Below are 138,441 nucleotides of genomic sequence, written 5' to 3' on the forward strand. Positions count from 1 at the left end.
CTTAGGCACTTAACATCACTAATCGCCAGTTAACAGCTACCATGCTAAATGTCAACTATCTTAAATGCAAACATGAAAACAAGACACATTAACATCTTTCCCCATTACAAATATATTAACCCAAACCAGGGGTTTGTAGTTCTTTTAGTTGTTGGGACACGATGGACAGATTCCGGCCAGAGAATCCTTTAATCATCTTTATTGCTGAAAGGTAAATGTGAATGTGTGTGTTTGTGTGTGATATTTAGTCGTCAACGCACACAAGGCTGGCTGCCACCATTGATCGAAAATGGGCTATTCTGACAAAGACCTGCTTAAAAGGGGAAATTATGTCACAGATTGACCTGGTAAACGTCACACAATAGACTTTCGTACACAGCCTCCCCCAACTGTCCGTATGGTAGTTAAAACCAGAAGAAAGTCTATGAGGTAGTGTCCTCGTCATCAAGGGGTGGACGCATGATCAGTCAGGTGACGGGGCGAAGGTAGGTGCGATTCGTCCCTTGAACTCTGGCAGTCGGGACCCGTCCATCTGCTCCTGGATGTGTCTTAGTGATCCGTCCTACAGGCCACGATCCTCGGGGGAGTTGAGAATCCACTGTCAAGACAACTTGACCAGCCAAAAGGGTCTTACAATCGTTACTCCACTTGCTACGTTCTTGAAGCCCTGGCAGGTAATGCTGGATGAAAGACGACCAAAAGTGATCTGCTAGGACTTGGCTGTGCCTCCAAGGTCTTTTACAGAGACCACAGGGATCGTAGATTGCTTGAGGTAGAGATGAATCGTGACGGCCCATAAGAAGGAGATTTGGCGTGACTGGGTCTGGGTCTGAGGCGTCCGAAGACAGGCAACCGGGAGGTTAAGCATTCATTATGCCTTCAACTTCTATCAATGTGGTCAGTAATACTGGTTCAGGGACTGTTTGGTCTTTGAGAACAACTCTGAGTGCTGTCTAAATGGATTTTACCTCTCTCTCCCATGTGCCCCCAAAATGTGGAGCGCTTGGAGGATTGAATCGGAATGAAATCTGGTGCTCTGCAAGTTGCTCTCTCAACTGTGGTTCCATTGAAGCAACTCCTTCACGTAATTCACGTTCTCCACCAACAAAGTTGGTACCATTGTCCATGAGGAGGTCAAAGGGTTTGCCGTGTTGTGAGATGAATCTTCTTAAGGATAGCAGGAATGCGTCCGTATCAAGATTCTCCAGTAGTTCCAAGTGTACAGAGCGAGTTGCCATGCACTTATAGATGATACCCCATCTTTTCTCTGTGTGGCGCCCAATTTTCACTTGAAGAGGTCCAAAGCAATAAACTCCGGTTGAGTAGAAAGGTGGCTTATGAATGGCTGCCACCATTGATCGAAAACGGGCTACTCTGAAAAAGACATGCTTAAAAGGGGAAATGACATCACAGATTGACCTACCAACTTAAAGGCACAGGAACGTTACAGAACTGATTAACGGCACACAATTGGCTTTCGTACAAGGGGAGTCAAACTCATTTTAGCCCAGGGGCCGCATGGAGGAAAATCTATTTCCACGTGGGCCGGACGGGTAAAATCCATCCATCCATCCATTTTTCTACCGCTTTTCCCTTTTGGGGTAGCGGGGATTCGCTGGAGCCTATCTCAGCTGCATTCGGGCGGAAGGCGGGGTACACCCTGGACAAGTCGCCACCTCATCAAAAATACGACCACGACAACTTCAGATTGTTATTTTTATTTTACTTCGGCCCAAAATAGAACAAGCACATTCTGAAAATGTACATATCACAAATAATCCTCTTGACAAAACACTTCAAGTTAGTTAAACATTTAGAGGAAACAAATGGTGCATTTTCAGAAACACCATGAAGAACACAATGAACTTGGACTTAATCTCAGTGTTTGTACAAAGCAATTTAACTTTAAGTCACAGCCCATCTAGGGTTGAACAAAAAACTAAATAAAGCATGAATAAAAACTATTCTATTTATCAACTACCTCATTTGTCATTTCCACATATTAATCCTGTGCTAACCCAACAAACCATACAAACTGAGGTAGAAACTATTCAAGAGTGTTGAGTTACTTCCTGTCTTCTTGACATAATGTGTATTGATAGAAAAATAAAAGCTGTGCAATGTGTGAACAATTTCAACAAAGCAAAAATAAAAAGTTAAAAGACTGACAGTATTGCAGTAAATCACACACTGTTCACTTTCTTTACATTTGCACAGAAGACAATCATTTTCACAGAACTACATCAGTGTGCAGTGTCTCATGCTGCATTTGAAAAAGAGTTACTGATTGGTTATTTTACTCCTGTTTTACGTTTGGTTGAGGGGGAGGAGTCGTGTACCTCTTTCTTGGTGTACTTGCTTGCCTTGGTATAATCTATTTGCTTGCCTAACAGAATTGCTATTGCGACATCCAGTGGACACAATTACAACCGCAGCTTCTTTCATTAAAAAATGCAGCTGAATTTTGCACTTCGCAAACTCATCTCGCGGGCCGGATTGAACCGGTTATGCCCGAATGTCGAGGGAGGTGGGGGTTGGGTTGTGGGTTTTGGGGGTTAATTGTTCATATGTCTCTGATTTGCACATCGATCAGTCTGAGGAGTAAAAGTTGGCAGTTTGTTATGCAAACAGCTACCCAGCATCACTTATGCGTCAACGTCAGTTTTGATACATCTCAACTTTGCAGTGAAAAAGGGTGTAGTGCAGGTTTTTGAGCGTGCACAAACTTGACACATGAGGCCCCAGGTCCCTGGACTGAAGAAGGAGTAACCAAGCACTTGAAGCATCAACTATCTTACTGTTCAGGAAGGTTTCAGATACAGAGAAGACATGGGGTCATGAGTACATAACATTATGCTCCAAATAATCCAAGTTTGTATGAATACCTCAGATATTTGTGAAAGAAGCAGTGAGGAGGTCCTGGGTAGGGTGGATGTCACCACATATGAGCAACGTACCACAAACTAAACAGCTAATTGGTTATTTTCCCTTGTGTGTTCTTATGTGTTTTACTGCGTCTGCATTATGTGGAAACCTTTTAGAGCACACTGAACAACTAAATGGTTTTTCACCTGTGTGTGTTCTTATGTGTTCAGTCAATTGGCTCTTAATAGAAAAGTTTTCACCACAAACCGAACAGTTAAATGGTTTTTCACCTGTGTGTCTTCTCATGTGTTCGGTCAAAGAGCTATTCCGAGAAAAGATTTTGCCACAAATTGAACAATTACATGTGTTTTCACCTGTGTGTGTTCTCATGTGTAGAGTCAAACGGCAATTTTGAGAAAAGCGTTTGCCACAAACTAAACATTTAAATGGTTTCTCACCTGTGTGTGTTTTCATGTGTTGAGTCAAACGGCAATTTCGATAAAATCTTTTGCCACAAACTGAACAATTAAATGGTTTTTCACCTGTGTGTGTTCTCATGTGTTGAGTCAAATTGCAATTGTGAGAAAAGCTTTTGCCACAAACTGAACAATTAAATGGTTTTTCACCTGTGTGTGTTGTCATGTGTTGAGTCAAATGGACATTTTGAGAAAAGCCTTTGCCACAAACTGAACAATGAAATGTTTTTTCACCTGTGTGTGTTTTCATGTGTTTAGTCAAAGTCCTATTTTGAGAAAAGCTTTTTCCACAAACTAAACAATTAAAAGGTTTTTCACCTGTGTGTGTTCTCATGTGTTCAGTCAAATAGCTATTTTGAGAAAAGCTTTTTCCACAAACTGCACAATTAAATGTTTTTTCACCTGTGTGTGTTCTCATGTGTTGAGTCAAACGGCAATTTAGAGAAAAGCTTTTGCCACAAACTAAACATTTAAATGGTTTCTCACCTGTGTGTGTTCTCATGTGTTGAGCCAAACTGCTATTTTGATTAAAGCTTTTACCACAAACTGAACAATAAAATGTTTTTTCACCTATGTGTGTTCTCATGTGTTGAGTCAAACGGCTATTTAATGCAAAGCTTTTGCCACAAACTAAACATTCAAATGGTTTTTCACCTGTGTGTGTTTTCATGTGTGCAGTCAAACTGCAATTTTGAGAAAAGCTTTTTCCACAAACTGAACAATTAAATGGTTTTTCACCTGTGTGTGTTCTCATGTGTTGAGTCAAATTGCTCTTTTTAGCAAAACTTTTAGCACAAACTGAGCAGCTCAAACATGTTTTACCTCTCTTCTTTGAAGAGCATTCAGAGTGTTTGTTGTCAATGTGAGTCTTCATATCACCTTCACAGTCTGTATCGCTGCTCAAAGGTTCTTCAACCTCATCTTCAGCCTCACTATCTGATAGTGGCGCTAAGAGGTTGTCTACTTGTGGTTTCTCTTCATCATCTTCAGTCTTCACAGAGAGAATACTCAGTGGAAACTTGGTGTAATCAGCTTCCTCTCGTCCTAGAAGACACTCTCCCTCCTGAGTGATGCAGAGTTCCTCCTCTTCCTTTTTAATGCAGGGTGGTTGTGGAGTCTCCTGCTTCAAAGTGGAGCTCCCCCCAAACTGAGGGGAAACTTCTTCTGGATTACCGATCAGCTGCTGGACGTCTGCAAGACACAAACAACAAAAACAAACTTTCTTCTATGTACTGTATGTGTGTGTAGTAGGGTTGTACAGTATACTAATACTAATAAAGTATCGTGCTACTAATTAATTGAAATCTGTACTATACCACCTTTGAAAAGTACTGGTACCATTTTTTCATCTGAAAGCTGCTGTGTGGCGGTGACTTCAGAGCCGAGGCGCATGATGTTGAGTGTGTCAAAACGCACACACAAAGTGCATACAAGCAATAACATGGTGGAGAGGAAGAAAGGCAACAAAGGACAATTCTACTGGTTAATAAAGAGGGTGCGTGAAGTGCAATATGGAGGTATTTGGGCTTCTAAACTAACAATAAAGGTGACACTTTAAAAAGGGAGCCGCTCTGCAAGGGTTGCTTTACACCTTTCCTGTTTGTGGGCTCCAAGACCGTGGTCGAGGAGCGCAGGGGACACGTTCCCTCCAGGGCCTGTGTTTTGTCGGGGTAACACTGGGTCCATAAAGCTCCGCTCTTTGGTCGGAAGGACGAGGCCGTCGATTAGTTACAACTTGCTCACTTTTATTTATTATTTCCACAGGGCACAACCGGACATCCACCATGCTATTAACACTCCTGCACATGCTACCACTACCTCTCCTTACTTGCCCACTCACTTACTCACATCACTCACCCCACATACTGCCACTCTTAAAGGTGCACACACACATACACTACTCTCACAACAGCTGCTTTAAAACACGCCTTGCCAAATGTGGTGATTAGTATTACCACCTTTGCTTCAGACTTAGGTCAACATTTAAATAATAAGCATTCAGATCTGCACAAGGAGTTTAAATAGTGACAGGTATAATGTAGTTGTTACACCTGTCCTGCTGCTCTCTCTTTACTCGCCCGCTCACTCACTGACGTCACTCAGACAACACGTTGACATTCTCACAAACACACATACTACTCTCATAAGTTAACCAGCTCCCCTGCTGTGCACATGTAGATACGTAGACGAGCACACAGCTGCTTGGCTTGATGCCAAATATTAGCGCAGTTAAAACTGCCCAATTAGCAGTCAACTAATGACTTGCAGCATTACTACCTTGAGCACGCCCGATCTCGGAAGTTAAGCAGGGTCGGGACTGGTAAGTACTTGGATGGGAGACCGCCTGGGAATACCAGGTGCTGTAAGCTTGAGCGCGGTCTGTAGGAACCTGCTGCCACACGTTACGACCACCGAAGAAAGCAAGAACTCGACTCGGTGAAAGAAACAACATGAGTATGACTCCCTGCTCTTCGTGCACCGTTCTCATGGATAGGTCGGCCCTACTAGAGGACCTTGTCCGCCGACTAGAGCAGAGTAATTTCGTAACTTTAGACGCGGCGGACACTAGCATTAGCTGTAGCGAGCTGACTAGCCCAGTTTGTAGCAGCCCTAAGCGGCCTACAAGCAAAGGTGAACCGGTTGAGACGCATAATAGAGTTAGCCTTTTAGCTAGTCCTACACCCCAGGCTACCGGGCAACCTTAGTCATATCATCAATCAATCAATCAATCAATGTTTATTTATATAGCCCTAAATCACAAGTGTCTCAAAGGGCTGCACAAGCCACAACGAGATCCTCGGTACAGAGCCCACATAGTCATAGGGGTCTCCATCACCCAAAACAAACAACTTAGCAAACCAGCCATAATTAAGTGTATTCCCAAGGTCAGAGCACCTGACATTGAAGCTAATCTTAGGGAGCTAACTCGCAGCAGGCCTAGTAAACTTGTACGACAGGCCAATTGCACCACGACAGCTACGCAAACATAGTTGTACACGTTGGCTCCAATGACACTAGGATGAGCCAGTCAGAGATTACAAAGAGGAACATAGCTAGGACTTGTAATCTCGCTAGAAAGATGTCTAGGCATCGAGTACTTGTCTCTGGCCTCCTGCCTGCGAGAGGCAATGATGAGAGGTATAGCAGATTAGTCTCGCTTCAACAGGAGGGTTAAAACTCATTTGTAAACGCTCGCTTTTAAATAGACCTCCCTTTTAGACCAGTTGATCTGCCCTCTCTTTTCTGCTCTGCCCCCCTCTCCTGCGTGGAGAGGTTATTAGGTGACCCCAGATGAGGCACTAGCTGTTCCAAGTCGGGACCCGGGGTGGACCACTCATCTGTGCATCAGTTGGGGACGTCTCTGCGCTGCTGACTTGTCTCCATTCAAGATGATCTCCTGCTGGCCCCACTATGGACTGGACTCTCACACTATTAACTAGATCCACTATGGACTGGACTCTCACACTATTAACTAGATCCACTTTATGTCCATTGCACCGGTCTCAAAGGTTTCTCGTTGTTCCCATTGGGTTGACTTTTTCCTTGCCCTGATGTGGGATCTGAGCCTAGGATGTCGTTGTGGCTTGTGCAGCCCTTTGAGAAATGTGTGATTAAGGAATATATAAATAAACTTTGATTGATTGAACACTTATATGGTTTTTCATCTGTGTTTTTTCTCATGTGTTGAGTCAAAGAGCTATTTTGAGAAAAGCTTTCGCCACAGACTGAACAATTATTTTTTTTTCTCTTGTGTGTGTTCTCATGTGTCGCGTCAAATAGGTATTTCAAGAAAAGCTTTTGCCACAAACTGGACAATTAAATGTTTTTTCACCTGTGTGTGTTCTCATGTGTCGAGTCAAAGAGCTTTTTTGAGAAAAGCTTTTGCCACAAACTGAGCAGCTCGAACATTTTTACCTTCACAGTCTTTATCGCTGCTCAAAGGTTCTTCAACCTCGTCTTCGTCTGGTGGTTTCTCTTCATCATCTTCAGTCTTCACAGAGAGAATACTCAGTGGAAACTTGGTGTAATCAGCTTCCTCTCGTCCTAGAAGACACTCTCCCTCCTGAGTGATGCAGAGTTCCTCCTCTTCCTTTTTAATGCAGGGTGGTTGTGGAGTCTCCTGCTTCAAAGTGGAGCTCCCCCCTAACTGAGGGGAAACTTCTTCTGGATTACAGATCAGCTGCTGGACGTCTGCAAGACACAAACAACAAAAGCACACTTTCTTCTATGTACTGTGTGTGTGTGTGTAGTAGAGTTGTTCGGTATCACTACGGGTTCAGAAAAGGATCGCAGCTAACGCCACGCTACTGGGAACTGTAGTTAAGCGACATAGCCTCGCTATTTGTTGTGCACTACTGCCCATCACTGATTATAACTCGTAAATGACTAAAGACTATGTTAAGGTAATGTGCAGAGTTACCCAGGGTTCGGTTTTTGGCCCTGCACCCTGCAGGACATCATACGCAAATACGGTGTTAGGTTTCACTGCTGATGACACATTTAACTCTACATGCCCCTAAAGCTGACCAACACGCCGGATTGTAGTCAGCTGGAGGCGTGTCTTAATGAAATTAAACAATGGATGTCCACTAACTTTTTGCAACTCAACGCCAAAAAAACGGAACTGCGGATTTTCGGTCCTGCTAGACACCGACATCTATTTAATAATACCACCTTAACATTTGACAACCAAACATTACACAAAGCGACTCGGTAAAGAATCTGGGTATTATCTTCGACCCAACTCTCTCGTTTGAGTCACACATTAAGAGTGTTACTAAAACGGCCTTCTTTCATCTCCGTAATATCGCTAAATGTGTTCCATTTTGTCCACTAGCGACGCTGAGATCATTATTCATGCGTTTGTTACGTCTCCCTATGTCTAGCATTAAAAGATTACAGTTGGTACAAAATGCGTCTGCTAGACTTTTGACAAGAACAAGAAAGTTTGATCTTATTACGCCTATACTGTATATACCTTTATATACATATATATACACTACCGTTCAAAAGTTTGGGGTCAAATTGAAATGTCCTTATTTTTGAAGGAAAAGCACTGTACTTTTCAATGAAGATAACTTTAAACTAGTCTTAACTTTAAAGAAATACACTCTATACATTGCTAATGTGGTAAATGACTATTCTAGCTGCAAATGTCTGGTTTTTGGTGCAATATCTACATAGGTGTGTAGAGGCCCATTTCCAGCAACTATCACTACAGTGTTCTAATGGTACAATGTGTTTGCTCATTGGCTCAGAAGGCTAATTGATGATTAGAAAACCCTTGTGCAATCTGAAAACAGTTTAGCTCGTTACAGAAGCTACAAAACTGACCTCCCTTTGAGCAGATTGAGTTTCTGGAGCATCACATTTGTGGGGTCAATTAAACGCTCAAAATGGCCATAAAAAGAGAACTTTCATCTGAAACTCGACAGTCTATTCTTGTTCTTAGAAATGAAGGCTATTCCACAAAATTGTTTGGGTGACCCCAAACTTTTGAACGGTAGTGTATATATACACCTATACTGGCTCACCTGCACTGGCTTCCTGTGCACTTAAGATGTGACTTTAAGGTTTTACTACTTACGTATACAATACTACACGGTCTAGCTCCATACTACCTTGCTGATTGTATTGTTCCATATGTCCCGGCAAGAAATCTGCGTTCAAAGAACTCCGGCTTATTAGTGATTCCCAGAGCCCAAAAAAAATCTGCGGGTTATAGAGCGTTTTCTATTCGGGCTCCAATACCCTGGAATGCCCTCCCGGTAACAGTTAGAGATGCTACCTCAGTAGAAGCATTTAAGTCCAATCTTAAAACTCATTTGTATACTCTAGCCTTTAAATAGACCCCCTTTTAGATCAGTTGATCTGCCGTTTCTTTTCTTTTCTCCTCTGCCCCCCTCTCCCTTGTGGAAGGGGGGGGGGGGGGGCACAGGTCCGGTGGCCATGATAATGATAAATGGGTTTTACTTGTATAGCGCTTTTCTACCTTCAAGGTACTCAAAGCGCTTTGACAGTATTTCCACATTCACCCATTCACACACACATTCACACACTGATGGCGGGAGCTGCAATGCAAGGCGCTAACCAGCAGCCATCAGGAGCAAGGGTGAAGTGTCTTGCCCAAGGACACAACGGACGTGACTAGGATGGTAGAAGGTGGGGATTGAACCCCAGTAACCAGCAACCCTCCGATTGCTGGCACGGCCACTCTACCAACTTTGCCACGCCGCAGTCAGGACCCGGGGTGGCAATAAAAAGTATTCTGATTCTGATTATACCAAGTATCGTTGCTTGCCTACTGTTTACTACTGCGGTAACTTCTAACAGACATTTCCGACATTTTGGATCGAGGTTCTTTGTTTACATTGTTCAACAAAGTCGGCTAATTTCTATTTTTAGGGCTTGGAAGTCAAATAGCTTTCAAATGAGGGAACGCAACACACTCACCTTCATCTTCGCTTTTCAGATTGTTCTCCGTTGGTGGCGCTGATTCTCTTTCATGTTCTCTTTTAGCGGACGTCGCCATCTTAGCATAGCAGTAGTCGTCCATCTTCTATCACGTCTTCAATCTTCACTTCAGGTAACACGCCATCGCTCCACACACAAAGTCCGTTTCGTGGGCTTAAGAAAATGCGAATAGTTGAGGATTTTGATGCTATTTTTGAATCTATAAGATCGTAAACGTGAAACTTCTCCGGAAAGCCACGCCGCTTAGTCCGCCATCTTGGACTTTCTGCTTTGCCACTGTTCGATGTGTTTACGCATGCGCCAAAAGTTTGCAACTTCCGATCTAAAAAATAAAATACCTTTTAAATAACTAGCGGCCCTTTTCATATTTTCTTGCATTTCTGGATCATAATTGAAGTGCTCCTCATCGCGAAAACATTGTTGATATCAAAATACTTTGGAGATAGAAATGAAACAAAAATCGACAATGTTGTATTCTGTCTTTTAGTGGGTTCAAGCAAACGGCAAGTTGTTTCACAAAGTAAGTCTTGTGAAAGTGTGAAACTCACACTACCCCAGTATACATTTTCAACATTATAGCATTTCACCCTTTTGAAAATACAAAAACGTTTTTTTACTCTTGACTTTTATCAGTAATATCCTCATTGAACGATGACTTGTACTCGACCTCGGACCAACTGCACTCAGTGAGGAAACAAACACGCTCACATAAATATTGCTCTTATTGCAAGCATAGACAGCAGAACACTTCTATTTTCACTTTTGTACACTGACTTTAGCAAACTTGCCAACCCTCCCGAATTTTCCGGGAGACTCCCGAATTGCATTGCCTCTCCCGAAAATCTCCCGGGACAAACATTCTCCCGAATTTCTCCTGATTTCCAGCCGGACCTGAGTGAGGACAGCCTGTCGTCACGTCTGCTTTTCCTCCATATAAACAGCGTGCCGGCCCAGTCACGTTATAACATCTACGGCTTTTGGAGCTCAGTGCGCAACTGCACACACAACAAGAAGGAGACTATTATATATGTCTCCGTTATCCATATGTTTATCTATAACCCATAAAGTAGGCAGGCACGGAGCTTTTGCTCAGTGTGTGTTTATTCCAGCCGGCACGTTAATACACTGACACACAACATCCGGATTCCCATCATGCATTGCTTCAAAACTACGGTAAGTAGTAATGTTAAAAAATATAGTAGAGACGAAGCAGGAGAACGAAAAAGAGACAGTCATGGCGAGGACGAGTAAGAAGAAGAAGTACGCTTGCAAGTTCCAAAATGATTGGAAACAAGAATTTCAGTTCATCCAGGACAGCTCGAAGGGGAAGGGGTATGCTAGGGAGAGATGGAAGATTCCAGACTGGTGCATTTGATGAAGGCACTTTTGTGCGTGCCACACAGCAATGCATCATCAGAGAGGGTGTTCAGCATGGTTAGAAAGATAGTGACAGAGAATAGAACGAGGATGGACAATTCAACCCTAAACTCACTCCTTTCCTGCAAATTACATTTCACAGATGCTGCCCATACCTATGCTCCTTCAAAGGCTGTGCTACTGGCTGCAAAGCATTGCACTTTCAAATACAACAATGAGTAGAGGAGTGTTATGTGTGTGTATATGTGTAAATAAATGTGAATTCTAGCTATAAATATACTCCTCCCCCCTCAACCCCGCCCCGCCCCCCAGCCTGCCCCGCCCACCTTCTATTCGATTTCTATATAAATGACATTTGTAAAGTTACAAAGGACTTAAAGTTAGTATTATTTGCAGATGATACAACAGCACGAAATGAACAAATTAAAAAGATGGTTTGACAAAAACAGACAATCTTTGAATCTCAGTAAGACTAAAATAATGCTATTTGGTAACAGTAGAAGAGAAAGTCAAACACAAATACAAATAGACGGAGTAGATATTCAAAGGGTAAAAGAAAACACATTTTTGGGTGTAATAATAGATGATAAAATGAATTGGAAATCTCATGTAAAAAATATACAACATAAAGTAGCAAGAAACACGTCAATAATGAATAAAGCAAAACATGTTCTAGACCAAAAATCACTTCATATTCTCTACTGCTCACTAGTGTTACATATCTGAGTTATTGTGTAGAAATATGGGGAAACAATTACACATGTGTGCTTCATTCACTAATGGTGTTACAAAAAAGATCAATTAGAATAATACTTAATGTTGGATATAGGGAGCATACAAACACTTTATTTATTGAATCACAAATATTGAAATTCAACGATTTGGTGCATTTGCAAACAGCTAAAATGATGTACAAAGCAAACTACAACCTGCTAGCCAAGAATGTACAGCAATTCTTCTCAACAAAAGAGGAGAAATATAACCTTTGAGGAAAGTCTAATTTAAAACATTTGTATGCACGTACAACACTTAAAACCTTTAGCATATCAGTATGTGGAATTAAATTATGGAATGGATTAAGCAAAGAAAGGCCTACTGAAAGCCACTACTACCGACCACTCAGTCTGATAGTTTATATATCAATGATGAAATCTTAACATTGCAACACATGCCAATACGGCCGGGTTAACTTATAAAGTGCAATTTTAAATTTCCCGCCACACTTCCGGTTAAAAACGTTTTATTATGCTGACGTATGCGTGTGATGTCACGAGGTCAAGGGAAGTATTCGGAGCCCGGAGAATCCTATACAACAAGCTCTGTTTTCATTTCAAAATTCCACAGTATTCTGGACATCTGTGTTGGTGAATCTTTTGCAATTTGTTTAATGAACAATGGAGACTGCAAAGAAGAACGTTGTAGGTGGGATCGATCGGTGTATTAGCGGCTGGCTGTAGCAACACAACAAGGACTACTTACTTAGCAAACGCCTAGCCGATGCTAGCCGCCAAACCCACGGATGAAGTCCTTCGTCACGCCGTCGATCGCTGGAACGCAGGTGAGCACGGCTGTTGATGGGCAGATGAGGGCTGGCTGGCGTAGGTGGAGCGCTAATGTTTTATCATAGTTCTGTGAGGTCCGGTTGCTAAGTTGCTAAATTAGCCTTAGCGTTGTTAGCAACAGCATTGTTAAGCTTTACCAGGCTGAGAATGATTAACCATGTAGTTACATGTACATGGTTTAATAGTATTGTTGATCTTCTGTCTATCCTTCCAGTCAGGGATTTATTTATTTTGTTTCTATCTGCATTTGAGACAGATGCTATCACGTTATCTCATGCTAAAGAGCTTTGTCGATGATGGGTGAAGTCCTTCGTGGCGCCGTCGATCGCTGGAACGCAGGTGAGCACGGCTGTTGATGGGCAGATGAAGGCTGATGAATGGGCAGATGAGGGCTGGCTGGCGTAGGTGGAGCGCTAATGTTTTTATCATAGCTCTGTGAGGTCCGGTTGCTAAGTTGCTAAATTAGCCTTAGCGTCGTTAGCAACAGCATTGTTAAGCTTTACCAGGCTGAGAATTATTAACCGTGTAGTTACATGTACATGGTTTAATAGTATTGTTGATCTTCTGTCTATCCTTCCAGTCAGGGATTTATGTATTTTGTTTCTATCAGCATTTGAGAACGATGCTATCACGTTAGCTCAGTAGCTAAGTGTGTCACCGATGTATTGTCGTGGAGATAAAAGTCACTGTGAATGTCCATTTCGCGTGCTCGACTCTCATTTTCAAGAGGATATAGTATCCGAGGTGGTTTAAAATACAAATCCGTGATCCACAATAGAAAAAGGAGAGAGTGTGGAATCCAATGAGCCAGCTTGTACCTAAGTTACGGTCAGAGCCTCTAGTTCTTCATTCTAACGTTCCTCATCCACGAATCTTTCATCCTCGCTCAAATTAATGGGGTAATCGTCGCTTTGTCGCTCCAAATCTCTCTCGCTCCATTGTAAACAAAGGAAAATTGTGAGGAATATTACCTCCTGTGACGTCACGCTACTTCCGGTACAGGCAAGGCTTTTTTTTATCAGCGAGCAAAAGTTGCGAACTTTATCGTCGATTTTCTCTACTAAATCCTTTCAGCAAAAATATGGCAATATCGCGAAATGATCAAGTACGACACATAGAATGGATCTGCTATTCCCGTTTAAATTAAAAAAAAACATTTCAGTAGGCCTTTAAGAGACTGTTCAAACTACAAGTGTTCACAAAGTACACAAAACAGGAATTATGAACATCTTGAACCCTTTTTTTTTCCTTTATTTTTTATTGAGACAAAGATTATTTATGTATTTAAAATGTGTTTGCTTACTATGGTATATTATTTATTTGTTCACTGTTCTGTTACAGAGAACAAGGAAATTGGTATGAAAAGGGGTAGGATTAAATAAACTCTGCTTCTTCCTATTGTCCACATATTTGTTTAATCTGGAGCCAGAAGATGTTTAAAGAGGACACAATGCATAAACTTATAATCAGAAGTATTTATTCCCTATTGGATACAATTCTAATACAATTTGTCTGAGCGTCTGGTGTTTGTCCTTCTGACCTCGGTAAAGAAGCCAAGTGACCAGTGAAGAATGTTGGAGATAAGAGTTGGAAGCATGAACTTTCACCCAGTTTCAACTGGACTCAGAACACACAATGAGAGGCACAAGCATAATTATATTAAACATTTCTTAATCACTTCATCCTTCATTATCTTAATTATATCCCAAAACTACTCTTTTTCGGACGTGCTGTAATGAAACAACTGGAATTGTGTGTTATATCGTATGCATGTTCGAAATGAACTGAACTGAACTGCAAATATACTTTAACTGTACCTGAAAGTCTACTATATTCTGGCCACTCACTCTGACAATATGACATTACTTCCGAACAATCAGCGTCCTCTTTTAGCTGCTCTCTCAACCATGACATGTACACACTGCTAGCTGGCATGTTGTTTACCACTTCTTTCATGTCAATGTTAGTATCATCCTTTAAATCTTTGTCTTGCTCTGTGTTCGAGGCTACTGGAGCTTGTGACATTATGTGTCTGCTGTGTGTAGTGCTTTGTCTGGTGTGTGTGAGACGTCAGTGTGCAGTGTCTCATGCTGCATTTTAAGTGGGGTTGGAATTAGAACAGCAGTTTCTTTCATTATAAAAAGAGCTGAATTTTACACTTCGCAAACTCATCTCGCGGGCCGTATTGAACCTGTTATGCCCGAATGTCGAGGGAGGTGGGGGTTGGGTTGTGGGTGTTGGGGGTTCATTGTTCAAATGTCTCTGATTTGCAGCATCAATCAGTCTGAGGAGTAAATGTTGGCAGTTTTTTTATGCAAACAGTTACCCAGCATCACTTATGCGTCAACGTAGGGCTGGGCGATATGGCCTTTTATTAATATCTCAATATTTTTTGGCCATGTTACGATACACGATATATATCTCGATATTTTTCCTTAGCCTTGAATGAACACTTGATGCATATAATCACAGCAGTATGATGATTCTATGTGTCTACATTAAAACATTCTTCTTCATACTGCATTAATATATTCTCATTTTAAACTTTCATGCAGAGAGGGAAACCACAACTAAGTCAATTTACCACAACTGTATTTATTAAACAGTTATCAAGCAGTGGCACAAACATTCATGTCATTTCCAAAACAGAAAGTGTAAGATTGTCAGAGACATTTTAAAACAAGCTATTAGTGCACTTTTGTGCATGATGTCACTAAGACGACATATCAAAACAACACTGAATTAAAGGCCTACTAAAATGAATGTTTTTTATTTAAACGGGGATAGCAGATCCATTCTATGTGTCATACTTGATCATTTCGCGATATTGCCATATTTTTGCTGAAAGGATTTAGTAGAGAACATTGACGATAAAGTTCGCAACTTTTGATCGCTGATAAAAAAAAGCCTTGCCTGTACCGGAAGTAGCGTGACGTCACAGGCTGAAGGGCATCTCACATTTCCCCATTGTTTTCAATGCAGCGAGAGCGATTCGGACCGAGAAAGCGACTATTACCCCATTAATTTGAGCGAGGATGAAAGATTTGTGGATGAGGAACGTGAGAGTGAAGGACTAGAGTGCAGTGCAGGACGTATCTGTTTTCGCTCTGACCGTAACTTAGGTACAAGCTGGCTCATTGGATTCCACACTTTCTCCTTTTACTATTGTGGATCACGGATTTGTATTTTAAACCACCTCGGATACTATAACCTCTTGAAAATGAGAGTCGAGAACGCGAAATGGACATTCACAGTGACTTTTATCTCCACGACAATACATCGGCGAAGCTCTTTAGCTACGGAGCTAACGTGATAGCATCGTGCTTAAATGCAGATAGAAACAAAAGAAATAAACCCCTGACTGGAAGGATAGACAGCAAATCAACAATACTATTAAACCATGGACATGTAAATACACGGTTAATGCTTTCCAGCTTGGCGAAGCTTAACAATGCTGTTGCTAACGACGCCATTGAAGCTAACTTAGCAACGGGACCTCACTGAGCTATGATAAAAACATTAGCGCTCCACCTACGCCAGCCAGACCTCATCTGCTCATCAACACCCGTGCTCACCTGCGTTCCAGTGATCGACGGAAGGACGAAGGACTTCCCCCGATCATCCGTGCGGTCGGCGGCTAGCGCATCTGCTATCCAAGTCAAAGTCCTCCTGGTTGTGTTGCTACAGCCAGCCGCTAATACATCGATCCCACCTACAACTTTCTTCTTTGCAGTCTTCATTGTTCATTAAACAAATTGCAAAATATTCACCAACACAGATGTCCAGAATACTGTGGAATTTTGAGATGAAAACAGAGCTTTTTTGTATTGGATTCAATGGTGTCCGAATACTTCCGTTTAACTATTGACGTCACGCGCATACGTCATCATACATAGATGTTTTCAACCGGAAGTTTAGCGGGAAATTTAAAATTGCACTTTATAAGTTAACCCGGCCGTATTCGCATGTGTTGCAATGTTAAGATTTCATCATTGATATATAAACTATCAGACTGCGTGGTCGGTAGTAGTGGCTTTCAGTAGGCTTTTCAAGTGCACTTTTTGTACAGAACGCCACTACAATAGTTTAAAACAAATAAAGTGCACTTTTGTGCATGATGTCGCACAATATATTTCAATAAGTGTCAAATAAAAATGAGCTGCATAATAGGAAATCAAATAGTATATGTCCTTTGCTATGTGGTAGGTTCCTGCGGACGTTATCTCCTTCTGTTGTTGACTATTTTTTTCATACGGTGTTGATGTGGAAATGGAAGACGCCAGGCTCAATTGGGTCAGTGCTGGTTGCTCCTGCATTTTGTTGGTGTGGCACCGAACAAAGATGTCGACATGCAGTTTCAAGCACTCTTCATTCTCTAGCGGTTGACTTTTCAAATGATGCTACAAATTAGCAGTGCTGCTAAGTTGCTAACGCTTTTGCCGCATACTTGTTCAACATCTTCGCGCTCGAAGCCAAACCACCACCAGACGATGGACCCCGTGCTGTTTTTCTTGGGAATTAATTCTTCCTTCATTTGTTACCAGATTCGCACCTTCTTTCTCTCGTATTACCACTCGCACCTCTTCGCTAGCATCACGGCTAACGTTACCCATGCTGCTACCTGTCTGCTCCGCGAGAGCGTTTGACGTTGCACGCACGTCAGTATGTGACGTATGTAAGAAGGTGCGCTTGTTTTAAGTCTCTGTGAGAAGGAGAGACAGGAAAGAGTGGGAAGAGCATGCAGTGTAATGCCCGCAGCTAAAAGCAACTGCGTGAGAACCTATACTCCAATATCACGATATAGTCATTTTCTATATCGCACAGAGACAAACCCGCGATATATCGAGTATATTTGATATATCACCCAGCCTTACGTCAACGTCAGTTTTGATGCATCTCAAATTTGCAGTGAAAAAGGACGTAGTGCAGGTTTTTGAGCGTGCACAAACTTGACACATGAGGCCCCAGGTCCCTCGACTGAAGAAAGACTAACCAAGCACTTGAAGCATCATCTATCTTATTGTTCAGGAAGGTTTCAGATACAGAGAAGACATGGGGTCATAAGTAGATAAGATTATGCTCCAAATAATTCCAGTTTGTATGAACACCTCAGATATTTGTGAAAGAAGCAGTGAGGAGGTCCTGGGTAGGGTGGATGTCACCACATATGAGCAACATACCACAAACTAAACAGCTAATTGGTTATTTTCCCTTGTGTGTTCTTATGTGTTTTACTGCGGCTGCATTATGTGGGAACCTTTTACAGCACACTGAACAACCAAATGGTTTTTCACCTGTGTGTTCTCATGTGTTCAGTCAAACGGCTCTTAATAGAAAAGTTTTCACCACAAATTGAACAGTTAAATGGTTTTTCACCTGTGTGTGTTCTCATGTGTTCAGTCAAACGGCTCTTAATAGAAACATTTTCACCACAAATCGAACAGTTAAATGGTTTTTCGCCTGTGTGTGTTCTGATGTGTTGAGTCAAATTGACATTTTGAGAAAAGCTTTTTCCACAAATTTAACAATTAAACGGCTTTTCCCCTGTGTGTTCTCATGTGTTGAGTCAAATGGCTATTTTGAGAAAAGCTTTTGCCACAAACTGAACAATTAAATGGTTTTTCACCTGTGTGTGTTCTCATGTGTCGACTTAAAAAGCTATTTCGAGAAAAACGTTTGCCACAAACTGAACGATAAAATGATTTTTCACCTGTGTGTGTTCTCATGTGTTGAGTCAAACTGCAATTTTGAGAAAAGCTTTTTCCACAAACTGAACAGTTAAATGGTTTTTCACTTTTGTGTGTTCTCATGTGTTGAGTCAAACTGCAATTTTGAGAAAAACTTTCGCCACAAACTAAACAATTAAATGTTCTTTCACCTGTGTGTGTTCTCATGTGTTGAGTCAAACGGCAATTTTGATAACTTTTGCCACAAACTAAACATTTAAATGGATATGACAGAAAATGAACACAAACAACATTTGTTGCAAAATAAATCATTGTTCAGAAAGATGAACAATTATTTATTTTGCACGAACGAGAGTGAGGGGGAGACAGACAGATATGACTGAAAACGAGCGCAAAGAACATTTATTGCAAAATAAATAATTTGTTCAGAAAGATGAACAATGATTAATTTTGCAATAAATGTTGTTTGTGCTCGTTTTCAGTCATATCTGTCTGTCTTTCCCCTCACTCTCGTTCGTGCTCGGGTTTTGTCTCCACCATCAACAACCTTTCTCCTTCCCGACCACTGTTTTTTAACAGAGCGGCAGGTGATCAGACAAACAACCACAGCTGTGTCATCTATGCACCTGCCGCTAATCTCGAAGCCGGTCCTGAAACGCCCCGCTTCTCCGCAGGCCATGCCCCCCACACCCTAATATAAGCAGCTTAATTTAATTTAAACACGAAATTTCTTCTTGCTTGAAGAAACAACTTGTCATTCACCACAAAATGTGTGAATAACTGAGTTTTCCCTCTTCACTTTATTTCTATAGCTTAAGAAAAGAAAAAAAATGTGCAAAAAGGAGTTTTGAATGCATTTTGTTTCATCCCAATGATCAATCCAATCAATCAAATCCACTTTATTTATATAGCACATTTAAACAACAAAATGTTTCCAAAGTGCTGCACAACAATATTAAAAACAATATTCAAATATTATCCTTAGCTCCACCAATGACTGAATAAAAACAAAAAATAAATACATATAAAACCAATATAAAAAACTATTTAAAATAAATATGATTACAAACGATTTTAAAGGGTAAAACCAATTGAAACAGTAAGTAGAAATCAAAATTTTTAAAACACAGAGGACAACAGAAGACCACACAACTCACGTAGTGTTAAAAGCCAGAGAATAAAAGTGGGTCTTAAGACGAGACTTAAAACACTCCACTGTGGGAGCAGTTTGAACACGGAGGGGCAGAGTGTTCCAGAGCTTAGGGCCGACCACAGAGAAGGCCCTGTCTCCCCTGGTTTTAAGTCTGGTCTTGGGCACTACGAGCTGGAGCTGGCTCTCGGACCTCAGAGCGCGCGCAGGATTGTAAATTTGAATGAGGACCGAGATATACTGAGGTGCCAGGCCATGTAAAGCTTTAAAAACAAACAGCAAGGTTTCAAAATAAATTCTAAGATGAATGACTCAGTTTCTCTTTTTTTTTTCACCAGTGAACAATTGAAGACAATGTACAATACAAAAATATGAAAAATAACATAACCCATTCAACTAATTGGCACATGTAGGGCAGTATGCAAGTGTGCAGCCTTTGCAGATATATTTCTTACACCTGCAGCACACAGTATGTGTTTTACAGTCCTTCTTGTGAGGGCAGAACTGACATCTCTTCCTCTTACTTGCCCTAGCTGGGGAAGTGGCTGTGGTAGCTGGATCCTCAGGTTGATCAGGAGCTTCTGCACTCTGAATAGCTTTCACAACTGCTGCTGAGGCTTCTGTGCGGGGGACATGCTTCCTTCTTTCAATGAGTGGAATTACAAGTGCCTTTCCCAGCTGCTCCAGGAACACCCTCCTCTTGTTATGCTTATGAGACATCCAGGTCGGGTTGATCTCTCTCCAAATCACAAAGGCATTGTAGGACGAAACATCAATGATGTTGTGGAAGATGACCAGGGGCCAGCGGGCAGTCATCCTTCTGCAGCTGTATGTTCCAATCACCTTATCTAGGTTGTCCACACCTCCCTTGTTGCGGTTGTAGTCTACGATGATGACTGGCTTTCTGTCCTCACGATCGCTAACGTCCCCGTTTGTGTGCAATGTGCTCAAAAGAACTACATTCTTGTTTTTCTTTGGGAGGTAAGAAACTAGAGTGGTGGTGGGCGTGAAGGCAAACTTTGATGAGCAAACCTCTCTCTCCTTTGACGCAAGCAGTGCAGGTGGAAGCTCAGGCTTGTTCTTTCGAACTGTACCAACCATGGTGATCTTCCTCTTCAAGAGCTGCTGTCCGAGTTCATAAGATGTGAAGAAATTGTCACATGTCAGATTGTGACCCCTCAGTCCCTCTGTCACATCAAGCACAACACGCATTCCCTGGTTTTTCTCTGGACATCCACTGGTCGGCTTCCCGGTATAGACTTGCATTTTCCAAGCGTAGCTTGATTTGGCATCGCAAGCCACCCATGACTTGATCCCATATTTTGCTGGCTTGCTGGGCATATACTCCCGGAAAGGACAACGACCTTTGGACAGAAGACATTAGCATCTGTGATTAGTATCAGTGTCACAGAAAACAGTCAGACAAATCAATAGTGAAAATCACTTTTATTACAAATATGAAAATAGATTACCTCTAAATGGAACCAGTTGCTCATCCACTGTTACGTTAGGCCCTGGATTGTAGAGGTAGGGCAGCCGCTCCACCCACTTGTCCCAGACCTCTCTTATGGCTGCAAGTTTGTCTGTCACACGTCTTGCTGGTCTTGACTCACGGTCATCAAATCGTAGCAGTCTTGAGTAGGTGTGAAAGATATTGAGTGGCATTGTGGCTCGAAAAATTGGCCTTCCACTCTCTGCATCCCATAGACTAGCTGCAGCCTCACCTCGGGATCTGTATACACCGGCTAAGATTAGCAGCCCTAAGTAGGCCTGCAGGTCAGTCTCATCCATCTTTTTCCAGCTGTCTCCATATTTGCGAAAACCCTCCAGATTTGTCATCTCCAGGATTATTTTTTCTATTGCTGGTGTGATAAACAGGTAGAATGTAGAGACAATGTCATGGGCATGAGAAACAGCATACCTTGTGGGTCCTGGGGTCATCTTTATGACGTTTTGTTCTGCATGCCTGCCGTGTTGGTCATATGCTGCTGAGGACCATGTTATTTTGCCATTTTTTGAAAGGAAAGTCTCTCTTTCAGCTTCAGGGTTTCCTTCTTCTTCTGAAGATGATTCATCATGCTCTGGGTTGTATTCCTCCCCATCTTCTTCTTCTGATACATCCTCCACTTCCTCTTCTGAATCAGTGTTGCCTTGCTGGACATCTGAAAAAATAAGCTTTAGAGCCTCTTCAGAGGTATGACGCACACTCATGGCTTCAGCACAGACAGAATTCGGGGCCCTGTCATCTGCAGCACTTTTATAATCTCTGGAAATCCACAGAAAAAGAGCTCTGCAGTCTGCGAGAACGCCTTTGTGTTGTTTACTTCTGCTACTGTCTTGTTCACGTCTACTACTAATTGATCTGAGACTGATCAAAGGCACAGCAGTCCGCGAGAAGACCACATGATTTGTCTTGTTTACTTCTGCTACTGATTGACTAAAACAACTAAAACATTGTAACATTCTGTCAATAACTCTGTGACCTTGATTTCAACTCTTTTTGCCTCACGGGTCATTTTGACCCGAAGACCACCTTTGTACCTTTTTTTGTACATCTTACATGGAAATGTGAATAAAAGCAACATTTCACTTTTTCTACTGTTGGTGGCAATCTAGGAAAAGTCATAACATTTCAAGTTAAAAAATATTTTTTAGGGGGATTTTTTTGTTTGTTTTTAACACAGTGGCGGGTCATTTTGATCCGAGGACAACAGGAGGGCTGGCTAGTTTTTGTAGAGAACGTTCTGGGGGAAACCGGGCTTGCTGATGAGGGACGACCCTCACCCAAACCGGGAAGGCGCCATCCTTCTATCTAGAAACATAGATTACTGGTTAAGTCCCACTTGACTAACTACACTAGAGCAAACTCGGACACAGGCAATTACAGTGTCTGTTAGACCCAGTAAGGAGTCAGTTAAGCTAGAATTAACCAGCGCCAGGCTGGAAAATTCCTGCACACATAGCATTTCTCGTAGATTTGTACACAACTCGCAATGTTTTTTCTGTAGTGACTGTACCAGATGTGAACATGCATTCTACTGAGGTGGCAACAAATGACGTGTTCAATCTATCGCAGCACCATGCAAACAATCTGAAAATCCCCATCATATCAATAATATATTATTCAAATTATTTAAGGCGCACTACACAAAACAAACATAACATTATTAATATCACTACTTTGGATAACATTAACAAAAGTTCCTCAAAACAGCCCACTACCTATAATATGGGATTTTTAAACATCAGATCATTGTTTCCCAAAATGTTATTACCGTATTTTCCGGACTATAAGGCGCACTTGCAATCCTTTTTTCCCCTCAAAACTCGACAGTGCTTCTTATAACCCGGCTATATGAATTTCTCTCTCTTAACGAGGCATCTCCTCCTAACTATGCGAATGCTTATATTGCCCTTCCCCTTAAAAGGGGTGGAGGGGTCGCACTAATATACAATGAAAACCTTAACCTTACCCCTAACCTAAGTAATAAATATAAATCATTTTAGGTGCTTACTATGGGATCTGTCACGCCGCTACCTCTCTACCTAGCTGTTATCTACTGCCCCCTTGGGCACTATTCACACTTTATCAGTGAATTTACAGAGTTTGTTGCTGATCTAGTGACACACGCAGATAATATAATTATAATGAGGGATTTTAATATCCATTTGAATAATGTGTGGCGCTCCAGACTACAATTGATAGCTGTGGTCTTACACAGATAATAAATCAGCCCACGCATCACAACAGTAATACGATAGATAGATCGAGTCCTTGTCCGGGGTGTCACCACCTCCCAAGTTATGATACTCTCGTACACTAAAGAAATGTCCGATCATGACCTTATAAAATTCAAAGTTCTGACTGATTGTCAACAAGCTACTAATAACCGCTGCTTTAATTAATGCTGTCACAACTATGACTCTGGCTTGCCTACTGTCTTCGGTGATGGCGCCATTCCCAAATTATGTGGGCTCTATCGATAACCTCACTAACAACTTTAACGATGCCCTGCGCGACACCATTGATAGTATAGCACAGCTAAAGCTAAAAAAGGCCACTAAAAGGCGTACCCCTGATTTACAGAAGAAACAAGAACTCTTAAACTATCATGTAGAAAGCTGGAACGCAAATGGCGTGCGACTAAACTTGAGGTTTTGCATAGTTTACTAACTTATAAAGGCATGCTTACCTTAGCTAAAGCTAATTACTGCTCCAATCTCATCCGCCTCAATAAAAATGATACTACATATTTGTTCAGTACAGTAGCATCGCTAACCCAACAAAGGACTCCTGCCAGTAGCTCCACCCACTCGGCAGACGATCCAACTCTCTCGTTTGAGTCACACATAAAGAATGTTACTAAAACGGCCTTCTTTCATCTCTGTAATATCGCTAAATGTGTTCCATTTTGTCCACTAGCGATGCTGAGATCATTATTCATGCGTTCGTTACGTCTCGTCTCCATTACTCTAATGTGTTATTTTCGGGCCTCCCTATGTCTAACATTGAAAGACTACAGTTGGTACAAAATGCAGCTGCTAGACTTTTGACAAGAACAAGAAAGTTTGATCATATTACGCCTATACTGTATATACCTTTATATTAGGGCTGGGCGATATATCGATATATCGATATACTCGATATATCGCGGGTTTGTCTCTGTGCGATATAGAAAATGACTATATTGTGATATTCGAGTATAGGTTCTCACGCAGTTGCTTTTAGCTGCGGGGCACTAAACTGCATGCATTTCTCACTCTTTCTTGTCTCTCCTTCTCACAGAGACTTAAAACAAGCGCACCTTCTTACATACGTCACATACTGTCACGTGAGCAACGTCACACGCTCCCGCGGAGCAGACATGTAGCGACATGGTAACGTTAGCTGTGATGCTAACAGCTAACGGTGTGGTAATACGAGAGAAAGAATGTGCGAATCTGGTAACAAATGGAGGAATAATTAGTTCCCAAAAAAAAAACAGCACGGGGTCCATCGTCTGACGGTGGTTTGGCTTCAAGCGGGAATATGTCTTTACATGTTAACATCTCCGTTCGGTGCCACACCAACTAAATGCCGAAGCAACTATTTCCACATCAACACCGTAGGAAATATACTATTTGATATGCAGCTCATTTTTATGTGACACTTATTGAAATATCTTGTGTGACATCATGCACTAAAGTGCACTAATAGCTTGTTTTAAAATGTCTCCGACAACCTTGCACTTTCTGTTTTGGAAATGACATGAATGTTTGTGCCACTGCTTGATAACTGTTTAATAAATACACTTTTGGTAAATTGACTTAGTTGTGATTTCCCTCTCTGCATGAAAGTTTAAAAGTAGCATATATTAATGCAGTATGAAGAAGAATGTTTTAATGTAGACACATAGAATCATCATACTGCTGTGATTATATGCATCAAGTGTTCATTCAAGGCTAAGGCAAAATATTGAGATATATTAAAAAAAGGCCATATCGCCCAGCTTATATACATATATATATATATATATATATACCTATACTGGCTCACCTGCACTGGCTTCTTGCGCACTTAAGATGCGACTTTAAGGTTTTACTACTTACGTATAAAATACTAAACAGTCTAGCTCCATCCTATCTTGCTGATTGTATAGTACCATATGTCCCGGCAAGAAATCTGTGTTATAAGAACTCCGGCTTATTAGTGATTCTCAGAGCCCAAAAACAGTCTACGGGCTATAGAGCATTTTCTATTCGCGCTCCAGTACTCTGGTATCCCCTCCCGGTAACAGTTAGAGATGCTACCTCAGTAGAAGCATTTAAGTCCCAACTTAAAACTCATTTGTAAACGCTCGCTTTTAAATAGACTCCACTTTTAGACCAGTTGATCTGCCCTCTCGTTTCTGCTCTGCCCCCCTCTCCTGCGTGGAGAGGTTATTAGGTGACCCCAGATGAGGCACTAGCTGTTCCAAGTCGGGACCCGGGGTGGACCACTCATCTGTGCATCAGTTGGTGACGTCTCTGCGCTGCTGACTTGTCTCCATTCAAGATGATCTCCTGCTGGCCCCACTATGGACTGGACTCTCACACTATTAACTACATCCACTATGGACTGGACTCTCACACTATTAACTAGATCCAGTATGGACTGGACTCTCACACTATTAACTAGATCCACTATGGACTGGACTCTCACACTATTAACTAGATCCACTTTACATCCATTGCACCGGTCGCAAAGGTTTCTCGTTGTTCCCATTGGGTTGAGTTTTTTCTTGCCCTGATGTGGGATCTGAGCCTAGGATGTCGTTGTGGCTTGTGCAGCCCTTTGAGAAATTTGTGGTTAAGGAATATATAAATAAACGTTGATTGATTGAACACTTACATGGTTTTTCATCTGTGTGAGTTCTCATGTGTTGAGTCAAAGAGCTATTTTGAGAAAAGCTTTCGCCACAGACAGAACAATTAATTTTTTTCTCTCTTGTGTGTGTTCTCATGTGTCGCGTCAAATACGTATTTCAAGAAAAGCTTTCGCCACAAACTGGACAATTAAATGGTTTTTCACCTGTGTGTGTTCTCATGTGTCGAGTCAAAGAGCTTTTTTGACAAAAGCTTTTGCCACAAACTGAGCAGCACGAACATTTTTACTAGAGATGTCCGATAATGGCTTCTTTGCCGATATCCGATATTCTGATATTGTCCAACTCTTAATTACCGATTCCGTCATCAACCGATACCGATATATACCGAAACACGTTATCATGCCTAATTTTGTTGTGATGCCCCGCTGGATGCATTAAACAATGTAACAAGGTTTTCCAAAATAAATCAACTCAAGTTATGGAAAAAAATGCCATTATGGCACTGCCATATTTATTATTGAAGTCACAAAGTGCATTATTTTTTTTAACATGCCTCAAAACAGCAGCTTGGAATTTGGGACATGCTCTCCCTGAGAGAGCATGATGACGTTGAGGTGGACGGGGTTGAGGTGTGGGGGGGGGTTTAGGGGGTAGCGGGGGGATGTATATTGTAGCGTCCCGGAAGAGTTAGTGCTGCAAGGGGTTCTGGGTATTTGTCCTGTTGTGTTTATGTTGTGTTACGGTGCGGATGTTCTCCCGAAATGTGTTTGTCATTCTTGTTTGGTGTGGGTTCACAGTGTGGCGCATATAGTGTTAAAGTTGTTTATACGGCCACCCTCAGTGTGACCTGTATGGCTGTTGACCAAGTATGCTTTGCATTCACTTGTGTGTGTGAAGAGCCGTAGATATTATGTGATTGGGCCGGCACACAAAGGCAGTGCCTTTAAGGTTTATTGGTGCTCTGTACTTCTCCCTACGTCCGTGTACACAGCGGCGTTTTAAAAAGTCATACATTTTACTTTTTGATACCGATAATTTCCGATATTACAATTTAAAGCATTAATCGGCCGATAATATCGGCAGTCCGATATTATCGGACATCTCTAAATTTTACCTTCACAGTATTTATTGCTGCTCAATGGTTCTTCAACCTTGTCTTCATCTTGTGGTTTCTCTTCATCATCTTCAGTCTTCACAGAGAGAATACTCGGTGGAAACTTGGTGTAATCAGCTTCCTCTCGTCCTAGAAGACACTCTCCCTCCTGAGTGATGCAGAGTTCCTCCTCTTCCTTTTTAATGCAGGGTGGTTGTGGAGTCTCCTGCTTCAAAGTGGAGCTCCCCCCTAACTGAGGGGAAACTTCTTCTGGATTACCGATCAGCTGCTGGACGTCTGCAAGACACAAACAACAAAAACACACTTTCTTCTATGCACTGTGTGTGTGTGTAGTAGAGTTGTTCGGTATCACTACGGGTTCAAAAAAGGAGCAAGGCTAACGCCACGCTATTGGGAACTGTAGTTAAGCTACATAGCGTCGCTACTTGTTGTGCACTACTGCCCATCACTGATTCTAACTCGTAAAGAAACGCTAGCAAAAGTCAGCTAACAATGCAGGTAATGGGGATGTACTCTATTTCTTCTATAAAAAACTCTAAAAAAATATCCAGCGACTTTTTATTTACACGCTGTAAGTATATATGTAATGTAATAACAGGCAATTTCATAATAACATGTAATATTTACATCATTTTTTATCATTTTAAGCAAACGGCGGCACATTATTTTCACAGGCGCATCACAACGTTCGCTATTTGTGACAAAATGGCAACCAAGGTAATCAAAAAGGTTAACCAACGAACAAGATTTCTCTGCAGAATTTCCTCTCTGGTCAACAAAAGCACCTTGAGGATTCTGGCGGGAACTCTCGTTCAACCCTTTTTCGATTATGCATGCACCTCCTGGTACCCTAGCACCTCCAAAACCCTCAAATCTAAACTCCAAACATCTCAGAACAAGCTAGTCAGGTTACTTCTAGACCTCCACCCCAGATCCCACCTCACTCCTACCCACTTCTCTAAAGTGGGCTGGCTCAAGGTGGAGGACAGAGTTAAACAACTTGCACTGAGCCTAGTCTATAAAATCCGCTACACCTCCCTGATACCGAAGTACATGTCAAACTACTTCCTTAACGCAAATGACCGCCATAACCACAACACCAGGGGGTGCTCCACTAACCACGTTAAACCCAGATTCCGAACTAACAAAGGTCTTAACTCATTCTCTTTCTATGCCAAATCAATGTGGAATGCGCTCCCAACAGGTATAAAAGAAAGGGCATCTCTATCCTCCTTCAAAACCGCAATAAAAGTTCACCTCCAGGCAGCTACAACCCTAAACTAACACCCTCCCCGGATTGCTAATAATCAAATGTAAACAATCAAATGCAGATACTTTTTCTTTTTCTTATGCCTTCTGATCTCTCTCTCTCTCTCTATGTCCACTACTTGATGTCCACCCCCCCCCCCTCCACACCCCTGATTGTAAATAATGTAAATAATTCAATGTGATTATCTTGTGTGATGACTGTATTATGATGATAGTATATATGATAGTATATATCTGTATCATGAATCAATTTAAGTGGACCCCGACTTAAACAAGTTGAAAAACTTATTCGGGTGTTACCATTTAGTGGTCAATTGTACGGAATATGTACTTCACTGTGCAACCTACTAATAAAAGTCTCAATCAATCAATCAAATTTCCTTCAACACCACCAACTATTACTAATAAAGGCAGACTTCATGAGTGCCATCAAATGATATTTTGGGAGAAATTATGACCCATAACTTTATATTTTTGAGCCTGAATATGAGGAGGATGAGGTACAAGTTTTAGAAGCTGACTGATAAGCAGATCAAGCAACTTCTAACAGACATTTTTAATCGAGGTAAAAATGCTAACAGGTTCTTTGTTTACATTGTTCAACAAAGTCGGCTAATTTCTACTTTTAGGGCTTGGAATTTAAACAGCTTTCAAATGAGGGAACGCAACACACTCACCTTCATCTTCGCTTTTCAGATTGTTCTCCGTTGGTGGCGCTGATTCTCTTTCATGTTCTCTTTTAGCGGACGTCGCCATCTTAGCATAGCAGTAGTCGTCCATCTTCTATCACGTCTTCAATCTTCACTTCAGATAACACGCCATCGCTCCATACTCAAAGTCCGTTTGGTGGGCTTAAGAAAAGGCGAATAGTTGAGGTATTTGATGCTATTTTTGAATCTATAAGATCGTAAATGTGAAACTTCTCCGGAAAGCCACGCCGCTTAGTCCGCCATCTTGGACTTTCCACTTGGACACTGTTCGATGTGTTTGCGCATGCGCCAGAAGTTTGCAACTTCCGATCGACAACTGCACTTTAAAAAATAAAATAACTTTTAAATAACTAGAGGCCATTTTCATCTTTTCTTGCATTTCTGGCTCATAATTGAAGTGCTCCTTATCGCAAAAACATTTTTGATATCAAAATACTTTGGAGATAGAAATGAAACAAAAATCGACAATGTTGTATTCTGTCTTTTAGTGGGTTCAAGCAAACGGCAAGTTGTTTCACAAAGTAAGTGTTGTGAAAGTGTGAAACTCACACTACCCCAGTATACATTTTCAACTTCATAGCATTTCACCCTTTCGACATTTTTTCCTCCTGACTTTTATCAGTAATATCCTCATTGAACGATGACTTGTACTCGACCTCGGACCAACTGCACTCAGTGAGGAAACAAACACGCTCACATAAATATTGCTCTTATTGCAAGCATAGACAGCAGAACACTTCTATTTTCACTTTTGTACACTGACTTTAGCAAACTTGCCAACCCTCCCAAATTTTCCGGGAGACTCCCGAATTTCAGTGCCTATCCCGGAAATCTCCCGGGACAAACATTCTCCCGAATTTCTCCTGATTTCCAGCCGGACCTGAGTGAGGACAGCCTGTCGTCACGTCCACTTTTCCTCCATATAAACAGTGTGCCGGCCCAGTCACGTTATAACATCTACAGCTTTTGGAGCTCAGTGCACAACTGCACACACAACAAGAAGGAGACTATTATATATGTCTCCGTTATCCATATGTTTATCTATAACCCATAAAGTAGGCAGGCACGGAGCTATTTCTCAAGTGTGTGTTTATTCCAGCCAGCACGTTAATACACTGACACACAACATCCGGATTCCCATCGTGCATTGCTTCAAAACTACCGTAAGTAGTAATGTTAAAAAATATAGTAGAGACGAAGCAGAAGAACGAAAAAGAGACAGTCATGGCGACGACGAGTAAGAAGAAGAAGTACGCTTGCAAGTTCCAAAATGATTGGAAACAAGAATTTCAGTTCATCCAGGACAGCTCGAAGGGGAAGGGGTATGCTAGGGAGAGATGGAAGATTCCAGACTGGTGCATTTGATGAAGGCACTTTTGTGCGTGCCACATAGCAATGCATCATCAGAGAGGGTGTTCAGCATGGTTAGAAAGATAGTGACAGAGAATAGAAAGAGGATGGACAATTCAACCCTAAACTCACTCCTTTCCTGCAAATTAAATTTCACAGATGCTGCCCATACCTATGCTCCTTCAAAGGCTGTGCTACTGGCTGCAAATCCTTGCACTTTCAAATACAACAATGAGTAGAGGAGTGTTATGTGTGTGTATATGTGTAAATAAATAAACACTGAAATTCAAGGCCTACTGAAATGAATTTTTTTTATTTAAACGGGGATAGCAGATCCATTCTTTGTGTCATACTTGATCATTTCGCGATATTGCCATATTTTAGCTGAAAGGATTTAGTATAGAACAACGACGATAAAGTTCGCAACTTTTGGTCGCTGATAAAAAAAAGCCTTGCCTGTACCGGAAGTAGCGTAACGTCACAAGAGGTAGGATTCCTCACAATTCCCCATTGTTTACAATGCAGCGAGAGACATTCGGAGCGAGAAAGCGACGATTACCCCATTAATTTGAGCGAGGATGAAAGATTCGTGGATGAAGAACGTTAGAGTGAAGAACTAGAGAGGCAGTGCAGGGTGTATCTTTTTTCGCTCTGACCGTAACTTAGGTACAAGCTGGCTCATTGCATTCCACACTCTCTCCTTTTTCTATTGTGGATCACGGATTTGTATTTTAAACCACCTCGGATACTATATCCTCTTGAAAATGAGAGTCGAGAACGCGAAATGGACATTCACAGTGACTTTTATCTCCACGACAATACATCAGCGAAGCTTTTTAGCTACTGAGCTAACGTGATAGCATCTGGCTCAAATGCAGATAGAAACAAAATAAATAAATCCCTGACTGGAAGGATAGAGAGAAGATCAACAATACTATTAAACCATGGACATGTAACTACACGGTTAATAATTCTCAGCCTGGCAAAGCTTAACAATGCTGTTGCTAACGACGCTGAAGCTAACTTAGCAACTTAGCAACCAGACCTCACAGAGCTATGATAAAAACATTAGCGCTCCACCTACGCCAGCCAGCCCTCATCTGCTCATCAACACCCGTGCTCACCTGCGTTCCAGCGATCGACGGCGCGACGAAGGACTTCACCCGATCATCCGTGCGGTTGGCGGCTAGCATCGGCTAGCGCATCTGCTATCCAAGTAAGTACTCCTTGTTGTGTTGCTACAGCCAGCCGCTAATACACCGATCCCACCTACAGCTTTCTTCTTTGCAGTCTTCATTGTTCATTAAACAAATTGGAAAAGATTCACCAACACAGATGTCCAGAATACTGTGGAATTGTTCGATGAAAACAGAGCAGTTTGTATGGTGACACATTGGGTACGAATACTTCCGTTGCCGTCGTGACGTCACGCGCATACGCATCATACATAGACGTTTCCAACCGGAAATTTAGCGGGAAATTTAAAATGTCACTTTATAAGTTAACCCGGCCGTATTGGCATGTGTTGCAATGTTAAGATTTCATCATTGATATATAAACTATCAGACTGCGTGGTCGGTAGTAGTGGCTTTCAGTAGGCCTTTAAAGTATTTATTTTATATATATATATATATATATATATATATATATATATATATATATATGTATATATATATATATATATACATAGCAGTGTTTCCCATAAACTGCCAAGATACCTGTGGTGGTGGGGGCGTGGCTATGGGCGTGGTCACCATGACATCATCAATTTGCATAATTTACTACAATGATTTGATTTTCTCTAAAAAGGCTAAAAAAATGTATACTTACTAATTAATAACAGTTTTGTTTTAAACGTCCATCCATCCATCCATCCATTTTTACAATATAATTACAACACTTTATGTACATATTTATATACAGATTTGAACAATTTTTACAATATAATTACAACACTTTATGTACATATTTATATACAGATTTGAACAATAAGTTATTCACTGAAATATATTTATTAATTATGGTTCTTACAAAAAATATATCTTATAAAATATAAAAGCTAAAATGTCTCAAAGCTCTGCCCCTTTAATTAGTGCATACTAAATAAATTAACTTTAGCCTACTACTACAACCATATTATTTACCAGCAACATAAAGTGAAACAGAGGCAGAGGTGTCCTGCCACAGTCAGTAACAAATAAACAGAAAACAGTAGTGGTGGTAGATAGACACAGAGCTTCATCAAACATCTGATCCACTGAACAAAGAGCTCCAAAAATCTTGAACTTTAGACTGCCATCAGTTTTACTCCCTACACTTAACCATGTGTTTCCTACTGCCTGCAGACTTTGCACCCTTTGTTATATACACATGTTGTGTTTCTAATATAAATACATTTAATAAAGTCAAATACAAATAAGGCAACAAGAGAAGTATCCTACACTTCTCTTTTGTAAAGTAAATCTGAACAGCCGATATGGGCATCTACATCAACTATAGGATTTGCCTGAGAAGCTGGAGAGGACAAAAAAAACAAAAACAAAAAAAACAACAAAAAACATTTTTAATTTTTATTTTATTTGTGGTAGACGTAATTCTTTCGTGGCGGGCTGCCACAAATAAATGAATGTGTGGGAAACCCTGTATATATATATATATATATATATATATATATATATATATATATATATATATATATATATATATATATATATATATATATATATATATATATATATATATATATATATATATATATAAATATATACATAAATATATATATATATATAGATATAGATATATATATCTATATATATATATATATATATATATATATATATATAGATATATATATATTTATGTATACATTTATATATATATATATATATATATATATATATATATATATATATATATATATATATATATATATATATATATATATATATATATATATATATATATATATAAGAAATACTTGAATTTCAGTGAATTCTAGCTATAAATATACTCCTCCCCACTTAACCTCGCCCCCCGGCCCGCCCCGCCCACCTTCTATTCGATTTCTATATAAATGACATTTGTAAAGTTACAAAGGACTTAAAGTTAGTATTATTTGCAGATGATACAACAGCACGAAATGAACAAATTAAAAAGATGGTTTGACAAAAACAGACTATCTTTGAATCTCAGTAAGACTAAAATAATGCTATTTGGTAACAGTAGAAGAGAAAGTCAAACACAAATACAAATAGATAGAGTAGATATTCAAAGGGTAAAAGAAAACACATTTTTGGGTGTAATAATAGATGATAAAATGAATTGGAAATCTCATGTAAAAATATACAACATAAAGTAACAAGAAACACGTCAATAATGAATAAAGCAAAACATGTTCTAGACCAAAAATCACTTCATATTCTCTACTGCTCACTAGTCTTACATATCTGAGTTATTGTGTAGAAATATGGGGAAACAATTACACATGTGTGCTTCATTCACTAATGGTGTTACAAAAAAGATCAATTCGAATAATACTTAATGTTGGATATAGGGAACATACAAACACTTTATTTATTGAATCACAAATATTGAAATTCAACGATTTGGTGCATTTGCAAACAGCTAAAATGATGTACAAAGCAAACTACAACCTGCTAGCCAAGAATGTACAACAATATAGAAATATAACCTTTGAGGAAAGTGTAATTTAAAACATTTGTATGCACGTACAACACTTAAAACCTTTAGCATATCAGTATGTGAAATTAAATTATGGAATGGATTAAGCAAAGACATTTTAAAAAGCACCAATATGATCCAGTTTAAGAGACTGTTCAAACTACAAGTGTTCACAGAGTACACAAAACAAGAATAATGATGAACATCATGAACCCTTTTTTATCCTTTATTTTTTATTGAGACAAAGATTATTTATGTATTTAATATATGTTTGCCTACTAGGGTATATTATTTATTTGTTCACTGTTCTGTTACAGAGAACAAGGAAATTGGATAAAATTGCTATGGTATGAAAAGGGGTAGGATTAAATAAGATCTGCTTCTTCCTATTTTCGACGTATTCGTTTAATCTGGAGCCAGAAGATGTTTAAAGAGGACACGATGCGTAAACTTATAATCAGAAGTATTTATTCATTGTTCATACGTCTCTAATTTGCACGTCAATCAGTCTGAGGAGTAAAAGTTGAGAGCCGAGGCGCATGATGTTGAGTGTGTCAAACCGGACATCCACCATGCTATTTACACTCCTGCACATGCTACCACTACCTCTCCTTACTTGCCCACTCACTGGCTGTCCGTCACAATGGAAGGTATGGGTCGAGCTGTGGGATCACAGACTGTGGCGATTTCTAAACTAAATGGCAAGATGGATCACATCATAGAGAGGCTTGCTGGATTGGAAAAAATTGGATTGAGAGCTGGCATGGACGCCTAGAGAAGACAGGCCATGAAAATGTCTGCTTACTTGGAAAACAACATTCCTAATCTACGATCTGACTCCCTCGCATGGCCTTGACGCTGCTCAAAGCAGAAGAAAGGCTGTTGGGAAACATCCCCCAAGGACACCTCAGCGAGGGACACTCTGACTACCCTCCCTCCCTCCTCAACAACACCTGGGAGTTGAACTTTGCTTGCACTGCCTGCAGAGCGACTCCGGGCCTATAGACACAACAACAACTCACCCTGAATGATGGGCACACACACACACACACACACACACACACACACACACACACACACACACACACACACACACACACACACACACACACACACACACACACACACACACACACACACACACACACACACACACACACACACACACACACACACACACACACACACACACACCTCTGCCACTGCTTATTTCCCTTGGGGCGATGGACGGAGCAGCGACGCTTACAGCAGCGACTGGCCTTCGTGGCCCCTCACCCCCCCTCTGTCGCGAGTTTTGTTGATTAACGTCTTAATGTGTGCTATGGCTATGAGTTTTTTTTCCTTGGCCTCAGTCTGGACCCCCGCCCTGGAGTCCAGCCTTTGACTGAATATTTTTTTACTCTCACCCCTCCCCGACATGTACCTGTTTCTCACCTTTTTATTGAAAGGGGCACTGGACTTTCTGGCTGACCCATCAGCGATCCTTTTTCTGTCTCCCTGTAATGTTTTGTCTGATCTTGAATGGGATTGTGCTGAACATCTCATTTCCCCTCGGGGATCAATAAAGTACTATCAAATCTAATCTAATCTAATCTTACTCACGTCACTCACCCCACATACTGCCACCCTTAAAGGTGCACACACACACACACTACTCTCATAACAGCTGCTTTAAAACACGCCTTGCCAAATGTGGTGATTAGTATTACCACCTTTGCTTCAGACTTAGGTCAACATTTAAATAATAAGCATTCAGATCTGCACAAGGAGTTTAAATAGTGACAGGTATAATGTAGTTGTTACACCTGTCCTGCTGCTCTCTCTTTACTCGCCCGCTCACTCACTGACGTCACTCAGACAACACGTTGACATTCTCACAAACACACATACTACTCTCATAAGTTAACCAGCTCCCCTGCTGTGCACATGTACAAAACCCGAAACCAGTGAAGTTGGCATGTTATGTAATTTGTGAATAAAAACAGAATACAATGATTTGCAAATCCTTTTCAACTTATAGTCAATTGAATAGACTGCAAAGACAAGATATTTAATGTCGGAACGGAGAAACTGTTTTTTTTGCAAATAATCATTAAATCAGAATTTAATGGCAGCAACACATTGCAAAAAAGTTGGCGTGGGGCATTTTTACCACTGTGTTACATGGCCTTTCCTTTTAACAACACTCAGTAAACGTTTGGGAACTGAGGAGACACATTTTTGAAGCTTTTCAGGTGGAATTCTTTCCCATTCTTGCTTGATGTACAGCTTAAGTTGTTCAACAGTCCGGGGGTCTCCGTTGTGGTATTTTAGGCTTTATAATGCGCCACACATTTTCAATGGGAGAGATGTCTGGACTACAAGCAGGCCAGTCTAGTACCCGCACTCTTATACTACAAAGCCACGCTGTTATAACAAGTGGCTTGGCATTGTCTTGCTGAAATAAGCAGATAACGTTGCTTGGATGGCAACATATGTTGCTCCAAAACCTGTATGTACCTTTTAGCATTAATGGTGCCTTTCACAGATGTGTAAGTTACCCATGCCTTGGGCACTAATACACCCCCATACCATCACAGATGCTGCCTTTTCAACTTTGCCACAAGAACAATCCGGATGGTTCTTTTCCTCTTTGTTCCACGTCCACAGTTTCCAAAACCAATTTGAAATGTGGACTTGTCAGACCACAGAACACTCTTACACTTTGCATCAGTCCATTTTAGATGAGCTCGGGCCCAGCGAAGCCGGCAGCGTTTCTGGGTGTTGTTGATAAATGGCTTTTGCTGTGCATAGTAGAGTTTTAACTTGCACTTACAGACTGTACTTACAACTGTAGTTACTGACAGTGGTTTTCTGAAGTGTTCCTGAGCCCATGTGGTGATATCCTTTACAGAGTGATGTCAGTTTTTGATGCAATACCGCCTGAGGGATCCAACGTCACGGGCATTCAATGTTACGTGCAGTGATTTCTCCAGATTCTCTGAACCTTTTGATGATATTATAGACCGTAGATGGGGAAATCCCTAAATTCTCTGCAATAGCTCGTTGAGCAATGTTGTTTCTAAACTGTTGGACAATTTGCTCACATATTTGTTCTCAAATTGGTGACCCTCCCCCCATCCTTGTTTGTGAATGACTGAGCATTTCATGGAAACTGCTTTTATACCCAATCATGGCACCCACCTGTTCCCAATTAGCCGGTTCACCTGTGGGATTTTTTTGCCACTTGTGCCAACTTTTTTGAAACATGTTGCAGGCATCAAATTCCAAATGAGCTAATATTTGCAAAAAATAACAAAGTTTTCCAGTTTGAACGTTAAATATCTGGTCTTCGCAGTCTATTCAATTAATATATATTGAAAGGGATTTGCAAATCATTGCATTCTATTTTTATTTACGATTTACACATCGTGCCAACAAGAGCAAAACAAACCAGAGTCTCTGCAATCCAGAGCAAGACCGGTGAATGCCTAGCGGAAGAACAGAAGATTCTAGACAGGTGGACAGAATACTGCTCTGAGCTCTACAACCACACGGCAAGCGGAGATCCAACAATCCTGACATGTCCTCAATCCACAGAAGATGATACACTCCCCATCCTCCGTGAAGAAGTTGAGGCAGCAATCCGAGCACCGAAAAAAGGAAAAGCAGCCGGAGTGGACAACTACCCAGCTGAACTCGTACAAGCGGGGGGAGAAGCCATGATCGACACCCTCACCATCCTGTGCAACAAAATCTAGCAGATTTGTGAGTGGTCTACATCAAGGACCCAGTCACTTATCATCACACTTCCAAAAAAAGCCAATCTCCAACTGTGCCAAAACTACCGCACCATCAGTCTTATTAGCCATTCTGGCAAAGTCCTACCGAAAATAATACTAAATAGGTTAAAGGCCTACTGAAAGCCACTACTACCGACAATGCAGTCTGATAGTTTATATATCAATGATGAAATCTTAACATTGCAACACATGCCAATACGGCCGGGTTAACTTATAAAGTGCAATTTTAAATTTCCCGGGAAACTTCCGGTTGAAAACGTCTAGGTATGATGACGTATGCGCGTGACGTCAATCGTTGAAATTGAAGTATTTGGACACATTGTATCACAATACAAACAGCTCTGTTTTCATCGCAAAATTCCACAGTATTCTGGACATCTGTGTTGGTGAATCTTTTGCAATTTGTTTAATGAACAATGGAGACTGCAAAGAAGAAAGCTGGAGGTGGGATCGGTGTATTAGCGGCTGGCTGCAGCAACACAACCAGGAGGACTTTGAGTTGGATAGCAGACGCGCTATCCGATGCTAGCCGCCGACCGCATCGATGATCGGGTGAAATCCTTCGTCGCGCCGTCGATCGCTGGAACGCAGGTGAGCACGGGTGTTGATGAGCAGATGAGGGCTGGCGTAGGTGGAGAGCTAATGTTTTTAGCATAGCTCTGTCGAGGTCCCGTCGCTAAGTTAGCTTCGATGGCGTCGTTAGCAACAGCATTGCTAGGCTTCGCCAGGTTGGACAGCATTAACCGTGTGGTTGCAGGTCCAGTGTTTGGTAGTATTGTTGATCTTCTGTCTATCCTTCCAGTCAGGGGCTTATTTATTTTGTTTCTATCTGCATTTAAGCACGATGCCATCACATTAGTTCCGTAGCTAAAGAGCTTCGCTGATGTATTGTCGTGGAGATAAAAGTCACTGTGAATGTCCATTTCGCGTCCTCGACTCTCATTTTCAAGAGGATATAGTATCCGAGGTGGTTTAAAATACAAATCCCTGATCCACAATAGAAAAAGGAGAAAGTGTGGAATCCAATGAGCCAGCTTGTACTTAAGTTACGGTCCGAGCGAAAAAAGATACGTCCTGCACTGCACTCTAGTCCTTCACTCTCACGTTCCTCATCCACAAATCTTTCATCTTCGCTCAAATTAATGGGGTAATCGTCGCTTTCTCGGTCCGAATCGCTCTCGCTGCTGGTGTAAACAATGGGGAAATGTGAGGAGCCCTTCAACCTGTGACGTCACGCTACTTCCGGTACAGGCAAGGCTTTTTTTATCAGCGACCAAAAGTTGCGAACTTTATCGTCGATGTTCTCTACTTAATCCTTTCAGCAAAAATATGGCAATATCGCGAAATGATCAAGTATGACACATAGAATGGATCTGCTATCCCCGTTTGAATAAGAACATTTCATTTCAGTAGGCCTTTAAACCCCCAAGCTGAACTGATCATAGCTGAAGAACAGGCTGGATTTAGAGCAGTGCGGAGCACCACAGAACAGGTTTTTAACTTGAGAATCATTTGTGAGAGACACCTGCAGCATCAACAACACCTTTACCATTTGTTCGTAGACTTTAAGAAAGCCTTTGACTGGGTATGGCATGCTGCACTGTGGGCAACCATGAGGAAATATAACATCAGTCCTAACCTTGTCAGAGTCATTCAACATCTGTACAATAAAGCTACCAGCGCAGTTTTCTACAAGGGAGCTATCGGAGACTGGTTCAGGACAACAATTGGAGTGCGCCAAGGATGCCTTCTCTCTCCCATTCTCTTCAACATCTTTCTGGAGCGTATCATGACAGATGCCCTGGCAGATCATGAAGGAACTGTCAGCATTGGAGGCAGACCAGTCACCAACCTCCGTTTTACAGATGATATCGATGGGCTAGCTGGAGAAGAAAGAGAACTTGCCAGTCTAGTTGAAAGGCTTGATACCACCTCCTGAGCCTACGGAATGGAAATCCATGCTGAAAAAAAACAAAATGATGACCAACAACAACAATGGCGTCCGCTCAGACATCAAAGTCAATGGACAGGCACTGGACACGGTGCCGAGCTTCAAGTACCTTGGTGCAATCGTGTCCAATGAAGGATCCAAACGGGAAGTCCTTGCCAGAAGTGCTCAAACAACTGCTGCCCTGGCAAAACTCAAGCCCATATGGAAAGACACAAACATCAGTCTGGCATCAAAGGTGAGATTACAGCGCTCACTTGTAATGTCGATTTTCCATTACGCCTGTGAAACACGGACCCTTACAGCAGAGCTGCAGAAGACAATTCAGAACATGGAGATGAGATGCTACAGAAGATTCATGGGTATCTCCTATTTTTATTTTACCTCGGCCCAAAATAGAACAAGCACATTCTGAAAATGTACATATCACAAATAATTCTCTTGACAAAACACTTCAAGTTAGTTAAACATTTAGAGGAAACAAATGGTGCATTTTCAGAAACACCTTGAAGAACACAATGAAATTAGACTTAATCTCAGTGTTTCTACAAAGCAATTCAACTTTAAGTCACAGCCCATCTAGGATTGAACAAAAAACTAAATAAAGCATGAATAAAAACTATTCTATGTATCAACTACCTCATTTGTCATTTCCACATATTAATCCTGTGCTAACTCAACAAACCATACAAACTGAGGTAGAAACTATTCAAGAGTGTTGAGTTACTTCCTGTCTTCTAGACATAATGTGTATTGATAGAAAAATAAAAGCTGTGCAATGTGTGAACAATTTCAACAAAGCACAAATAAAAAGTTAAAAGACTGACAGTATTGCAGTAAATCACACACTGTTCACTTTCTTTACATTTGCACAGAAGACAATCATTTTCACAGAACTATATCAGTGTGCAGTGTCTCATGCTGCATTTTAAGTGGGGTTACTGATTGCTTATTTTACTCCTGTTTTACGTTGGGTGGAGGGGGAGGAGTCACAGCCCCGCTTTACAGTGAACCTCTTGCTTGGTATACTTGCTCAGTATTAACTATTTTCTTGCCTAACAGAATTGCTATTGCGACATCCAGTGGACACAATTAGGACAACAGTTTCTTTCATTAAAAAAACAGCTGAATTTTACACTTCGCAAACTCATCTCGCGGGCCGGATTTAACCTGTTATGCCCGAATGTCGAGGGAGGTGGGGGTTGGGTTGTGGGTGTTGGGAGTTAATTGTTCATATGTCTCTGATTTGCACATCAATCAGTCTGAGGAGTAAAAGTTGGCACTTTTTTATGCAAACAGTTATCCAGCATCACTTATGCGTCAACGTCAGTTTTGATACATCTCAACTTTGCAGTGAAAAAGAGTGTAGTGCAGGTTTTTGAGCGTGCACAAACTTGACACATGAGGCCCCAGGTCCCTGGACTGAAGAAGGAGTAACCAAGCACTTGAAGCATCATCTATCTTACTGTTCAGGAAGGTTTCAGATACAGAGATAAGATTGGATAAGATTATGCTCCAAATAATCCCAGTTTGTATGAATACCTCAGATATATGGGTTTTTAACATGTAAAGCGACTTTGGGTACTTAGAAAAGCGCTATATAAATCCCAGGTATTATTATTATTATTATATTTGTGAAAGAAGCAGTGAGGAGGTCCTGGGTTGGGTGGATGTCACCACATATGAGCAACATACCACAAACTAAACAGGTAATTGGTTATTTTCCCTTGTGTGTTCTTATGTGTTTTACTGTGTCTGTATTACATGGGAACCTTTTGCAGCACACTGAACAATTAAATGGTTTTCCTCAAGCATGTGTTCTCATGTGGTGAGTCAATTTTCTCTTAACAGAAAAGCTTTTGCCACAAACTGAACAACTAAATGGTTTTTCACCTGTATGTGTTCTCATGTGTTCAATCAAAGTGCTCTTAACAGAACAGCTTTTGCCACAAAATGAACAACTAAATGGTTTTTCTCCTGTGTGCGTTCTCATGTGTACAGTCAAAATGCTATTTCGACAAAAGCTTTCGCCACAAACTGAACACTTATATGGTTTTTCACCTGTGTGTATTCTCATGTGTTTAGTCAAATAGCTATATCGAGAAAAGCTTTTGCCACAAACTGAGCAATTAAATGGTTTTTCACCCGTGTGTGTTCTCATGTGTTTAGTCAAATAGCTATTTCGAGAAAAGCTTTCGCCACAAACTGAACAAGTACATGGTTTTTCTCCTGGATGTGTTCTCATGTGTTTAGTCAAATAGCTATTTCGAGAAAAGCTTTTGCCACAAATTGAACAATTACATGTTTTTTCTCCTGTGTGTGTTATCATGTGTTGAGTCAAAGAGCTATTTCGAGAAAAGCTGTTGCCACAAACTGAACACTTAAATGTTTTTTCTCCTGTGTGTGTTCTCATGTGCTGAGTCAAATGGCTATTTCGAGAAAAGCATTTGCCACAAACTGAACAATTAAATGGTTTTTCTCCTGTGTGTGTTCTCATGTGTTGAGCCAAATGGCTATTTCGAGAAAAACTTGTGCCACAAACTGAACAATTAAAAGTTTTTTCTCCTGTGTGTGTTCTCATGTGTTGAGTCAAATGGCTATTTTTAGTAAAACTTTTCTCGTCTTCAGCCTCACTATCTGATAGTGGAGCTAAGAGGTTGTCTGCTTGTGGTTTCTCTTCATCATCTTCAGTCTTCACAAAGATAATACTCAGTGGAAACTTGGTGTAATCAGCTTCCTCTCGTCCTAGAAGACACTCTCCCTCCTGAGTGATGCAGAGTTCCTCCTCTTCCTTTTTAATGCAGGGTGGTTGTGGAGTCTCCTGCTTCAAAGTGGAGCTCCCCCCTAATTGAGGGGAAACTGCTTCTGGATTACCGATAAGCTGCTGGACGTCTGCAAGACACAAACAACAAAAACACACTTCATTCTATGTACTGTATGTGTGTGTAGTGTTTCATGGCCATTCATTTAGTGCCTTGCCAGAATGATGGGTCAATGTTTACAGGACTTGTCATGGACTAAAAAAACTTCAGCTAGAATCACAGAAAGTAGAAAACATCTGCTGCGATGGACATTAGGATACTACAAACTAACAGTGGGGGAAAAGTCAATATTGAAATACATCACAAGACAAAAAAAGATAATATCTACTTTAAAAGTCTGTAGTTAAAACGTAGAGGACTTTTTTTTAGATACCTAATGCAATAAATTTGATCCACTTTCTGTACAATTGTAATGATCATTTTATTTACTTTGTTTTAGACACAGTTTGTCCAAAAAAGTATTACTGGCATCGAGTGTACTTACATACATTTATTTTAAGTAGTTTTTTTATTTTTTCAATGACTTTGTAAAAATCACAGTAAAACTCCATGTCACAATATTACAATAGACTATTGTATCGTGACTCAAGTACCGTGATACATAGTTTATCATGAAGTCCTTGACAATACCTCGTCTAGGGCTGGACAATTATGGCAAAACATAATAATCACAATTATTTTGAGTGATTTTGGAATCACGATAAATAACACCATTATTTATTCATTTGAAAACGTAAAAACAGTGCCACCAAAACTCAATTGTAAATATAATCTAAAAGAACAACCAGATATACATTAGTAACAAATGAATAACACATAAACTAACAATCGTAGTAACAAAAAATTAAAATGATTATAGCAATATTTTTTTTCCAACCCTTGATTAGCAGTCTATTTTCTCTCTTTGTAGCGTTTGATGGACGCTACGTCACTACATGGGTCGAAAAAAAAGCTAAGCTACAGGAATCACTACGGGTTCAAAAAAAGCGAGGCTAACGCCACGCTACTGGGAACTGTAGTTAAGCGCTACTTGTTGTGCACTACTGCCCATCCCTGATTCTAACGCTAGCAAAAGTCAGCTAACAATGCAGGTAATGGGGATGCACTCTATTTCGCTTATAAAAAATATCCAAAAGCTTCCAGTAACTTTTTACATACATGCTGTAAGTATATATGTACTGTAATAACAGGCACATTCATAATAACATGTACTATATATGTATGTTCATCATTTTAAGCAAACGGCGGCACATTATTTTCACAGACGTATCACAACGTTCGCTATTTCCTTCAACAACACCAACAACTATTACTAATAAAGGCAGACTTCATGAGTGCCATCAAAGAATACTTTGGGACAAATTATGATCCAGAACCTTAAATTTTTGAGCCTGAATATAAAGAGGAAGAGCTACAAGTTTTAGAAGCTGAGTTGTTCTGAAGGTTTGCATATTTGTGTAATTGTCCCTTTAGTCCTGCAGATAGGAGATTATTTCTGTTAAGGGATTAAATTAGTATTATTATTTATTTCTATTTCATATGTGTTGTTTGGGAAGCTAAAATGTGTTTCTGTAAGTTGTTTTAACGGTTGCTATGGTTGCGGTTGCTATGGTTACGGGCAGTTCCGTTTCTGCCGGCAGGTAAAAGGAGTGAAAGTGTTTAGAGTCTCCCCTGTGACTGTGTACAAGCTGGAGAGCGAGTCTGGGAACATTAGAGAGAGTTTAGCTGTGTGCTATCGTGGCTACATCACTGCGAGGGACGTGGACAGCGTGAGTTTGGAGTGTTAATTGCACACGCTCACGGACTAGTCGACAGAGAGGTGACCCAGGAAGAAGCTGGTTCTCCTCCCAATCCAGACTGGGCTCGTGAGGCCAGCTAAAGGAAGCACGGCTGAGTTTCTCTTCTCTACAATAGAATAGAATAGAATAGAATGGACTTTATTGTCATTATATTTGAAATATAACGAGATTACAACGTGAGGTGTCCCCCCTCTCCAACGCCCCCTTTGCATCCAGCAGTTTCAACTCACCCCACCCCACCCCTACGTGCACCACCCATTCAGCAGGACCACAACAGACTATCTTCTGGCCCAGCCAAGGGGCCCAGGTTGGACTGTGTGTGTGTGTTGTGTGATTGCTTTAGTGCGGGAGGTTCTATTGGGGAGGCAGTGTGTGAGTGGGGATGACTGTAATTTATGTGTTTATTATTGTCTGGTTATTGTACGTTTATGTGGTATACTGTAAGTTGTCTCCTCTCACTCTCTCTTAGACTAGATTTCTTTGGTAAACCGTGAATAATTCGAGCATCCCCCTAAGGTAACATACAGTCCTTTACAGGCTCCCGTACAACCACCAAAATTCAATTTTAAATATAATCTAAAAGAACAACCAGATATACATTTGTAACAAATAAATAACACGTACAATAACAATCATAGTAACAATAAATTAAAATGACTATAGCAATATGAAAAACAAATCAAATTCGAGTTTTCTGTTTACATTTTTCTGAATTCCGTTTCTTAGCTCTCACACTTATTTTACCACAGTAGATTGTTTGCCTTTTGTGTCATAAAAATAAAAACAATTTTAATCAATCAATCAACCAATCAATCAAAGCGGAAAGTGTGAGTTTTGAGAAAACTTGAGGCTGTAAAAAAAAAGAAAGTCTCTCAAGTTGCGACTGCTTTCCTGTTTGTACATTGATCTTACTTACATCGTGATGCCGTTCACAACAACACAAGAAGTGTTTTGTGGTGTATGGATTGTTCTTGCTAGTTTTAGCTTCATAGTTTAGTCGCTGTTTCAAGTGTCCGTCTCCACATTGTTTAGTTCAGGACAGGGTGGTTGAGTGTTTCGGGGATGAACGAGGGGTACCGGACAAAACGTAAAAACAGTACCACCAAAACTAAATTTGAAATATAATCTAAAAGAATAACCAGATATACATTAGGAACAAATAAATAACACGTAAAATAACAATCATAGCAACAATAAATTAAAATGACTCCAGCAATATGAAAAACAAATCAAATTCTGTTTACATTTTTCTGAATTCCATTTCTTACCTCTCACACTTATTTTACCACAATACATTGTTTGCTTTTTGTGTCATAAATAACATTTTCTAAAATCAATCAACCAATCATTCAAAGCGGAATGTGTGAGTTTTGAGAAAACTTGAGGCTGTAAAATAAAGAAAGCCTCTCAAGTTGCGACTGCTTTCCTGTTTGTACATTGATCTTACATCGTGATGCCGTTCACAACAACACAAGAAGTGTTTTGGTGGTGTATGGATTGTTCTTGCTAGCTTTAGCTTCAAAGTTTAGTCGCTGTTTCAAGTGGCCGTCTCCACATTGTTTAGTTCAGGACAGGGTGGTTGAGTGTTTCGGGGATGAACGAGGGGTACCGGACACATTATTGTCCCAAACAAATGTTCCTTCTCCTCACAATGACAACATTTCACTCACATTTATGTCAATTTCCGTGAAATTCTGCGTTTACCAGCAGATTCTGTTTTAGTGGCCAATTCCGAAGTTACGTTAAAGCGAAAATCATGTGGTCTTATTTTTTTGTTGCGTTCAGTGATTACCGATTAGACATACTAGCACTGTGTCAAATAAAAAGTAGCACATTCTAGTAAACATGGTCGTTTTTTCAATCATACACTCACTCATCCCTTTAACCGTTACAGGCTCAAGAATTTGCATGCAAGTTCTGCGGGCCGTTTATTTTTTTACGATAACCTTTTTATGATCGTGACATGTCTTAATTGAAATTGAGATTTAAATGGGAATACTTGTCCAGCCCTAACTCAGAACTGGGAAATACAATTCAAATATGCTCAAAATCAAATCCTGGCGCAACAACATCATTTTAATCTTTCACTAGCTGCTACAGTGTTTACAAGATGGAGGATGACTTACGCTATGTCTTAAGGGTGTAACAATACACACACATTTTGGTTCAGTACGTACCTCGGTTTAGAGGTCACAGTACGGTTCATTTTCGGTACAGTAAAAAAACAACAAAATATACATTTTTTGGTTATTTATTTACCAAATTTGTAAACAATGGCTTTATCCTTTTAACATCGCTTTAAAATAGCTCTGTGTGAGATGGATGTGAGCCACCACTAGGCTGATCAGTGCAACAGCAGGCAGTCATGAATCCTAAGCATAACAATAACATACTTATACACACAGGGTCCATTGCCAGGGTTAATGCAGTCAACATACATAAAATGAAAAACTAAATAAGATAAGGCTCAGAATGGTTTCTTAACAAAACCTTCCTACATATAAAGTGCAACATTAAACTGCCTCAAGTTTAAATAAAATGACAAAACTTTTCTTCTACATACAAAAAGTGCAACATTAAACACAGCCTCAGACTAACTTTTCTTTTCCCCCCCAGCCTTTAACCCTGGTGACTTTCACTCAATCTTCATGTTTTTTGCCAGAAAAATCAATTTATCCACAATATCTGCAGAAAGAGCAGACCTGCTTGCAGTTACAATGCCAACAGCTGTGGAAAATACTCTTTCGCACGGAGCTCGCAGCTATGGCGAGTAGGGTTGGGTATCGTTTGAATTCGAACGATTCTGATTCCGATTCTTTGTTTCGATTCCGATTCCTGACGATTCTCGATTCCGATTCTTTTAAGAGGCAGGGTCAAAAAAAAGTTTAGGATATTTTAAATGAGCTAGCTGACCTACAGTCTTTCTGAATGAAATAGTCTGACATTCTCCATCAATTTTAATTCTAGTAACTTTTTATGAACTTTACTATAAAGTCCTCACAGGGCTGTTTTCAACTAGAATATAAATATCAAATCTATGAACTTGAATATAAATATTATAAATTATGAATACATTTTCCCAGGGGTACACTTTCCTCAAGAGAGCTTTATTTTTGAAAACCTCATGAAAACACATTTACACATAAGTGTATGATGCTGCAGGAAACCTCATGAAAACACATTTACACACACAAGTGTATGATGCTGCAGGAAACCTCATGAAAACACATTTACACACACAAGAGTATGATGCTGCAGGTACTTAAACATGTTACCGTGCTCCCACTGATGGGCTAACCTGGTGCAGAAAAGCAAATAAACAATAAGAAACAACTTGCAAAACCCAGTCCAGATTAGCAGCAGGTACAGTATAAAATCAGACACAGTTCTTGTTTAGGAAAATGACCATATCCGCCTTCTCAGGCAGGATGCGTGAGCGTTCTGGACAGATAGTGTCTCCTGCTGTGGAAAATACACGTTCGCTGGGTGTGGAAGAAGCTTGAACGCATAAATAGGAGAAAGCTAGATCTGACAGCAAAGGATAAGTCTTTTGTTGGTTCCACCGGACCACCACCATGCAGCAGGGTCGTCAGACATAAGTATCGGTGGAACGTCCTGGTACATCTGCAGCTCTCTCTCCACTCGTTTCTTGATGGACATGGAGCTCTGTTATTTTGCGGTTATTTCATTTTTTTTGTAAAGTAAAGCCACACTTTCGACCGCCGACGCCCGCTATCCATGCTTGAGCTTGACTGACTCGCTCGGCTATGCTAACACTTCCGGCGGTGGGCGCTTCTTCGTTGGTGTTCAGCGGCTTCTTCTTCCGGTTCGGCGGACAGATTTTTTTCCGGTCGGCGGACTGGGTATTGTCACGCCAGTTCGTGACAGTATCGAAAAACGGAATCGAAATTTAAACTTTTGAACGATTCCGGGAGAATCGGAAAGTTAGTCCCGGTTCCAATCGATACTCGATACCCAACCCTAATGGCGAGGTAGTGCCTGGCTAACTTGGCAGTAAGAGGATATATGGGCTCATTGTTCTTCCATCATAGAAGTGGGTCAAAATCTAGTTTTTAATGCAATATGGTCTTAAATCTGCTACTATAAAAACACCTACGGCATTTGTTATTGCTTTAGCCCTGGCTGACTCGCCGAGGAGTGGCTGCTTGAATGTGGTGTTTGCACGACGCTCATAATTATCCTCGTTGAAGTGAAGCGAAGAGAACAATGTCGGCAAACCGCTTTCGTTTTGTCCATCTCTCGTCCTCCATTGTTGTATCGCACCGCGCAGTCAAAATGTTCCCAAACGGGAGATCTTAACGAGGCAGGAGGGTCTTCCAGCTCTGGCTTTTACATGTTGACCTAGCCCGGTCGCTGCTAGCATGCCATGTGTTGTGCCTCTGTGTGCATTGTTTACACAACGTGCGCTACGCTACTTAATATGTCCGTGTGGAAACTCGTTCGGTACACCTCCGAACCGAACCCCCCGTACCGAAACGGTTCAATACAAATACACGTACTGTTACGCCCTTACTATGTCTACATTAAGCCGGATAATCCCTTAAATGAATATTAGTTAGCCTAAGCATCGTGTCAGCCACACTAAACTATCGTTTAAGGTCCCCCTCCTTGGATAATTTTATACACGGGTAACTGCGCCGTGTATTTCTTGAGTCTCAGGCTTCTAGCTTTGAATGGACTCATTGATTGTTTACAAACTGAGTTCAGAGAGGAAGTGACGCCAGAAAGACCACGCCACAGCCAGCTCGATAACAACCTGTTTCCACTCGGAGCTAACCACTGGAAAGATGGATGCGAGTCATCCACACATGCCCGTGTTTCTCCTTCTTCTACATGTACAGACACTTGTGGAAATCACACATGAATACCTTAAAAGAAAGCGATTGCAGCTATTTGGGATACAACACTTCTCAAACAACAAGAGAACATTCGAATGTCCGGGTCAGCTTTGATTCTACTTCGCAAAAAAATGTGTCCATTTGTCGAAGGAGAGACAACGAGAATGCGGGCTCCTGTGGATGTGATAAAAAAGGTAGCGTGTGCTTTGTATTAGCTGGCCGTCGAGGGAAGACTACGGAAAACGGCGAATGCATGTGGACTGGCAAAGCAGACTGTATCAGTTATTGTCCGCCATGTATGTCGCGGACTCAACGTCTCAGTCCAGAGTATATAAAGTCACCAAAAACTAATGGACAATGAAGGTGAAGGCAAATGAGTGTCCTGACCAGATATCTAGGTCCCTAGATTGATTGATGTAAAATGTTCTTTCATGTGTTTATTAAAGATTTGATTAATTGATGATGGCTCAGGTGTGATTCACTACAATAAGGCCCCACAGCACACTGGATTCCAGTTCATTGAAATACCACAACACTGGATATTGTTCAGATAAGTTACATTTAAGAACTTGCACACAAAACAACGCTGAAGATGGCTATGGCGTGCGCATTTCCCGCGCATGCGTACTAGGTCGCGTTGTGCCGGCGGACGGAGGGGGAGGGGGGAGGGGGTCTTAAACGACCATTGTGTGTGTGTGTGGACAAGGATAAGGTTAGGTGGGATATACCCTGGATAACCTTAGTTAGTGTAGAAGGGGCCTTAGAGATAGTGGGTGTTATGTCCTCGATGTATAGCTTAGCTTAGTAATAATGCTCGCTAAATATTGTATTAGTGGCATTTGCCAAACATAGGAAAGAGGAACTCTTTTGTTTTGATTAAAAAATTCAGACAGCGACCAAACAACTGTAGGCTAGTCTTCAAAACACGCTGCTAACGAGTCGTTGCTCGCGACTTGAACACGTCCATTCTTTTCTGTTACTTGACGACACGACAAACTGTACAGAGACTTTGTTAAATGTGACTAAATACTCACCTTACCTCAAAACCACGACATGATGAATATAAAAACACACCAAACGAGCCTAACAGAGTTGTTGTTTTGCTTTTAGTTTCTAAATTTGACTTTTGCATTCTTTCATCTCCTCTGATGTGAACTCCACTGCCACGGTGTGGCGACGTTGGTAGAGTGGCCGTGCCAGCAATCGGAGTGTTGCTGGTTACTGGGGTTCAATCCCCACCTTCTACCATCCTAGTCACGTCCGTTGCGTCCTTGGGCAAGACACTTCACCCTTGCTCCTGATGGCTGCTGGTTAGCGCCTTGCATGGCAGCTCCCTCCATCAGTGTGTGAATGTGTGTGTGAATGGGTGAATGTGGAAATACTGTCAAAGTGCTTTGAGTACCTTGAAGGTAGAAAAGCGCTATACAAGTATAACCCATTTATCATTCTTCTGATGATGCAATTGTTGATGACTAAAGTGCTGTTATCACCCCAATCCTCCTCATCCCACCCCCCGGATTGTAAATAATTCAATGTATATACTCTGATGATTAACTTGTGTGATGACTGTATTATGATGATAGTAGCCTATATATTTGTACCATGCATTGATTTACGTGGACCCCGACTTAAACAAGTTGAAAAACTTATTAGGGTGTTACCATTTAGTGGTCAATTGTACGTAATATGTACTGTACTGTGCAATCTACTAATAAAAGTTTCAATCAATCAATCAAATTTTCCAAGCTAACAATCATGGCGGCTCTTTCTTTACATTCTTCAACAAAATCGGCTAATTTCGATTTTAAGGGCTTGAAATTCAAATGACAAAACTTCAAGTCACTCACCTTCATCTTTCGTCTTTATCTCCGTTAGAGATTTGCTGGAAGTTGGTGGCGCTGATTCTCTTTCATGTTCTCTTTTAGCGGACGTCGCCATCTTAGCATAGCAGTAGTCGTCCATCTTCTATCACGTCTTCAATCTTCACTTCAGATATCGCTCCAAACTCAATGCACGTTTCGTGGCTTTGGAAAATACCAATTGAGATATCTGTTGCTATATTTGCTGTGAATCCTATGACTTTAAGATCGTGAATTCGAAGAATCTCCGAACAACCATAGCATGCGGTCTTCGTCTTTGTGCTTCGCTTCAAGTACATTTGCGCATGCGCTAGAAGTCATGAACTTCCGTTTCCTACTCCACAACAGTTGTTTTTCCAAAATAAAGGCATTTTAATCTTGTTTTACAGCAATGGTTGGCAAAAGTATTTAACCTCAAATACTCGACAACTACTTTTAGAAAATAAAATATATATATATATATACACTACCGTTCAAAAGTTTGGGGTCACATTAAAATATCCTTATTTTTCAATGAAGATAACTTTAAACTAGTCTTAACTTTAAAGAAATACAATCTATACATTGCTAATGTGGTAAATGACTATTCTAGCTGCAAATGTCTGGTTTTTGGTGCAATATCTACATAGGTGTATAGAGGCCCATTTCCAGCAACTATCACTCCAGTGTTCTAATGGTAGAATGTGTTTGCTCATTGGCTTAGAAGGCTAATTGATGATTAGAAAACCCTTGTGCAATCATGTTCACACATCTGAAAACAGTTTAGCTCGTTACAGAAGCTACAAAACTGACCTTCCTTTGAGCAGATTGAGTTTCTGGAGCATCACATTTGTGGGGTCAATTAAACGCTCAAAATGGCCAGAAAAACACATAAATATTTTTCAACCTACTTAGTTGTTTTAGTTAAAAACCTTTAGAAAGTCAAATGATTACTCTGAATAAAGAAGAAAAGCACTAAGAGTGTAGATCTCCACCAGGACCAATCCTATTGTTCACGTGCTACTAAATTGTGTGCCATCTCATGTGTATCGTGTGCTGGTATGACAATAAACTTCCATGAATCCTGTAAAACACCAGACAGTTAGTAATATGGTTTCACATAAAAATGTTGGTGAAACTGCTCATTTCTACCTAGCGATAGGTGGCTCTAACTGTAGTGCTAATCACTCACCAGCAGAAAGCCCTCATCACACTGCTAATCAATAACTACCATCTTAGGCACTTAACATCACTAATCGCCAGTTAACAGCTATCATGCTAAATGTCAACTATCTTAAATGCAAACATGAAAGCAAGACACATTAACGTCTTTCCCCATTACAAACATCTTAACCCAAACCAGGGGTGTAAGGAAGGGATAGTAGTTGTTTTAGAGTTGGGACACGATGGACAGATTCCGGCCAGAGAATCCTTGAATCATCTTTATTGCTGAAAGGTGGATGTGAATGTGTGTGTTTGTGTGTGGTATTTAGTCGTCAACGCACACAAGGCTGGCTGCCACCATTGATCGAAAATGGGCTAGCCTGAGAAAGACCTGCCTAAAAGGGGAAATGACATCACAGATTGACCCACCAACTTAAAGGCACAGGAACGTTACAGAACTGATTAACGGCACACAATTGGCTTTCGTACAAGGGGAGTCAAACTCATTTTAGCTCAGGGGCCGCATGGAGGAAAATCTATTTCCACGTGGGCCGGACGGGTAAAATCCATCCATCCATCCATTTACTACCGCTTTTCCCTTTTGGGGTAGCAGGGATTCGCTGGAGCCTATCTCAGCTGCATTTGGGCGGAAGGCAGGGTACATCCTGGACAAGTCGCCACTTCATCAAAAATATGACCACGACAACTTTAGATTGTTTTCTTTATTTTACTTCGGCCCAAAATAGAACAAGCACATTCTGAAAATGTACATATCACAAATAATCCTCTTGACAAAACACTTCAAATTAGTTAAACATTTAGAGGAAACAAATGGTGCATTTTTAGAAACACCTTGAAGAACACAATGAATTTAGACTTAATCTCAGTGTTTCTACAAAGCAATTAAACTTTAAGTCACAACCCATCTAGGATTGAACAAAAAACAAAATAAAGCATGAATAAAAACTATTCTATTTATCAACTACCTCATTTGTCATTTCCACATATTAATCCTGTGCTAACTCAACAAACCATACAAACTGAGGTAGAAACTATTCAAGAGTGTTGAGTTACTTCCTGTCTTCCAGACATAATGTGTATTGATAGAAAAATAAAAGCAGTGCAATGTGTGAACAATTTCAACAAAGCACAAATAAAAAGTTAAAAGACTGACAGTATTGCAGTAAATCACACACTGTTCACTTTCTTTACATTTGCACAGAAGACAATCATTTTCACAGAACTATATCAGTGTGCAGTGTCTCATGCTGCATTTTAAGTGGGGTTACTGATTGCTTATTTTACTCCTGTTGGGTGGAGGGGGAGGAGTCACAGCCCCGCTTTACCGTGTACCTCTTGCTTGGTATACTTGCTCGCCCCGGTTTAAACTATTTGCTTGCCTAACAGAATTGCTATTGCGACATCCAGTGTACACAATTAGAACAGCAGTTTCTTTCATTAAAAAATGCGGCTGAATTTTACACTTGGCAAACTCATCTCGCGGGCTGGATTAAACCTGTGATGCCCGAATGTCGAGAGGTGGGGGTTGGGTTGTGGGTGTTGGGGGTTAATTGTTCATATGTCTCTGATTTGCACATCACTCAGTCTGAAGAGTAAAAGTTGGCAGTTTGTTATACAAACAGTTACCCAGCATCACTTATGCGTCAACGTCAGTTTTGATACATCTCAACTTTGCAGTGAAAAAGGGTGTAGTGCAGGTTTTTGAGCGTACACAAACTTGACACATGAGGCCCCAGGTCCCTGGACTGAAGAAGGAGTAACCAAGCACTTGAAGCATCATCTATCTTACTGTTCAGGAAGGTTTCAGATACAGAGAAGACATGGGGTCATGAGTAGGGATGATGTTTGATAAGAAATTATCGAGTTCGAGCCTATTATCGAATCCTCTTATCGAACCGATTCCTTATCGATTCTCTTATCGAGTCCAGATAGGTTGTTGTATATGGAAAAAAACACACAATATTTGGTTTAACAAAAGCTAACTTTTATTATATAAGAAAAAAATTAAATCTAATAAATAAATAAATATTGACTGTTACCCCCCTAAAAAAAAAACAAAAAAAACATATTGACTGTTGTTACCCAAAGTATATTAAGTGGGATTTTTCAGAAAAACAAATATATACAGTAACACAAAAACAACCTGTCTCTGTGATCACTATAGGTGTATAAATAATAATATAGTGTTGAATAAAATCAGTCCCTTGGGCACAAAACTGAAAATAATACAGCTCTCCAAAAAGTGCAATTCTGCTGCTATTTGACATAACTGTTTGTTATGATGCTTTGACATTTTTGCACTTTATTTCTTTATTGAAAGAAAATTCTACGAAGAGAAAAGTTGTTTGCAAATGTGGTTACAATGCTAAAAAATGAAAAGTTAAAGCTAAAAAAAGAAATACACTTTATTGAGTTAACATTATTTCTTTGTAAGGGGGAAAGATGTGATGTTATGAGCTAGGGAATATAACAACTACACTACCCAGCATGCAACGGGAGTGACGAGCATGCGCGGTAGCCCCGAAAAGTGTTGCATGTTGCCACGCTGTGAAAGTAAACGTCAAGAACTCAGCCAACACGCCTCGTCTGCATTATTTATAATTAGACAGACAACACATCTACAGTGTGATTTTGTTTTGTTTACAAGGAAAGAAAAACAAAAGTTAAAAAAGGGAGATATGTTGTATATATATGTATGTGCTGCGGTTGTTTTAAGAACGTTGCGACAGCTGCCGTAAAGGAGGTGCGTTGCTAGCCTGGTTGCTATGTTTCCGGTTGGTCGTAAAAGTGTTGGTCATGTGTTTGTACTCTGCTCAAATCTCTCAGTAAAGTTATTCATCGGATTATACCTTTTGTTTTGAACTTTATTACACCTTGGAGCGCGGTACATTGTTTTTCCTGCTTTCGGTATCTGCGCCTAATGACTGAGCTACGTGACGTCATTTCTTGTGATGTCCCACGGGGCATTTCTGGTTGGGACGGGAGTCGTTCCGAGGGATTCGAATAAAGAACCAACTCTTTTTCTTTACTATAGTGGTCTCGATAACGGGTACCGGTTCTCAAAAATGGATTCGAGTCCGAGGACTCGGTTCTTTTCTTATCGAACAACCGGAAAAACCGGTTTTGAGTATCATCCCTAGTCATGAGTACATAAGATTATGCTCCAAATAATCCAAGTTTGTATGAATACCTCAGATATTTGTGAAAGAAGCAGTGAGGAGGTCCTGGGTAGGGTGGATGTCACCACATATGAGCAACATACCACAAACTAAACAGCTAATTGACTATTTACCCTTGTGTGTTCTTATGTGTTTTGCTGCGGCTGCATTATGTGCGAACCTTTTACAGCACACTGAACAACTAAATGGCTTTTCACCTGTGTGTGTTCTCATGTGTTCAGTCAAATGGCTCTTAATAGAAAAGTTTTCACCACAAATCGAACAGTTAAATGGTTTTTCACCCGTGTGTCTTCTCATGTGTTCGGTCAAAGAGCTATTTCGAGAAAAGATTTTGCCACAAACTAAACAACTACATGTGTTTTCACCTGTGTGTGTTCTCATGTGCAGAGTCAAACGGCAATTTTGAGAAAAGCTTTTGCCACAAACTAAACATTTAAATGGTTTCTCACCTGTGTGTATTTTCATGTGTTGAGTCAAACGGCGATTTCGATGAAAACTTTTGCCACAAACTGAACAATTAAATGGTTTTTCACCTGTGTGTGTTTTCATGTGTGCAGTCAAAGTGCAATTTTGAGAAAAGCTTTTTCCACAAACTGAACAATTAAATGGTTTTTCACCTGTGTGTGTTCTCATGTGTTGAGCAAAACGGCAATTTTGAGAAAAGCTTTTTCCACAAACTGAACAATTAAATGGTTTTTCACCTGTGTGTGTTCTCATGTGTTGTGTCAAACGGCTATTTAGAGAAACGCTTTTGCCACAAACTAAACATTTAAATAGTTTCTCACCTGTGTGTGTTCTCATGTGTTGAGTCAAACGGCTATTTAGAGCAAAGCTTTTGCCACAAACTAAACATTCAAATGGTTTTTCACCTGTGTGTGTTTTCATGTGAGCAGTCAAAGTGCAATTTTGAGAAAAGCTTTTTCCACAAACTGAACAATTAAATGGTTTTTCACCTGTGTGTGTTCTCATGTGTCGAGTCAAATGGCACTTTTTAGTAAAACTTTTAGCACAAACTGAGCAGCTCAAACATGTTTTACCTCTCTTCTTTGAAGAGCATTCAGAGTGTTTGTTGTCAGTGTGAGTCCTCATATCACCTTCACAGTCTTTATTGCTGCTCAAAGTTACTTCAACCTCGTCTTCAGCCTCACTATCTGATAGTGGAGCTAAGAGGTTGTCTACTTGTGGTTTCTCTTCATCATCTTCAGTCTTCACAGAGAGAATACTCAGTGGAAATTTGGTGTAATCAGCTTCCTCTCGTCCTAGAAGACTCTCTCCCTCCTGAGTGATGCAGAGTTCCTCCTCTTCCTTTTTAATGTGAGGGGGCTGTGAAGCCTCCTGCTTCAAAGTGGAGCTGCCCTCCTTAGGCTGAAGGGGAAGTTCTTTACAGTCAGTTTTCCTACTCATAGGTTCTTCAAACTTGTCTTTCGCCTCACTATGTGATAGTGGAGCTAAGAGGTTGTCTACTTGTGGTTTCTCTTCATCATCTTCAGTCTTCACAGAGAGAATACTCAGTGGAAACTTGGTGTAATCAGCTTCCTCTCGTCCTAGAAGACACTCTCCCTCCTGAGTGATGCAGAGTTCCTCCTCTTCCTTTTTAATGCAGGGTGGTTGTGGAGTCTCCTGCTTCAAAGTGGAGCTCCCCCCTAACTGAGGGGAAACTTCTTCTGGATTACCGATCAGCTGCTGGACGTCTGCAAGACACAAACAACAAAAACACACTTTCTTCTATGTACTGTATGTGTGTGTAGTAGGGTTGTTCGGTATAACTACGGGTTCAAAAAAGGATCTCGGCTAACACCACGCTACTGGGAACTGTAGTTAAGCTACATAGTGTCGCTACTTGTTGTGCACTACTGCCCATCACTGATTCTAACTCGTAAATAAACGCTAGCAAAAGTCAGCTAACAATGCAGGTAATGGGGATGCACTCTATTTCTTCTATAAAAAAACTCTAAAAAAATACCCAGCAACTTTTTATATACACGCTTTAAGTATATATGTAATGTAATAACAGGCACATTCATAATAACATGTAATATTTACATATTTTCATCATTTTAAGCAAACGGCGGCACATTGTCTTCACAGATGCATCACAACGTCCGCTATTTCCTTCAACAACACCACCAACTATTACAAACAAAGGCAGACTTCACGAGTGCCATCAAAGAATACTTTGAGACAAGTTATGATCCAGAACCTTATATTTTTTAGCCTGAATATAAGGAGGATGAGCTACAAGTTTTAGAAGCTGACTGATAAGCAAATCAATTAATTAGCGGTATTGCTAAGTACTAAACAAAAAATACAAACTATATACCATCCAATCTCGATTAATATCACAATTTATTTAAATTAAGGCAGATTTTCCGGTGCAGATTAATAGCGAGTACAGTTGCATCCCTACTATTTACTACCATACTTGCCAACCCTCCCGAATTTTCCGGGAGACTCCAGAATTTCAGTGCCTCTCCCGAAATCTCCCGGGACTGATTGATTGATTGAGACTTTTATTAGTAGGTTGCACAGTGAAGTACATATTCCGTACAATCGACCACTAAATGGTAACACCCGAATAAGTTTTTCAACTTGTTTAAGTCGGGGTCCACTTAAATTGATTCATGATACAGATATATACTATCATATATACTATCATCATAATACAGTCATCACACAAGATAATCACAATGAATTATTTACATTATTTACAATCAGGGGTGTGGGGGGGGGGGGGGATATGGACATCAAGTAGTGGACATAGAGAGAGAGAGAGAGAGAGAGAGAGAGAGAGAGACAGAGAAAAAGACAGATCAGAAGGCATAAGAAAAAGTATCTGCATTTGATTGTTTACATTTGATTATTAGCAATCCGGGGAGGGTGTTAGTTTAGGGTTGTAGCTGCCTGGAGGTGAACTTTTATTGCGGTTTTGAAGGAGGATAGAGATGCCCTTTTTTTTATACCTGTTGGGAGCGCATTCCACATTGATGTGGCATAGAAAGAGAATGAGTTAAGACCTTTGTTAGTTCGGAATCTGGGTTTAACGTGGTTAGTGGAGCTCCCCCTGGTGTTGTGGTTATGGCGGTCATTTACGTTAAGGAAGTAGCCAGCCCTGCCCCCGCCTTCACCGGGCTCCGGCACCACTCCACTCACTGTACAGGAGCACAGTGTCAGACGAGTTCTCCTGGCTGTGAACCCCAGGAAGGCTGCCGGACCAGACGGAGTACCTGGAAAGGTGCTCAGGGCGTGCGCCCACCAGCTCGCCCCCCCCCCCCCCCCCCCTCACCAGGATCTTCAACCTCTCCCTGGCTCAGGCAGTCATCCCATCCAGCCTGAAGTCATCTACAATAATCCCGGTGCCGAAGAAGTCTCCCATCACCAGCCTGAATGATTACCGACCAGTGGCCCTCACTCCGGTAATCATGAAGTTCTTCGAGAGACTGGTTCTCCAGCACATCAAGGACCATATCCCTCCAGACTTTGACCCCCACCAGTTCGCATACCGGGCGAACAGATCCACAGAGGACGCCATCGCTGTTGCTCTCCACTCTGCTCTGAACCACCTGGAGCAGCAGCAGAGCTACGTCTGGATGCTCTCTGTGGATTATAGTTCTGCCCTTAATACAATAATCCCGGACAGACTCTGCAATAAACTGGACACTCTTGGCCTCCCCCCTCTCACAAACGCCTGGATAAGGAACTTCCTAACGGACCGACCCTAGAATGTGAGGCTTGGCCCCCACCTCTCATCCACCCGCACGTTGAGCATCGGCTCCCCACAGGGCTGTGTGCTGAGCCCCCTCCTCTACTGCCTCTACACCCATGACTGCAGTCCAGCCCACAGTGACAACCTTATCGTCAAGTTTGCTGACGATACCACAGTGGTCGGGCTCATCTCCTGGGGTGACGAGGCTGCCTACAGGGAGGAGGTCCTGAAGCTGACGGCCTGGTCTTCGGAGAACAACCTCGCTCTCAACACCAGCAAGACCAGAGAGATCATCGTCGACTTCAGGAGGAGCAGCACCGACCCTGACCCCCTCTACATCAACGGCGAGCGTGTGGAGGGGGTCCACACCTTCAGGTACCTTGGAGTCCACATCTCTAACGACTTTTCCTGGACAGTCAACACCAGAGCAATCATCAAGAAGGCTCAGCAGCGGCTACACTTCCTGAGAGTCCTCGGGAAGTACAACCTGAAGCCTGACCTGCTGCTGACCTTCTACCGCTCGTCCATCGAGAGCCTGCTGACCTACTGTATTACAGAATGGTACGGCAGCTGCACTGCAGCAGACAGGGAGAGGCTGCAAAGAGTGGTCAAGACGGCTCAAAAGATCATCGGCCGCCCTCTCCCCTCTCTGATGGACATCTACACCTCCCGCTGCCTCAACAGAGCCAGTGCCATCATCAAGGACAGCACCCACCCTGGCTTTGACCTGTTCCACCTGCTGCCCTCTGGGAAGCGCTACAGGTGCATTAAAACCAAGACGAACAGGCTGAAAAACAGCTTCTTCCCCAGGGCCATAACCACCCTGAACAGACTTCCCCATTGACCCTCATAACTGCCTTCTCTTCGGTGCAATAACAGATTCCACCAACCACCCTGCTTCATGTAGATATTCATGTACATATTCATTTCACCCTCTGTATAGAGTGTACACTTGTTTTATCGCACTGTATGGAATGGCCTCAATCTCGTTACCCTGCGTAATGACAATAAAGCTGATTCTGATTCTATTACGCACCCTGACGGCAAGTGTGGGAGTCGGTTCTGAAGTATGAAGTAAAGAGACCTAACTTCATCACCTCGCCTGGTTATTGACTCCAACCCAGTATATTACCCTGCCCATACCTATGCTCCTTCAAAGGCTGTGCTACTGGCTGCAAAGCATTGCACTTTCAAATACAACAATGAATAGAGTGTTATGTGTGTATACGTGTAAATAAATGAACACTGAAATTCAAGTATTTCTTTTATTTATATATATGTATGTATGTATGTATGTATGTATATATATATATATATATATATATATATATATATATATATATATATATATATATATATATATATATATATATATATATATATATATATATATATATAATAAAATACATGTACATATATATACTTTATATAGCTAGAATTCACTGAAAGTCAAGTATTTATATTATTTATATGCATATATATATATATATATATATATATATATATATATATATATATATATATATATATATATATATATATATATATATATAAAATACATATATATATATATATAGCTAGAATTCACAGAAATTCCAGTATTTATTTTATTTATATATATATATATAATTTTTATTTATATATATATATATATAACAACTAATCGACTAAATCGATTAAAACCGATTACCAAAATAGTTGGCGATTAATTTAGTCATCGATTCCTTGGAACTATGCTATGCGCATGCGCGGAGTCTTTTTTTTGGGGGGGGGGGTTATTTTTTTGTTGTTGTTTTTTTGTTTTATAAACCTTTATTTATAAACTGCAACATTTACAAACAGCTGAGAAACAATAATCAAAATAAGTACAAAAACTGTACAAAACAGCGCCAGGGCGGCGGTGAGGCTACGTCTCATGAGGTGGCGTAAGCTAGCCAATGATGTGTCATGTGCAGCTCACGTGACGACGGCGTCTCCTTTGCTGGACAAATTTGAAAAATGACGCAGGAAAACACTACCGATAGTTTAGCGGAGAAACATCTTGAGGTTATTGCTTCAATGGAGAAAAGTGTACGACCTAAGTCGTCAAAAGTGTGGGAACACTTCACTTTAAAGACTTCAAAGAAGACCGTTTCCTGCAAAATGGCACGGAAGTACAACATTGCTTCAGAAGCACCTGAAAAGGAAACATGTTCGAGCCATGGATGAAGGGAAGAACTCACAGTACGTAACTTTTTAAGTCCATAGTGGCAACAGGCATTCATGAGTTCAGCTTTTTTGTGAGTAACGTTAGTTATGCCTTTGTTGCAACGCGGGGCTGATAATGTGTCTCCGGCACATTTGACTCCATTTTGAGAGAGAAAACGCACGGTTACCAATTTCGAAATAAACGTAACGGACAGAAATATCTCAGGTTGGTTTCATAATGGATCAATGTAGCCGGGCCGATAAAGCTATATAAATATATTTAGATTTGAGTGACACTTTAGTACAGACCTGGGCATTGTACGGCCCGTGGGCCGCATCCGGCCCGCGTGAGGCCAATCATAAATTACAAAATACATTTCCAAAAGTATCTATGTCGAGTGTGCAATACAACGGTGCTGCTTTTGTTTTGAAAAGCGTTATTTGTATTACTTCCGTGTGGACGTATGCGCGTGTGCGATTGTGAGTAAATTGAACGGCGCAATCACAAATTACAAAATAAAGTTTAAAAAACATCTATGTCGTGCGCGCAATACAACTGTGCTGCTTTTATTTTGAAATGTGTTATTTATGCCGTATGTCCGGGGGGAACCTGTGAGTGAAGGTGCATAGAGACAAGCGATGAGACGCTAAAAAAAAGAAAAGTTGATGACGAATGGCGTGTTTTCAACAAGACATGGACTGGCAAGTATTTCTTTACATAAATTAATGGTAAAGCCGTGTGCTTAATTTGTGGTACACAGCTTGCTGTGTTTAAAGAATATCATTTTAATCGCCACTACACGAAGAAACACGAGGGAAAATACCGGAATGTGTCTGATGAAGCATGCGCAAGGGAGGCCGATGCGTTGATGGTAAAACTGCAAAGCTAACAAGGACTTTTTGCCATATTTCACACCCCCAGAGATGCAGCCGTCAGGACAAGTTTCGTCATTTCTCACAAAAGCGCCAGAAAAAGTAAGGCGTTTTCTGACGGAGAGTTTATTAAGGAGTGCTTATTGGACTCTGTTGCGCTGATATGCCCGGAGACTTGGACTGTTTTTCGCTAACTTTGGATGAGAGCTGTGATGTACGTGACACCGCCCAGCTGCTCTTCTTCTTACGTGGGATAACTGCAGACTTTCAAATCACGGAGTAGCTGGCAGCCATGCAGTCAATTAAAGAGACAACCACAGGTAATGACTTGTTCACAGAGGTAAATGCGTGTTTGGACATGTTAGGACTGAAATGGGACAAGCTGGCAGGTGTGACAATCCAATCACTTTATTTATATAGCACATTTAAACAACAAAATGTTTCCAAAGTGCTGCACAACAATACTAAAAACAATATTCAAATATTATCCTTAGCTCCACCAATGACTGAATAAAAAGAAAAAACAATTACATATAAAACCAATATAAAATAAATATGATTAAAAACCATTTTTAACAACAGATGGTTGTCCAAATCTGATGGGGAAAAATGTTGGATAATGCAGGATAAAGTGACCATCAAAAGCAATCTGCTTTTGTATAAAGTTAAGTTAGGTTAAATTAAATTATTATTATTATTATTATTGATTATTATAATTATTATCATCATTATTATTTATCTTACGGTATATCAAAAATAATATTGAGCAAAATGTAATTGAAATATTGTCGTGTGGCCCTCCAGCAGTGCTCGGGTTGCTTATGCGGCCCCCGGTGAAAATTAATTGCCCACCCCTGCTTTAGTATAACTAAACGTTATGAAGGTGCTGGAATATTTCATGCTATTATTCAGAGGCAGCCTAAAATGAATCCTTTATTATTCACAACAGAAACGTGTACAATATCTGATTCAGTTCTGATGAGTTACATTTATAATAATGATAAATGGGTTATACTTGTATAGCGCTTTTCTACCTTCAAGGTACTCAAAGCGCTTTGACAGTATTTCCACATTCACCCATTCACACACACATTCACACACTGATGGAGGGAGTTGCCATGCATTTCTGTGTCATTATTGGTGTATGCTGCACCCCCAATGTCCACAACATGGTGCCAGTATGCTGGTTTTTTTCAATAAAATACTGGAAAGGATAGAAATGTAGTTTGTCTCTTTTATCCGATTATTAATCGATTAATCAAAGTAATAATCAACAGATTAATCGATTATCAAATGAATCGTTAGTTGCAGCCCTAATATATATATATATATATATATATATATATATATATATATATATATATATATATATATATATATATATATATATATATATATATATATATATATATAAGAAATACTTGAATTTCAGTGAATTCTAGCTATAAATATAATCCTACCAACTTAACCCATCCCCCAAATCTCTCGAATTCGGAGGTCTCAAGGTTGGCAAGTATGTTTACTACCACAGTATCTTGTAACAGACATTTCCGCCATGTTTGATGGAGGTAATATATGCTCACAGCTGACAACTGTCATTTTGTTCATATCTATAATTGTGTTTACTAGAGGTGTAACGGTAACAGTTTTATATTCAATAAAAGTACATTAAAGTGCAGTTTGAATTTGAGGTACTGTAAAATAATGCGCACCAACACATTAAACAAGTTTAATGATTATTTCAGGGCTAAAATGTTTTTATCCACAAACTCAAAAATGTTTTCAACAAAAAGTTTTTTAGTACATGTTGTATCAGAGGATGAGAAACTTTGCAGAAACAAACAAAAAGGCTGATTGAAAAATATTAAAACACAGGATCACGGTTAATAAAGGCGGATTCACGCAGGATTATAGCAAGTATCGTTGCTGGCCTACTGTTTACTACTGCGGTAACTTCTAACAGACATTTCCGCCATTTTGGATCGGGGTTCTTTGTTTACATTGTTCAACAAAGTCGGCTAATTTCTGTTTTTAGGGCTTGGAATTCAAATAGCTTTCAAATGAGGGAACGCAACACACTCACCTTCATCTTCGCTTTTCAGATTGTTCTCCGTTGGTGGCGCTGATTCTCTTTCATGTTCTCTTTTAGCGGACGTCGCCATCTTAGCATAGCAGTAGTCGTCCATCTTCTATCACGTCTTCAATCTTCACTTCAGATATCGCTCCAAACTCAATGCACGTTTCGTGGCTTTGGAAAATACCAATTGAGATATTTGTTGCTATATTTGCTGTGAATCATAAGACTTTAAGATCGTGAATTCCAAAAATCTCCGAACAACCATAGCATGCGGTCTTCGTCTTTTTGCTTGGCTTCAAGTACATTTGCGCATGCGCTAGAAGTCACCAACTTCCTTTTCCTACTCCACGGCAGTTGTTTTTCCAAAATAAAGGCATTTTAATCTTGTTTTACAGCAATGGTTTGCAAAAGTATTTATCCTCAAATACTCGACAACTACTCTTTGAAAATAAAAATAAAATATATACAAGCACAGGACAGATGGCTGACCAGAAAAAGGGCAAACATCGAAGATAAAAATCATACATTTTAAACACTACAAAAAACACAAATATTTTTCGACCCACTTAGTTGTTTTAGTTAAAAACCTTTAGAAAGTCAAATGATTACTCTGAATAAAGAAGAAAAGCACTAAGAGTGTAGATCTCCACCAGGACCAATCCTATTGTTCACGTGCTACTAAATTGTGTGCCATCTCATGTGTATCGTGTGCTGCTATGACAATAAACTTCCATGAATCCTGTAAAACACCAGACAGTTAGTAATATGGTTTCACATAAAACTGTTGCTCATTTCTACCTAGCGATAGGTGGCTCTAACTGTAGTGCTAATCACTCACCAGCAGAAAGCCCTCATCGCACTGCTAATCAATAACTACCATCTTAGACACTTAACATCACTAATCGCCAGTTAACAGCTATCATGCTAAATGTCAACTATCTTAAATGCAAACATGAAAACAAGACACATTAACGTCTTTCCCCATTACAAACATCTTAACCCAAACCAGGGGTGTAAGGAAGGGATAGTAGTTCTTTTAGAGTTGGGACACGATGGACAGATTCCGGCCAGAGAATCCTTGAATCATCTTTATTGCTGGAAGGTGGATGTGAATGTGTGTGTTTGTGTGTGGTATTTAGTCGTCAACACACACAAGGCTGGCTGCCACCATTGATCGAAAACGGGCTATTCTGACAAAGACCTGCTTAAAAGGGGAAATGACATCACAGATTGACCCACCAACTTAAAGGCACAGGAACGTTACAGAACTGATTAACGGCACACAATTGGCTTTCGTACAAGGGGAGTCAAACTCATTTTAGCTCAGGGGCCGCATGGAGGAAAATCTATTTCCATGTGGGCCGGACGGGTAAAATCCATCCAACTGTCCATTTTCTACCGCTTGTCCCTTTTGGGGTCGCTGGAGCCTATCTCAGCTGCATTTGGACGGAACACCCTGGACAAGTCGCCAACTCATAAAAAATATGACCACGACAACTTCAGATTGTTTTCTTTATTTTACTTCGGCCCAAAATAGAACAAGCACATTCTGAAAATGTACATATCACAAATAATCCTCTCGACAAAACACTTCAAGTTAGTTAAACATTTAGAGCAGGGGTGTCCAAAGTGCGGCCCAGGGGCCATTTGCGGTTCGCAGCTAATTGTTTACCGGCCCACCACACATTCTAGAAATACTATTGTAAAAATAAAAATGTGGAATGAGGTGACATCTAATGTGAAAAAGTTGCAATGTTGACACAAAAGCTGCCATGCAGGCTGTTTGTTTTTCTTTTGTCTTTCTTCATTTTTCTTTTTTTGCAATTGCTCAAAAAAAAAAAAAAAGAAAAAAAAATCCATGTTTTAATTAATTATTTTCAGGGCTCCAATTACTTCAAATATTTCACTTTAAAATGTTTTATGTGGTAAATATTGCATATATTGTGTAGTAGCCATATAAAAACAAAGTTTTCTTTGACAAAAGCGCATAAAACAAACAAAATAATAGTTCAAGCATAAAATCGACAGATATATCTGAAGTTGATCTCGTAACTTAAGTGTTGAAAGTAAAAGAAAAACCTAATAAAAATGTATCACTTTATGAGTGGGGCACTTTTTGGATCCCAAATATATTTAGTGATTTTTTATTTATCTTTTCACTGTGATTACTCAAAAATATGAAATAATTAAAATCAATGGTGCCCTGCATTATTGATCTTTTAGGGCTCTAATTACTAAATACTGCATATTTCAGTTTTACTATAAAAAAAACTAAGTTGTTTTTGACAGAAAAGCCATAAAACATTTTTTTTAAATTGTATTACTTTATATCAACTTGAAGTTGATATAGAGATTTACTGTAAGCGTTAAATAATTTTAAAAAAAAAATAATCTGACTTTTTAACATTTATATGACTGAGACCCTTTATGGTCCCCGGGACCCCTAAAGGTAAAATAAATAAAAAATGCATATATTTTGTTATGGTTTGAAAACGAAAAATATCAAAATGGCCCCCACAAGCTTTAATTTTTCCGTGTGCGGCCCTCAGTGGAAAAAGTTTGGACACCCCTGATTGAGAGGAAACAAATGGTCCATTTTCAAAAACACCTTGAAGAATACAATGAATTTAGACTTAATCTCAGTGTTTGTACAAAGCAATTAAACTTTAAGTCACAACCCATTTAGGGTTGAACAAAAAACAAAATAAAGCATGAATAAAAACTATTCTATGTATCAACTACCTCATTTGTCATTTCCACATATTAATCCTGTGCTAAGTCAACAAACCATACAAACTGAGGTAGAAACTATTCAAGAGTGTTGAGCTACTTCCTGTCTTCTAGACATAATGTGTATTGATAGAAAAATAAAAGCTGTGCAATGTGTGAACAATTTCAACAAAGCACAAATAAAAAGTTAAAAGACTGACAATATTGCAGTAAATCACACACTGTTCACTTTCTTTACATTTGCACAGAAGACAATCATTTTCACAGAACTATACTGATGGGTTATTTTACTCCTGTTGGGTGGAGGGGGAGGAGTCACAGCCCCGCTTTACCGTGTACCTCTTGCTTGGTATACTTGCTCGCCCCGGTATAAACTATTTGCTTGCCTAACAGAATTGCTATTGCGACATCCAGTGGACACATTTAGATGAGCAGATTCTTTCATTAAAAAATGCAGCTGAATTTTACTCTTTGCAAACTCATTTCGTGGGCCGGATTGAACCTGTTATGCCCGAATGTCGAGGGAGGTGGGGGTTGGGTTGTGGGTGTTGGGGGTTAATTGTTCATATGTCTCTGATTTGCACATCAATCAGTCTGAGGAGTAAAAGTTGGCAGTTTGTTATGCAAACAGTTACCCAGCATCACTTATGCATCAATGTCAGTTTTGATACATCTCAACTTGGCAGTGAAAAAGGGTGTAGTGCAGCCTGCACAAACTTGACACATGAGGCCCCAGGTCCCTCGACTGAAGAAGGAGTAACCAAGCACTTGAAGCATCATCTATCTTACTGTTCAGGAAGGTTTCAGATACAGAGAAGACATGGGGTCATGAGTACATAAGATTATGCTCTAAATAATCCAAGTTTGTATGAATACCTCAGATATTTGTGAAAGAAGCAGCGAGGAGGTCCTGGGTAGGGTGGATGTCGCCACATATGAGCAACATACCGGTTATTTTCCCTTGTGTGTTCTTATGTGTTTTACTGCGTCTGCATTATGTGCGAACCTTTTACAGCACACTGAACAACTAAATGGTTTTTCACCTGTGTGTGTTCTCATGTGTTCAGTCAAATGGCTCTTAATGGAAAAGTTTTCACCACAAATCGAACAATTAAATGTTTTTTCACCTGTGTGTGTTCTCAGGTGTTCAGTCAAAGAGCTATGTCGAGAAAATATTTTGCCACAAACTGAACAATGACATGTTTTTTCACCTGTGTGTGTTCTCATGTGTAGAGTCAAACGGCAATTTTGAGAAAAGCTTTTGCCACAAACTGAACAATTAAATGGTTTTTCCCCTGTGTGTGTTTTCATGTGTTGAGTCAAACGGCAATTTCGATAGAAACTTTTGCCACAAACTGAACAATTAAATTGTTTTTCACCTGTGTGTGTTCTCATGTGTTGAGTCAAATTGCAATTGAGAGAAAAGCTTTTGCCACAAACTGAACAGTTAAATGGTTTTTCCCCTGTGTGTGTTTTCATGTGTTCAGTCAAAGACCTATTTTGACAAAAGTTTTTTCCACAAACTGAACAACTAAAAGGTTTTTCACCTGCGTGTGTTCTCATGTGTTCAGTCAAATAGCTATTTTGAGAAAAGCTTTTCCCACAAACTGAACAATTAAATGTTTTTTCACCTGTGTGTGTTCTCATGTGTTGAGTCAAACGGCAATTTAGAGAAAAGCTTTTGCCACAAACTAAACATTTAAATGGTTTCTCACCTGTGTGTGTTTTCATGTGTTGAGTCAAACTGCTATTTTGAGAAAAGCTTTTGCCACAAACTAAACATTTAAATGGTTTCTCACCTGTGTGTGTTCCCATGTGTTGAGTCAAACGGCTATTTAGAGCAAAGCTTTTGCCACAAACTAAACATTCAAATGGTTTTTCACCTGTGTGTGTTGTCATGTGTGCATTCAAACTGCAATTTTGAGAAAAGCTTTTTCCACAAACTGAACAATTAAATGGTTTTTCACCTGTGTGTGTTCTCATGTGTTGAGTCAAACGGCTATTTAGAGCAAAGCTTTTGCCACAAACTAAACATTTAAATGGTTTCTCACCTGTGTGTGTTCTCATGTGTTGAGTCAAACTGCAATTTTGAGAAAAGCTTTTTCCACAAACTGAACAATAAAATGTTTTTTCACCTGTGTGTGTTCTCATGTGTTGAGTCAAACGGCTATTTAGAGCAAAGCTTTTGCCACAAACTAAACATTCAAATGGTTTTTCACCTGTGTGTGTTTTCATGTGTGCAGTCAAAGTGCAATTTTGAGAAAAGCTTTTTCCACAAACTGAACATTTAAATGGTTTTTCACCTGTGTGTGTTCTCATGTGTTGAGTCAAATGGCACTTTTTAGTAAAACTTCTAGCACAAACTGAGCAGCTCAAACATGTTTTACCTCTCTTCTTTGTAGAGCATTCAGAGTGTTTGTTGTCAGTGTGAGTCCTCATATCACCTTCACAGTCTTTATCGCTGCTCAAAGGTTCTTCAACCTCGTCTTCAGCCTCACTATCTGATAGTGGAGCTAAGAGGTTGTCTATTTGTGGTTTCTCTTCATCATCTTCAGTCTTCACAAAGATAATACTCAGTGGAAACTTGGTGTAATCAGCTTCCTCTCGTCCTAGAAGACACTCTCCCTCCTGAGTGATGCAGAGTTCCTCCTCTACCTTTTTAATGCAGGGTGGTTGTGGAGTCTCCTGCTTCAAAGTGGAGCTCCCCCCTAACTGAGGGGAAACTTCTTCTGGATCACCGATCAGCTGCTGGACGTCTGCAAGACACAAACACCAAAAACACATTTTCTTCTCTGTACTGTATGTGTGTGTAGTAGAGTTGTACAGTATACTGCTACTAATAAAGTATCGCGGTACTAATCAATCGACCAGGGCCGAGGCGCATGATGAGTGTGTCAAAACGCACACACAAAGTGCATACAAGCAATAACAGGGTGGAGAGGAAGAAAGGCAACAAAGGACAATTCTACTGGTTAATAAAGAGGGTGCGTGAAGTGCAATATGGAGGTATTTGGGCTTCTAAACTAACAATAAAGGTGACACTTTAAACAGGAAGCCGCCGCTCTGCAAGGGTTGCTTTACACCTTTCCTGTTTGTCGGCTCCCGGACCGTGGTCGAGGAGCGCAGGGGAGACGCTCCCTTCAGGGCCCATGTTTTGTCGGGGGTAACACTGGGTCCATAAAGCTCCGAGGCCGTCGATTAGTTACAACTTGCTCACTTTATTTATTATTTCCACAGGGCACAACCGGACATCCACCATGCTATTAACACTCCTGCACATGCTACCACTACCTCTCCTAACTTGCCCACTCACGTCACTCACCCCACATACTGCCACTCTTAAAGGTGCACACACACATACGCTACTCTCACAACAGCTGCTTTAAAACACGCCTTGCCAAATGTGGTGATTAGTATTACCACCTTTGCTTCAGACTTAGGTCAACATTTAAATAATAAGCATTCAGATCTGCACAAGGAGTTTAAATAGTGACAGGTATAATGTAGTTGTTACACCTGTCCTGCTGCTCTCTCTTTACTCGCCCGCTCACTCACTGACTTCACTCAGACAACACGTTGACATTCTCACAAACACACATACTACTCTCATAAGTTAACCAGCTCCCCTGCTGTGCACATGTAGATACGTAGACGCGCACACAGCTGCTTAGCTTGATGTCAAATATTAGCGCAGTTAAAACTGCCCAATTCACAGTCAACTAATGACTTACAGCATTACTACCTTGAGCACGCCTGATCTCGGAAGTTAAGCAAGGTCGGGACTGGTAAGTACTTGGATGGGAGACCGCCTGGGAATACCAGGTGCTGTAAGCTTAAGCGCGGCGACGGTCTGTAGGAACCTACTGCCACACGTTGCAACCACCGAAGACAGCAAGAACTCGACTCGGTGAAAGAAACAACGTGAGTATGACTCCCTGCTCTTCGTGCACCGTTCTCATGGATAGGTCGGCCCTACTAGAGGACCTTGTCCGCCAACTAGAGCAGAGTAATTTCGTAACTTTAGACGCGGCGGACACTAGCATTAGCTGTAGCGAGCTGACTAGCCCAGTTTGTAGCAGCCCTAAGCGGCCTATAAGCAAATGTGAACCGGTTGAGACGCATAATAGAGTTAGCCTTTTAGCTAGTCCTACACCCCAGGCTACCGGGCACCCTTAGTCATATCATCAATCAATGTTTATTTATATAGCCCTAAATCCCAAGTGTCTCAAAGGGCTGCACAAGCCACAACGACATCCTCGGTACAGAGCCCACATAGTCATAGGGGTCTCCATCACCCAAAACAAACAACTTAGCAAACCAGCCATAATTAAGTGTATTCCCAAGGTCAGAGCACCTGACATTGAAGCTAATCTTAGGGAGCTAACTCGCAGCAGGCCTAGTAAACTTGTACGACAGGCCAATTGCACCATGACAGCTACACAAACATGGTTGTACAAGTTGGCTCCAATGACACTAGGATGAGCCAGTCAGAGATTACAAAGAGGAACATAGCTAGGACTTGTAATCTCGCTAGAAAGATGTCTAGGCATCGAGTACTTGTCTCTGGCCTCCTGCCTGCGAGAGGCAATGATGAGAGGTATAGCAGATTAGTCTCGCTTCAACAGGAGGGTTAAAACTCATTTGTAAACGCTCGCTTTTAAATAGACCTCCCTTTTAGACCAGTTGATCTGCCCTCTCTTTTCTGCTCTGCCCCCTTCTCCTGCGTGGAGAGGTTATTAGGTTACCCCAGATGAGGCACTAGCTGTTCCAAGTCGGGACCCGGGGTGGACCACTCATCTGTGCATCAGTTGGGGACGTCTCTGCGCTGCTGACTTGTCTCCATTCAAGATGATCTCCTGCTGGCCCCACTATGGACTGGACTCTCACACTATTAACTAGATCCACTATGGACTGGACTCTCACACTATTAACTAGATCCACTATGGACTGGACTCTCACACTATTAACTAGATCCACTATGGACTGGACTCTCACACTATTAACTAGATCCACTATGGACTGGACTCTCACACTATTAACTAGATCCACTATGGACTGGACTCTCACACTATTAACTAGATCCACTATGGACTGGACTCTCACACTATTAACTAGATCCACTTTACGTCCATTGCACCGGTCTCAAAGGTTTCTCGTTATTCCCATTGGGTTGAGTTTTTTCTTGCCCTGATATCGTTGTGGCTTGTGCAGCCCTTTGAGAAATTTGTGATTAAGGAATATATAAATAAACTTTGATTGATTGAACACTTACATTTATATATAGAACACAGTCTACCCCACGGCAGCTGTGGCTACAAATGTAGCTTACCACCACCAGGTGTGAATGAATGATGGGTTCCCACTTCTCTGTGAGCGCTTTGAGTATCTAATAATAGAAAAGCGCGATATAAAATCTAATCCATTATTATTATTATTATATGGTTTTTCATCTGTGTTTGTTCTCATGTGTTGAGTTAAAGAGCTATTTTGAGAAAAGCTTTCGCCACAGACTGAACAATTAATTTTTTTTCTCTCTTGTGTGTGTTCTCATGTGTCACGTCAAATAGGTATTTCAAGAAAAGCTTTCGCCACAAACTGGACAATTAAATGGTTTTTCACCTGTGTGTGTTCTCGTGTGTCGAGACAGAGCTTTTTTGAGAAAAGCTTTTGCCACAAACTGAGCAGCTCGAACATTTTTACCTTCACAGTCTTTATCGCTGCTCAAAGGTTCTTCAACCTCGTCTTCGTCTTGTGGTTTCTCTTCATCATCTTCAGTCTTCACAGAGAGAATACTCAGTGGAAACTTGGTGTAATCAGCTTCCTCTCGTCCTAGAAGACACTCTCCCTCCTGAGTGATGCAGAGTTCCTCCTCTTCCTTTTTAATGCAGGGTGGTTGTGGAGTCTCCTGCTTCAAAGTGGAGCTCCCCCCTAACTGAGGGGAAACTTCTTCTGGATTACCGATCAGCTGCTGGACGTCTGCAAGACACAAACAACAAAAACACACTTTCTTCTATGTACTGTGTGTGTGTGTAGTAGGGTTGTTCGGTATCACTACGGGTTCAAAAAAGGATCTCGGCTAACACCACGCTACTGGGAACTGTAGTTAAGCTACATAGCGTCGCTCCTTGTTGTGCACTACTGCCCATCACTGAATCTAACTCGTAAATAAACGCAAGCAAAAGTCAGCTAACAATGCAGGTAATGGGGATGCACTCTATTTCTTCTATAAAAACCCAAAAAAAATATCCAGCAACTTTTTATATACACGCTGTAAGTATATATGTAATGTAATAACAGGCACATTCATAATAACATGTAATATTTACGTATTTTCATAATTTTTTATCATTTTAAGCAAACGGTGGCACATTATTTTCACAGAAGCATCACAACGTTCGCTATTTCCTTCAACAACACCACCAACTATTACTAATAAAGGCAGACTTCATGAGTGCCATCAAAGAATACTTTGGGACAAATTATGATCCAGAACCAGGGTTGGGTATCGTTTGAATTCGAACGATTCCGATTCTTTGTTTCGATTCCGATTCCTGACGATTCTCGATTCCGATTCTTTTAAGAGGCAGGGTCAAAAAAATGTTTCGGATATTTTAAATGAGCTAGCTAACCTACAGTCTTTCTGAACGAAATAGTCTGACATTCTCCATCAATTTTAATTCTATTAACTTTTTATGAACTTTACTATAAATTCCTCACAGGGCTGTTTTCAACTAGAATATAAATATCAAATCTATGAACTTGAATATAAATATCATAAATTATGAATACATTTTCCCAGGGGTACACTTTCCTCAAGAGAGCTTTATTTTTGAAAACCTCCTGAAAACACATTTACACATAAGTGTATGATGCTGCAGGAAACCTCATGAAAACACATTTACACATAAGTGTATGATGCTGCAGGAAACCTCATGAAAACACCTTTACACATAAGTGTATGATGCTGCAGGAAACCTCATGAAAACACCTTTACACATAAGTGTATGATGCTGCAGGAAACCTCATGAAAACACATTTACACATAAGTGTATGATGCGGCAGGAAACCTCATGAAAACACCTTTACACATAAGTGTATGATGCTGCAGGAAACCTCATGAAAACACATTTACACACACAAGTGTATGATGCTGCAGGTACTTAAACATGTTACCGTGCTCCCACTGATGGGCTAACCTGGTGCAGAAAAGCAAATAAACAATAAGAAACAACTTGCAAAACCCAGTCCAGATTAGCAGCAGGTACAGTATAAAATCAGAGACAGTTCTTGTTTAGGAAAATGACCATATCCGCCTTCTCAGGCAGGATGCGTGAGCGTTCTGGACAGATAGTGTCTCCTGCTGTGGAAAATACACATTCGCTGGGTGTGGAAGAAGCTTGAACGCATAAATAGGAGAAAGCGAGATCTGACAGCAAAGGATAAGTCTTTTGTTGGTTCCACCACCATGCAGCAGGGTCGTCAGACATAAGTATCGGTGGAACGTCCTGGTACATCCGCAGCTCTCTCTCCACTCGTTTCTTGATGGACATGGAGCTCTGCTGTGACACTATGCTCTGTGCCTCTTCCTCAGCAAACAGCTCCTCCAAGGGAGTCTTCTTGGGCAGTTTGCAGGGAGGCTGTTGCTATAAAACAAAAGGTTCATCAGTATTATCACTAAAAAAGGGAAAACCTCTATTAAAGGCACGATCATTTGGATTTAAAACCTATATAATATCAGCTATTAAACTTACACTCTCCTGCTCATCCTCGTTCTCCTCATTTGACTCATTCTCAGACTGCATGGTGTCCCCATCAGCTCCACAGACTTCCTCTGTTGACTACAAAGAACATAATTAGCATTTAGATCTTAGATTTTAGTAGCTGAAAAGAACAGTTGTGCATGAATGACATTTCACCTGTTCAATCAGCTTTCTCTGGATCTGGTCCCAGATGGTGTCATCATCCAATTTATGTTTAAAGCGTGGATCCAACGCACTGGCCAGCTGGAGAAAGGCCCTGATCTCATCATTCTGTAAAACACATGTTCTTTAAATGTTTTAACAAGCCGCAGGAGATTTCTATTTTTCAACAGTTTCTTTCCAGGTGCCCTGCCTCAGTCACTTACCTGGTAGCGCTTGGATAGGTTTTCCCAAATCTGTTTTTTGAGGTTGGACACAAAGACTGTGTCTCCATCTTTTACAGCCAGGTGTGCCTCAAGCTTTTTGAGGATAGGCAGAATCTGTCCGCATGTGGGACTCTTTTCGGAAGACACGCAGAGTGTTGATGTGTAGAGCACCTTCATTACGCTGATGAAGTCCTCAGCTTTTCTAAAGTCCTCCTCAGTTAGCCGAGCAAGTCTGTATGAAAAAGAATTAAGAACACAGATTCAAGTTAGAAATATTCTCTTTTTTTCTTAACAAAACACCTAACATATGCACTCCCCGTAGGGAGTGCATATGTTAGGTGTTTTGTATTAGAACAGCATTAGAGTGAATGTGCTAATGTAGGGAGTCCCTACATTAGCACATTCACTCTAATACTGTTATTTGAATTTGTATTATGTGTGTACTAGTATTTTTTGTCTAAGCTTGTCTATCTAAATCTACCTGTCCCTTTCCATATTTTTTCTCAGCCGTTGATCCAAGGTGGCTGCTTGAATTGCAGGGTACTGCTCTGTGAATCTCTCCAGCATTAGGTACAGAGAGTTCCACCGTGTTCTCACATCAAGTATTAGTGAGTGTCGGGGCAGCTCTGATAAAAACAAGAACATCAATTTTAAGTCATTTAGCAGATGCTTTTCATCCCAGGACACAAACAATACTTTTGTAAAATTGGACTCATACTAAAGTATGACTCTGCAGAGCTCATAAATATAATAAGAGATCAGACATATAAAGTCATTATGTGTCAGTGCACAACAGTTAAAGGCCTACTGAAAGCCACTACTACCGACCACGCAGTCTGATAGTTTATATATCAATGATGAAATCGTAACATTGAAACACATGCCAATACGGCCGGGTTAACTTATAAAGTGCAATTTTAAATTTCCCGGGGAACTTCCGGTTCAAAACGCCTTTGGAGGATGACGTACGCGTGTGACGTCGCGAGGTCCACGGAAGTGTTTGGACCCTTTTGGACACAATACAAAAAGCTCTGTTTTCTTCGACAAAATTCCACAGTATTCTGGACATCTGTGTTGGTGAATCCTTTGCAATTTGTTTAATAAACAATGGAGGCTGCAAAGAAGAACGTTGTAGGTGCGATCGGTGTATGCGGCTGGCTGTAGCAACACAACAAGGAGGACTTTGTTGGATAGCAGACGCTAGCGCCGGCGACCTCACCTTGACTTCCTACATCTCCGGGCCGCCGACCGCATCGTCGATCGCTGGAACGTAAGTGAGCACGCGTGTTGAGCAGATGAGGGCTGGCTGGCGTAGGTGGAGCGCTAATGTTTTTATCATAGCTCTGACGAGGTCCCGTTGTTAAGTTAGCGTCGTTAGCAACAGCATTGCTAGGCTTCGACAGGCGTCGAATCACATTAACCGTGTATTTACATGTCCAGTGTTTGGTTCGGTGTCTCTGATAGTAGTATTGTTGATCTTCTGTCTATCCTTCCAGTCAGGGATTTATTTATTTTGTTTCTATCTGCATTTGAGACAGATGCTATCACGTTAGCTCATGCTAAAGAGCTTCGTCAATGTATTGTCGTGGAGATAAAAGTCACTGTGAATGTCCATTTCGCCTTCTTGACTCTCATTTTCAAGAGGATATAGTATCCGAGGTGGTTTAAAATACAAATCCGTGATCCACAATAGAAAAAGGAGAGAGTGTGGATTCCAATGAGCCAGCTTGTACCTAAGTTACGGTCAGAGCGAAAAAAGATATATCTTGAACTGCATTCTAGTCCGTCACTCTTAACGTTCCTCATCCACAAATCTTTCATCCTCGCTCAAATTAATGGGGTAATCGTCACTTTCTCGCTCCTAATATCTCTCGCTCCATTGTAAACAACGGGGAATTGTGAGCAGCACTACCGCTTGTGACGTCACGCTACTTCCGGTAGGGGCAGGGTTTTTTTTATCAGCGAGCAAAAGTTGCGAACTTTATCGTCGATGTTCTCTACTAAATCCTTTCAGCAAAAATATGGCAATACCGCGAAATGATCAAGTATGACACATAGAATGGATCTGCTATTCCCGTTTAAATAAAAAAAAAATCATTTCAGTAGGCCTTTAAATAAAGAGAACTTTGTGTGACTTACGTAGAAGTTCTTGCTTCTCTTTGAGGACTACCTTGGCCATCAAGCACCTCTTCATCCACACAACAATGGCTCGGACCCTGGCCACCCACTGACTCACTGAATTTAGGGAGTATAGACTCTGTGCTGCTAGATTAAGTGTGTGAGCAAAACAGCAGAGTTTCACAAACTGCAGGCGCTTTATGGCCACATACATGTTTGCAACGTTATCTACCGTTACTGCTATGATTTTCTCAGATATAGCAAACTCTGATAGGACATCACTTATTTCTTCTGCAACAATACAGCCTGTCTGTGCTTTGTACACAGCCTTTGTTTTTAGCACTTTTTGCTGCATTTCCCCCTCAATTATGTAGTGTGCTGTGATGGTGAGATAGTGGTCCTGTGTGATGCTACTCCAGCCATCACATGTCAGTGCTACAGAGCTGGTTTCACGGAGCTCTGTAATGATGTTACACTTCTCTACCTTGTACCATGCCGGTAGACAGGTAGTCCCTGGAAGGTGGTGTGTATTTTGGATTTAGAGTTTTCACCATATCCCTGCAAACATAAACAAACATGTAATGTTGCTGTTACTGTTTAGCCCAGTATCAATTAGCTTAGCTCTAACGTTATTGCTTAACTAACCTAAATGTTGGCGATTCCACCTCTGAAAAGGGATGCAGTCTTTTGATTATGTGTGCAGTGACCTTTCTGTGGCACTCTTCCATCTGTGGCACCGACATCTTCCCCATTGCCGCTACGGTGAACGGAGTACACCGAGCACATGGCGGAGCCTGGCTAGCAGGTTGTAAATTGCCTATGAAAAAATGTGCGGGCTAATTTGTTAGCTGCCTCAACGTTGGTGCAAAACACATTATTTATTGCATATATATTGTTTTACTTACCGGATTCGGACTGCAGTGCAGTCACTGAGGTGCCAGGCTGGGCGTCGGAGCCAGAGGAGGGCGGTTGGCGCAGCGCGTCGAAGACGGTACACGCATTTATATGTACTCCATGAACTAGTCGGAGGTGCTTTATCATGTTTGACGTGCACCCTCCTAAGCACGAAACAGTCCTGTCGCACGTGTTACATTTTGCGGTTATTTCATTTTTTTTTGTAAAGTAAAGCCACACTTTCGACCGCCGACGCCCGCTATCCATGCTTGAGCTTGACTGACTCGCTCGGCTATGCTAACACTTCCGGCGGTGGGTGCTTCTTCGTTGGTGTTCAGCGGCTTCTTCTTCCGGTCGGCGGACATATTTTTTTTCCGGTCGGCGGACTGGGTATCGAAACTAGGAATCGAAATTTTAACTTTTGAACGATTCCGGGAGAATCGGAAAGTTAGTCCCGGTTCCAATCGATACTCGATACCCAACCCTATCCAGAACCTTATATTTTTGAGCCTGAATATAAGGAGGATGAGCTACAAGTTTTAGAAGCTGACTGATAAGCAGATCAATTAATTAGCACTATTGCTAAGTGCTAAACAAAAAATATGAACTATATACCATCCAATCTCGATTAATATCACTTTTTATTTAAATTAAGGCAGATTTTCCGGTGCAGGATAATAGCGAGTACAGTTGCATCCCTACTATTTACTACCATACTTGCCAACCCTCCCGAATTTTCCGGGAGACTCCCGAATTTCAGTGCCTCTCTCGAAAATCTCCCGGGACAACCATTCTGCCGAATTCCAGCCGGAGTTAAGGCACGCCCCCTCCAGGTCCGTGCGGACCTGAGTGAGGACAGCCTGTCGTCACGTCCGCTTTTCCTTCATATAAGCAAGAAGGAGACGAAGCAGAAGAAAGAAGAAGAGACAGTCATGGCGACGACGAGTGACAGAGAATAGAACGAGGATGGACAATTCAACCCTAAACTCACTCCTTTCCTGCAAATTACATTTCACAGATGCTGCCTGTAATAGAGTGATCTAAGTTGTTTGTTGCCATCTCCTGGTGAATGTTGGGTATAGTGTTCTGTGGTTACTTTTCGGTTGGCCAACGGTTTACGTTGTATTGCGCACCCTGACGGCAAGTGTGGGAGTCGGTTCTGAAGTATGAAGTAAAGAGACCTAACTTCATCACCTCGCCTGGTTATTGACTCCAACCCAGAATATTACACTGCCCATACCTATGCTCCTTCAAAGGCTGTGCTACTGGCTGCAAAGCATTGCACTTTCAAATACAACAATGAATAGAGGAGTGTTATGTGTGTATACGTGTAAATAAATGAACACTGAAATTCAAGTATTTCTTTTATGTATATATATGTATATATATATATATATATATATATATATATATATATATATATATATATATATATATATATAATAAAATACATATATATATATATAGCTAGAATTCACTGAAAGTCAAGTATTTATACTATTTATATGCATATATATATATATATATATATATATATATATATATATATATATATATATATATATATATATATATATATATAAAATACATATATTCACTGAAATTCAAGTATTTCTTAATATATATATATATATATATATATATATATATATATATATATATATATATATATATATATATATATATATATATATATATATATATAATAAATACTTGACTTTCAGTGAATGCTAGCTATAAATATACTCCTACCCCCTTAACCCCCCAATCTCTCGAATTCGGAGGTCTCAAGGTTGGCAAGTATGTTTACTACCACAGTATCTTGTAACAGACATTTCCGCCATGTTTGATGGAGGTAATATATGCTCACAGCTGACAACTGTCATTTTGTTCATATCTATAATTGTGTTTACTAGAGGTGTAACGGTAACGGTTTTATATTTAATAAAAGTACATTAAAGTGCAGTTTGAATTTGAGGTACTGTAAAATAATGTGCACCAACACATTAAACAAGTTTAATGATTATTTCAGAGCTAAAATGTTTTTATCCACAAACTCAAAAATGATTTCAACAAAAAGTGACTGCTGAGTTTTTTAGTACATGTTGTATCAGAGGATGAGAAGCTTTGCAGAAACAAACAAAAAGGCTGATTGAAAAATATTGAAACACAGGATCACGGTCAATAAAGGCGGATTCACGCAGGATTATACCAAGTATCGTTGCGTGCCTACTGTTTACTACTGCGGTAACTTCTAACAGATATTTCCGCCATTTTGGATCAAGGTTCTTTGTTTACATTGTTTAACAAAGTCGGCTAATTTCTATTTTTAGGGCTTGGAATTCAAACAGCTTTCAAATGAGGGAACGCAACACACTCACCTTCATCTTCGCTTTTCAGATTGTTCTCCGTTGGTGGCGCTGATTCTCTTTCATGTTCTCTTTTAGCGGACGTCGCCATCTTAGCATAGCAGTAGTCGTCCATCTTCTATCACGTCTTCAATCTTCACTTCAGATAACACGCCGTCGCTCCACAATCAAAGTCCGTTTCGTAGGCTTAAGAAAAGGTGAATAGTTGAGGTATTTGATGCTATTTTTGAATCTATAAGATCGTAAATGTGAAACTTCTCCGGAAAGCCGCGTCGCTTAGTCCGCCATCTTGGACTTTCCGCTTTGCCACTGTTCCATGTGTTTGCGCATGCGCCAGAAGTTTGCAACTTCCGATCGACAACTGCACTTTAAAAAATAAAATACCTTTTAAATAACTAGCGGCCCTTTTAATCTTTTCTTACATTTCTGGCTCATAATTGAAGTGCTCCTTATTGCGAAAACATTTTTGATATCAAAATACTTTGGAGATAGAAATGAAACAAAAATTGAGAATGTTGTATTCTGTCTTTTAGTGGGTTCAATCAAACGGCAAGTTGTTTGACAAAGTAAGTGTTGTGAAAGTGTGAAACTCACACTACCCCAGTATACATTTTCAACATTATAGCATTTCACCCTTTTGACGTTTTTTCCTCTTGACTTTTATCAGTAATATCCTCATTGAACGATGACTTGTACTCGACCTCGGACCAACTGCACTCAGTGAGGAAACAAACACGCTCACATAAATATTGCTCTTATTGCAAGCATAGACAGCAGAACACTTCTATTTTCACTTTTGTACACTGACTTTAGTTATCTGCTGCACTGACAAGATGCCTGCTCGGTGCGTGTTGGCGACTGTAGCCAAACTGCTGTGTCAAAACTGCCGTGTGACGTCACCATTTACCTTTTTCTTTTACGCCAACCCGGGAACATGAAAACAAAATAATGGGCTCTGTTGGCCACTTACTTAATAAACATACAGGACAAAGTGCGTCCTGATTCTTTGATTCTATTTTAAACTTGATGTGTGCCGATGATAAGAAAGTTTGTCGCTGCATTATTGACTAATAACCTCACTTTTATCTGAAGTTCCTTCGAGGTTTGTTTTGAAGCGAAAGTGGGCGCAGAGCACATCCCTCTACCACTGGTGTGTGACGTCATCTGTGCCTGTGCAATGCGCACTGTCTTCCTGCGCCGGTCAAAACCAACACTGTGATTAATCATCATTCATTTATGGTAACGCGATATATTATTTTTAATAATCACACGCGTTAACGCATTAACATTGACAGCCTTAGCTTAAACCCATTCTTTCTTTTTTTTAAATAAAAAGCATTTGACACAAATAATCACAGCATCTTAATAAACAAATTAGAAAGGTATGGAATCAGATGATTGTCATTGAACTGGATAAGAAGCTACTTAATCAACAGGAAGCAATACGTGAAGATAGGCAAACACACTTCCATAGAGCTAAAAATATATTGTGGTGTACCTCAGGGATCAATACTCGGACCAAAATTGTTCAATCTCTATATAAATGACATTTGTAAAGTTACAAAGGACTTAAAAGTTAGTATTATTTGCAGATGATACAACAGCACGAAATGAACAAATTAAAAAGATGGTTTGACAAAAACAGACTATCTTTGAATCTCAGTAAGACTAAAATAATGCTTTTTGTTAACAGTAGAAGAGAAAGTCAAACACAAATACAAATAGACGGAGTAGATATTGAAAGGGTAAAAGAAAACAAATTTTTGGGTGTAATAATAGATGATAAAATGAATTGGAAATGTCGTGTAAAAATATACAACATAAAGTAGCAAGAAACACGTCAATAATGAATAAAGCAAAACATGTTCTAGACCAAAAATCACTTCATATTCTCTACTGCTCGCTAGTGTTACATATCTGAGTTATTGTGCAGAAATATGGGGAAACAATTACACATGTGTGCTTTATTCACTAATGGTGTTACTAAAAAGATCAATCAGAATAATACTTAATGTTGGATATAGGGAACATACAAACCCTTTATTTATTGAATCACAAATATTGAAATTCAACGATCTGGTGCATTTGCAAACAGCTAAAATGATGTACAAAGCAAACTATAACATGCTAGCCAAGAATGTACAACAATTCTCAACAAAAGAGGAGAAATATAACCTGAGAGGAAAGTTTAATTTAAAACATTTGTATGCACGTACAACACTTAAAACCAGGTCAGTATGTGAAAGTAAATTATGGAATGGATTAAGCAAAGAAATCAAACAAAGCACCAATATGATCCAGTTTAAGAGACTGTTCAAACTACAAGTGTTCACAAAGTACACAAAACAAGAATTATGATGAACATCTTGAACCCTTTTAATCCCTCCTTTATTTTTTATTGAGACAGATTATTTATGTATTAAATATATGTTTGCTTACGATGGTATATTATTTATTTGTTCACTGTTCTGTTACAGAGAACAAGGAAATTGGATACAATTGCTATTGTATGAAAAGGGGTAGGATTAAATAAGATCTGCTTCTTCCTATTGTCGACGTATTCGTTTAATCTGGAGCCAGAAGATGTTTAAAGAGGACACGATGCATAAACTTATAATCAGAAGTATTTATTCCCTATTGGATACAATTCTAATACAATTTGTCTGAGCGTCTGGTGTTTGTCCTTCTGATCTCGGTAAAGAAGCCAAGTGACCAGTGAAGAATGTTGGAGATAAGAGTTGGAAGCATGAACTTTCACCCAGTTTCAACTGAACTCAGAACACACAATGAGAGGCACAAGCATAATTATATTAAACATTTCTTAATCACTTCATCCTTCATTATCTTAATTATATCCCAAAACTACTCTTTTTCGGACGTGCTGTAATGAAACAACTGGAATTGTGTGTTATATCGTATGCATGTTCGAAATGAACTGAACTGAACTGCAAATATACTTTAACTGTACCTGAAAGTCTACTATATTCTGGCCACTCCCTCTGACAATATGACATTACTTCCGAACAATCAGCGTCCTCTTTTAGCTGCTCTCTCAACCATGACATGTACACACTGCTAGCTGGCATGTTGTTTACCACTTCTTTCATGTCAATTTGAATGATTGATTGAGACTTTTATTAGTAGATTGCACAGTGAAGTAAATATTCCGTACAATTGACCACTAAATGGTAACACCCGAATAAGTTTTTCAACTTCTTTAAGTTGGGGTCCACATAAATTGATTCATGATACAGATATATACTATCATCATGATACAGTCATCACACAAGATAATCATCAGAGTATGTACATTGAATTATTTACAATCCGGGGTGTGGGATGTGGATGGGGGGGTTAGGTTTGGTTGTTATCAACACTTCAGTCATCAACAATTGCATCATCAGAGAAATGGACATTGAAACAGTGTAGGACTGACTTGGTAGGATATGTACAGCAAGTAGTGGACATAGAGAGAGAGATCAGAAAGCATAAGAAAAAGTATCTACATTTGATTATTTAAATTTGATTATTAACAATCCGGGGACGGTGTTAGTTTAGGGTTGAAGTTGCCTGGAGGTGTTCTTTTAGTGCGGTTTTGAAGGAGGATAGAAATGCCCTTTCTTTTACACATGTCCTTCTATGCCACATTGATGTGGCATAGAAGGAGAAATAGTTAAGACCTTTGTTAGATCGGAATCTGGGTTTAACGTGGTTAGTGGAGCTCCCCCTGGTGTTGTGGTTATGGCGGTCATTTACGTTAAGGAAGTAGTTTGACGTGTACTTCGGTATCAGGGAGGTGTAGCGGATTTTATAGACGAGGCTCAGTGCAAGTTGTTTTACTCTGTCCTCCACCCTGAGCCAGCCCACTTTGGAGAAGTGGGTAGGAGTGAGGTGTGATCTGGGGTGGAGGTCTAGTAGTAATCTGACTAGCTTGTTCTGGGATGTTTGGAGTCTAGATTTGAGGGTTTTGGAGGAGCTAGGGTACCAGGAGGTGCATGTCGTAATCGAAAAAAGGTTGAATGAGAGTTCCTGCTAGAATCGTCATGGTGTTTTTGTTGACCAGAGAGGAGATTCTATAGAGAAATCTCGTTCGTTGGCTGACCTTTTTGATGACCTTGGTTGCCATTTTATCACAGGAAAGATTAGCCTCTAGAATGGAACCTAGGTAGGTGACCTCATCTTTCCTGGTGATAACAATGTCACCCACTTTTATAGTGAAGTCACTGACTTTCTTAAGGTTGATGTGGGACCCAAATAGGATGGATTCCGTTTTACCCAAGTGTATGGATAGCTTGTTGTCAGCGAGCCAGGTGCAAATTCTACAGAGTTCAGCACTGAGGATTTTCTCCACCTGTGACTTGTCCTTGCCGGATACCAGCAGGGCAGAGTCATCCGCAAACAAGAACAATTCACAGTCGCATGCTGATGACATGTCGTTTATGTATATTAGGAACAGTAAAGGCCCTAATATACTGCCTTGGGGGACTCCACAGCTTACTGAGAGGGGGGGACACGGTGCCGTTCACCTTTACCACCTGCTCCCTCCCCTCCAAGTAAGATTGCATCCAGCTCCATGAGGTTTTATCAAATCCGATTGCTCTGAGCTTATCCAACAGTATAGCGTGGTTAAGTTTCAAGTTTCAAGTTTCAAGTTTTATTCACAATACCATACAACAATTGCAATAGTAGTGAATATCATTTAAAGATATTGGTAAGTGAAAGGGTCCCCCAAATAAGCTAGAAGAAGCTTTTGACAGGGGGACCAGAGGACAGTTTATATATGGCATGATGAAAAATGGTAGCAAGCACTACAACAACAAAAAAAAAACAACAAAAAAACAAAAAACAACAACGCTATGGATAAACACAAGATGATAGTACTAAAGCACGCATACACATACACACATACATTCATTCGACCATGCAAAACCCAACAGTAGTCAACCCCACATGAGGCATTAGAGATAGGTGGTTAATAGGTAAGTTTTCAGTTTCTTTTTGAAGTTGGAGAATGGATACCGTATCTTAAGGCTCTCATTAAGCCGGTTCCAAATCTTAGGTCCCCTGCATACAACACTTCGATCGGTACAAGCCAGTAGACGATGTTTACCTGATATCAGATCTAAGTTACGAGTGTTGTGGGCATGCTGGGGATGGTAGATAGGAACCAAGCTACAGAGCCTAAGATTCAGCCTGTGAATTACTTGATAGGTTAGACAAGCATTTTGATGAATATTGAATTCTGTCAGTCTTAAGAGATTATATTTATGAAATATATGTCGAGTGGGGGCATTAAACTTGGACCATGATAGGGCCCGTATGATTTTCTTTTGCATAGATTCTAATTTGTGAAGGTAGGTAGGGAAGGTGTTACACCAGATGACATTACAGTAGTTTAGATGTGGTTCAAAGAGAGTTTTATATAGGGTAAGTAGAGCATACAGAGGAAGATAATGACGAAGGTGAAAGAACAGGCCAACATATTTAGATAATTTGTTTAACAGATGGCTAATGTGACATTTGAAATTGAGGTATTCGTCAATGATGACCCCCAGGAATTTTGTGGAGTACACTCTCTGTATTTCCTGCCCATTGATATTGACATGGCAGTGCTCAGTATTTGTCCGGTTTTTATTAGAATTAAATAGAATAACATTTGTTTTATTAACATTAAGTGAGAGCTTATTGCATTTGAACCAGGAATCCACTTTCACAAGCTCTGAATTGACAGTTTCTTGGAGATCGTGGAGGCTCCTGTGTGAGGTAAACAAATTTGTATCATCAGCAAAAATTATTATATTAAAAGTTTCGGAGGAGTTTACAAAATCATTTATATATAGGATAAAAAGGAGAGGCCCCAAGATGGATCCCTGGGGAACCCCATAATTTATGGTCATACAGGTTAACGGTGTCAAAGGCCTTCTGAAGGTCCAGCATGACCATGCCGCAGTATTTGCCCGCGTCCACCTCATGTTTGATGTGGTCGGTCAGATAGAGAAGCCATGTGTCAGTGGAGTGGTTAGTTCTGAAGCCGGAATGGAATTTGTACATGAGTTTATTAGTGGCAAGGTATCTATCGACCTGTTCATAAACTATTTTTTCCATTACATTCGAAATGGAACTGAGAATAGAAACAGGTCGGTAGTTGCCAGGTTCTAATTTGCTTCCTTTTTTAAAGAGGGGAGTTACTCTTGCTATCTTAAAATATTTTGGTACTTGGCCTTGTGTAAATGAGAGGTTTATTATGTGCGTGATGATTGGGGCAATGGTGGTGGCAGAGTCCCTGAGGAATCTGGAGGGGATATTGTCAAGGCCGGTGGCCTTGTTTGGGTGGAGCGCGCTCAATTTTTTAAGCACCTCGTCAGCTGAGACCATTTCTAATTTGAAATTGTTGTTGGGTACTCCTAGCTTTCTGTAGAAGGCTTTAATGTGTTCTACACCAAAGCGACCAGAGTGGTGGGACAGCTTGTTGACTAGAGTTGTGGCTATGCTGGTGAAAAAGGTGTTAAGTCTGCTTGCTACCTCCATTTTATCTGTAATGAGGGAGTCACCCTCCTTGATGTTGATGTTGGTGAGTCTGGTTTTTAGTTCCTGGCTGCAACCAGGAAGCTGGTTGTTGAGGATTTTCCAGAGCTTACGTGGCTTATTTGTGTTTTCCTCTATTTTGTCGTTAATGTAATTTTTCTTTAAGGACGCAATGTTAGTATCATCCTTTAAATCTTTGTCTTGCTCTGTGTTCGAGGCTAGGGGAGCTTGTGACATTGTGTCTGCTGTGTGTAGTGCTTTGTCTGGTGTGTGTGAGACGTCAGTGTGCAGTGTCTCATGCTGCATTTTAAGTGGGGTTACTGGTTGGTTATTTTACCCCTGTTTTACGTTTGGTCGAGGGGGAGGAGTCACAGCCCCGCTTTACCGTGTACCTCTTGCTTGGTATACTTGCTCGCCCCGGTATAAATTATTTGCTTGCCTAATAGAATTGCTATTGCGACATCCAGTGGACACATTTAAAACAGCAGTTTCATTCATTAAAAAAATGCAGCTGAATTTTACACTTCGCAAACTCATCTCGCGGGCCGGATTGAACCTGTTATGCCCGAATGTCGAGGGAGGTGGGGGTTGGGTTGTGGGTAGTTGGGGTTAATTGTTCATATGTCTCTGATTTGCACATCAATCAGTCTGAGAAGTAGAAGTTGGCAGCTTGTTATGCAAACAGTTACCCAGCATCACAACGTCAGTTTTGATACATCTCAACAAAAAGGGTGTAGTGCAGGTTTGTGAGCATGCACAAACTTGACACATGAGGCCCCAGGTCCCTGGACTGAAGAAGGAGTAACCAAGCACTTGAAGCATCATCTTTCTTACTGTTCAGGAAGTTTTCAGATACAGAGAAGACATGGGGTCATGAGTAGATAAGATTATGTTCCAAATAATGCAAATTTGTATGAATACCTCAGATATTTGTGAAAGAATTAGTGAGGAGGTTCTGGGTAGGGTGGATGTCGCCACATATGAGCAACATACCACAAACTAAACAGCTAGTTTTTTATTTTGCCTTGTGTGTTCTTATGTGTTTTACTGCATCTGCATTATATGTGAACCTTTTACAGCACAGTGAACAACTAAATGGTTTTTCACCTGTGTGTGTTCTCATGTGTTCAGTCAAACGGCTCTTAATAGAAAAGTTTTCACCACAAATCGAACAGTTAAATGGTTTTACACCTGTGTGTGTTCTCATGTGTTGAGTCAAAGAGGTATTTTGATAAAAGATTTTGCCACAAACTGAACAATTACATAATTTTTCACCTGTGTGTGTTCTCAGGTGTTGAGTCAAACGGCAATTTTGAGAAAAGCTTTTGCCACAAACTAAACATTTAAATGGTTTTTCACCTGTGTGTGTAATCATGTGTTGAGTCAAACGGCAATTTCGAGAAAAGCTTTCGCCACAAACTGAACAACTAAATGGTTTTTCACCTGTGTGTGTTCTCATGTGTTGAGTCAAAATGCTATTTTGAGAAAAGTTTTTGCCACAAACTGAACACTTAAATGGTTTTTCACCTGTGTGTGTTCTCATATGTTCAGTCAAACGGCAATTTAGAGAAAAGCTTTTACCACAAACTGAACAAATAAATGTTTTTTCTCCTGTGTGTGTTCTCATGTGTTCAGTCAAAGAGCTATTTCGAGAAAAGCTTTTGTCACAAACGGAACAATTAAATGGTTTTTCACCTGTGTGTGTTCTCATGTGTTGAGTCAAAAAGCTACTTTGAGAAAAGCTTTTGCCACAAACTGAACACTTAAATGGTTTTTCGCCCATATGTGTTCTCATGTGTTGAGTCAAATGGCTCTTTTTAGTAAAACTTTCAGCACAAACTGAGCAGCTCAAACATGTTTCACATCTCTTCTTTGTAGAGCATTCAGAGTGTTTGTTGTCAGTGTGAGTCCTCATATCACCTTCACAGTCTGTATCACTGCTCAAAGGTTCTTCAACCTCGTCTTCAGCCTCACTATCTGTTAGTGGAGCTACGAGGTTGTCTACTTGTGGTTTCTCTTCATCATCTTCAGTCTTCACGGAGAGAATACTCAGTGGAAACTTGGTGTAATCAGCTTCCTCTCGTCCTAGAAGACACTCTCCCTCCTGAGTGATGCAGAGTTCCTCCTCTTCCTTTTTAATGAAGGGTGGTTGTGGAGTCTCCTGCTTCAAAGTGGAGCTCCCCCCTAACTGAGGGGAAACTTCTTCTGGATTACCGATCAGCTGCTGGACGTCTGCAAGACACAAACAACAAAAACACACTTTCTTCTATGTACTGTATGTGTGTGTAGTAGGGTTGTACAGTATACTGCTACTAATAAAGTATTGTGGTACTAATCAATTGAAATCTGTACTATACCACCTTTGAAAAGTACCAGTACTGTTCATTCATCTGAATGCCACTGTGCGGCGGTGACTACAGAGCCGAGGCGCATGATGTTGAGTGTGTCAAAACGCACACACAAAGTGCATACAAGCAATAACATGGTGGAGAGGAAGAAAGGCAACAAAGGACAATTCTACTGGTTAATAAAGAGGGTGCGTGAAGTGCAATATGGAGGTATTTGGGCTTCTAAACTAACAATAAAGGTGACACTTTAAACAGGGAGCCGCCGCTCTGCAAGGGTTGCTTTACACCTTTCCTGTTTGTCGGCTCCCAGACCGTGGTCGAGGAGCGCAGGGGACACGTTCCCTCTAGGGCCCATGTTTTGTCGGGGGTAACACTGGGTCCATAAAGCTCCGCTCTTTGGTCGGAAGGACGAGGCCGTCAATTAGTTACAACTTGGTCATTTTATTTATTATTTCCACAGAGCACAACCGGACATCCACCATGCTATTAACACTCCTGCACATGCTACCACTACCTCTCCTTACTTGCCCACTCACTTACAAGGAGCCCAAAGGCTGTCGGTCACAAAGGAAGGCTTTTGTTGAGCTGTGGGATCACAGACTGTGGCGATTTCTGAACTAAATGGCAAGATGGATCACATCATAGAGAGGCTTGCTGGATTGGAAAAATTGCATTGAGAGCTGGCATGGACGCTTAGAGAAGACAGGCCATGAAAATGTCTGCTTGCTTGGAAAACAACATTCCTAATCTACGATCTGACTCCCTCACATGGCCTTGACGCTGCTCAAAAACAGAAGAAAGGCTGTTGGGAAACATCCCCGAAGGACACCTCAGCGAGGGACACTCTGACTACCCTCCCTCCCTCCTCAACAACACCTGGGAGTTGAACTTTGCTTGCACTGCCTGCAGAGCGACTCCGGGCCTATAGACACAACAACAACTCACCCTGAACGATGGGCACACACACACACACACACACACACACACACACACACACACACACACACACACACACACACACACACACACACACACACACACACACACACACACACACACACACACACACACACCTCTGCTTATTTATTTTGGGGCGATGGACAGAGCAGCGATGCTTACAGCAGTGACTGGCCTTCATGGCCCCTCACCCTCCCCTCTGTCACAAGTTTTGTTGATTAACGTCTTTATGTGTGCTATGGCTATGAGGTTTTTTTCCTTGACCTCAGCCTTTGACTGAATATTTGTTTACTCTCCCCCCCGGTCCCCGACATATACTTGTTTCTCACCTTTTTATTGAAAGGGGCAGGGACTTTCTGGCTGACCCATCAGCGATCCTTTTTCTGTCTCCCTGTAATGTTTTGTCTGATCTTGAATGGGATTGTACTGAACACCTAATTTCCCCTCGGGGATCAATAAAGTACTATCAAATCTAATCTAATCTAATCTTACTCACGTCACTCACCCCACATACTGCCACTCTTAAAGGAGCACACACACATACGCTACTCTTACAACAGCTGCTTTAAAACACGCCTTGCCAAATGTGGTGATTAGTATTACCACCTTTGCTTCAGACTTAGGTCAACATTTAAATAATAAGCATTCAGATCTGCACAAGGAGTTTAAATAGTGACAGGTATAATGTAGTTGTTACACCTGTCCTGCTGCTCTCTCTTTACTCGCCCGCTCACTCACTGACGTCACTCAGACAACACGTTGACATTCTCACAAACACACATACTACTCTCATAAGTTAACCAGCTCCCCTGCTGTGCACATGTAGATACGTAGAACTTGATGCCAAATATTAGCGCAGTTAAAACTGCCCAATTAGCAGTCAACTAATGCAAGTGAAATGACTACATTTTGTAACAAACTCCTACCATTTGTGTTTTGTCTTTAATAAATGTGTTTTACCTGCTACATGGCTTATCTGTGCACATATATCCATAGTTTTGTTTTTAGTACTTAATTAATAATTGTATTTTTCTTAAAGCACAGACCAAGAGTGGCAACCATAAATCATGAATAATTTAATAGAATGTCAGTAAAACTTTATGTTCTATTCTAATCTAATCAATGATTATGGCAGACTATAAGTAATATGGAAAATTGTAAATTGTTATTTGAGTGCAACAAGAAAAGCCCAATGTGTTCAATGTATTTTAATTTATATTTTAACCTTGTAAAATTACTAATATCGGGACAACCCTAGTGTGAAGGGTTTCATGGCCATTCATTTAGTGCCTTGCCAGAATGATGGATCAATGTTTAAATGACTTGTCATAGATTCAGAAAAGTTCAGCTAGAATTACAGAAAGTACAAAACTTCTGCTTTGATGGACAATAGAATACTACAAACTAACAGTGGGGAAAAAGTCAATCTTAAAATACATCGCAAAACAAAAAAAAGATCATATCTATCTCAAAGAAGTCTGTAGTTAAAAAGTAGACAAATTTTTTGTAAATATTAAATGCAAGAAAGTTGATCCACTTTCTGTACACATGCAATGATCATTTTATTTACTTTGTTTTTGACACAGTTTGTCCAATAAATAATAACTGTCATCAAGTAAACATATATACAACATACATTTTAAGTAGTTTATTTTGATTTTTCAGTGACTTTGTAAAAATGGCATTAAAACTCCATGTCACAATATTGCAATAGACTATTGTATCGTGACTCAAGTACCGTGATACATAGTTTATCATGAAGTCTTTTCCATTACCTCGTCTAGGGCTGGACAATTATGGCAAAACATAATAATAACAATTATTTTGAGTGCTTTTGGAACCACAATAAATAACTAAATTATTTATTCATTTGAAAATGTAAAAACAGTACCACCATAACTCAATTTTAAATATGATCTAAAAGAACAACCAGATATACATTAGTAACAAATAAATAACACGTAAAATAAAAATCATAGTAACAATAAATTAAAATGAAAAACTAATCTATTTCAGGTTTTCTGTTTAAATTTTTCGGAATTCCGTTTCTTGAATATTCGTGTCACACCCTGGTGAATGTTGTCCTTTCGAATTTGGGGCTTTGTTTAATTTCAGGCACATTTTTAACATAAACTATCTGTTATTAAAACATATCATACCAAAGGATTTCAATACAACTTTTTTAGAAAAACAAGAAGATAAGAACTGGAAATAAATACAAATATTTAAAGAGGCTCAGATATTTGTTACTTAGACTTGGACTTCTTTTTATTGCCATTCAAATTTGAACTCAACAGTACAACAAAACCACTACCAGCTATCTTATTTTACCATTAGTGTTTGAACAAAGCATACCTTTTTTATTTTCTTGTTCTTTATTACCTCCAATCCTCTGCACGTTGATGTAGACATGTGGTCCAGTCTTCTCTTCACACACTGCACATCTCTTACTCTTCCCCAACATCTCTTCTTTCACATCATTATTTTCTTTACACAAGCGCTTGTTTTGCTCTTCCACTTTCTTCATTTGACTTTTGCATTCTTTCATCTCCTCTGATGTGAACTCCACTGCCTTCTTCAAGCTAACAATCATGGCGGCTCTTTCTTTACATTCTTCAACAAGGTCGGCTAATTTCGACTTTAAGGGCTTGAAATTCAAACGACAAAACTTCAAGTCACTCACCTTCATCTTTCGTCTTTATCTCCGTTGGTGATTTGCTGGAAGTTGGTGGCGCTGATTCTCTTTCATGTTCTCTTTTAGCGGACGTCGCCATCTTAGCATAGCAGTAGTCGTCCATCTTCTATCACGTCTTCAATCTTCACTTCAGATATCGCTCCAAACTCAATGCACGTTTCGTGGCTTTGGGAAATACCAATTGAGATATTTGTTGCTATATTTTCTGTGAATCATATGACTTTAAGATCGTGAATTTGAAAATTCCTCGAAAAACCATTGCCTCGGTCTTCGCCTCTTTGCTTAGCTTTAAGTACATTTGCGCATGCGCTAGAAGTCAGCGACTTCCGTTTCCTACTCCAGAGCAGTGGTTTTTCAAAATAAGGGCATTTTAATCTTGTTTTAAAACAATGGTTTGCGGAAGTATCTAACATCGAACAATAGATAACTACTCTTTGAAAATAAAAATATATATATACAAGCACGTGCACAGACTTTTTCCATGGCTGTTGTTCAAACCAGAAAAAGGGCATACATCGAAGAAAAAAAATCTTACATTTTTAAACACTACAAAAACACAGAAATATTTTTCAACCTACTTAGTTGATTTAGTCAGAAACTTTTAGAAAGTCAAATCATTACTCTGAATAAAGAAGAAAAGCACTAAGGGTGTAGATCTCCACCAGGACCAATCCTGTTGTTCACGTGCTACTATCAATCAATCAATCAATGTTTATTTATATAGCCCTAAATCACGAGTGTCTCAAAGGGCTGCACAAGCCACAACGACATCCGCAGTTCAGCGCCCACATAAGGGCAAGGAAAAACTCACAACCCAGTGGGACGTCGATGAGAATGACTATGAGAAACCTTAGAGAGGACCGCAAATGTGGGTAACCCCCTCCCCTCTAGGGGAGACCGGATGCAATGGATTTCGAGTAACTCTGACATAATATTGTGAAAGTCCAGTCCATAGTGGATCTAACATAATAGTGAGAGTCCAGTCCATAGTGGATCTAACATAATAGTGGGAGTACAGTCCATAGTGGATCTAACATAATAGTGAGAGAGTCCAGTCTATAGTGGATCTAACATCCATAGTGGATCTAACATAATAGTGAGAGTCCAGTCTATGGTGGATCTAACATAATAGTGAGAGTCCAGTCCATAGTGGATCTAACATAATAGAGAGAGTCCAGTCCATAGTGGATCTAACATAATAGAGAGAGTCCAGTCCATAGTGGATCTAACATAATAGTGAGAGTCCAGTCCATAGTGGATCTAACATAATAGTGAGAGTCCAGTCCATAGTGGATCTAACATAATAGTGTGAGAGTCCAGTCCATAGTGGATCTAACATAATATTGAGAGTCCAGTCCATAGTGGATATAACATAATAGTGTGAGAGTCCAGTCCATAGTGGATCTAACATAATAGTGAGAGTCCAGTCCATAGTGGATATAACATAATAGTGAGAGTCCAGTCCATAGTGGATCTAACATAATATTGAGAGTCCAGTCCATAGTGGATATAACATAATAGTGTGAGAGTCCAGTCCATAGTGGATCTAACATAATAGTGAGAGTCCAGTCCATAGTGGATATAACATAATAGTGAGAGTCCAGTCCATAGTGGATCCAACATAATAGTGAGAGTCCAGTCCATAGTGGATATAACATAATAGTGTGAGAGTCCATTCCATAGTGGATCTAACATAATAGTGAGAGTCCAGTCCATAGTGGATCCAACATAATAGTGAGAGAGTCCAGTCCATAGTGGATCTAACATAATGTTGAGAGTCCAGTCCATAGTGGATATAACATAATAGTGTGAGAGCCCAGTCCATAGTGGATCCAACATAATAGTGAGAGTCCAGTCCATAGTGGATCTAACATAATAGTGAGAGTCCAGTCCATAGTGGATATAACATAATAGTGTGAGAGTCCAGTCCATAGTGGATCTAACATAATATTGAGAGTCCAGTCCATAGTGGATATAACATAATAGTGTGAGAGTCCAGTCCATAGTGGATCTAACATAATAGTGAGAGTCCAGTCCATAGTGGATATAACATAATAGTGTGAGAGTCCAGTCCATAGTGGATCTAACATAATATTGAGAGTCCAGTCCATAGTGGATCTAACATAATAGTGAGAGTCCAGTCCATAGTGGATATAACATAATAGTGTGAGAGTCCAGTCCATAGTGGATATAACATAATAGTGTGAGAGTCCAGTCCATAGTGGATCTAACATAATAGTGAGAGTCCAGTCCATAGTGGATCTAACATAATAGTGAGAGTCCAGTCCATAGTGGATATAACATAATAGTGTGAGAGTCCAGTCCATAGTGGATATAACATAATAGTGTGAGAGTCCAGTCCATAGTGGATCTAACATAATAGTGAGAGTCCAGTCCATAGTGGATCTAACATAATAGTGAGAGTCCAGTCCATAGTGGATCTAACATAATACTGAGAGTCCAGTCCATAGTGGATCTAACATAATAGTGAGAGTCCAGTCCATAGTGGATATAACATAATAGTGTGAGAGTCCAGTCCATAGTGGATCTAACATAATAGTGAGAGTCCAGTCCATAGTGGATCCAACATAATAGTGAGAGTCCAGTCCATAGTGGGGCCAGCAGGAGACCATCCCAAGCGGAGATGGGTCAGCAGCGCAGAGATGTCCCCAACCGATGCACAGGCGAGCGGTCCACCCCAGGTCCCGACTCTGGACAGCCAGCACTTCATCCATGGCCACCGGACCTGTGTTCCCCCCCTCCACAATTGAGAGGGGGGCAGAGGAGAAAAGAAAAGAAACGGCAGATCAACTGGTCTAAAAAGGGGGTCTATTTAAAAGCTAGTGTCAGAGTTTGTTGGTGACGAACCCCAAGATGCAGAGATGGCGGCAGGCATTGAGCGGGAAAACATGATTTAAAATCCAAAAATATAAAGAAAAAACACAAACCAGGAACTAGGAGCAGGAAACAGTAGTGATGGGTCCGGCAACACAGATGCATCGGCGCATGCGTCGAGCTCATAGAGCGATACCCTGTGTCGGTGCGCGTACCGCTTTTAGAAAGTCACGTGACCGATCATGAGCTGCTTTGGTCACGTGACCGATACGCGAACTGTATCGCACTGACACCTCCTCTGTGTTCTGTGAGCAACATTCCCTCTAAGGTGCGCGCCTGCGCGATTGCGCACTGCTCAAGCGTCCTCTGCGCACAGCAAATATATGCCGCGCACCAAATCAAACCCATCTGAATTCTAAACAAAATAAACACGTTAATTCTGTGTAATTTTCAAATGCAACTTTGAGTGACAGTGACAACAAGCGGCCCTAACGGTGTTCGTCAACAACACCCATACCACTAAGCCACTGGTGCGTTTATGGCCACACAAAAAGTCGGACAACTCAAACACCACACAAAGTTACACTATGACTCCCCAGTCATACGTGTGCTTATTTTTCTGTCATTTATCATTCATGTTAATTTATTGATATTAATCATGGAATGCTGTTACTAGAGAAAGTTACAGGAATGACGGTGTGGCGAAGTTGGTAGAGTAGCCGTGCCAGCAATCGGAGGGTTTCTGGTTACTGGGGTTCAATCTCTACCATCCTAGTCACGATACATGTTCACATTATTTATTGACTGTATCTAAAAAAGATAAAAATATATTTTTATTTAAATGAAATACAATGACTTGGCTTGTATTATTGTATATACTAGGTCCTAAAATCAGTGTCAGTTGAGTCGGTCCATAGGTTGCCTGTAGGGATTTTTAATGTCCAGCAGATGTCAGTATTTAGTAACACAGTATCGACACAGTATCAATACAGTTTTGCAATGTGTCGAAACGCTTCATGACACCTCATCAACCCATCACTAGAAAACAGGATACCAGGGAAACAGGAACTGGAAGACGAGGAAGAAAAAGACAGCAAGCTACAAACAGCTACAGAATATAGCTTACCGCTACCGCATCCAGCTACACTAACATCGACAAGTAGAAATGACATGGACAGGTAGTGGTGACAATAATCCAGCAGTGACTGGAGGGCAGGACAGGTTTAAATAGCAGCTGGCTGATTGACACCAGGTGTGGTCAGGTGCCAATCAGCCACAGCTGAGGGGAAAAAGCACTCAGGGAGACAATCAGGAAATAACCAAAATAAGAGTGCTGACAGGAACTAAAGACAGGAAACAAAGACAAATGCAGAGGAAAAACTAAGACATAGTCAGACTGTCAGGGACAAGCCTGACAGCTAGAGTATACAAATGAGTTTTAAGATGGGACTTAAATGCTTCTACTGAGGTAGCATCTCTAACTGTTACCGGGAGGGCATTCCATAGTACTGGAGCCGGAATATAAAACGCTCTATAGCCCGCAGACTTTTTTTGGGTTCTGGGAATCACTAATATGTAATATGGGACGGTGTGGCTAAGTTGGGAGAGTGGCTGTGCCAGCAATCTGAGGGTTACTGGTTCAATCCCCACCTGCTAAAATCCTAGTCACGTCCGTTGTGTCTGGTTAGCGCCGTGCATGACAGCTCCCGCCATCAGTGTGTGAATGTGTGTGTGTGAATGGGTGAATGTGGAAAATTAGTGTCAAAGCGCTTTGAGTTCCTTAAAAAGGTAGAAAAGCGCTATACAAGTACGACCCATTTACCATTTACCATTAGAGTTCTTTGAACGCAGATTTCTTGCCGGGACATATGGTACTATACAATCAGAAAGATAGACTGGAGCTAGACCTTTATAATAAATTGTGTGCCATCTCATGTGTATCGTGTGCTGGTATGACCATAAACTTCCATGAATCCTGTAAAACACCAGACAGTTAGTAATATGGTTTCACATAAAAATGTTGGTGAAACTGCTCATTTCTACCTAGCGATAGGTGGCTCTAACTGTAGTGCTAATCACTCACCAGCAGAAAGCCCTCATCGCACTGCTAATCAATAACTACCATCTTAGGCACTTAACATCACTAATCGCCAGTTAACAGCTATCATGCTAAATGTCAACTATCTTAAATGCAAACATGAAAACAAGACACATTAACGTCTTTCCCCATCACAAACATCATAACCCAATCTAAATTTATACAAACACATTACTGTCTGAGCATATAAGATATTCAATTGTGGTACATCACAATTTATTATATAGAAATTAGCCATGTGATTAAGATGGGCACGGTCTGACCAATCACAAGTCAATAGGAGCTGCTTTGTTCTCGTGTTTGGAGAAAGCGGAAGAGCGATTGTCAGCCTGACATTGATGTGTCTCTGAGAACTGAACACATTTTTATAACTTATAACAAAATGTGTTTATACAGTAACCTGCTCACATGAGTCACATTACAGCAGGGGTGTCAAACTCATTTTAGCTCAGGGGCCGCATGGAGGAAAATCTATTTCCACGTGGGCGGGACAGGTAAAATCATGGCATGGAAACTTAAAAATACGACTACAACAACTTCAGATTGTTTTCTTTATTTTACTTCGGCCTAAAATAGAAGAAGCACATTCTGAAAATGTACATATCACAAATAATCCTCTTGACAAAACACTTCAAGTTAGTTGAAAATCTCTGGAAAAAATTGCAGAATTTCAAAGCCCATCTAGGGTTGAACAAAAAACTAAATAAAGCGTGAATAAAAACTATTCTATATATCAACTACCTCATTTGTCATTTCCACATATTAATCCTGTGCTAACTCAACAAACCATACAAACTGAGGTAGAAACTATTCAAGAGTGTTGAGTTACTTCCTGTCTTCTAGACATAATGTGTATTGATAGAAAAATAAAAGCTGTGCAATGTGTGAACAATTTCAACAAAGCACAAATAAAAAGTTAAAAGACTGACAGTATTGCAGTATATCACACACTGTTCACTTTCTTTACATTTGCACAGAAGACAATCATTTTCACAGAACTATATCAGTGTGCAGTGTCTCATGCTGCATTTTAAGTGGGGTTACTGATTGCTTATTTTACTCCTGTTTTACGTTGGGTGGAGGGGGAGGAGTCACAGCCCCGCTTTACCGTGTACCTCTTGCTTGGTATACTTGCTCGCCCCGGTATCAACTATTTGCTTGCCTAACAGAATTGCTATTGCGACATCCAGTGGACACAATTAGAACAGCAGTTTCTTTCTTTAAAAAAATGCAGCTGCATTTTACACTTCGCAAACTCATCTCGCGGGCCGGATTGAACCTGTTATGTCGAGGGAGGTGGGGGTTGGGTTGTGGGTGCTGGGGGTTAATTGTTCATATGTCTCTGATTTGCACATCAATCAGTCTGAGGAGTAAAAGTTGGCACTTTTTTATGCAAACAGTTACCCAGCATCACAACGTCAGTTTTTAAACATCTCAACAAAAAGGGTGTAGTGCAGGTTTTTGAGCGTGCGCTAACTTGACACATGAGGCCCCAGGTCCCTGGACTGAAGAAGGAGTAACCAAGCACTTGAAGCATCATCTATCTTACTGTTCAGGAAGGTTTCAGATACAGAGAAGACATGGGGTCATGAGTAGAAAAGATAATGCTTCAAATAATCCAAGTTTGTATGAATACCTCAGATATTTGTGAAAGAAGCAGTGAGGAGGTCCTGGGTAGGGTGGATGTCACCACATATGAGCAACATACCACAAACTAAACAGCTGATTGGTTATTTTCCCTTGTGTGTTCTCATGTGTTTTACTGCGTCTGCATTATGTGGGAACCTTTTACAGCACACTGAACAACTAAATGTTTTTTCTCCAGCGTGTGTTCTCACGTGTCGCCAAAAAGAGCTGTTATTAGGAAAGCTTTTACCACAAACTGAACAATCAAATGATCTTAGTCCAGTGTGTGTTCCCATGTGTCGAGTCAAATATCTCTTAACAGAAAAGCTTTTGCCACAAACTGAACAATTAAATATTTTTTCACCTGTGTGTGTTCTCATGTGTTCAGTCAAATTACTCTGAACAGAAAAGCTTTTACAACAAACTGAACAATTAAATGGTTTTTCTCCTGTGTGTGTTCTCATGTGTTTAGTCACAAGGCTCTTAACAGAAAAGCTTTTGCCACAAACTGAACAACTAAATGGTTTTTCACCTGTGTGTGTTCTCATGTGTTGAGTCAAACGGCTCTTTAAAGAATAGTTGTTTCCACAAACTGAACAGTTAAATGGTTTTTCACCTGTGTGTATTCTCATGTGTTGAGTCAAACGGCTCTTTAAAGAATAGTTGTTTCCACAAACTGAACAGTTAAATGGTTTTTCACCTGTGTGTGTTCTCATGTGTTGAATCAAACGGCAATTTTGAGGAAAGGTTTTGCCACAAACTGAACAATTAATTGTTTTTTCACCTGTGTGTGTTCTCATGTGTCGAGTCAAACGGTAATTTCGAGAAAAGCTTTTGCTACAAACTGAAAAATTAAATGGTTTTTCCCTTTTGTGTGTTCTCATGTGTCGAGTCAACATGCCCTGAACAGAAAAGCTTTTAGCACAAACTGAGCAGCTCAAACATTTTTTACCTCTCTTCTTTGAAGAGCATTCAGAGTGTTTGTTGTCAGTGTGAGTCCTCATATCACCTTCACAGTCTGTATCGCTGCTCAAAGGTTCTTCAACCTCGTCTTCAGCTTCACTATCTGATAGTGGAGCTAAGAGGTTGTCTACTTGTGGTTTCTCTTCATCATCTTCAGTCTTCACAGAGAGAATACTCAGTGGAAACTTGGTGTAATCAGCTTCCTCTCGTCCTAGAAGACACTCTCCCTCCTGAGTGATGCAGAGTTCCTCCTCTTCCTTTTTAATGCAGGGTGGTTGTGGAGTCTCCTGCTTCAAAGTAGAGCTCCCCCCTACCTGAGGGGAAACTTCTTCTGGATTCCCGATCAGCTGCTGGACGTCTGCAAGACACAAACAACAAAAACACACTTTCTTCTATGTACTGTATGTGTGTGTAGTAGGGTTGTACAGTATACTGCTACTAATAAAGTATCGTGGTACTAATCAATTGAAATTAGTACGATACCACCGTTCAAAAGTACCGGTACCGTTCATTCATCTGAATGCTGCTGTGCGGCGGTGACTACAGAGCCGAGGCGCATGATGTTGAGTGTGTCAAAACGCACACAAAGTGCAATAACATTGCGGAGAGGAAGAAAGGCAACAAAGGACAATTCTACTGGTTAATAAAGAGGGTGCGTGAAGTGCAATATGGAGGTATTTGGGCTTCTAAACTAACAATAAAGGTGACACTTTAAACAGGAAGCCGCCACTCTGCAAGGGTTGCTTTAAACTTTTCCTGTTTGTCGGCTCCCAGACCGTGGTCGAGGAGCGCAGGGGAGACGTTCCCTCCAGGGCCCATGTTTTGTCGGGGGTAACACTGGGTCCATAGAGCTCTACCTTTGCTTCAAGACTTAGGTCAGCATTAAAATAATAAGCATTCAGATCTGCACAAGGAGTTTAAATAGTGACAGGTATAATGTAGTTGTTACACCTGTCCTGCTGCTCTCTCTTTCCTCGCCCGCTCACTCACTGACGTCACTCAGACAACACATTGACATTCTCACAAACAGCTGCTTGGCTTAAGGCCAAATATTAGCACAGTTAAAACTGCCCAATTAGCAGTCAACTAATGCAAGTGAAATGACTACATTTTGTAACAAAATTTCTACAATTTGTGTTTTGTCTTTAATTAATGTGTTTTACCTGCTACATGGCTTATCTGTGTACATGTATCCATAGTTTTGTTTTCAGTACTTAATTAATAATATTATCTTTCTTTAAGCACAGACCAGGATTGGCAACCATAAATCATGAATAATTTAATATAATGTCAGTAAAACGTTGTTTTGTTCTAATCTAATCCTTGATTATAGCAGACTATATGTAATATGAAAAATGGTAAATTGTTCTTTGAGTGCAACAAGAAAAGCCCAATGTGTTTAATGCCTTTTATTTTATATTTTAACCTTGTAAAATTGTTCTTTGACTGTGAGTGTTTAATGTAGTGTAAGATTTTCTGTTAAAATAAAGCCAATATTGACATTTTTTTGTAATTCCATTTATTTGGAAAAGTATCTATACATTTAGTACCGGTACTACATTATTGGTATGGGGACAACCCTAGTGTGTAGTGTTTCATGGCCATTCATTTAGTGCCTTGCCAGAATGATGGATCAATGTTTACATGACTTGTCATAGACTCAGAAAAGTTCAGCTAGAATCACAGAAAGTAGAAATCATCTGCTGTGATGGACATTAGGATACTACAAGCTAGTAGTGGGGAAAAAGTCAATATTGAAATACATCACAAAACTAAAAAAGATAATATCTATCTCAAATAAGTCTGTAGTTAAGAAGTAGAGGACTTTTTTAGATATTAATAAATTTGATCCACTTTCTGTACAATTGTAATGATCATTTTATTTACTTTGTTTTTCGACACAATTTTGCCAATAAATTATAACTGGCATCTAGAGTACTTATATACATTTATTTTAAGCTGTTTATTTTTTCATTTTTCAGTGACTTTGTAAAAATCGCAGTAAAACTCCATGTCACAATATTACAATAGACTATTGTATCGTGACTCAAGTACCGTGATACATAGTTTATCATGAAGTCCTTTCCAATACCTCGTCTAGGGCTGGACAATTATGACAAAACATAATAATAACAATTATTTTGAGTGATTTAAATAACATAATTATTTATTCATTTGAAAACGTAAAAACAGTACCACCAATACTTAATGTTAAATATAATCTAAAAGAATAACTGTCACTACACGGGTCAAAAAAAAGCTAAGCTACAGGAATCACTACGGGTTCAAAAAGGAGCGAGGCTAACGCCACGCTACTGGGAACTGTAGTTAAGCTACATAGCGTCGCTACTTGTTGTGCACTACTGCCCATCACTGATTCTAACTCGTAAATAAAGGCCAACAAAACTCAGCTAACAATGCAAGTAATGGGAATGCACTCTATTTCGCCTACTCAGTGGCCTAGTGGTTAGAGTGTCTGCCCTGAGATCGGTAGGTCGTGACTATAAAAATGGGACCCATTACCTCCCTGCTTGGCACTCAGCATCAAGGGTTGGAATTGGGGGTTAAATCACCAAAAATGATTCCCGGGCGCGGCCACCGCTGCTGCTCACTGCTCCCCTCACCTTCCAGGGGGTGATCAAGGGTGATGGGTCAAATGCAGAGAATAATTTCGCCACACCTCGTACTTCAACTTTTTTTTTTAAAACTCTAAAAAATATCCAAAATTATCAAGCAATTTTTTATAAACACGCTGTAAGTATATAAGTAATGTAATAACAGGCACATTCATAATAACATGTAATATTTACATATTTTCATCATTTTTTATCATTTTAAGCAAACAACGCGTGTCCCAATGATCCTAGAAGCTATGTTGTCCGGGGGCTTCTATGCCCCCTGGTAGGGTCACCCAAGACAAACAGGTACTAGGTAAGGGATCAGACAAAGAGCAGCTCAAAGACCTCTATGAAAAGTACAAATCGAGGACCTAGATTTCCCTCGCCCGGACACGGGTCACCGGGGCTCGCCTCTGGAGCCAGGCCCAGAGGTGGGGCACGGTGGCGGCCGGGCTCAGCTCGAAGAGGCAACGTGGGTCACCCCTCCAATGGGCTCACCACTCATGGGAGGGGTCATAGAGGTCGGGTGCGCTGTGAGCTGGGCGGCAGCCGAAGGCAGGGCACTTGGCGGTACGATCCTCGGCTACATAAGCTAGCTCTTGGGACGTGGAATGTCACCTCACTGGGAGGGAAGGAGCCTGAGCTGGTGCACGAGGTGGAGAAGTTCTGGCTAGATATTTGATTTATTTTTATGCTTGCTTTAGTCATACATACCAACCCTCCCGTTTTTAGCGGGAGACTCCCGGTATTCAGCGCCTCTCCCGATAACCTCCGGCAGAATTTTTCTCCCGACAAACTCCCGGTATTCAGCCGGAGCTGGAGGCCACGCCCCCTCCAGCTCAATGCGGACCTGAGTGGGGACAGCCTGTTCTCACGTCCGCTTTCCCACAATATAAACAGCTTGCCTGCCCAATGACGTCATAACATCTAGGGCTTTTAGAGAGTAGAGTGCACAACTGCGCACACAACAAGGAGACGAAGCAGAAGAACGAGGAAGTTACCGACATGGCGACGCCGTCGACGAGCAAGATGAAGAAATACGCTTGCAAGTTCCAAAACGAATGGAAACACGAATTTCAGTTCATCCAGGACAGTTTGAAGGGGAAGGGGTATGTAATTATGTTGCCTGTACTTCTCCATTGAACAAGGTGGCCGAGTCATGAACGGAGGAGAAGTTAAACAGGACAATACTGCCACCTACTGGATAGCCCCCAGAACACTGAAATTCAAGTATTTATTTTATTTATATGTATAATAAAATAAATAAATAAATAAATAAATAAATAAATATATATATATATATATATATATATATATATATATATATATATATATATATATATATATATATATATATATATATATATAGCTAGAATTCACTGAAAGTCAAGTATTTCATACATATATATATATATATATATATATATATATATATATATATATATATATATATATATATATATATATATATATGTATGAAATACTTGAGTTGGTGAATTCTAGCTGTAAATATACTTTCATCTTAACCACGCCCCCCGCCCCAACCACGCCCCCACCGACCACGCCCCCTCCCTTCTTCTAGCTTATTTGGGGGACCCTTTCACTTACCACCATCCTTAAATGATATTCAATACTATTGTAATTGTTCTATGGTATTGAGAATAAACTTGAGTCCACGCCTGGAAGCAGACACCTCGTTGGATATTCATACATTGTGATATATATTGTAAGAGCGGGAGGGGAAGAGCGCGTCCGGACAGCCCTGTGGAAGTCGCCGTGTTGAATGATACGAGGGACAGATAGCGTTCAGACAAATTGTATTAGAATTGTATCCAATAGGGAATAAATACTTCAGTTTTTAAGTTTGTACATGGTGTCCTCTTTAAACATCTTCTGGCTCCAGATTAAATGAATACGACGACAGTACCAACACATTAAACAAGTCTAATGATTGTTTCAAGGACAAAATGTTTCTATCCACAAACTCAAAAATGATTTCAACAAAAAGTGTCTGCATAGTTTTTAGTACATGTCGTATCAGAGGATGAGAAACTTTACAGACACAAACAAAAAGTCTGATTGAAAAATATTTACATGTGAAAATGCCTTTTTCTGATTGAATTAGTGGGTGTGTTAAATCTCCCAGTTAGGACGAATACAGTAGTTCAGTCACACACACATTCTCTCATTGCCTGCAAGATAGTGATGGGATCGGCAGTTCTTTTGACTGTACTGAATCACTAGAATCAGTTCCTTAAAATGATTCGTTCAAAAAATTTGTTCACCGAATCCCCACCCAAAATAAAAAAATTGGAGGGGGGGGGGTGCGTAGTACAGTACAGTGCAGACATTTGCGGGAGAAGCAGCAAATAGGCGCCCACACAACACTACCGCCCCTCCCCGAATCATGTTCGCGAACGACACAACACTAAGGGGGCGCCCCTTAGTACAGTACGTAGTACAGTACAGTGCAGACATTCGCGGGAGAAGCAGCAAATAGGGTGAACGCGTTAATCTAACAACAACAACAGTTGCAGTAGAAGGGATAATAATAATAATAATAATAATAATAATAATAATAACAATAATAATAATAATAATAATGGTAAATGGTAAATGGGTTATACTTATATAGCGCTTTTCTACCTTCAAGGTACTCAAAGCGCTTTGACACTATTTCCACATTCACCCATTCACACACACATTCACACACTGATGGCGGGAGCTGCCATGCAAGGCCCTAACCACGACCCATCAGGAGCAAGGGTGAAGTGTCTTGCTCAAGGACACAACGGACGTGACTCGGTTGGTAGAAGGTGGGAATTGAACCAGGAACCCTCAGATTGCTGGCACGGCCACTTTCCCAACCGCGCCACGCCGTCCCCCCATAATAATATGAATTAGAATTGATCCCCAAGGATACATTTATTTTTGTTACAATAACTGTGTAAATAATAGCCTATGTATGTGTACATACATTAGTTATTATTTTTATTTTAAATCTTCTCAAAACAGCCTGCCCTACACTTTACCCCCCGCCCCCGCAGAGCAGAGAGCGTTGTCGTTCACTGAGTGATTCATGTCGTTAATCCGCGGTGAACGAATCGTTCGCTCAGTCCCTCCCCCCTGCCCTCTCATTGGCTGCGTCGTTCGCCGACGTCGAGGGTTCAGTGAGTCACAGAATGCGCCAGTTCCACTGATACCGGCATGGTCGTGGCGGAGCTCAACTGAACTGAGAAAGGAACCAATCAGTTCATGAAGTGATTCGGTTCAGGTACGTTCACTCAAAAGATTCGTTCTATCGAACGAATCGTTCGCGAACGACACAACACTACTGCAAGTCTGCAATCGGGGCAGAATTAGTGTTGGCTGCAGCAGATAGTGAAAATGAAGTCTGTCACTAAAGTTGCTGCTTCTTTTCAATGCTGTGTTTCAACTTCTATGCTAGTGTTAGTCATATTTCTTCATTTGATTATTCTGGGCTGCACTTCCGAGCTGTGTAAGGGAAAGAGGCACAACGCTGATTGGACATTAATTACGTCGTGACCGTGGAACAGGAGGTTTCGCACACACAAGGACAAAAACACACACACATTCTCACACACACAGGATCACGGTCAATAAAGGCGGATTCACGCAGGATTATACCAAGTATCGTTGCTTGCCTACTGTTTACTACTGCAGTAACATCAACAGACATTTCCGCCATTTTGGATCGAGGTAAAAATGCTAACAGCTTCTTTGTTTACATTGTTCAACAAAGTCGGCTGATTTCTGCTTTTAGGGCTTGCAATTCAAATAGCTTTCAAATGAGGGAACGCAACACACTCACCTTCATCTTCGCTTTTCAGATTGTTCTCCGTTGGTGGCGCTGATTCTCTTTCATGTTCTCTTTTAGCGGACGTCGCCATCTTAGCATAGCAGTAGTCGTCCATCTTCTATCACGTCTTCAATCTTCACTTCAGATAACACGCCATCGCTCCACACTCAAAGTCCGTTTCCTGGGCTTAGGAAAAGGCGAATAGTTGAGGTATTTGATGCTATTTTTGAATCTATAAGATCGTAAATGTGAAACTTCTCCGGAAAGCCACGTCGCTTAGTCCGCCATCTTGGTTTTTCCGCTTTACTACTGTTCGATGTGTTTGCGCATGCGCCAGAAGTGTGCCACTTCCGATCGACAACTGCACTTTAAAAAATAAAATACCTTTTAAATAACTAGCGGCCCTTTTCATATTTTCTTGCATTTCTGGCTCATAATTGAAGTGCTCCTTATCGCAAAAACATTTTTGATATCAAAATACTTTGGAGATAGAAATTCAACAAAAATCGACAATGTTGTATTCTGTCTTTTAGTGGGTTCAAGCAAACGGCAAGTTGTTTGACAAAGTAAGTGTTGTGAAAGTGTGAAACTCACACTACCCCAGTATACATTTTCAACATTATAACATTTCACCCTTTTGAAAATACAAAAAGGTTTTTTCCTCTTGACTTTTATCGGATTTAACAAAACCTCATGGAGCTGGATGCAATCTTACTTGGAGGGGAGGGAGCAGGTGGTAGAGGTGAACAGCACCCCCCCCCCCCCCCTTCCCCCCCCCTCTTGGTGAGCTGTGGAGTCCCCCAAGGCAGTATATTGGGACCTTTACTGTTCCTAATATACATAAACGACATGTCATCGGCATGCGACTGTGAATTGTTTTTGTTTGCGGATGACTCTGCCTTGCTGGTATCCAGCAAGGACAAGTCACAGGTGGAGAAAATCCTCAGTGCTGAGCTCTGTAGAACTTGCACCTGGCTCGCTGACAATAAACTATCCATACACTTGGGTAAAACAGAATCCATCCTGTTTGGGTCCCACATCAACCTTAAGAAAGTCAGTGACTTCACTATAAAAGTGGGTGATATTGTTATCATCAGGAAAGATGAGGTCACCTACCTAGGTTCCATTCTAGAGGCTAATCTTTCCTGTGATAAAATGGCAACCAAGGTAATCAGAAAGGTTAACCAACGAGCAAGATTTCTCTACAGAATCTCCTCTCTGGTCAACAAAAGCACCATGACGATTCTGGCGGGAACTCTCGTTCAACCCTTTTTCGATTACGCATGCACCTCCTGGTACCCTAGCACCTCCAAAACCCTCAAATCTAAACTCCAAACATCCCAGAACAAGCTAGTCAGGTTACTTCTAGACCTCCACCCCAGATCACACCTCACTCCTACCCATTTCTCCAAAGTGGGCTGGCTCAGGGTGGAGGACAGAGTAAAACAACTTGCACTGAGCCTAGTCTATAAAATCCACTACACCTCCCTGATACCGAAGTACATGTCAAACTACTTCCTTGACGTAAATGACACCAGGGGGAGCTCCACTAACCACGTTAAACCCAGATTCCGAACTAACAAAGGTCTTAACTCATTCTCTTTCTATGCCACATCAATGTGGAATGCGCTCCCAACAGGTATAAAAGAAAGGGCATCTCTATCCTCCTTCAAAACCGCAATAAAAGTTCACCTCCAGGCAGCTACAACCCTAAACTAACACCCCTCCCCGGATTGCTAATAATCAAATGTAAACAATCAAATGCAGATACTTTTTCTTATGCCTTCTGATCTCTCTCTCTCTCTCTCTCTCTCTCTCTCTCTCTCTCTCTCTCTCTCTCTCTCTCTCTCTCTCTCTCTCTCTCTCTCTCTCTCTCTCTCTCTCTATGTCCACTACTTGCTGTCCATATCCTACCCCCCCTCCACACCCATGATTGTAAATAATGTAAATAATTCAATGTGATTATCTTGTGTGATGACTGTATTATGATGATAGTATATATGATAGTATATATCTGTATCTGAATCAATTTAAGTGGACCCCGACTTAAACAAGTTGAAAAACTTATTCGGGTGTTACCATTTAGTGGTCAATTGTACGGAATATGTACTTCACTGTGCAACCTACTAATAAAAGTCTCAATCAATCAATCAATCAGTAATATCCTCATTGAACGATGACTTGTACTCGACCTCGGACCAACTGCACTCAGTGAGGAAACAAACACGCTCACATAAATATTGCTCTTATTGCAAGCATAGACAGCAGAACACTTCTATTTTCACTTTTGTACACTGACTTTAGTTATCTGCTGCACTGACAAGATGCCTGCTCGGTGCGTGTTGGCGACTGTAGCCAAACTGCTGTGTCAAAACTGCCGTGTGACGTCACCATTGACCTTTTTCTTTTACACCAACCCGGGAACATGAAAACAAAATAACGGGCTCTGTTGGCCACTTACTTAATAAACATACAGGACAAAGTGCGTCCTGATTCTTTGATTCTATTTTAAACTTGATGTGTGCCGATGATAAGAAAGTTTGTCGCTGCATTACTGACTAATAACCTCAGTTTTATCTGAAGTTCCATCGAGGTTTGTTTTGAAGCGAAAGTGGGCGCAGAGCACATCCCTCTACCACTGGTGTGTGACGTCATCGCTGCCTGTGCAATGCGCACTGCCTTCCTGCGCCGGTCAAAACCAACACTGTGATTAATCATCATTCATTTATGGTAACGCAATATATTATTTTTAATAATCACATGCGTTAACGCATTAACATTGACAGCCTTAGTTGAAAGCCATACTTTTTTTCTGAAACTCATCAAATCGCATACCTGTAAATTGTGGCCCATTATCAGTGTTACTCCCTCCGAGGTCTTAATCAAGGCTCAAGTCGTTCGTTTTTCTCACAGACATTTATTTCAGCCACGTCTTCTTCACGTTACCAACGATGCCAAATATAATGCCGTCAGAAGTAATAAAATAAGCAAACAGAACTTACAATTAGTCTGACATCCAAAAAGGAAAACACATAGATTTCACAAACATATCAGAAGTAATCATACCTCGTTGGCCTCATAAACTCCAAGGCAAAAAAGTTTATTTTCAATCCGAGACTCCATTAACGTCTTCCACATCAAACACTTGTCGTCTCATGCTGCTTCCTTAATTCCCTCACATATTAATTGTCCCCCCAACAACATGACCAAACCGGAAACAAAACATATATTCCCCACTCAATTGACATGGGTTTCTAACAAAAATAACGTTAACATAAACTTGCATGAATTAACCCAAGATAATACCTTTTTAATCACATTATGTGTACAATATGAACTTATCTTTATGCATTGTATTTATTTATTTTCACCAACTATGACATTATATATCAAATATACATGTTGCTTCTGTCAGCAGCTACACTGACATTGATGTGTCTCTGAGAACTGAACACATTTTTATAACTTATAACAAAATGTGTGTATACAGTAACCTGCTCACATGAGTCAGATTACAGTAGGGGTGTCAAACTCATTTTAGCTCAGGGGCCGTATGGAGGAAAATCTATTTCCACGTGGACGTGACTGGTAAAATCATGGCATGATAACTTAAAAATACGAGTATGACAACTTCAGATGGTTTTCTTTATTTTACTTCGACAAGCACATTCTGAAAATGTACACATCACAAATAATCCTCTTGACAAAACACTTCAAGTTAGTTAGAAATTCTGAGGATAAAAAATGGTGCATTTTCAAAAACACTTTGAAGAACACAATGAATTTAGGCTTAATCTCAGTGTTTCTACAAAGCAATTAAACTTTAAGTCACAGCCCATCTAGGATTGAACAAAAACAAAATAAAGCATGAATAAAGCTGCATTTTAAGTGGGGTTACTGATTGGTTATTTTACTCCTGTTTTACGTAGTATTGAGGGGGAGGAGTCACAGCCCGCTTTACCGTGTACCTCTTGCTTGGTATCCTTGCTCGCCCCGGTATAAACTATTTGCTTGCCTAACAGAATTGCTATTGCGACATCCAGTGGATACATTTAGAACAGCAGTTTCTTTCATTAAAAAATGCAGCTGAATTTTACAATTCGCAAACTCATCTCAAACCGGTTATGACCGAATGTCGAGGGAGGTGGGGGTTGGGTTGTGGGTGTTGTGGGTTAATTGTTCATATGTCTCTGATTTGCACATCAATCAGTCTGAGGAGTAAAAGTTGGCAGTTTGTTATGCAAACAGTTACCCAGCATCACTTATGCGTCAACGTCAGTTTTGATATATCTCAACTTTGCAGTGAAAAAGGGTGTAGTGCAGGTTTTTGAGTGTGCACAAACTTGACACATGAGGCCCCAGGTCCCTGGACTGAAGAAGGAGTAACCAAGCACTCGAAGCATCATCTATCTTACTGTTCAGGAAGGTTTCAGATACAGAGAAGACATGGGGTCATGAGTAGATAAGATTATGCTCCAAATAATCCAAGTTTGTATGAATACCTCAGATATTTGTGAAAGATGCAGTGAGGAGGTCCTGGGTAGGGTGGATGTCGCCACATATGAGCAACATACCACAAACTAAACAGCTAATTGGTTATTTTCCCTTGTGTGTTCTTGTGTGTTTTACTGCGGCTGCATTATGTGGGAACCTTTTACAGCACACTGAACAACTAAATGTTTTTTCTCCTGTGTGTGTTCTCATGTGTCGCCACAAAGAGCCGTTATGAGGAAAGCTTTTACCACAAACTGAACAATTCAATGGTCTTAGTCCAGTGTGTGTTCTCATGTGTTGAGTCAATTTGTTTTTATTAGAAAATCTTCTGCTACAAACTGAACAATTATATGGTTTTTCACCTGTGTGTGTTCTCATGTGTTGAGTCAAACGGAAATTTCGAGAAAAGCCTTTGCCACAAACGGAACACTTAAATGGTTTTTCACCTGTGTGTGTTCTCATGTGTTCAGTCAAATGGCTATTTTGAGAAAAGATTTTGCCACATACAGAACAATGAAATGTTTTTTCACCTGTGTGTGTTCTCATGTGTTGAGTCAAACGGAAATTTCGAGAAAAACTTTTGCCACAAATTGAACAATTAAATCTTTTCCCACCTATGTGCGTTCTCATGTGTTGAGTCAAAATGCTATTTTGAGAAAAGCTGTTACCACAAACTGAACAATTAAATGGTTTTTCACCTGTGTGTGTTCTCATGTGTTGAGTCAAATGGCAATTCTGAGAAAATATTTTGCCACATACAGAACAATGAAATGGTTTTTCACCTGTGTGTGTTCTCATGTGTTGAGTCAAATGGCAATTTCGGGAAAAGATTTTGCCACAAACAGAACAATTAATTGTTTTTTCACCTGTGTGTGTTCTCATGTGTAGAGTCAATATGCTATTTTGAGTAAAGCTTTTGCCACAAACTGAACAATTAAATGGTTTTTCACCTGTGTGTGTTCTCATGTGTTCAGTCAAACGGCAATTTCGAGAAAAGCTTTTGCAGCAAACTGAACAATTAAATGGTTTTTCACCTGTGTGTATTCTCATGTGTTGAGTCAACATGCTATTTCGAGAAAAGCTTTTGCCACAAACTGAACAATTAAATGCTTTTTCACCTGTGTGTGTTCTCATGTGTTGGGTCAAATTCCTCTTAACAAGAAAGCTTTTGCCACAAACTGAACAATTAAATGGTTTTTCACCTGTGTGTGTTCTCATGTGTACAGTCAAAAGGCTCTTTTTAGTAAAACTTTCAGCACAAACTGAGCAGCTCAAACATGTTTTACCTCTCTTCTTTGTAGAGCATTCAGAGTGTTTGTTGTCAGTGTGAGTCCTCATATCACCTTCACAGTCTTTATCGCTGCTCAAAGTTACTTCAACCTCGTCTTCAGCCTCACTATCTGATAGTGGAGCTAAGAGGTTGTCTACTTGTGGTTTCTCTTCATCATCTTCAGTCTTCACAAAGATAATACTCAGTGGAAACTTGGTGTAATCAGCTTCCTCTCGTCCTAGAAGACACTCTCCCTCCTGAGTGATGCAGAGTTCCTCCTCTTCCTTTTTAATGCAGGGTGGTTGTGGAGTCTCCTGCTTCAAAGTGGAGCTCCCCCCTAACTGAGGGGAAACTTCTTCTGGATAACCGATCAGCTGCTGGACGTCTGCAAGACACAAACAACAAAAACACACTTTCTTCTATGTATTGTATGTGTGTGTAGTAAGGTTGTACAGTATACTGCTACTAATAAAGTATCGCAGTACTAATCAATTGAAATCGGTACTATACCACCTTTGAAAAGAACCGTACCGTTCTTTCATCTGAATGCCGCTGTGCGGCGGTGACTACAGAGCGGAGGCGCAGGATGTTGAGTGTGTCAAAACGCACCCACAAAGTGCATACAAGCAATAACATGGTGGAGAGGAAGAAAGGCAACAAAGGACAATTCTACCGGTTAATAAAGAGGGTGCGTGAAGTGCAATATGGAGGTATTTGGGCTTCTAAACTAACAATAAAGGTGACACTTTAAGCACGGAGCCGCCGCTCTGCAAGGGTTGCTTTACACCTTTCCTGTTTGTGGGCTCCCAGACCGTGGTCGAGGAGCGCAAGGGAGACGTTCCCTCCAGGGCCCATGTTTCGTCGGGGGTAACACTGGGTACACAAAGCTCCGCTCTTTGGTCGGAAGGACGAGGCCGTCGATTAGTTACAACTTGCTCACTTTATTTATTATTTCCACAGAGCACAACCGGACATCCACCATGCTATTAACACTCCTGCACATGCTGCCACTACCTCTCCTTACTTGCCCACTCACTTACAAGGAGCCCAAAGGCTGTCCGTCACAATGGAAGGCATGGGTTGAGCTGTGGGATCACAGACTGTGGCGATTTCTGAACTAGATGGCAAGATGGATCACATCATAGAGGCTTGCTGGATTGGAAAAAATTGGATTGAGAGCTGGCATGGACGATTAGAGCAAACAGGCCATGAAAATGTCTGCTCACTTGGAAAACAACATTCCTAATCTACGATCTGACTCCCTCACATGGCCTTGACGCTGCTCAAAAACAGAAGAAAGGCTGTTGGGAAACATCCCTGAAGGACACCTCAGCGAGGGACACTCTGACTACCCTCCCTCCCTCCTCAACAACACCTGGGAGTTGAACTTTGCTTGCACTGCCTGCAGAGCGACTCCGGGCCTATAGACACAACAACAACTCACCCTGAATGATGGGCGCACGCACACAGCGACTGGCCTTCATGGCCCCTCACCCTTCCCTCTGTCGCGAGTTTTGTTGATTAACGTCTTTATGTGTGCTATGGCTGTGAGTTTTTTTCCCTTGGCCTCAGTCTGGACCCCCGCCCTGGAGTCCAGCCTTTGACTGAATATTTTTTTACTCTCCTCCCTCCCCGACATGTACCTGTTTCTCACCTTTTTATTGAAAGGGACACTGGACTTTCTGGCTGACCCATCAGCGATCCTTTTTCTGTCTCCCTGTAATGTTTTGTCTGATCTTGAATGGGATTGTGCTGAAAATCTAATTCCCCCTCGGGGATCAATAAAGTACTATTAAATCTAATCTAATCTAATCTTACTCACGTTACTCACCCCACACACACACATATGCTACTCTCACAACAGCTGCTTTAAAACACGCCTTGCCAAATGTGGTGATTAGTATTACCACCTTTGCTTCAGACTTAGGTCAACATTTAAATAATAAGCATTCAGATCTGCACAAGGAGTTTAAATAGTGACAGGTATAATGTAGTTGTTACACCTGTCCTGCTGCTCTCTCTTTACTCGCCCGCTCACTCACTGACGTCACTCAGACAACACGTTGACATTCTCACAAACACACATACTACTCTCATAAGTTAACCAGCTCCCCTGCTGTGCACATGTAGATACGTAGACGCGCACACAGCTGCTTGGCTTGATGCCAAATATTAGCGCAGTTAAAACTGTTCAATTAGCAGTCAACTATCCATCCATCCATTGTCTACCACTTGTCCCTTTCAGGGTCACGGGGGGGTGCTGGAGCCTATCTCAGCTGCATTTGGGCGGAAGGCGGGGTACACCCTGGACAAGTCGCCACCTCATCGCAGGGCCAACACTATTGCAAGTGAAATGGCTACATTTTGTAACAAATTCCTACAATTTGTGTTTTGTTTTTAATAAATGTGTTTGACCTGCTACATGGCTTATCTGTGTACATTTATCCATAGTTTTGTTTTTAGTACTTAATCATTAATAATTGTATATTTATTAAAGCACAGACCAGGAGTGGCAAACATAAATCATGAATAATTTAATATGATGTCAGTAAAACTTTATGTTCTATTGTCATCTAATCCTTGATTATAGCAGACTATATGCAATATGGTACATTTTAATTTTTTCTTTGAATGCAACAAGAAAAGCCCAATGTGTTTAATGCATTTTAATTTATATTTTAACCTTGTAAAATTGTTCTTTGACTGTGAGTGTTTAATGTAGTGTAAGATGTTCTGTTAAAATAAAGCCAATATTGACATTTTTTGCAGTTCCCTTTATCTACTAAGAACAAGGAAATACAATTCATAAATGAGGAACTCTTCTGTTTTGATTAAAAAATTCAGACATCGACCAAACAACTGTAGGCTAGTCTTCAAAACACGCTGCTAACGAGTCGTTGCTCGCGACTTCAACACGTCCATTCTTTTCTGTTACTTGACGACACGACAAACTGTACAGAGACTTTGTTAAATGTGACTAAATACTCACCTTACCTCAAAACCACGACATGATGAATATAAAAACACACCAAACGAGCCTAACAGAGTTGTTGTTTTGCTTTTAGTTTCTAAATTTGACTTTTGCATTCTTTCATCTCCTCTGATGTGAACTCCACTGCCTTCTTCAAGCTAACAATCATGGCGGCTCTTTCTTTACATTCTTCAACAAGGTCGGCTAATTTCCCATCAACACTTTTTGCAGGGCCTATGATAGCTTTTAAATGACAAAACTTCAAGTCACTCACCTTCATCTTTCGTCTTTATCTCCGTTGGTGATTTGCTGGAAGTTGGTGGCGCTGATTCTCTTTCATGTTCTCTTTTAGCGGACGTCGCCATCTTAGCATAGCAGTAGTCGTCCATCTTCTATCACGTCTTCAATCTTCACTTCAGATATCGCTCCGAACTCAATGCACGTTTCGTGGCTTTGGAAAATACCAATTGAGATATTTGTTGCTATATTTGCTGTGAATCATATGACTTTAAGATCGTGAATTCCAAAAATCTCCCAACAACCATAGCATGCGGTCTTTGTCTTTTTGCTTGGCTTCAAGTACATTTGCGCATGCGCTAGAAGCCTGCAACTTCCGTTTCCTACTCCTCAACAGTAGTTTTTCAAAATAAAGGCAATTTAATTTCGTTTTAAAACAATTGTTAGCAAAAGTATCTAACATCAAATAATACTCTTTGAAAATGAAAAAAATATATATAAAAGCACGTGCACAGACATTTTCGATGACTGTTGTTCAAACCAGAAAAAGGGCATACATCGAAGAAAAAAATCATATATCTTAAATACTACAAGAAACAGAAATATTTTTCAACCTACTTAGTTGTTTTAGTTAAAAACCTTTAGAAAGTCAAATGATTACTCTGAATAAAGAAGAAAAGCACTAAGAGTGTAGATCTCCACCAGGACCAATCCTATTGTTCACGTGCTACTAAATTGTGTGCCATCTCATGTGTATCGTGTGCTGGTATGACAATAAACTTCCATGAATCCTGTAAAACACCAGACAGTTAGTAATATGGTTTCACATAAAAATGTTGGTGAAACTGCTCATTTCTACCTAGCGATAGGTGGCTCTAACTGTAGTGCTAATCACTCACCAGCAGAAAGCCCTCATCGCACTGCTAATCAATAACTACCATATTAGGCACTTAACATCACTAATCGCCAGTTAACAGCTATCATGCTAAATGTCAACTATCTTAAATGCAAACATGAAAACAAGACACATTAACGTATTTCCCCATTACAAACATCATAACTAGGGTTGGGTATCGTTTGAATTTGAACGATTCTGATTCCGATTCTTTGTTTCGATTCCGATTCCTGACGATTCTCGGTTCAGATTCTTTTAAGAGGCAGGGTAAAAAAAAAAGTTTAGGATATTTTAAATGAGCTAGCTAACCTACAGTCTTTCTGAACGAAATAGTCTGACATTCTCCATCAATTTTAATTCTATTAACTTTTTATGAACTTTACTATAAATTCCTCACAGGGCTGTTTTCAACTAGAATATAAATATCAAATCTATGAACTTGAATATAAATATTATACATTATGAATACATTTTCCCAGGGGTACACTTTCCTCAAGAGAGCTTTATTTTTGAAAACCTCATGAAAACACATTTACACATAAGTGTATGATGCTGCAGGAAACCTCATGAAAACACATTTACACATAAGTGTATGATGCTGCAGGAAACCTCATGAAAACACCTTTACACATAAGTGTATGATGCTGCAGGAAAACTCATGAAAACACATTTACACATAAGTGTATGATGCTGCAGGAAACCTCATAAAAACACATTTACACACACAAGTGTATGATGCTGCAGGAAACCTCATGAAAACACATTTACACACACAAGTGTATGATGCTGCAGGTACTTAAAAATGTTACCGTGCTCCCACTGATGGGCTAACCTGGTGCAGAAAAGCAAATAAACAATAAGAAACAACTTGCAAAACCCAGTCCAGATTAGCAGCAGGTACAGTATAAAATCAGAGACAGTTCTTGTTTAGGAAAATGACCATATCCGCCTTCTCAGGCAGGATGCGTGAGCGTTCTGGACAGATAGTGTCTCCTGCTGTGGAAAATACACGTTCGCTGGGTGTGGAAGAAGCTTGAACGCATAAATAGGAGAAAGCGAGATATGACAGCAAAGGATAAGTCTTTTGTTGGTTCCACCACCATGCAGCAGGGTCGTCAGACATAAGTATCGGTGGAACGTCCTGGTACATCTGCAGCTCTCTCTCCACTCGTTTCTTGATGGACATGGAGCTCTGTTATTTCGCAGTTATTTCATTTTTTTTTTGTAAAGTAAAGCCACACTTTCGACCGCCGACGCCCGCTATCCATGCTTGAGCTTGACTGACTCGCTCGGCTATGCTAACACTTCCGGCGGTGGGCGCTTCTTCGTTGGTGTTCAGCGGCTTCTTCTTCCGGTTCGGCGGACATATTTTTTTCCGGTCGGCGGACTGGTATCGAAAATAGGAATCGAAATTTAAACTTTTGAACGATTCCGGGAGAATCGGAAAGTTAGTCCCGGTTCCAATCGATACTCGATACTCGATATCCAACCCTAATCATAACCCAATCCAAACTTATATAAACACATTACTGTTTGAGCATATAAGATATTCAATGGTGTTACATCGCAATTTATTGTATTGAAATTAGTAGGGGTGTAACGGTACACACAAATTTCGGTTCGGTACATACCTCGGTTTAGAGTTCACGGTTCGGTTCATTTTCGGTACAGTAAGAAAACAACCAAATATACATTTTTGGGTTATTATTTTTTTTACCAAATTTGCAAAATCTTCCACCAAAAACATTTTTCTTAGTGGAATATTTGATGTGAAGTAATCCGAACCTTGGATAGGTCAATAATTCATAATAAAATTGATTTTGATTCAATATTATGTATTGAGCAATGACCGTTTGAAAGAAGAAAAAAAACAGCTCTGTTTTATTAGTCAACATTGCAACTTTTTCTAAATGACATTTAACCTTTAAGATTTTTTATTTCACTTTTGTTATGTTTTTGTTTATTTTAATAGTATTTTTAGAATGTGCCGTGGGCCTTTAAAACATTAGCTGTGGGCCGCAAATGGCCTCCGGGGCACACTTTTGACACCCCTGCTATAGATAATAAAAAATTAAATCTGATAAATCTATGGATAAAAAGCAGAGCCTGGCGACGCATGCGCATTTATCATAAGTCTCTCGCTCTCTCTGTCTCTGCCCCTCCCTCACCAATGCTGCTGCGCGCACAATTTGTTTTGTTTTTAACCCCTTCTTAACCCTGAACGTACATTGAAAATACACGCAACCCTAACTCAAAATGCCGGACATTTGAGGCATTTAAGACACTCCGCCCTGACAGCTCCGCAAAAGAGGACATGTCCGGTGAAAAGAGGACGTATGGTCAGTCTATCGTAGCCCGCTAGCTGCTAGCATGCTGTGTGTTGTGCCTCGGTGTGCATTGTTTACACAACGTGCGTTACGCTACTTAATATGTTCGTGTGGAAACTCGTTCGGTACACCTCCGAACCGAACCGGAACCCCCGTACCGAAATACAAATACACGTACCGTTACACCCCTAGAAATTAGCCATGTGATTAAGATGGGCACGGTCTGACCAATCACAAGTCAGTAGGAGCTGCTTTGTTCTCGTGTTTGGAGAAAGTGGAAGAGCGATTGTCAGCCTGACATTGATGTATTAAGAACAGCAGTGTCTTTCATTACAAAATGCAGCTGAATTTTACACTTCGCAAACTCATCTCGCGGGCCGGAGTCATGAGTAGATAAGATTATGCGCCAACTAATCCAAGTTTGTATGAATACCTCAGATATTTGAGAAAGAAGCAGTGAAAAGTTCCTGGGTAGGGTGGATGTCACCACATGTGAGCAACATACCACAAACTAAACAGCTAATTGGTTATTTTCCCTTGTGTGTTCTTATGTGTTTTACTGCGTCTGCATTATGTGGGAACCTTTTATAGCACACTGAACAACTAAATTTTTTTTTCTCTAGTGTGTGTTCTCATGTGTTTAGTCACATGGCTCTTTATAGAAAAGCTTTTGCCTCAAACTGAACAACTAAATGGTTTTTCACCTGTGTGTGTTCTCATGTGTTGACTCAAACGGTTCTTGAAATAATAGTTTTTACCACAAATTGAACAGTTAAATGGTTTTTCACCTGTGTGTGTTCTCATGTGTTGGGAAAAATGGGGTTTTAAAGAATAGTTTTTACCACAAATTAAACAGTTAAATGGTTTTTCACCTGTGTGTTTTCTCATGTGTTGTGCCAAACGGCAATTTTGAAAAAAGCTTTTGCCACAAACTGAACAATTAATTGTTTTTTCACCTGTGTGTTCTCATGTGTTGAGTCAAATGGTTATTTCGAGAAAAGCTTTTGCCACAAACTGAACAACAAAATGGTTTTTCACCTGTGTGTGTTCTCATGTGTTCAGTCAACTTGCTCTTTTGAGAAAAGCTTTTGCAACAAACTGAACACTTAAATGGTTTTTCACCTGTGTGTGTTCTCATGTGTTCAGTCAACATGCTATTTCGAGAAAAGCTTTTGCCACAAACTGAACAATTAAATGGTTTTTCACCTGTGTGTGTTCTCATGTGTTGAGTCAAAGGGTCATTTCGAGAAAAGCTTTTGCCACAAACTGAACAACTAAATGGTTTTTCACCTGTGTGTGTTCTCATGTGTTCAGTCAACTTGCTCTTTTGAGAAAAGCTTTTGCAACAAACTGAACACTTAAATGGTTTTTCACCTGTGTGTGTTCTCATGTGTTCAGTCAACATGCTATTTCGAGAAAAGCTTTTGCTACAAACTGAACAATTAAATGGTTTTTCACCTGTGTGTGTTCTCATGTGTTGAGTCAAATTGCTCTTTTTAGTAAAGCTTTCACCACAAACTGAGCAGCTCAAACATGTTTTACCTCTCTTCTTTGTAGAGCATTCAGAGTGTTTGTTGTCAGTGTGAGTCCTCATATCACCTTCACAGTCTGCATCGCTGCTCAAAGTTACTTCAACCTCGTCTTCAGCCTCACTATCTGATAGTGGAGCTAAGAGGTTGTCTACTTGTGGTTTCTCTTCATCATCTTCAGTCTTCACAGAGAGAATACTCAGTGGAAACTTGGTGTAATCAGCTTCCTCTCGTCCTAGAAGACACTCTCCCTCCTGAGTGATGCAGAGTTCCTCCTCTTCCTTTTTAATGTGAGGGGGCTGTGAAGCCTCCTGCTTCATAGTGGAGCTGCCCTCCTTAGGCTGAAGGGGAAGTTCTTTACAGTCAGTTTTCCTACTCATAGGTTCTTCAACCTTGTCTTTCGCCTCACTATGTGATAGTGGAGTTAAGATGTTGTCTAGTTGTGGTTTCTCTTCATCATCTTCAGTCTTCACAGAGAGAATACTCAGTGGAAACTTGGTGTAATCAGCTTCCTCTCGTCCTAGAAGACACTCTCCCTCCTGAGTGATGCAGAGTTCCTCCTCTTCCTTTTTAATGCAGGGTGGTTGTGGAGTCTCCTGCTTCAAAGTAGAGCTCCCCCCTAACTGAGGGGAAACTTCTTCTGGATTACCGATCAGCTGCTGGACGTCTGCAAGACACAAACAACAAAAACACACTTTCTTCTATGTACTGTATGTGTGTGTAGTAGGGTTGTACAGTATACTGCTACTAATAAAGTATCGCGGTACTAATCAATTAAAATCGGTACAATACCACCTTTGAAAATTACCGGAACCGTTCTTTCATCTGAATGCCGCTGTGCGGCGGTGACTACAGAGCGGAGGCGCATGATGTTGAGTGTGTCAAAACGCACACACAAAGTGCATACAAGCAATAACATGGTGGAGAGGAAGAAAGGCAACACAGGACAATTCTACTGGTTAATAAAGAGGGTGCGTGAAGTGCAATATGGAGGTATTTGGGCTTCTAAACTAACAATAAAGGTGACACTTTAAACAGGGATCCGCCGCTCTGCAAGGGTTGCTTTACACCTTTCCTGTTTGTCGGCTCCCAGACCGTGGTCGAGGAGCGCAGGGGAGACGTTCCCTCCAGGGCCCATGTTTTGTCGGGGGTAACACTGGGTCCATAAAGCTCCGCTCTTTGGGCAGAAGGACGAGGCCGTCGATTAGTTACAACTTGGTCACTTTAATTATTATTTCCACAGGGCACAACCGGACATCCACCATGCTATTAACACTCCTGCACATGCTACCACTACCTCTCCTTACTTGCCCACTCACTCAAGTCACTCACCCCACATACTGCCACTCTTAAAGGTGCACACACACATACGTTACTCTCACAACAGCTGCTTTAAAACACGCCTTGCCAAATGTGGTGATTAGCATTACTTTGCTTCAGACTTAGGTCAAGATTTAAATAATAAGCATTCAGATCTGCACAAGGAGTTTAAATAGTGAAAGGTATAATGTAGTTGTTACACCTGTCCTGCTGCTCTCTCTTTACTCGCCCGCTCACTCACTGACGTCACTCTGACAACACTCTGACATTCTCACAAACACACAAACTATATTGCCAATAGTATTTGGCCACCCATTCAAATGATCATAATCAGGTGTCCTAATCACTTGGCCCGGCCACAGGTGTACATAATCAAGCACTTAGGCATGGAGACTGTTTCTACAAACATTTGTGAAAGAATGGGCCACTCTCAGGAGCTCAGTAATTTCCCGCATGGAACTGTCATAGGATGCCACCTGTGCGACAAATCCAGTCGTGAAATTTCCTCGCTCCTAAATATTCTGGGTTTAAAGGTTGCCAGGAGAACGGTACATTTCGGACTGCATTGTTCTGAGTGTGAAATTTGGTGGAGGAGGAATTATGGTGTGGGGTTGTTTTTTAGGAGTTGTGCTTGGCCTTTAGTTGCAGTGAAATAAACTTTGAATGCTCCAGGATACCAAAACATTTTGGACAATTCCATGCTCCCAATATCTAAGTTACATTTGAACCAGCGTGGGTGGCACTGGGAGCAGGTGGGTAGAGTGTCTTGCCCAAGGACAAAGTCAGTGACTAGTATGGCGGAAGCGGGGATCGAACCTGGAACCGTCAAGTTGCTGGCATGGCCACTCTACCAACCGAGCTATACCGCCCCAGTCTTATATAATCATCAACGTACTCACATCGTCAAAGACTAGAGCACCGATTAAACGTAGCAGAGAAACAAGTTATCACACATTCACACACGTCAAAAGGGAAGTGGAAGTGACACTGTCATGAAATGCTTCAAAATAAAAGTATCTGAAAACGTATTAAACATGGAGAATTCTTAACAGACATCCTATGGAACCCTATCATATGTGAGTCAAGGCAGGTGTCAAATAATTTTGGCAATATAGTGTACTACTCTCCTAAGTTAACCAGCTCCCCTGCTGTGCACATGTAGATACGTAGACGCACACACAGCTGCTTGTCCAGGGTGTACCCTGCCTTCCACCCGAATGCGGCTGAGATAGGCACCCCCAGCGACCCCGAACGGGACAAGGGGTAGAAAAATGGATGGATTGATGGATGTATTTTTCCTAAAGCACAGACCAGGAGTGGCAACCATAAATCATGAATACTTTAAAGGCCTACTGAAAGCCACTACTACCGACCACACAGTCTGATAGTTTATATATCAATGATGAAATCTTAACATTGCAACACATGCCAATACGGCCGGGTTAACTTATAAAGTGCAATTTTAAATTTCCCGGGGAACTTCCGGTTGAAAACGTCTAGGTATGATGACGTATGCGCGTGACTTCAATGGTTGAAACGGAAGTATTCGGACACCATTGGATCCAATACAAACAGCTCTGTTTTCATCGCAAAATTCCACAGTATTCTGGACATCTGTGTTGGTGAATCTTTTGCAATTTGTTTAATGAACAATGGAGACGGCAAAGAAGAAAGCTGTAGGTGGGATCGGTGTATTAGCGGCTGGCTGCAGCAACACAACCAGGAGTACTTTGAGTTGGATAGCAGACGCGCTATCCGACGCTAGCCGCCGATCGCATCGATGATCGGGTGAAGTCCTTCGTCGCTCCGTCGATCGATGGAACGCAGGTGAACGGGTGTTGATGAGCAGATGAGGGCTGGCGTAGGCGGATAACTAATGTTTTTAGCATAGCTCTGATGAGGTCCCGTAGCTAAGTTAGCTTCAATGGCGTCGTTAGCAACAGCATTGTTAAGCTTCGCCAGGCTGGAAAGCATTAACCGTGTAGTTACAGGTCCATGGTTTAATAGTATTGTTGATTTTCTATCTATCCTTCCAGTCAGGGGCTTATTTCTTTTGTTTCTATCTGCAGTTAAGCCCGATGCTATCACGTTAGCTCCGTAGCTAAAGTGCTTCACCGATGTATTGTCGTGGAGATAAAAGTCACTGTGAATGTCTATTTCGCGTTCTCGACTCTCATTTTCAAGAGGATATAGTATCCGAGGTGGTTTAAAATACAAATCTGTGATCCACAATATAAAAAGGAGAAAGTGTGGAATCCAATGAGACCTTGTACCTAAGTTACGGTCAGAGCGAAAAAAGAAAGTCCTGCACTGCACTCTAGTCCTTCACTCTCACGTTCCTCATCCACGAATCTTTCATCCTCGCTCAAATTAATGGGGTAATCGTCGCTTTCTCTGTCCGAATCGCTCTCGCTGCATTGTAAACAATGGGGAAATGTGAGGAGCCTTTCAACCTGTGACGTCACGCTACTGGGGCGGTATAGCTCGGTTGGTAGAGCGGCCGTGCCAGCAACTTGAGGGTTGCAGGTTCGATCCCCGCTTCCGCCGTCCTAGTCACTGCCGTTGTGTCCTTGGGCAAGACACTTTACCCACCTGCTCCCAGTGCCACCCACACTGGTTTGAATGTAACTTAGATATTGGGTTTCACTATGTAAAGCGCTTTGAGTCACTTGAGAAAAAGCGCTATATAAATGTAATTCACTTCACTAATTCACTTCACTTCCGGTACAGGCAAGGCTTTTTTTATCAGCGACCAAAAGTTGCGAACTTTATCGTTGACGTTCTCTACTAAATCCTTTCAGCAAAAATATGGCAATATCGTGAAATGATCAAGTATGACACATAGAATGGATCTGCTATCCCTGTTTAAATTAAAAAAATCATTTCAGTAGGCTTTTAATATGTCAGTAAAAATTGTTGTATTCTAATCCTTGATTATCGCAGCCTATATGTAATATGGAAAATTGTAAATTGTTATTTGAGTGCAACAAGAGAGTGTGTTTAATGCCTTTTAATTTATATTTGAACCTTGTAAAATTGTTTTTTGTGAGTGTTTAATGTAGTGTAAGATGTTCTGTTTAAAATAAAGCCAATATTGAAATTTTTCGTAGTTCCCTTTATTTGGAAAAGTATCTACCTGTATACATTTAGTACCGGTACTAAATTATTAATATCGGGACAACTCTAGTGTGTAGTGTTTCATGGCCATTCATTTAGTGCCTTGCCAGAATGATGGATCAATGTTTACATGACTTGTCATAGGCTCAGAAAAGTAGAAAACATCTGCTTCGTTGGACATTAGGATTGTCAGAGAGTGTTTTAGTTTTATCTTATTCTGACGCAGTTTTAAGATGTTAGATTTCCTGTGCTCTTATTTTGGCGATCTGGGATGTAATTTCCAGTTGGTAGCGTTTTCTGCGTAATATGGGCTCTTGGGTGATGGTGTAAACCAGTGTTTTTCAACCTTTTTTAAACCAAGGCACATGTTTTGCGTTGAAAAAAATCCGGAGCCACACAAACAGCAGAAATCATTAAAAAACAAAACTCAGTTGACAGTAAAAAGTCGTTGTCGCAATTGTTGGATATGACTTTAAAGCATAACCAAGCATGCATCACTATAGCTCTTGTCTCAAAGTAGGTGTACTGTCACCACCTGTCACATCACATCATGACTTATGTGGACTTTTATTTGCTGTTTTCCTGTGTGTAGTGTTTTAGTTCTTGTCTTGTGCTCCTATTTTGGTGGCTTTTTCTCTTTTTTCGGTATTTTCCTGTAGCAGTTTCATGTCTTCCTTTGAGCGATATTTCCCGCATCTACTGTGTTTTAGCAGTCAAGAATATTTCATTTGTTTTTATCCTTCTTTGTGGGGACATTGTTGATGGTCATGTCATGTTCGGATGTACTTTGCAGACGCCGTCTTTGCTCCCCAGTAAGTCTTTGCTGTCGTCCAGCACTCTGTTTTTGTTTACTTTGTAGCCAGTTCAGTTTTAGTCTCGTTCTCCATAGCCATCCCTAAGCTTCAATGCCTTTTCTTAGGGGCACTTACCTTTTGTTTATTTTTGGTTTAAGCATTAGACACCTTTTTACCTGCACACTGCCTTCCGCTGTTTCCGACATCTACAAAGCAATTAGCTACCTGCTGCCACCTACTGGTATGGAATAGTATTACACGGTTACTCTGCTGAGCTCTAGACAGCACAGACACTCAACAACAACACATCATTTGCAGACTATAATTACTGGTTTGCAAAAAATATTTTTAACCCAAATAGGTGAAATTAGATCATCTCCCACGGGACACCAGACTGTATCTCACGGCACAGTGGTTGAAAAACACTGGTGTAAACAGCATCGTGTGCGTTCCTGACTATAATGTAAATTAGGGCTGCAACTAAAGATTAATTTGATAATCGATTAATCTGTCGATTATTACTTCGATTAATCGATTAATAATCGGATAAAAGAGACAAACTACATTTCTATCCTATCCAGTATTTTATTGGGAAAAAAACAGCATACTGGCACCATACTTATTTTGATTGTTTCTCAGCTGTTTGTACATGTTGCAGTTTATAAATGAAGGTATATTAAAAAAAATAAATACATAAATAAAAATAAAAAATAAATAAAAACCTCTGCGCATGCGCATAGCATAGATCCAACAAATCGATGACTAAATTAATCGGCAACTATTTTAATAATCGATTTTAATCGATATAATCGATTAGTTGTTGCAGCCCTAATGTAAATATATGTCGAATATAGCACGGTTATTAATGCTAAAATGCCTATAATGTGTTAGATGTAGCCTTAACCGAGTGGTTGTTTGCAACAATGTTTCTGCTTGACGATATAATTCGCCGGCTCAACTTTCGCCCTGTTAATGGCGACATACTTCTTGTTACACAGTAGTTACCCTATCCTACCCATAGAGGGCGACAAAGACCACGTTAAAAGCACTGTCTAAATCAGGGGTGTCAAACTCAAATACAGAGTGGGCCAAAATTTAAAACTGAACAAAGCCGCGGGCCAAGGTAGAACAAATTAACCTTTTAATAGGGACCCAAACAAGTTTTGCATTAAATATTGAACAAGCAAGGCTTATATAACTTTATAGTGACATGCAAAATCCAGTTTCAAATAATAATAATAATAATTAAAAAATATCAATGGCATATCAAATACAATTTAAATAAAAATTGAATGCCTCTTTTCTATTTGCAGCCTTCTGAGGTAAATATCAACATAAACTTTTTCCACAGGCTAATACATTTGAAAATTAAATAACAATGAATAAACCAACCATTCAGGACTTTAAACTGCTCAGTTTGCAACACACTGATCTAATCTGATGTGCCCAAGCCAGATACCTGCCATCTTTTCTTGGATGCTAGTTCATTAATATCAGGGCCCAGGCTTTGAGCTGAGGCAACCTTCATTATCGAACGAAGGTGCACAGTCTTGGGGACGTGCCTTGCCTTTAACGTCCTCTACGAGCTGTCGTCACGTCCGCTTTTCACCCCTTCTAACAACATGCCGGCCCAGTCACAAGATATGAGCGGCTTCTGTACGCACACACATGTAAATGCAACGCATACTTCATTAACAGCGATACAGTTTACAGTGAGGGTAGCCGAATAAAAAACTTTAACATTGTTAGAAATATATGCCACACTGTGAACCCACACCAAACAAGAATGACAAACACATTTTGGGAGAACATCCGCACAGTAACACAACATAGACACAATAGAACAAATACCCAGAACCCTTTGCAGCACTAACTCTTCCGGGATGCTTCAATACACCCCCACCCCCCCCCCCCCCCCCCACACACACACACACCTTATAGCGTCCCGGAAGAGTTAGTGCTGCAAAGGGTTCTGGGTATTTGTTCTGTTGTGTTTATGTTGTGTTACGGTGCGGATGTTCTCCCGAGATGTGTTTGTCATTCTTGTTTGGTGTGGGTTCACAGTGTGGCGTATATTTCTAACAATGTCAAAGTTTTTTTATACTGGCACCCTCGGTGTAACCTGTATCGCTGAAGATCAAGTATGCGTTGCATTCACTTTTGTGTGGTGCCAAAGCCGCACATACTATGTGACTGGGCCAGCACTTGTTGGATTGGACTAAAAGGGGACGTTACAATTCTCGGGAGGGGCACTGAAAATTGGGAGTCTCCCGGGATGTTTGGCAAGTATGAGAATTAGCTGTGTGCCGCAGCACCGCCGCTGTATATAATCGGCGGGCCAGCTCTAGTGTTAATTTGACATTGCCTCACGGGCCAAGTGAAATTACACGATGGGCCAAATTTGGCCCGCGGGCCAGAGTTTGACACCCATGGTCTAAATCAACAGTGCTTATACACCATTTATTTTTAAAGGACTGTTTTAATAGTCCATGTACATTTGTTTGTATATTTGTTTTGTAACACATTGTAGAGTATATTATATTATATATAACATTATACATATTATGTTATATTATTGCATATTATATTGCCTAAATGTATCCTAATCATTCTTTGTATGTGTTCCCTTTAGACCACACACACACACACACACACACACACACACACACACACACACACACACACACACACAAACACAAACACAAACACAAACACACACACACACACACACACACACACACACACACACACACACACACACACACACACACACACACACACACACACACACACACACACACACACACACACACACACACACACCTATACCACACTTGTCCAACTTCACCATTAAAGAGTGCATTCCGCATCCAGAGTAACCTACTCTATCACAAACTAACAGTGGGGAAAAAGTCTAGCCTGTTTACATCGTTCAACAAAGTCGGCTGATTTCTGCTTTTAGGGCTTGGAATTCAAACAGCTTTCAAATGAGGGAACGCAACACACTCACCTTCATCTTCGCTTTTCAGATTGTTCTCCGTTGGTGGCGCTGATTCTCTTTCATGTTCTCTTTTAGCGGACGTCGCCATCTTAGCATAGCAGTAGTCGTCCATCTTCTATCACGTCTTCAATCTTCACTTCAGATAACACGCCATCGCTCCACACTCAAAGTCCGTTTGGTGGGCTTAAGAGAAGGCAAATAGTTGAGGTATTTGATGCTATTTTTGAATCTATAAGATCGTAAATGTGAAACTTCTCCGGAAAGCCACGTCACTTAGTCCGCCATCTTGGACTTCCCGTTTTACCACTGTGCGATGTGTTTGCGCATGCGCCAGAAGTTAGCAGCTTCCGATCGACAACTGCACTTTAAAAAATAAAATACCTTTTAAATAACTAGCGGCCCTTTTCATCTTTTCTTACATTTCTGGCTCATAATTGAAGTGCTCCTCATCGCGAAAACATTTTTGATATCAAAATACTTTGGAGATAGAAATTAAACAAAAATCGACAATGTTGTATTCTGTCTTTTAGTGGGTTCAAGCAAACGGCAAGTTGTTTGACAAAGTAAGTGTTGTGAAAGTGTGAAACTCACACTACCCCAGTATACATTTTCAACATTATAGCATTTCACCCTTTTGACGTTTTTTCCTCTTGACTTTTATCAGTAATATCCTCATTGAACGATGACTTGTACTCGACCTCGGACCAACTGCACTCAGTGAGGAAACAAACACGCTCACATAAATATTGCTCTTATTGCAAGCATAGACAGCAGAACACTTCTATTTTCACTTTTGTACAATGACTTTAGTTATCTGCTGCACTGACAGGTTTATTTTTAAGGCCAAAAACAGATATTCACTTAGTATTACTTCCTTTAAAACATGTATTCAGTATTTTTTTAACTTTATAAAGGTATATGGTTGAAAACGATAATGATGCCAAAAAACCTAACAAAAGATGGGAAGTCCTCAGTCTTATTTTGAAAATTTAATTTTGTTTATAGATTATATGCAATCTGTTGTTGTGTTCCCTGATTTTGAGAGTACATATATGAAGGTGTGTGTTGCTGAGTCCGACCTGGACATAATCTGGACTGGACCTGGTTTTAGGACCTGGTTTTAAGAACCTTTTAAACAATCTAACTTCATTGACAACCTGGTCTGGTGAAGATAAGGTCCTTTAAAAAAATATATATATATATATAAAAAATAAGATAAATAAATAAAAAACATTTTCTTGAATAAAAAAGAAAGTAAAACAATATAAAAACAATTACATAACAAATAGTAATTAATGAAAATGTTAGTGGACCAGCAGCACACACAATCATGTGTGCTTCAAGGACTGCATCCCTTGCAGACTGTCTTGTTCTATATTGTAGGAACCAGAAATTTAATAACAGAAAGAAACAACCCCTCTTGTGTGAATGAGTGTGAATGGGGGAGGGAGGTTTTTTGGGTTGGTGCACTAATTAAAGTGTATCTTGTGTTTTTTATGTTGATTTAATCAAAAAAATAAAATAAAATAAAAATAATCACGTTTTAACGTGTTAACATTGACAGCCTTAGTTGAAAGCCATACTTTTTTTGAAACCTCATCAAATCGCTGACCTGTAAATTGTGGCCCATTATCAGTGTTACTCCCTCCGAGGTCTTAATCAAGGCTCGAGTCGTTCGTTTTTCTCACAGATATTTATTTCAGCCACGTCTTCTTCACGTTACCAACGATGCCAAATATAATGCAGTCAGAAGTAATAAAATAAGCAAACAGAACTTACAATTAGTCTGATATCCAAAAAAGAAAACACATAGATTTCACAAACATATCAGAAGTAATCATACCTCGTTGGCCTCATAAACTCCAAGGGAATAAAGTTTATTTTCAATCCGAGACTCCATTAACGTCTTCCACATCAAACACTTGTCGTCTCATGCTGCTTCCTTAAAGGCCTACTGAAATGCGATTTTCTTATTTAAACGGGGATAGCAGGTCCATTCTGTGTCATATTTGATCATTTCGTGATATTGCCATATTTTTGCTGAAAGGATTTAGTAGAGAACATCGACGATAAAGTTTGCAACGTTTTGGTCGCTGATAAAAAAGCCTTGCCTGTACCGGAAGTAGCGTGACGTCACAGGTTGAAGAGCTCCTCACATCTGCACATTGTTTACAATCATGGCCACCAGCAGCGAGAGCGATTCGGACCGGGAAAGCGACGATTACCCCATTAATTTGAGCGTTGATGAAAGATTCGTGGATGAGGAAAGTGAGAGTGAAGGACTAGAGGGCAGTGGAAGCGATTCAGATAGGGAAGATGCTGTGAGAGGCGGGTGGGACCTGATATTCAGCTGGGAATGACTACAACAGTAAATAAACACAAGACATATATATACTCTATTAGCCACAACACAACCAGGCTTATATCTAATATGCCACAAATGATCCCACATAAACACCTCCCCCCTCCCGTCCATATAACCCGCCAATACAAATCAAACACCCGCACAACACACTCAATCCACAGCCCAAAGTACCGTTCACCTCCCCAAAGTTCATACAGCACATATATTTCCCCAAAGTCCCCAAAGTTACGTACGGGACATGCACACAGCGGCACGCAGCTACGGGCAAGCGATCAAATGTCTGGAAGCCGCAGCTGCGTACTCACGGTAGCGCGTATCCAACTCAAAGTCCCTCCTGGTAAGAGTCTCTGTTGTCCCAGTTCTCCACAGGCCAATGGTAAAGCTTGACTGTCATCTTTCGGGAATGTAAACAATGAAACACCGGCTACGTGTTTGTGTTGCTGCAGCCGGCCGCTAATACACCGCTTCCCACCTACAGCTTTCTTCTTTGCTGTCTCCATTGTTCATTAAACAAAGTGCAAAAGATTCACCAACACAGATGTCCAGAATACTGTGGAATTTTGCGATGAAAACAGACAACTTAATAGCTGGCCACAATGGTGTCCCAAAATGTCCTCTACAATCCGTGACGTCACACGCAAACGTTATCATACCGAGATGTTTTCAGCAGAATATTTTGCGGGAAATTTAAAATTGCACTTTACTAACCTAACCCGGCCGTATTGGCATGTGTTGCAATGTTAAGATTTCATTATTGATATATAAACTATCAGACTGCGTGGTCTGTAGTAGTGGCTTTCAGTAGGCCTTTAATTCCCTCACATATTAATTGTCCCCCCAACAATGTGACCAAATTATATTCCCCACTCAATTGACATGGGTTTGTAACAGAAATAAAGTTAACATAAACTTGCATGAATTAACCCAAGGAAATACCTTTTTAATCACATTATGTGTACAATATGAACTTATATTTATGCATTGTATTTATTTATTCTCACCAACTATGACATTATATATCAAATATACATGTTGCTTCTGTCAGCAGCTACACTGACATTGATGTGTCTCTGAGAACTGAACACATTTTTATAACTTATAACAAAATGTGCTTATACAGTAACCTGCTCACATGAGTCAGATTACAGCAGGGGTGTCAAACTCATTTTAGCTCAGGGGCCGCATGGAGGAAAATCTATTTTTCACGTAGGTCGGACGGGTAAAATCATGGCATGATAACTTAAAAATACAACTATGACCACTTCAGATTGTTTTCTTTATTTTACTTTGGCCCAAAATAGAACAAGTCCATTCTGAAAATGTACACATCACAAACAATCATCTTGACAAAATACTTCAAATTAGTTACAAATTCTGAGGAGAAAAAAATGGTGCAGCTTCAAAAACACCTTGAAGAACACAATTAACTTAGACAATCTCAGTGTTTCTACAAAGCAATTACACTTTAAAGGCCTACTGAAATGATTTTTTTAAATTTAAACGGGAATAGCAGATCCATTCTATGTGTCATACTTGATCATTTCGCGATATTGCCATATTTTTGCTGAAAGGATTTAGTAGAGAAAATCGACGATAAAGTTCGCAACTTTTGCTCGCTGATAAAAAAAAGCCTTGCCTGTACCGGAAGTAGCGTGACGTCACAGGAGCTAGTATTCCTCACAATTCCCCATTGTTTACAATGGAGCGAGAGAGATTCGGACCGAGAAAGTGACGATTACCCCATTAATTTGAGCGAGGATGAAAGATTCGTAGATGAGGAACGTTACAGTGAAGGACTTGAGAGGCAGTGATGGACGTATCTTTTTTCACTCTGACCGTAACTTAGGTACAAGCTGGCTCATTGGATTCCACACTCTCTCCTTTTTCTATTGTGAATCACGGATTTGTATTTTAAACCACCTCAGATACTATATCCTCTTGAAAATGAGAGTCGAGCACGCGAAATGGACATTTAAAGTGACTTTTATCTCCAAGACAATACATCGGTGACACACTTAGCTACTGAGCTAACGTGATAGCATCGTTCTCAAATGAAGATAGAAACAAAATAAACCCCTGACTGGAAGGATAGACAGAAGACCAACAATACTATAAAACCATGTACATGTAACTACACGGTTAAAAATTCTCAGCCTGGTAAGGCTTAACTATGCTGTTGCTAACGACGCTAAGGCTAATTTAGCAACTTAGCAACCGGACCTCACAGAACTATGTACTCTTCTCCTTTTTCTATTGTGTATCACGGATTTGTATTTTAAACCACTTCGGATACTATATCCTCTTGAAAATGAGAGTCGAGCACGCGAAATGGACATTTAAAGTGACTTTTATCTCCAAGACAATACATCGGTGACACACTTAGCTACTGAGCTAACGTGATAGCATCGTTCTCAAATGAAGATAGAAACAAAATAAATAAACCCCTGACTGGAAGGATAGACAGAAGATCAACAATACTATTAAACCATGTACATGTAACTACACGGTTAAAAATTCTCAGCCTGGTAAGGCTTAACAATGCTGTTGCTAACGACGCTAAGGCTAATTTAGCAACTTAGCAACCGGACCTCACAGAACTATGATAAAACATTAGCGCTCCACCTACGCCAGCCAGCTCTCATCTTCCCATCAACAGCCGTGCTCACCTGCATTCCAACGATCAATGGCGCGACGAAGGACTTCATCCGTGGGTTTGTCGGCAAGCATGGGCTAGGCGTAGTAAGTAGTCCTTGTTGTGTTGCTGTAAGTATTGTACTTAGCCGCTAAGACACCGATCGATCCCACCTACAACGTTCTTCTTTGCAGCCTCCATTGTTCCTTAAACAAATTGCAAAAGATTCACCAACACAGATGTCCAGAATACTGTGGAATTTTGTCGAAGAAAACAAGAGGTTTTTCTATCGGGTCAGATGGGGTCCAACCACTTCCGTAGATTTTCTGACGTCACGCGCATAAATCATATCCAAAGGAGTTTTTCAACCGGAAGTGTGGCGGGAATTTTAAAATTGCACTTTATAAGTTAACCCGGCCGTATTGGCATGTGTTGCAATGTTAAGATTTCATCATTGATATATAAACTATCAGACTGCGTGGTTGGTAGTAGTGGGTTTCAGTAGGCCTTTAAGTCACAGCCCATCTAGGATTAAACAAAAACAAAATAAAGCATGAATAAAGCTAATTTTAAGTGGGGTTACTGATTGCTTATTTTACTCCTGTTTTACGTTGGGTGGAGGGGGAGGAGTCACAGCCCCGCTTTACCTTGTACCTCTTGCTTGGTATACTTGCTCGCCCCGGTATAAACTATTTGCTTGCCTAACAGAATTGCTATTGTGACATCCAGTGGATACATTTAGAACAGCAGTTTCTTTCATTTAAAAAAGCATCTGAATTTTACAATTCGCAAACTCATCTCAAACCTGTTATGCCCGAATGTCGAGGGAGGTGGGGGTTGGGTTGTGGGTGTTGGGGGTTAATTGTTCATATGTCTCTGATTTGTACATCAATCAGTCTGAGGAGTAAAAGTTGGCAGTTTGTTATGCAAACAGTTACCCAGCATCACTTATGCGTCAACGTCAGTGAAAAAGGGTGTAGTGCAGGTTTTTGAGCGTGCACAAACTTGACACATGAGGCCCCAGGTCCCTGGACTGAAGAAGGAGTAACCAAGCACTTGAAGCATCATCTATCTTACTGTTCAGAAAGGTTTCATGGGGTCATGAGTAGATAAGACCCCATAGATAAGATTATGCTCCAAATAATCAAAGTTTGTATGAATAGCTCAGATATTTGTGAAAGAAGCAGTGAGGAGGTCCTGGGTAGGGTGGATGTCACCACATATGAGCAACACACCACAAACTAAATAGTTAATTGGTTATTTTCCCTTGTGTGTTCTCATGTGTTTTACTGCGTCTGCATTATGTGTGAACCTTTTACAGCACACTGAACAACTAAATGGTTTTTCTCCTTTGTGTGTTCTCATGTGTCGCCACAAAGAGCCGTTATGAGGAAAGCTTTTACCACAAACTGAACAATTCAATGGTCTTAGTCCAGTGTGTGTCCTCATGTGTTGAGTCAATTTGTTCTTATTAGAAAAGCTTCTACTACAAACTGAACAATTATATGGTTTTTCACCTGTGTGTGTTCTCATATGTCGAGTCAGAAGGAAATTTAAAGAAAAGCTTTTGCCACAAATTGAACACTTAAATGGTTTTTCACCTGTATGTGTTCTCATATGTTGAGTCAAATGGCAATTTCGAGAAAAGATTTTGCCACAAACAGAACAATTAATTGTTTTTTCACCTGTGTGCGTTCTCATGTGTTGAGTCAAACGGAAATTTCGAGAAAAGCTTTTGCCACAAATTGAACAATTAAATCTTTTTTCACCTGTGTGTGTTCTCATGTGTTGAGTCAAAATGCTATTTTGAGAAAAGCTGTTGCCACAAACTGAACAATTAAAAGGTTTTTCACCTGTATGTGTTCTCATGTGTTCAGTCAAACGGCAATTTCGAGAAAAGCTTTTGCCACATATAGAACAATGAAATGGTTTTTCACCTGTGTGTGTTCTCATGTGTTGAGTCAAATGGCAATTTCGAGAAAAGATTTTGCCACAAACAGAACAATTAATTATTTTTTCACCTGTGTGTGTTCTCATGTGCTGAGTCAAAAAGCTATTTTGAGAAAAGCTTTTGCAACAAACTGAACAATTAAATGGTTTTTCACCTGTGTGTGTTCTCATGTGTTCAGTCAAACGGCAATTTCGAAAAAAGCTTTTGCAACAAACTGAACATTTAAATGGTTTTTCACCTGTGTGTGTTCTCATATGTTGAGTCAACATGCTATTTCGAGAAAAGCTTTTGCCACAAACTGAACAATTAAATGGTTTTTCACCTGTGTGTGTTCTCATATGTTGAGTCAACACGCTATTTCGAGAAAAGCTTTTGCCACAAACTGAACAATGAAATGGTTTTTCACCTGTGTGTGTTTTCATGTGTGCAGTCAAAGTACAATTTTGAGAAAAGCTTTTTCCACAAACTGAACAATTAAATGGTTTTTCACCTGTGTGTGTTTTCATGTGTGCAGTCAAAGTGCACTTTTGAGAAAAGCTTTTTCCACAAACTGAACAACTAAATGGTTTTCCACCTGTGTGTGTTCTCATGTGTTGAGTCAAATTGCTCTTTTTAGTAAAACTTTTAGCACAAACTGAGCAGCTCAAACATGTTTTACCACTCTTCTTTGTAGAGCATTCGGAGTGTTTGTTGTCAGTGTGAGTCCTCATATCACCTTCACAGTCTGTATCGCTGCTCAAAGGTTCTTCAACCTCGTCTTCAGCCTCACTATCTGACAGTGGAGCTAAGAGGTTGTCTGCTTGTGGTTTCTCTTCATCATCTTCAGTCTTCACAGAGAGAATACTCAGTGGAAACTTGGTGTAATCAGCTTCCTCTCGTCCTAGAAGACACTCTCCCTCCTGAGTGATGCAGAGTTCCTCCTCTTCCTTTTTAATGCAGGGTGGTTGTGGAGTCTCCTGCTTCAAAGTGGAGCTCCCCCCTAACTGAGGGGAAACTTCTTCTGGATTACCGATCAGCTGCTGGACGTCTGCAAGACACAAACAACAAAAACACACTTTCTTCTATGTACTGTATGTGTGTGTAGTAGGGTTGTACAGTATACTGCTACTAATAAATTATTGTGGTACTAATCAATTGAAATCAGGATTATACCACTTTTGAAAAGTACCGGTACCGTTCTTTCATCTGAATCCCGCTGTGCGGCGTTGACTACAGAGCCGAGGCGCATGATGTTGAGCAGGGGTCCCCAAACTTTTTGACTCCGGGGCCGCATTGGGGTAAAACAATTTGGCTGGGGGCCGCGCTATATATATATATATCCATATATTTATATATGTATATATCTATATATGTATATATAGATATAGATATATAGATATATATAGATATATAGATATATATGTACATATACATATATATATCTATATATATATATATATATATATATATAGATATATATATGTATATATATATATATATATATATATATATATATATATATATATATATATATATATATATATATATATATATATATATATATATATTAATGTGCATATACATAATCCACGAATTCCTAGCTGAATCGTTTATAGAGTCATGGATCGGATATCGCGAGACTTTGCATGGGTTGGCTAGATTACAATATGCGTCAGCGTCTCTAAAACAACGCGAGTGCTGAAGCTACTCGCCAAACGCGGTAGCCGCCTAGCTGGTATTAGCACGAGTGATAAACAAGAGACAACACGGAAAATGAATGTGGAGGAGAACGAAAGCGTCAGTCTGACCGAAGGGGAGACAGAAATCCAAAGTGTGGAAAGTTTTTGGGTTTTATAAGAAGGAAGGGAAGCTCGACAGAAGCCATGCTATTTGTAAATGGTGTCGAGCATCGTTGACGTACACTGGCAGCACTACAAATCTCGACCAGCATGCAAAGAGGAAACACGGCGAGAAGTCAAGAGGTACAGAGAGCGTGATCTGTTGCCCCTGCAAAAAAAACACTACAGTGGTGGAAAGAGCAGCAGGACTTGCCACTGCTGTCATCTCTCGCTAAAAGATACCTCTGCATCCCGGCCACCAGTGTGGCATCTGAACGTGTGTTCAGTACTGCGGGAGACATTGTTTCCACAAAACGTAGTCTGCTCAAACATGAGCATGTGGATCAGTTGATTTTCCTTAAAAAAAAATCTGCCCTCCAAAAAAAGAGGACAGTGATGATGAAAATGCACAGGCATAGTGTAAGTGAACTACTGCTTTTTGACCTGGGAAACAGTACCTTACACACAGTAGTTTGATTTTTCTTTTTACATATGTATTTATTTTCTCTATTCTTTTACACAAAGCACTTGTCACTGTGCTCATTGTTGCCACATTTTGAGATGTGTTATAGGTGTGTTACTTTTTTACATTGTAATGTTGCACCTTTGTTACCTACCTCTAGTGTTCATTGTTACCTACCTCTAGTGTTCAAAACACTATATGCTCAGGTTGAAATATTGAATCT

General features: G+C 40.4%; 11 protein-coding genes and 2 pseudogenes across 15 annotated transcripts; 2 read left to right on the plus strand and 11 right to left on the minus strand.

Annotated features, from left to right (window-relative positions):
• Positions 1–1,635: 1,635 nt before the first annotated feature.
• LOC133632410 (zinc finger protein 135-like) lies at positions 1,636–7,531 on the minus strand. Its single transcript, XM_062024816.1, has 2 exons — positions 7,257–7,531; positions 1,636–4,532 (listed from the first exon to the last, which is right to left on the minus strand). The coding sequence occupies exon 2, from the start codon at positions 4,213–4,215 to the stop codon at positions 2,980–2,982; it is 1,236 nt and encodes a 411-aa protein (XP_061880800.1). The 5' UTR covers positions 4,216–4,532; positions 7,257–7,531; the 3' UTR covers positions 1,636–2,979.
• Positions 5,602–5,710, plus strand: LOC133633007 (5S ribosomal RNA; annotated as a pseudogene).
• An 11,815-nt stretch (positions 7,532–19,346) lies between the features above and the next one.
• Positions 19,347–27,327, minus strand: LOC133632393 (piggyBac transposable element-derived protein 4-like). 2 transcript variants are annotated; one of them, XM_062024798.1, is made up of 4 exons: positions 27,053–27,327; positions 21,513–21,753; positions 21,064–21,323; positions 19,347–20,955 (listed from the first exon to the last, which is right to left on the minus strand). In XM_062024798.1, exons 2-4 carry the CDS (start codon positions 21,530–21,532, stop codon positions 19,988–19,990), a joined length of 1,248 nt encoding a protein of 415 aa, XP_061880782.1. In that variant the 5' UTR covers positions 21,533–21,753; positions 27,053–27,327; the 3' UTR covers positions 19,347–19,987. The 2 variants fall into 2 exon arrangements, with proteins under 2 accessions (XP_061880782.1, XP_061880781.1); XM_062024797.1 differs by having other exon boundaries at positions 21,064–21,753.
• A 13,464-nt stretch (positions 27,328–40,791) lies between these two features.
• LOC133632417 (zinc finger protein OZF-like) lies at positions 40,792–51,419 on the minus strand. Its single transcript, XM_062024821.1, has 2 exons — positions 51,120–51,419; positions 40,792–42,684 (listed from the first exon to the last, which is right to left on the minus strand). Exons 1-2 carry the CDS (start codon positions 51,232–51,234, stop codon positions 41,600–41,602), a joined length of 1,200 nt encoding a protein of 399 aa, XP_061880805.1. The 5' UTR covers positions 51,235–51,419; the 3' UTR covers positions 40,792–41,599.
• Positions 51,420–53,062: 1,643 nt separating this feature from the next.
• Positions 53,063–57,164, minus strand: LOC133632406 (zinc finger protein OZF-like). Its single transcript, XM_062024811.1, has one exon. It carries the CDS (start codon positions 56,876–56,878, stop codon positions 55,580–55,582), a length of 1,299 nt encoding a protein of 432 aa, XP_061880795.1. The 5' UTR covers positions 56,879–57,164; the 3' UTR covers positions 53,063–55,579.
• An 8,684-nt stretch (positions 57,165–65,848) lies between these two features.
• On the minus strand, positions 65,849–93,345 carry LOC133632371 (gastrula zinc finger protein XlCGF57.1-like). 2 transcript variants are annotated; one of them, XM_062024760.1, is made up of 2 exons: positions 93,064–93,345; positions 65,849–69,800 (listed from the first exon to the last, which is right to left on the minus strand). In XM_062024760.1, the coding sequence occupies exons 1-2, from the start codon at positions 93,176–93,178 to the stop codon at positions 67,996–67,998; spliced, it is 1,920 nt and encodes a 639-aa protein (XP_061880744.1). In that variant the 5' UTR covers positions 93,179–93,345; the 3' UTR covers positions 65,849–67,995. The 2 variants fall into 2 exon arrangements, with proteins under 2 accessions (XP_061880744.1, XP_061880745.1); XM_062024761.1 differs by lacking the exon at positions 93,064–93,345 and adding an exon at positions 72,745–73,020.
• On the plus strand, positions 70,770–70,878 carry LOC133633006 (5S ribosomal RNA; annotated as a pseudogene).
• LOC133632407 (E3 SUMO-protein ligase ZBED1-like) lies at positions 74,108–80,845 on the minus strand. 3 transcript variants are annotated; one of them, XM_062024814.1, is made up of 8 exons: positions 80,563–80,845; positions 77,933–78,104; positions 77,309–77,845; positions 75,651–75,795; positions 75,170–75,401; positions 74,961–75,074; positions 74,796–74,882; positions 74,108–74,687 (listed from the first exon to the last, which is right to left on the minus strand). In XM_062024814.1, exons 3-8 carry the CDS (start codon positions 77,640–77,642, stop codon positions 74,319–74,321), a joined length of 1,281 nt encoding a protein of 426 aa, XP_061880798.1. In that variant the 5' UTR covers positions 77,643–77,845; positions 77,933–78,104; positions 80,563–80,845; the 3' UTR covers positions 74,108–74,318. The 3 variants fall into 3 exon arrangements, with proteins under 3 accessions (XP_061880798.1, XP_061880796.1, XP_061880797.1); XM_062024812.1 differs by having other exon boundaries at positions 77,933–79,062; XM_062024813.1 differs by lacking the exon at positions 80,563–80,845 and adding an exon at positions 78,193–79,491.
• LOC133632446 (zinc finger protein 33B-like) lies at positions 88,091–89,306 on the minus strand. Its single transcript, XM_062024857.1, has one exon. It carries the CDS (start codon positions 88,988–88,990, stop codon positions 88,091–88,093), a length of 900 nt encoding a protein of 299 aa, XP_061880841.1. The 5' UTR covers positions 88,991–89,306.
• Positions 93,346–98,574: 5,229 nt separating the features above from the next.
• LOC133632404 (zinc finger protein 501-like) lies at positions 98,575–107,332 on the minus strand. Its single transcript, XM_062024809.1, has 2 exons — positions 107,048–107,332; positions 98,575–100,955 (listed from the first exon to the last, which is right to left on the minus strand). Exons 1-2 carry the CDS (start codon positions 107,148–107,150, stop codon positions 99,739–99,741), a joined length of 1,320 nt encoding a protein of 439 aa, XP_061880793.1. The 5' UTR covers positions 107,151–107,332; the 3' UTR covers positions 98,575–99,738.
• Positions 107,333–110,343: 3,011 nt separating this feature from the next.
• On the minus strand, positions 110,344–116,333 carry LOC133632384 (zinc finger protein OZF-like). Its single transcript, XM_062024781.1, has 2 exons — positions 116,045–116,333; positions 110,344–113,184 (listed from the first exon to the last, which is right to left on the minus strand). Exons 1-2 carry the CDS (start codon positions 116,157–116,159, stop codon positions 111,632–111,634), a joined length of 1,668 nt encoding a protein of 555 aa, XP_061880765.1. The 5' UTR covers positions 116,160–116,333; the 3' UTR covers positions 110,344–111,631.
• A 3,707-nt stretch (positions 116,334–120,040) lies between these two features.
• On the minus strand, positions 120,041–121,702 carry LOC133632445 (oocyte zinc finger protein XlCOF19-like). The gene has a single exon (XM_062024856.1). It carries the CDS (start codon positions 121,136–121,138, stop codon positions 120,182–120,184), a length of 957 nt encoding a protein of 318 aa, XP_061880840.1. The 5' UTR covers positions 121,139–121,702; the 3' UTR covers positions 120,041–120,181.
• Positions 121,703–134,122: 12,420 nt separating this feature from the next.
• On the minus strand, positions 134,123–136,964 carry LOC133632396 (zinc finger protein 135-like). Its single transcript, XM_062024801.1, has one exon. The coding sequence runs from the start codon at positions 136,646–136,648 to the stop codon at positions 135,245–135,247; it is 1,404 nt and encodes a 467-aa protein (XP_061880785.1). The 5' UTR covers positions 136,649–136,964; the 3' UTR covers positions 134,123–135,244.
• Positions 136,965–138,441: the final 1,477 nt, after the last annotated feature.

Source organism: Entelurus aequoreus, linkage group LG17, assembly GCF_033978785.1.
Source record: "Entelurus aequoreus isolate RoL-2023_Sb linkage group LG17, RoL_Eaeq_v1.1, whole genome shotgun sequence".
NCBI lineage: Eukaryota > Metazoa > Chordata > Actinopteri > Syngnathiformes > Syngnathidae > Entelurus > Entelurus aequoreus.

Bases quoted from the DNA above. Each gene is read 5' to 3' on its own strand.
- LOC133632393 (XM_062024797.1), bottom strand. From the start codon at position 21,532: ATGACCCCAGGACCCACAAGGTATGCTGTTTCTCATGCCCATGACATT. The intron at 20,956-21,063 runs GTAATCTATTTT...TTCTGTCCAAAG, and splicing joins GCAACTGGTTCCATTTAGAG to GTCGTTGTCCTTTCCGGGAG.
- LOC133632384 (XM_062024781.1), bottom strand. From the start codon at position 116,159: ATGGACGACTACTGCTATGCTAAGATGGCGACGTCCGCTAAAAGAGAA. The intron at 113,185-116,044 runs GTGAGTGACTTG...TGTGTCTTGCAG, and splicing joins GATAAAGACGAAAGATGAAG to ACGTCCAGCAGCTGATCGGT.
- LOC133632371 (XM_062024760.1), bottom strand. From the start codon at position 93,178: ATGGACGACTACTGCTATGCTAAGATGGCGACGTCCGCTAAAAGAGAA. The intron at 69,801-93,063 runs GTGAGTGACTTG...TGTGTCTTGCAG, and splicing joins GATAAAGACGAAAGATGAAG to ACGTCCAGCAGCTGATCGGT.
- LOC133632417 (XM_062024821.1), bottom strand. From the start codon at position 51,234: ATGGACGACTACTGCTATGCTAAGATGGCGACGTCCGCTAAAAGAGAA. The intron at 42,685-51,119 runs GTGAGTGACTTG...TGTGTCTTGCAG, and splicing joins GATAAAGACGAAAGATGAAG to ACGTCCAGCAGCTTATCGGT.
- LOC133632396 (XM_062024801.1), bottom strand. From the start codon at position 136,648: ATGAGGACTCACACTGACAACAAACACTCCGAATGCTCTACAAAGAAG.
- LOC133632446 (XM_062024857.1), bottom strand. From the start codon at position 88,990: ATGAGGACTCACACTGACAACAAACACTCTGAATGCTCTACAAAGAAG.
- LOC133632410 (XM_062024816.1), bottom strand. From the start codon at position 4,215: ATGAAGACTCACATTGACAACAAACACTCTGAATGCTCTTCAAAGAAG.
- LOC133632406 (XM_062024811.1), bottom strand. From the start codon at position 56,878: ATGAGTAGGAAAACTGACTGTAAAGAACTTCCCCTTCAGCCTAAGGAG.
- LOC133632407 (XM_062024814.1), bottom strand. From the start codon at position 77,642: ATGCAGCAAAAAGTGCTAAAAACAAAGGCTGTGTACAAAGCACAGACA. The intron at 75,796-77,308 runs GTAAGTCACACA...TGTTTTTATCAG, and splicing joins AGAGAAGCAAGAACTTCTAC to AGCTGCCCCGACACTCACTA. The intron at 75,402-75,650 runs GTAGATTTAGAT...TTTTTCATACAG, and splicing joins AAAAATATGGAAAGGGACAG to ACTTGCTCGGCTAACTGAGG.
- LOC133632404 (XM_062024809.1), bottom strand. From the start codon at position 107,150: ATGGACGACTACTGCTATGCTAAGATGGCGACGTCCGCTAAAAGAGAA. The intron at 100,956-107,047 runs GTGAGTGTGTTG...TGTGTCTTGCAG, and splicing joins TCTGAAAAGCGAAGATGAAG to ACGTCCAGCAGCTGATCGGG.
- LOC133632445 (XM_062024856.1), bottom strand. From the start codon at position 121,138: ATGAGTAGGAAAACTGACTGTAAAGAACTTCCCCTTCAGCCTAAGGAG.